The following is a 122023-nucleotide window of genomic DNA, read 5'->3' on the forward strand; positions in this document are numbered from 1 at the left end:
AATGAATAATGCATTTCTATGGAAAAAAATGCATCTAAAAAGGAATCAAGAGTGAGCTGCTGCAGGAAAGGATCCACGCTGCCCAAAATAAATATTTAAGCTTCAAGCTAATGCGTTAGCGTAATGTTTTACATAGCTTGCCCTGTCAGGCACTTTGACAGATGCGTGCACTGTTTAATATGAGATGTTTCCTCAGCGCAAAACTTTTTTTCTTTTTCACTTTTCACTTTCATATTCTTATCTGTAGGTGTTACAAATTTACGAGAGCATTTAAATTTTGCATGAAGACTCTTCCTGACAGTCTGTGTAAAACCAAGAGGCGAAACTCTGATCTTTTTTGGGCAACAGCCACTAGATGGTGCTCCAGTAGACTTCTACAGTAAATGTTGTATCGTCTGTTTTATTTTACCAGTTGTGGAATCCAACCATTCAACCATCTGTAGTTAGCCTTCTTTATTGAGTATTTCCATTTTATGCAACTTTACACATTTATTAATAGTAAATTAATAATTAATAAATTTAAGATAATCATGTTTGCAGTGAACAATATATTTAACTAGATCTTTTAAAGCATTAAAGCATTTTAACCCAAACTGACTGGTTTTCTAGAGAGTATTTTATATATTTAATTTTTTATATATTACTATATTTTATATAGTATTTTATTCTGTGTTGTCATCATTCAGGTTGGATTTTAGCTTAAATGTAAGTTGTTGTTTTTTTTTTTTTTTTTTTTTTTTTGTTGTTGTTTTTTTTAGCAAAGCAGCTGATATTGCCATAAAATAGTGGACAGATGAGTCGCTTTCACAGCAAATTGGTGGTAATGCAGGGCCGCTGCTGGGCGCCGGTGTTGCAAAGGAACGTTCTGTTGAGTGTCGCTTCTTGTTAGTGTATATTCTTTGGTAAAACTTCAAACTTTACTGAATGAGCACCGGCATCATACAAACGGGACGCATAGGAGACAATTAATATTCAGTAATTCAATAAATATCTGTTGTTGGATATTAAAGTTTAAAAGTCAACATGTAATTCAAGCATTTTGTGAGAAAGTAACTGTAAAAAGATAACAGCGTGTAATTGAATATAAATGTAAGACGTTTCTTCCATTTACAGGATAAAGAAACGACAACAGGTTACTGTGTACAGACTAGTGTGTGTGTTCCTGCAGAACATTCCTCTTATCTGTTAACACTGAGTTTGTGTTTTTCTTTATTGTCTTTATTGTAATCTTCATAATTTTAGGAATTTAAACTGTTCTTTTGCATATAGCATAGATATAGAGATACTTTTATAGCTTTCATTTGGCACGTTTATTTGACGGACATCATTGGGCAGGCTGTATCATTTATAAAAATAAAAAAAAGAAGAAAACAGGCTTTTTATCAGTTTAATCAAAGAAATAATCAATTATTGAAATAATCGTCAGTTGCAACCCTACAAAAAATAGATAATCATTGGTCCAGAGTGCAGTTTTCTGAACCGGAGCAGTACTGTAAGTGACTTCACACAGCCAGTGAAATGTGAAATCCAGAGGAGAGACACGGACAGACAGGCTCAGTTTCTCTGCCGGTGCACTGGTGCGCAAAAATGCCCTTTCTGGCACTTGCACGCCTAACGCTGCACCCTCGGGCATGTGCCCGCCGTCCACAAATACACACAGACATGATGCAGACCCCCGACCGGCCATCTGCTCCAGACTGTAATATGCACTGCCCTGCCACTGATCTAATAATGTCAGAACCCACAAACAACAGACTCGCTCACAGTCACTTCCTCGTACTGTCTCACAGATCAATAGTGCTGTAAAGAGCCCTGTGAGTTTGTGAATGCTATTGGAAAGAGAACAACGTGACACAACAGCTAGATCGCTCTCATTATAATCAGAGAAGGTGTCTACACAGACAGGTCAAAAATCATGTATAAAGTAACAGCACGTTTAATTAATGAGGCACATGATTTTTACGGATACTTTAGATATGTAGCATGGTACTGAATAATTACTGTATTCTTGTGGTTTTTGTAAGACTTTTCATCAGTTATGCCTGAGATTTATGTAGTGTGAGATAATACTGCTGTCCAGACAAACCTTCATAGTGACTTCAAACCCTTGCCGTCTGCTGCCATCTACTGGCGTTTACTGCATCTTCAAATGAGTTTTGTTGAAGTTTTCTTTCAGCTTGTTCACCAATCAGCAGTAGTAGTAGTAGTAGTAAAAATATTTGGTTTCTTAATGCAGGGGTAGGCAAGTTCGGTCCTAGAGAGCCACTGTCCTGCTGAGTTTAGCTCCAACCTTAATCAAACACACCTGAACAAGCTAATCAAGCTCTTCAGGATTACGAAGGCTATAGGCAGCTGAAGATGTTTTTTTCAGGGTTGGAGCTAAACTCTGCAGGACAGCGGCTCTCTAGGACCGAACTTGCCTACCCCTGCCCTAATGGATAAAATAAATATTATATATATATATATATATTATAATATATATATATATATATATATATATATATATATATATATATATATATATATATATATATATATATATATATATATATATATATATATATATATTATTATACAGGCCATATTTTACTCTCAAATTAAAAAGGAAAAAATCTGGAAATTATATAAGAATATAAAGCCTGTTTTTGACAAGTCATACACAATATTATATTATATTATATTATATTATATTATATTATATTATATTATATTATATTATATTATATTATATTATATTATATTATATTATATTATATTATATTATATTATACAGGGCATATTTTATTCTCAAATGAAAGAAAAAAAATTACATTTTACATAAGATAAAGCCTTTTTGGACAAGTCATACACAATATTATATTATATTATACAGTCATATCAAAAAGGGAAAAAAATGGAAATTATATTTTGCATTAAGAAGATAAAACCTGTTTTTACATTATATTACATTATTACATTATAATATATTATATTATACAGGTCATATTTTACTCTCAAATGAAAGAAAAACTAATTACATTTTACATAAATAAGTCATACACAATATTATATTAAATTATATTATACAGGTCATATTTTACTATCAAATAAAAAAAAATCTGGAAATTATATTTTGCATTAAGAAGATAAAGCCTGAGTAAGTCATACTCTTAATTATATTATATTATATTATATTATATTATATTATATTATATTATATTATATTATATTATATTATATTATATTATATTATATTATATTATATTATATTATATTATATTATATTATATTATATTATAGGTCATATTTTACTTTTAAATCAAAAACATAAAAAAAATCTGGAAATTATATTTTGCAGTAAGAAGATAAAGACTGTTTTTGACGAGTCATACTCTATATATTTATTATATTATATTAATTATATTATATTATATTATATTATATTATATTGTATTATAGTAGTGTTTTATATTTTATATATATCAGTATTATATCAGTATTTTATATTATATTACGCATATATTGCGTCTTTTTATGTGCTGTTCAATGTTTTACAGTAATTATAGAAAGTTGATCGTAATTATGTTAGGCTTCAATTTCTTTATTTAAAATAGAATTGCTTTTCCCCATTTTTTTTTTTTTTTTTTTTTTTTTTTTTGAGTGATGTATAAACCTGACATTTATTTGTGAGATTCACCCTATTATCTGTCATTCATCTGTTTAAGTGCACTCAAGTTCTTTATATCAAACATACTGTTTTTTGTCCCCTCCTGAATCAGATTTCGTCCCGTCAGCAGCATATGGGCTGTATCTTTTTACCCATGCTGATAATAAGAGAGGTCTGTTCAGCTTTTGTCAGGGTAATCTTATCTTCTTCTGCCCATCAGCCTCACAGACGCACTTTTTTTTAAAGCACATAGGAGGGAGTTTATTAAACTGCGGTGGCAGTGTTTGCTTTGAATGCAGCTGACTGTCCCACAGCTGGAGAGAGAGAGAGGGAGAGGGAGGGTTCGCAGCTCCACCCTGCAGTATATTTCATGTCATCTGCTCCCTCCGCTGGCTGGCCGCATGCGTGATGGATGTGTGGGGGTCAGTCCTCCGTTCAGAGCAGCGTGTGTATTGTTCTCTGAGCGTCCAGGGAACGTTTCCTCAGTCAAACTGAGCTTGTTGAACACTGAGGAGCCGCATGTTAGACTGTAGAGCAGTGGTGAGTGTGACTTTTCAAAGGGTGTTTTACTTTGTTCTCTGAGGGAACTTCTAAATGGACATATTCTAACTGTCATGATGCTTTAAATGAATTGATAGGCTTGTGTGAACATGAATGTGATGTCAGTGCTTTTGAAGATTATCAGATGCTCTCTGTTGATTTTTCTCAAACTTTCTGGTTAGTTTGTTTTAAGTTTTTAATCTTCTGCAAATAATTCAGCCTAAACTTTTTCATTTTATAGATTATTTTATGTATCATTTCAGCTTTCATGTTATGAAGTTTTGATGGTTATTTGTTTTAAGAAATTTAAGAATAAAGCATAAATGAAAACCTGTGGACTTAAAATGTTCAGTATTTGCATACTGAATTCCAATTGGTCTTCTTTCTTACATGTATTTGCATACTGAATTGTGAATGAACTTTACCTTCTTGCATCTTCGTATCTTCTTGGCACTGACACATTTATAATGTTTAAATGTAATGCCATCCTGGCATTTAGTGTATGAAAAAAAACATAAATTTAGGCCTTCTGAGTACTTCCCATGTGACAACTAGCCCCAGTCTGCTCTGTTTAATCAGAAAGTTCAAGCTTTGATTATGGTGCAGATGTTGTCGTTCCTTCGGTTGTTGTTGGTCAGATCCTAAGCACCACAAACTGCATAAACATCCATCTTGCAATGATGTGTCACAAAATGAGAGTTTGTATCTTGTATTGTACATAAGAAGTTTGGCTCTTTTCTCTCATGAATAGACAAACTTTTTGAGATGTCTGTTTGAAAATGATATTAATATTTCAACCAACGGTAATACCTTACTTTACTTTAAATTACAGTGATTTAATTACTTAGTGATGCATTACAACCAACGCTGTGTGTGGGTGTGTGTGTTGACAGATCTAGATATTTAAATTGTAAAGAATTTATATTTCATATATTATTTGTTGTACTGCTTTAATACATGCCCATTTCAATAAATGGAGTTGTATTTGTGCATGTTTTAAAGTATGTTATACAATGAGAATCACTGTTGAGAAAAATGAGTGAATAAATAATATATATGCTTGAACATGATGAAATGCAGGATGTGTGTTGAACTAAATGCAGGAAGTGGCTGAGAAACAGACAGGGATCAGATCAGAGCATATGTACTTGATTAAAGAACCTCTTTGGCGTAAACGTTTCAGCGCGTTCGTGGAGCCCGCAGGCAGGGCGAGAGAAATTCCTCACACTCTGGGAAAGCTCTCCAGCTGCAGAACATATAGTCATCATTTATAAACTTTTAAGACTTTTTTCCTCCATATTTTTGTGTGGGCTAATCAATGACAGTGATGCAGCTGAAATGTATCCTTGAGAATTCCTGGTTGTGTCATTTTCTGTTTCCCAGTGCCAAAACGTGTCGCGGTTGCTTCATGGAGCGTGTGTGTGTAGATTTAAGCTGTGCATTTGAGGCATTTAAGTATATGTAAGTATTTGTAAGTTTAGTCCAGTTAAGTGTAAAAATCTAGTTTAGAAAACCTGAATCTCTAATATTAAAACCTTAAGACATGACACTACAGGCAAAAATACTGTTTTCTTCATGCACTAGTCAGTTTTGACTAGTTTTGGCTGTTTGGCTGATTTGTGGAGTGATATAAAGAGATATCAATACCCACTCTGTATGCGCCCTACTTTGACTAAGTAGGGCGCACAGCCACACACTGTATGATTATACTAGTCCTTATGTTTGTTGCTTGTCAGACTGTACGAACATGATCCCCGCTGTAAGCCATGTCACACTGTAGGATCTCAGCTGTCATTAATGTCAGATTGTACGGCAGTCGAGACACGTTGAAAACGGAAGAAAGCAAGAAGAATCGTCCGGAGTTTTACGTAACGGCTTCAGTGACGTGAGCTGCATTTAACAATACTTGAATTCGCTGCAGACATCGCAGTGAGATCTAGTGGGAAGCATTTAAATTTGGCGAAGTAGCCTCTTCTCTGTTATAAACTACAGGTATCAGATCAAACCGCGCTGACGTGGAAACCAGGAGAAATATTGTGCCATGAATTAACAATTTAATTAAGGCTCTCCAGTGAGTTACGCTAACTGTAACCATGGTCACAGAAATTGTTGAATGTTTTTGCATTATTCATTTCAGGGTTCATGCAAACTTTTGGGAGTGAAATTCAAGCACTTTTCAAGGACTTTTTTAAAGTGCTTCACACTTTTTCCAGCACTTCAATTATCACTAAATATGACCCAATTTTAATGTCATTTTCAGTGTGATGATTTGTAAAACTAAAAGTTTAAAGATGAAAGAACACTTCGTGGCAAACAAATTTTTATTTAAAAAAAGACATGAAGTGACTAGTATAAACAGTAGATGGCGGCAGAGCACTTATTGGCTTATTAGCAATTTCCACTCCCTAATATATGCAAAAAAGTAGAAAAAGTCATAAAGTCTCATGAAAAACAAAAACTTTTCTTCAAATTGTGACTGAATTACATAGAAAGCAAGTAAAGAGCACTCCTTTTATAATCACTGAAGCTGTCAGTCAGTTCAGTTTGGTACATTTAATAAGAGTAGAATATTTATATTTTTCCCTATTAAAACGTTTTTGCATGTTACTGTTGTCAATAAAAGTTAATGGGCTATATGCACGGAGCATTCTTTAGAACTTCCACAATAATATAAGCCAGCTTGAAAAGTTCCGGTGAGATGTCACTTGCTGGTGTGTTGAGCATCAGTAGTAAAATACTTAGAATATAGTCACTAAAATAGTCAGGCATAGCATTAATTTAGTTATTCAAATGTAAGACGGCATAAAAAATAAATAAATAAAGATGTAACTCAGTGTTCCTCCTCGGCTAAATTCAATTCAACCATCAGTTTTTACACTTTTGTGTGAAAAAAGTTTAAAAAAATCAATATTTATTGTGCACTTTAGTTAGATTAATTGAATAAAATGTGTGTTTTTACAAGTGTGCTGAAATCATTGATCTTCTATGATTGCTTTCTGTCATTCTTTCACAAGAAAAGTTTTCATATTTCATACTTCACATTGACAGAATGTATTTTTAAACCTAGTTATTTTATAATGTTTAATGAGTCAAAAACTAAGTGAAAAACGATTAGAGGAAATAGCTGATATATGCGCAAATAAATGCTACTTTGCCACCACCTGCTGGTTACAGTGGTAATTATTGTCTTTTTTTATTTTTAAATGTGTTTTATATCAAATGTTGAATTTCCTACATTTTTAAATGTTCGGTTTTACAATGGGGACAATCTCAGAAGGATGAAAAAGTAATGTTTGGTCATTACATTAAAAATAACATTTGAAGTGATGGGGAAAAAAATGCATGTGCGTGTCTAATTACAGACATTGCATTTCTTAAACGGTCTGAATAGCTTTGTCTTTATTCCAATCAATAAAACTGGATTATTGGCAAATTAGGTAAATGTGATAACTGCATTAAAATATGAATACAACATTAAAAAGTCAATCATTGATGGTTTTTGTCAATGTACAGAGACTACAGAATGAACAGCTAACAGTTCACCAGAAATGCCCGAGCTGGCTTAACGACAACCAGGAAGTAAGCGTGCATATAGCCTATTTTCAAATCAATTCAAGCCAGCTTACTGTCACATTTCTGATAAATAAACGTGTAATATTATTAATGCAAAACAATAGTAAAATGATTGGTTTTTATAAGGTGGTTTTTAATTTTACAATTGTCATCAGAGAAGCCACACGGCTGGACTGTGGCTCAACTTTTGACACTGCTAGAATTTTATCTGAGGTCCAGTTTTGATCGCTGTTCAACAAAAATTTGAACGTGTTGCTGAACATGTCAAACTAGCCATCAAAGACTGAAGATTTTAGCCTATGGGATCAGAGGAATATTTTAGGATTTGCAAAATTTGTCTGAGATGGCCAAATTGTGGCCCAAATCATACAGTGTGTAAGTAACAAGAATTTGGAACTTGGCTTTATCCAATGTATGCAAATTAGAGAGTATTTAAAGTTGCGATAGTATTTACTTCCCTATTGTGACGTGTATCAGAGTCAGACAGCTTTTCGATGAAGAAAAAACTTATGGTGGACTTGAATTTATCAATAAGAAATTGATTTGGATGTTTTTTGTTTGCTATTGGTCGATCTCATGTGAGTGACATTTTGTCCCGCCCTCATGCCATAAAATTTAAAAAAAAATGTATAATACTTGTAATAATTCTTAATGTAATTTTGTAGCTTCACATAGCTGTTGTCTGAGGTTGGAAGCGGGCCTGTATGAAGTGTAAATGACGCAACAGATGCGTAATAAACAGATATCTTCTCCCAGGAGCTGTTGAAAACTAATTGAAGTGAATGTGGCGTGACCCTAGACTACCCGTACAGTCCTCCAGTCAGATAACACGGGGAATTAGAGCCATTATAGCTGGTGTAATCCCCCCCCCCCCCCTCTACCCCCGTCATCTCATTCATCATGCCCAGGGTTCTCCGGTTAATGAGGAGGTGCAGTCAACTCCTCAGCTGGAGGGGAGGGGGACACAGCGGCCCGTCCACAGGGAGGAGAAGATAAATGAGCTGCTGCTCATCCCGACACATGCTGAGACCCTCGAGCTGCTGATATGCTCTCATTTTGTTCTAGGTGATGTGACATTGCACCTCATTTAAAACCCTTTTAACTACAGTAGAATGTCGTGCTCATGTTCTGGTGGTGGCTTAATGTTTGAATTCATTATTTCCACTGACTGGTGCATTTATGTTCAGATTTGCATTTATATTATGTCAAAGGTAATACTTAACACTTAACTTAATACTTAACTGTCATTCTTTCACAAGAAAAGTTTTCATATTTCATACTTCACATTGACAGAATGTATTTTTAAACCTAGCTATTTTATAATGTTTAATGAGTCAAAAACGAAGTGAAAAACGATTAGAGGAAATAGCTGATATATGCGCAAATAAATGCTACTTTGCCACCACCTGCTGGTTACAGTGGTAATTATTGTCTTTTTTTATTTTTAAATGTGTTTTATATCAAATACTTAACATTTCTTCTAAGTGATTAACATAATCCTTAAGGGTGCAATAAGTAATATTTTTGCAGTAAAATATCCAAAAACCACTAGGTCAGTGTTATATATTTTGTTCACTTGAGTACTTGCAATATCCCAAATGTTTGCAACTATTTGTAAATCGTGAGAAAATTGCAATTTTAACCAAGAATCCAGGACGTGTGAGAAGTTGCCTGTCAATTGTGTCATACCCACGTTACCCTCGGTTTCTGGTTTTATTTTGTAGAAACCATGGAAACACTAAGAACGCTTTAATATATTACACATTTTAATAGACAAGGGAACAACTGTTTGGATACGTTTATAGACAGAAAACAAATTGTTATATAGCTCAACACGTTTAATCTTATTGTTTAAATCTAATTTTCTTTATTTTTTTTTTTTTTTTTTTTTTTTTTTTTTTGCGAGTACCATGCTTTACCATGCCTCAGAGAAAAACACTATTTTGTCAAGTAGCTAACATAGCATAATCAGATGCAGCTTTATTTTTAGTAACAGTAATACAGAATTTTCTCCATCATACAATACGTTTTAAAATTATTTACATGCCATTCATCAACACAAGCCATCCAGCATTTAATATGATATTCTAAAGTGTGTAAGTGTACTGCAGTGTGCAACAATTGTCTCAGAGCAGCCACCTAGCAAACGCACAGAGTAACATTATAACATCAATTTCAACAAACTCAAATGTATCTAATATGATAAACAGAGCTGCGTTACCTCATACTCATGACCGGAAAAGCACCAGCACTGTGTCATAATAAAAGTACCACTGCTCACGGCGTGTGTTGCGCAATTGCTCCAGCGGCCTCGTTCAGCTCCACAACACTCGGTCCTGCTCTGATTCATACTACAGTAATGTTAAAGGTGTTCTAAGTGATGTCACACGTTTTTAGGCCAAAACATTTTTTGTCACATACAGCAAACATCTCTTCACTATCCACTAGCTGCCTGTCCCCTGAACACACTGTAAAAAAACGCGGTCTCTGCACTCTAAAAAATGCTGGGTTGTTTCAACCCAAATTTGGGTCAAATATGGACAAACCCAACCGTTGGGTTAAAAAATGAATTAAAAAATTTAACCCAATGGTTGGGTTTGTCCATATTTGACCCAAATTTGGGTTGAAACAACCCAGCATTTTTTAGAGTGTGTAGTCGCCACAAGCTCCAAAAACAGAGATTAAAAACAAACTGGTGCAGCCTGGACCACGAATCATAATAAACATGCTCCAGCCAATAACCGACAAGAATGATTTTAAATGCACGTTCATGAGGAGGAGGAGGGAGGGTCTAGCTAGCCTCTGTTTTGTTTGACAACACTTCGAACATCAACAGGAAGTTACTCCACCCAGGATCGCTTAGAGCACCTTTAATTATCTCATCCATGAACATGATTTCTTCCCGAGTCCTATCCCGATTCTTTTCCACCGGCCATTGAGGTGAAGATCACATGTCCCTAGATTCCATGCTCAAACGTGGCATCATGAAGCTACGCCTTTATTTTGAATAGGCCTCTAGTGACCTCTAGTGGACAGAATTTTTACATATTGCACCTTTTAACACTAGAAGTCCCAGAGAGCAGCCATTTGGCTTTTCTACCTATAAAACCCGCAGGACAGCCGATGGGCTGGAAGGCTTTAGGCTAATATCCTTAATCAGCTGTGAACAGTTGCTTTTGTTATGTAAACAATGTGGGGCCATGCTGAGCCACTTCAAGGAAACTTGTGTTTCACTTTGCCATCTTAGGGAGAAATCAACACACATGTTTTTTTTACTTTGTTGCTGAGATCTATTGATAAAAATAGTACACAATAAAATAAAGAAACCAACCATTTGTACACATATTTACAAATAATATTAAAAAGTGAGTGAGTACATTCCAGCAATCACTCACAATCCTGGCACTGCCTGGCAATATATTATAAATACATTTTGTATATATTCATTATATATTAATCTTATATTTGAAATACATCATAAGTCCATTTTTAAAAGTGTTTGAAAGATGGTTTCAAGTGTACTACAAGTGGTAACTTAAAACATTTTTCTATACAGAGATAGTATGTTAAAAGCACATTTTAGTTCAAATTCATGGTGTCTCAAAATAGCTTAGTTGAGTACACTTAGATGTTCTTAAGATTATCTTAAGAAGTACTAAAGAAGAGCTTTTAGTATATTAAGTACAAAATAAGTGCACAGAAATAGAGCACTGGACATTATGGAAGTGTAAAAGTGTACTAAAATAAAGTGTATTTTACAGCACTTTTTTTTTCACCTGGGTAGACACTCCAACACTTTCCGTTTGCATTAAGATTATTTTTATTACCACACTGGCAGATCATTTTACTTAAGTAAAATGCACTTAATTTAGATCCCCCCAGGAAACAAGACTAAATATCATATATAATTTTCTCATATAGAAAATCCATCTTGATTTAAGATTTTTTTTTTTAATTTACTTAAAATAGGATAAAAAAAATACTTGGTATGAAAAGCATTTTTGCAGTGTGAATGAGTGAGTTAACTTTTTAAACATCACTTGCACTCCCTCATTTCAGGGTTAACATACTCAGAGTTTTCACTTAACCTCCTTTCTGAAACCGGCCCATGGTCAATCAAGTTCTCTGCTTTTAGCAGCCCTCCCTCCCCCACACATACAAACAAGCCACCAGCAACCATTCACACACACACCCCCAACCCCCCTGCAGATTGCTCAGGTAATGACCATATTTACACATGAATTGATGCTAATGATAGCCAAAAGACTAGCCAGTTAGCATCCACTTGGCTAAAGGAGGGTTACAAATCTCTGGGACTTCTAGTGTTAAAGGGATACTCCACCGTTTTTTCATATTAAACTATGTTATTCCCTTAACTAAGACGAGTTGATACATACCTCCCTCGTGCACTAAATCGCTCTGTCTCGCGTTGAAACTTTATTAGCACTTAGCTTAGCCCAGTTCATTCAATAGGGGCCAAGCAGAGAAGCTACCAAACACCTCCACGTTTTCCCTATTTAAATACAGTTACTCGAGTAGTGTAACTCGACCTAGGACGGTGACACAAAACAAAACGTTGCGCTTTTCTAAGCGTGAAAACCGGATAACTATATTGTATGGCGGAATACCATAGCAAGTGCTCGGGAGCACTTTGACTTGGCGCAGTAATATCTTCACTCGTGAAAAGTCCTCTCACCGGCCCCCGCTCCCTCTCCTCCTCCCTCTCATTTCCGTCAATAGAACCAACGTGACTTTTACAGGAGAGGGAGCGGGGGCCGGTGAGAGGACTTTTCACGAGTGAAGATATTACTGCGCCAAGTCAAAGTGCTCCCGAGCACTTGCTATGGTATTCCGCCATACAATATAGTTATCCATTTTACACGCTTAGAAAAGCGCAACGTTTTGCTTTGTGTCACCGTCCTAGATCGAGTTACACTACTCGAGTAACTGTATTTAAATAGGGAAAACGTGGAGGTGTTTGGTAGCTTCTCTGCTTGGCCCCTATTGAATGAACTGGGCTAAGCTAAGTGCTAATAAAGTTTCACCGCGAGACAGAGCGATTTAGTGCACGCACTGAGACCAGAGAGGTATGTATCAACTCGTCTTAGTTAAGGGAATAACATAGTTTAATATGGAAAAACGGTGGAATATCCCTTTAATAGTGGATTATATAAGAGTAAATCTCACAAAATCCATCAAGAACATGTCCAGGTCACATGTTCAAAAGAAATGTAAGTATTTAATTATTTCTTTTTCTCCAAACATTTTTAATTACCATAAAATATTTAAAAAAAATAAATATTAGAATCTAATGAGAATTTACAGTTGAAAATAATGAGTGAATAAATATAATATGTGAAAAAATAATATGTATGAGATTATGGTAACACTTTAGTATAGGGAACACATATAAATTATTAACTATGACTTTTCCCTCAATGAACTCCTAATTTACTGCTTATTAATAGTTAGTAAGGTAGATGTTAAGTTTAGGTATTGGGTAGGATTACGAATGTAGAAAAACATCATGCAGAATAAGGCATTAATATGTGCTTAATAAGTACTAATAAATGGCCGATATTCTATTAATATGCATGCTAATAAGCAACTAGGTAAAAGACCCAAAAAATAAAGTGTTACCGATATTATTATGATTTCTTTTTTATTTGTTTTTTTTTAATTTTGGGGTGAAATATGGCCTGGGTATGTTTGTAAAGTTTGTGCGAGTTGAGTTCTCTCTTTAACAGTATATAATTGATTTCCGTGCATAATTCATTTGCTGTTATGACCAATTTGTCACATTCATGCACATATACATGTGGCATCAGTGTATGAATACATTAAAACTTTTTTTATAGCGTGAAAATTTCTGTTTGCATGCACTGAAAAGTCTGCACATAGGAGACAGCGGGCAGATCTTGTGATTGGACCATAATAAAGTGTTTATCACAGGCTGGCTATGTTGGGCAGCTCAGATCGGCCATCACAGAGCTTTTCTCTTCAGCGTCGCTGCCTTTCTTAACTGATGAAAAGTGGCCAGATTTCGCGCAGCTTTGACTGGAGGGCATGTCACTTAACAAATGAATGGTTCTCTCTTCGAGGACAGTCGAGCTAGTCACAGAGAGCACGACCACGAGACCCCTGTGCCTCTCGCGGTGGAGGAATGTGCATGTTTTCAGCTGAATGAAGGAAGCGTCTCACGAGTATAAGAATCTATTTTGTGCCTCTGATCTGCTCTGCATTCGTTGATATTAAATTACAGCGTTTTCTTGAAGAAGACACTGAATATGAGCCATTTTTAGCAAATTGCAGTTTAACTTTCTAACCCAAGTCATGCTTGAATATTTGTAAAGAGATCTCCCATGTTTTTTCATTATTTTTTTAGAGGACTGTGGGGAAAGAAACACAAACAGTGGGTCAGAGTTTCACAGTGGTCACTCTACTTTTAGATTGTCTGTGAGAATACAGAAAGAGCATAACTATAACTGACCAGAATGAGTGTGTTAAACTGACAGTGCTAAACACTTTACCTAAGGAATACATATTTTCAAAATCAGCAAGTAGTTTGTTTGTCTGACTGGTTAATTAGCTGGTCTTAAAGGGGTCATGACATGAGAAATCAAATTTGCCTTGATCTTTTGACATATAAGAGGTCTTTGACCATTAAAACCTCCTTCAAGTTTCATCGCTTAAAACATCTTCCTCATTATAAACAAAATATTTCTTAATTAAGCCCCAAAAACAGCTCATTTTGATATTGTGACATCACACAGGAAAAACAATTTGCATATGACTGCCTCGAGTGGTACATCATCACACCATAGGCCCCGCCCACTGGCATTCAGTCACTTAACGGCTGACATACACTGGATGTGAGCTTTGTGTCGTGTCAAAAGCAAATAGAACTCATTATAATCACTGACGCTTTCTACACTGGATACAGCATACGGCTTCTGTCATACTCCTCACACTTGAGCCTGTCGACAACAACAGGACAAATGGAAGGGTGAAAGAGCGTTTGGTCCAGTTTAAACTGATTGTTTGCATCTCTGTACAGACTTCATAAGGATCCGAGCGTCTGAAACAAGTGGATGGTTTATTTTAATGGCGTCCCAGATAACATCGGAGAATAATATGTTTGTTCGGAGCATTTTGTTTTATAAACGAGGCACAATGTAATGGAGAGTTCGTAAAGAAACTTTTGTTGAAAGATGAAGCAGCTGTATTGTATCTCTTAGCAGCTGTATCACAAACCGTAAGTAACTAATTTCATAATGCTTTGTTTGTAAATGACAGTTTGATATGAATAATGTTTTCAAAACACTTACTTGTGCAATTATGAGTGGGCTTTGATACCATTTCCTTTGCAATGACGTCAGCCAATCATAACACTGGCCATTTACTGACAAGCCTTAAAGGAGCCGCACCTTAAAAACGGATGATTTCAGACAAAGGGTTAGAATGTGGGTCGTTTTTCTGCATATATTGCATATATGTGACCCGGGACCACAAAACCAGTCATAAGGGTACATTTTTTGAAATTGAGATTGATACATAATCTGAAAGCTGATTAAATAATCTTTCCATTGATGTATGGTTTGTTAGGATAGGACGGTATTTGCCTGAGATACAACTATTTGAATGTGTCTGTGAAGTTTCAGCTCAACATACCCCATAGATTTGTTTAAATTAATTGCCTATTTTGGGGAATAATTAGAAATGTGCCAATTCAGGCTGCGGCCCCTTTAATTGCTCGTGCTCTCCACCCCCTCCCGAGCTCTCGAATCTATCATTGCATTAAACAAAGTTCACACAGCTAATATAACCCTCAAAATGGATCTTTACAAAGTGTTCGTCATGCTTGCTGCACATATGCTTCGGATCATGTGAGTATAGTATTTTTTTGGATGTTTACATTTGATCCTGAATGAGTTTGATGGTGCTCCGTGGCTAACGGCTAATGCTACACTGTTGGAGAGATTTATAAAGAATGAAGTTGTGTTTATGCATTATACAGACTGCAAGTGTTTAATAATGAAAATAGCGACGCCTCTTGTCTCTGTGAATACAGTAAGAAACGATGGTAACTTGAACCACATTTAACAGTACATTAGCGACATGCTAACGAAACATTTACAAGACAGTTTCCAAATATCACTAAAAATATCATGTTATCATGGATCATGTCAGTTATTATTGCTCCATTTGCCATTTTTCACTATTGTCCTTGCTTGCTTACCTAGTCTGATGATTCAGCTGTGCACATCCAGACGTTTTGCCCTTGTCTAATGCCTAGAATATGGACTGGCATATGCAAATATTGGGGACGTACATATTAATGAGCCCGACTGTTACGTAACTGTCGGTGTTATGTTGAGATTCGCCTGTTCTTCGGAGGTCTTTCAATCCCAGACATATGGAGATCTTAATGCGGCTCCATGAGTAAATTGGTCAATTGTACACATTTTCAGTGGTCAAACACCAAACATGGTTCACTTTGCACACAGCTGATACTATTGCATTTAAAGAGGAATATATGAAGCATAAATAATGTTTAAGCTATAAATGAATATCTTGTTTCTGTCAAAAGAATTGCATAAAACATAACTCTCTAGGTTGTTGTTAGGGTATTCTGGATACAAGGTGGTTAAAATCAAGTGAAGATCAAAAGTCTGATCACATATCCAATCCTCCACCTGGAGGGTCGCTGCAGAGTTTAGCTCCAGCCCCAATTAAACACACCTGAACCAGCTAATCAAGGTTTCACTAGGCATACTAGAAACTTCAATGCAGGTGTGTTGAAGCAAGTTGGAGTTAAACTTTGCTGGACAGTGGTACTGTAAAGAGTTTGTCAGATAAGAAGATCATTAATCTTTAATCGTAATAAAGTAGGAAGAGTAATGATAGTGATGCTGCCACCTCTCCTAATTAATAACTTTATTAAATACTGACAGACATTAACATATAGACCTATCCATCAATTAAACTATCTATATATCTTATTTTGCTTCTGGTGTTTGTTTTTATAATGAATTTCCTTGTTTATGTCTTGGAAGGCTGTCTGGGTGTTGAATGGATGTCTCTGAGGGCTCATTGATGTGTGTAAATCTGAGCCAAGTCAGTCTTTGGAAGTGTCACTTCCTCCAGCACAGCGCTGCTCAGTCTGTGGAATATTAATCACCCTCAATAAGCTGCTCAGTGTGTGTGAACATCAGCGACGGATACGCAGGTGCATGTAGACTTCAGACAGACTGTGATCCCGCTTGCTTCAGGGGCTTTTGCACTCATACAGGAGAGCATTGGGAGAAAGTTTAAAGGTTTTTCTAAAAGTTCTTGACAAATAAGTAAATCTCGTTTCTCAGTTTTGTTCCAGTTAGTTTGTTTGCGAGTTTCATTGGCCGCTGTAAGTGTTATTACTAAATATTGCCGTGTGGATCTCATGCTGTTTGACTCCAGTTGGCTGTGATTTTATTGTTGGACAGCAGGAGCGTTAAAGCCAGAAGACTTTCCAGATTTGTGCTTTTCACTTCAATATTTACCCATGAGTGGTGCATTATGCTTTTCCCATCTGAAGACGGGATGAACAACATTTGGCTCTTGCCTTCTCGCTGTCTGTAAGGATGTTCCTTTAAAGCTCAGTTTTATATTTGGAGCAATAAATTATATTTTGACTATGGATAATGAAACAAACACTGATCAAGAAATTTGTGGGGATTTGAGCACGCCAGACAGTTTTTCATATGTATGGGCAGACCTGATGAATATCTTGGTAAGTTCGTGAATTTTTATTAGCGCTTCAGTGTTTTCCAGAAAGGTTTTATTTTTATGAAAGTTTGTTTTGTTTTTTGTAAGTTTTTTTTATTTTTATTTTATAATAATAATAATAATAATACCTTTATTTTATATAGCGCCTTTAAAGGTGGCTTGATAACATAACAAGCACTTAATAAACATATTAATTATTTTAATATATAATGATAATTAATATATTTAATATATAATTTAATAATATAGAATTTATATAATGTTTAATATTAATTGGTATTTAATTAATATTACTAATATTAATAAAACATTATTTATTTTAATAATTAATATATTTAATATGATTTAATATTAATATTTATTTTATATGTATACAATGTTTAATGTTTATTGGTATTTAATTAATATTATTAATAAAATAATTAATTTTTATATATAATAATAATTGATATATTTAAAATAGAATTTTATTATATAGATTTTATATGTATATGTTTAATGTTTATTGGTATTTAATTAATATTATTAGTAAATTTTATATATATATATATATATATATGTATATGTGTGTATATATGTATATGTATATGTGTGTATATATATATGTATATGTGTGTATATATATATATATATATATATGTATATGTGTATATATATATATGTATATATGTGTGTATATATATATATATATATGTATATGTGTATATATATATATGTATAATATTAACATATTATTTATTGTAATATAAAATAATAATATATGTAATACATAATTGAATAATAATATTTATCTAATATTTATATAATGTTTATATATTTATTGGTATTTATATTAATATTACTAATATTAATAAAACATTATTTATTTTAATAATATATTTAATATGATTTAATATTAATATTTATTTTATATGTATACAATGTTTAATGTTTATTGGTATTTAATTAATATTATTAATAAAATAATTAATTTTTATATATAATAATAATTGATATATTTAAAATAGAATTTTATTATATAGATTTTATATGTATATGTTTAATGTTTATTGGTATTTAATTAATATTATTAGTAAATTATATATATATATATATATATATATATATATATATATATATATATATATATATATATATGTATATGTGTGTATATATATATATGTATAATATTAACATATTATTTATTGTAATATAAAATAATAATATATGTAATACATAATTGAATAATAATATTTATCTAATATTTATATAATGTTTAATATTTATTGGTATTTAATTAATATTATTATGTGGGTATTTTCTGTCTGTCTAAATTAGTCTTAGTTATTATTAATGAAATATATACTATTAATTATTTAATATAATAATAATAATAATAATAATAATAATAATAATATTTATATAATGTTTAATATTTATTCATACTTAATTCTTATAAGTATTATGTGGCTGTTAGTTTGTCTAAATGTCTAAAAGATATCCTCTTTAGCATGCATCCTATGTCTTAAGAATTTAAGTAGGAAAGTAATGCATATGGATTTACTTTACACTGAATGTCATATTTGATGTTATTTTTTATTTATTTATTTTTGTATATTATGCTTGGGGAGGTGTTTCTTGATATTTTATGTCAAGTTGAATAATAAAAAATACATGGTAATCTTCTAAATGTGATTGTTTTAATGTCAAGTGTGTTTTGTCTGTGCCGGGGGTCATTTCAACAGCATTTAACACTGAGTTTGACAGAGTTTTTGTATTAAAAGTACATGTAATTATTTAATGCTGTTTGTTTTGTTTTTTTACATCATTTAATCTAGTAAACTTAGTCATTCTTCTACTCTCTGCATCCTAAAACTTTCCCATCACTACTAAAGTGTATTCTGTGTTATGCTTATGGTTGACATAGTTGAGTAAAAATTCAGTGTGCTAAAAAATATTTGAGGGAAGTTTTTAGGAGATGAGCTTGCAGATCTTGAGATGATGCTTTGCCCTCAGGGTCTCTGTGTTTACAAGAGAGGTCATGTCTTGGTGTGTCATACAATACCAGGAAGACATGCTGAGAGAAAGTTGATTTCTTCTGACCATGAATATTGAGTTTGGGCTTCTCCTTTCATGGAGCTGTTGATCTCAGAGGAGGCTGACCAGGGGAATTTCTGGCTCTCTTTAACACTAGGATGGAAGCCAGCAGGATATTGACTGTAATCAGACATAAAGTGTCTTGCTCAAGAGCATGGCGTTAATAGTTAATAAGGAGTCCTTTGCATGATTTGAACCTGCAAAATTTCGTTAACCAATACACCATAACCACCTCCATAGCGGTGATTCAGGCTGTTTTCACACTTCTAGTTTGGTTCTCTTGGTCTGGACCAAAACAAGAAAATAATAAATTTAGTCCTGGTTCGCTTAGCATTCACACTGTCATTTTTAAAGGGATAGTTCACCCAAAAATAAAAATTAGCCCATGATTTACTCACCCTCAAGCCATCCTAGGTGTATATGACTTTCTTCTTTCTGATGAACACAATCAGAGATATATTTAAAAATATCCTGGCTCTACCAAGCCTTATAATGGTAGTGAACGGGGGGGATGCATTCATCCATCATAAATATAATCCACATGGCTCCAGGGGGTTAATAAAGGCCTTCTGAAATGAAGCAAATGGTTTTTGTAAGAAAAAATATTTAAATATTTAAAGCTTTATTAAGTATAATAACTAGCTTTCGGCAGACGGCCGTACACATTGATTTTCGGTGATGAACGCGGAAACGCCGAGGATAGAGCAAAACAAAACATCAGTCACATTTTAAGGAGAAATGTCAGAGGATTTTGATATTAGAGAAGAGGAGCTTGAGTTTGTTGCACAGCCCTATTTGTTTAAACCACGAGAAACTTACGATACTTCCTGACGTCACATGATACATCCTGTGCCATACATCCCGTCAGAAGTTACTCTTGTGGCGCAAGTCGATTTGTGCAGTATGCATACGGTCATCTGGTCATCAAGCTAGTTATACTAAAAAAAGTTTTACATTTGGATATTTACATTCGAACAGAAACCCATCGCTTCACTTCAGAAGGCCTTTATTAACCCCCTGGAGCCGTGTGGATTATATTTATGATGGATGGATGCATTTTTCGGGGCCTTCAAAACAGGCCCCGCATTCTCTGCCATTATAAATCTTTGGAAAGCGAGTATGTTTTTGAATATATATCTGATTGTGTTTGGCTGAAAGAAGATAGTCATAAACATCTAGAATGGCTTGAGGGTGAGTAAATTAGTGGATAATTTTCATTTTTGGGTGAACTAATCCTTTAAGACCGAACCTTAAGATATAAACAAAAAAACAACAAAAAAGACTTTTTTGACGTATATTTTGCGACGATTTTACCGAACATTCAAAACAATGCTGTGTGTGGATATCTGTCGCAGTTTTTGCGATGATTATAAAAGCATTTTTTTCCTCACTGCTGTTTTCAAACTGCAAAATAATAAGTGCATTGTTTGTGTGTTGTAGGATGGCTCTCTGGGTAACATTGAGGATCTGGCCCAAGAGTATTCAGAGTATTACAGCACGTCTTACAGCGAAGTGTGCGACAGAATGGAGGAGTTACGCAAACGCAGAGTGGCTCAAGAAGCAGAGACGGTAAAACACTCACATGAACTTCTATATTGCATTGTACACTTTTTTTTTTTTTAAATTTCTTTTTCAATAAAGCCCACCTACACTACTGTTCAAAGTTTGGAGTTGAGATGTTTTTGAAAGAAGTCTCAAATGCTCACCAAGGCTGCATTTATTTGAACAAAAATATACAGTAATATTGTGAAATATTATTACAATTAAAAATAACTGTTTTCTATGTGAAAATATTGTAAAATGACGTTTTTATTCCTTCAGAAATCTTCTATATTGCTTCAGAAATGATATATTTTATATACTAATCATTCATGTGCTGATTTGCAGCTTGTTTCCGGCACTAAATAAAAAAATTAAAAAAGGTAATTGCGACTTTTTATCTCACAATTCTTTTTTCTCGCAATTGCAAGTTTGCATCTCACAATTCAGACTTTATTTCTCAGAATTGCGAGATATAAACAATTGCACGTTTTAAAGTCAGAATTGCATGATATAAACTCGCAATTGCATCTTATAAAGTCAGAATTGTGAGATAGATAACTTGGAATTCTGACTTTTACCAATTTTATTATTTTCTGACTTGACCAAAGCATTTTTATCTTTATTCACGCAATAATAATCTTTTACATTGTAATCCTTTTATTTTTAATATTTGGCATGTTTGTGTGCTGCTGTGCATCCTTGTGTGCATAATAAGCAGAGTATAAATATAAATAGTGATTTATTTAGACCAACTGAAACCTGGTCTAAAGTCAATGGCGCAGTCTATTTCCGTTGTCTCAAAATAGTAACACGCCAACAATGCGCCTGAACACACCTGGTTTTCAGACCAGCACTCCCATTGGTGCACAAATGGGTGCAAATGCATTTGCTATTTAAACAATGTGGCGCATGGACATGGAAATGATAACTGCGTCGGGCTGAAAGTAGCAAAAAACACTTGCGTCACACCTGGCGCCGCACTGTGCCAGGTGTATGCTAGGGCCCATAAACTCGCAATTCTGAGAAAAAACATCTTTTTCCTTTACAATTGCACATTATAACATGAAATTTCGAATTTATATCACACAATTCTGACTTTATATCACACGATTCTGACTTTATAACTCGCAATTGTGAGTTTATATCTCGCAATTCTGAGGAAAAAAGTCAGAATTGTGAGCTATAAACTCGTAATTACCTTTATATTTTTTATTTCATGGCAGAAACAAACTTCCATACTTATCAATGTTGAAAAGAATTGTGCTGCCTCATATTTTTATGGAAACCGTGATTTCTTTCAGGATTCTTTGATGAATAGAAAGTTGAAAAGAAGAGCATTTATTTGAAATAGAAATATTTTCTTTATAAAAGTTTAAAAGTTTATCAAAAGTTCTAAAGTTTAATATTTTCTAACTTTATAAATGTCTTTACTTTAAAAAAAAAAAAAAAAACTAACTAAAAACATCTTACTGACTTCTGAACAGTAGTGTAGCATTTTAAAAGAGCAAGAAAATCCAGATTTGTCCGGTGCAAAAAATAAAATATTGCTTCACAATAAAAAATGATGGTGAGATGTGTCATTTGGTTGGGCTAGATAACAGTTATCAGAGAATGAAGGAATGAACAGTTTGTCATTGAGTGTTTTGTTTAACTTGCTGTATGACTTTGTTTCTCAGGCAAAGGCTGAATCAACAACATCCCTTCAGCTGCGGTTGGAAATCCAGGTGGGTAGATTAATCACAGAATGACCCGTCCAGGAACTTGTGCTTTCATGGGAAAGGCACTACAGTGTCATCTGTACTCTTTGTTCAAACATTTATACGCTATTTCCGTCTGTATTTGCTGTTAAGAGCCTAAAATGTCTTTATTTTTCCTCCCAGGAGTCATTGGGGCTGTCTAGTGCTGTGTCCACACCTGAGTTAGAGAGAAGGTACATGCCATCTTGTTGCTTTTTAGTGCTTCTCATCCAGTCTTTCCAAACTGTGCTTGATTCAAGAACATGATTAAGGGACTTTCTAGTTGCAAATGTTTAAGATTACATAACGACAAATGAGATATTTTGAGTTCCTGGACGTACTTAAATAAGACCTTGCAGCCCTGAGAGTTACTCAACAATGAAACACATCCGGCCATCAGGACATTGGAGATGATGCATTTATTTCCTGTTGACCCCTTTTTTTTCTCATTTCTCTTTTTCCTTCCTTTCATTGTCCACTGGATGAGATATAATCTGAATCACCGCCATCAGCAATGTTAATACACGTACTGCACAAGTCAATTTAGTTATTTTTGTTTCATTATTCACAATATGAACTACATTAGTAAAACAAAACTTGTGGCTCTAAACTCTGATTGGATGATTCACGGTCAAAATTATTGTGAAATAAACTGATAAACTACACAAGACCTCCTCCAGACTCCCCTAAATAATGGTAAAATCACAGTGAAATGTCTCTGTGTTTACTGCATTTATAAATAGCACCTATATTCAAAAAATATTATCCACAGTAATTAGTAACAAAAATTTCACCAAGTAGGCCTAATATTTTCAATATCTTAAAGGAACACTCTACTTTTTTTGAAAATAGGCTCATTTTCCAACTCCCCTAGAGTTAGACAGTTGAGTTTTACCGTTTTCAAATCCATTCAGCTGATCTCTGGGTCTGGCGGTACCACTTTTAGCATAGCTTAGCATAGTTCATTGAATCGGATTAGACCGTTAGCATCTCGTTCAACAATGACCAAAGAGTTTAGATATTTTTTCTATTTAAAACTTGACTCTTCTGTAGGAACTGTACTCTCATTCACAGCCGCTGTGTAATATCATTGCACTGCTGCAGCCATGGAACGGCAGCAAAGTTCCTCGATTATTACGCCTGAATGAGAGTATAGTTCCTAGCCATATCAGCCTAGAAAATTGCTATTTTTCACTTTCCGTCGGTCTTAGTACACAATATGACTACAGAAGAGTCAAGTTTTAAATAGGAAAAATATCAAAACTCTTTGGTCATTTTTTAACGATATGCTAACGGTCTAATCAGATTCAATGAACTATGCTAAGCTATGCTAAAAGTGGTACCGCCAGACCCGGAGATCGGCTGAACAGATTCGAAAACGGTAAAACTCCACTGTTTAACTCTAGGGGAGTTGGAAAATGAGCCTACTTTCAAAAAAAGTGGAGTGTTCCTTTTAAAAGGGCTATATGTAGAATTCAGAAACTGAATTCACACGTATCGTACAAGAGAGTGAATATAAATCCCTGATATACTTATGGCAATGTTCTTTTTCGTTCTTTGCTTTGAAGGTAAAAAATGTTGCAAATACCTTCGTAGCGATATGCTGTTAAAGAACATGCTCATCACACATTGGCAATACAAAAAGCAATTAATAAATGAAAATTCTTACATAAAGTTACACTCACGTGACGTTGCTGTGCTGCATGGTCACAAAAGCTTGTCATCTGAAACTCAAACACAATAAGCAGTGAAAGAGAACTCAGAGAGACAGTTTTTGAGAGATGTGCACACATAAAGCCGCTGCTCATAGAGCGTGTGAGTACTCAACTGAGTTCTTTTTGCCACCTTATTGGGCTTTAACAGTCAAATACACTTCTTTGTGAGTATCCACGTAAACACACTCATTTATGCATTAAGAACGTAAAGAGAGTTGAGAAAGAAAGCATATGTTTTAGGATATTAGATCCATGCATTTGGTCTTAAAGTGACAGCAGCCTAATAAACATGTAGCCATCTGTGTTAATCAACAATCTCATTGCTCTTGACTGAATCACTTTTGTAATTTTAATAAGAATAAGTGTGTGTTTAATTTATAGTGAAGATGATGCAATGATTTTTGTACATTTGATTACAATTATATAATTTAATTTATATAACTTGAGGTTTTTAGGTAGGTCTGTTTCAGTTGTGTCTTTCTGTTGTAGTTTGTTGTCCTATTGCTTGTAATTAGTTTCTTTGCTCTTATTTTATCACTGACTGTTTACTTGTCTTCAGTGAGCTTGAACCTTTAACTATTTTTTATTTTTTTTTATACATGTTAGGCTAGTATTAGTTTTTAGTGGTATTGAAATTGGTGATGAGATTTATGAAATATATACAATGGTATGAAAATACTGAGGATATAACTTTTATAATTAAATGACTCATATTGTGATACAAGATTTTGGTCATATCGCCCACCCCTATATCTGTCCTCGCACGTTTACAGTGCTTCCGAGAACTCAGGTACATGCTAAAATCAGCAGCACGTGTCAGCTGAGAGAAAGTCAAATAAAGAGAGAGGGACAGGAATGTACGAGCCATGTGAGCGCTCTGTCCCTCTAAAACCCCTCCGGTGCGTGAAAAAGCCTCCATTGTTGCTGTGAGGTGTGGTGTGCCGGCCGACAGCAGCATGAGTCTTTATTCGCTCTGACAGACGGCTGAGTCTAATTCACTGCCCCACAGGCAGCATGGACACCAGTTAGGACGGACAGATTACTACAAATGAATGGATAGGTGTGGAAAATGAAGAAAATAATGTGGGAGAGCAGGTGAGATGAGACACAGTGTGATGACGTTTTGATGGAGACATATTTGCTGGAGTTCATGCTTGTTTGTACTTTTGCTTACAGGCAATCAATGAACAAGTCCAGCTCTGAAGACGGATCTGGTTAGTACCACATTTTGTGTTTGTTTGATTGATTGATTGATGTCTAAAAACTAGTAAAATCAGGGTTCCCACAGTCAGAAAAAAACTGGGAGTATCAGGGAATTTTAAAACTGGGAAAAGTCAAGAGTGAAACTACATTTTTGCTCTGCTCTAGAATGTTTAATTGGCTAAACAGTGTCCTTTTGTAAATGCCTTTTGTTAATCTTTTAAAATTCATGCAGATTCATTGGTCAAAAGGTGTGGGAACCCTGTGAAGTGCACTGTCACTCAAATGTTTGGCCTACTCATTCTTTATTATGACTATTTTCTACATCTCGATCAATTTCATGAGGTGCATCCTGGGGTGATTTTAAAAAGTTTTTCTTTGGCTATCCTAATCTAACTTATTATTATTATTATTATTATTATTATTATTATTATTACTCTACTGTTCAAATGTTTGTGGACTGTAAGACTGCTTTTATTTGATGAGAAATACCAGTAAAAAAACTGTAATATTGTGAAATGTTATTACAATTTAAAATAACGGTTTTCTATTTGAATATATGTGAAAATAAAACTAATTCTTGTGATGTAAAGCTGAATTTTCAGCATCATTACTCCAGTCTTCAGTGTCACATGATCCTTCAGAAATCATTCTAATGTGCTGATTTGCTGTTCAAGAAACATTTCTGATTATTATCAATGTTGAAAACAGTAGTCCTGCTTAATAATTCTGTGGAATCTGTGATACATTTTCTTCAGGATTCTTTGATGAATATAAAGTTCAAAAGAACAACATTTATTAGGCACAACTAATATTTGTCTACAAATCTAATTTCAAGCATTTTTTAAGATCACGGGGGGAAAAAAACAAAGTTGTATCCAATTTTGAAACATTCATTGACTTTAAACCTTTGTTTGTAACAGCAGGAAGATGGGACAGAAAGAAAAACAAATCATTCTGGCAGAACTTCCGCAAGACACAGAAAGGAAGCGTTCGAGCGCTACCAAAAGGTTCTTCACCCATTTCTGACCACAATTCCATTAAATCTTCAGATCTATATATCTAGAACATTAGATCTAGATTAGTGCTGTCAGTCAATCAAAAAAATTAACTAATTAAAATTGATTTTTATATTGTAATAATTTCACAGTTACTCTCCAAATTAATATAAAAAACAACTTAAAGACAGTGTATTTTAAATATTTGTTTAATGGCATCTTTTTATGAGTAAAGGCCAGTGTCACTGATACTAATACTGGTACTGATGTCAATTTATTTTAAACATTAATTACAGACATTCTATCAGCTATCAATTTTAGCATTTATTAGGATTTAAAATCAATAATGTCTTTTAATTTAAGTGAACACAAAACAATCCTCACATAAACCCATTATAATAAATGTCATATTTACCTGTGGCCTTCCTACCCGTCTAACAGGTTGGAAAAATACAGAAATTGAATAAAGTTATCAAACACTTTACAGTTTTAAATTATAAATTAAATATAGATGAATCAGATTAAAGATTATTAAAGCTACGATTTTCTCTGTTACTTTTGTTCTTTGATTAACATTATTGACAGACATCACAGCAACTGGTTTATTAGGCTGCTGTCACTTTAAGAGCTGCCGCAGCTGATCATGAGAACATGAGAATCTCATTTTTTCACAGCTCTTTAAGTTCATTTAAGACATTATTTAACTCATTTAAGACTGCTGTTATGAGGATACTCGACAAAATGGGCATTTTGGTATAATTCTGTGTGTTACTGTTTGTTCAAGCGCGAAAGAGAACTTGGCGTGCGTTTTTCTGTGCGAGCCGTGCGCATCACACAGACATGACTTTCACAGACAGCGCGTTCTCGTTTGTCTTGTGGCGCTTGAATGGTTTAAAAGCATTTGCGTGAATAAGAGCGTGATCAAATAATGTAACACTAACCAAATTATGATGGAAAAAAACTTAAATATACTTAAATATTTTTAACGCGCTAATCCGCATTAACGCGCTAATTTTGACAGCACTAAATCTAGATATAACATTGTTTTAAATGATATGCATGACCTTTGACCTCTGGTCTACAGGGGAGGATCCTGGCTTCGTGGCCAGTGAGATCACGATGAGTGATGAAGAACGCATCCAGCTGATGATGATGGTGAAGGAGAAGATGATTACGGTGGAGGAAGCCTTGGCTCGGGTATGAAACGCTTCACAACCCATTTTGCTTCCTTAATGCGATGCATTTACACGATTACAGGATGCTCAGTAAAATCAGTGTGGGATGGGACTTGATGTTACTCCCCCAAACATTTGCTAACATGCATTTTACTGTCCCTCAGCTGAAGGAATACGAAACGCAGAACAGGCAGTCCAACAGCATGGAAACGAGCAGTTGGACCGACACACCCTGTCCCTCCATGACCGAATCCTCCTTCTGTAATGTAAGTTTCCCAGTCACCTTCTGCGTTTGCTAATGAGAAGTTCTCGCATGCGAGATCCCAAAGCCACCCGCGCTCTCCATAGGCACATACGACCTGTGAAGTGGAAGGAGTAAATATCCATTAGCCGTGTGCCACATCCTTATTTGTTGTGATGAACTTGTTTATTGGCAGATCTTCTGTCTATAGACACTCACAGCAGGGTTTTCACCAGCTATCTGTGGGATTTGTCACCCCTCCATCCCCCCCATCATGTCGTAGATGTGAACCACGGCCCCTTTGGGCCTCCAGGCAGGGTCCTATTCATCCACTCAATGCTGTAACCCCCCATTGTGCATTTTTGGCCGGTTGAATGCAGAGCTGCTCTCCCTTCAGCGGCCTGCAGCTCTTTTGTACTGGGATTGTGTGATTAAGGCACTTGGATGCAGGAGCCATTCCACCAATTCCACTCGATAGAGCCACTGTTTACCATTGGGTGCATTCTGTAAAAATGAATTTTAGTTGCTGTGTTTGCAAAGACAAGCATTATTGCTTTTAAGGTTATATAAACATACCTCTAAAACCAAAGGGTCACACTACACTTTTCAATCAACTATAAACACATGTGATTCAAACACATCCGAACGCAGGAGACCGGAAATGCAAGCCTATGCGAAGAAGTTTTGGATTTTGCTGCGTTCCAAAGTGTTGGGGAAAGTTACTTTTAAAAGAAGTGCATTACAATATTGTGTTATTCCCTAAAAAAGTGCATTAATTGCATTACCTAGTTACTTTTTATGAAAAGCAATGCGTAACATTACTTTTGCGTTACTTTTTCTCATCTGGGCTGTACTTGCTTGTTTTCTTTTCGTTTTGTTTTGTTTGTCAATTTTTTTTTTTTTTTGGCAAATGTTAAAGGGTTAGTTCACCCAAAAATGAAAATTATGTCATTAATGACTCACCCTTATGTCGTTCCAAACCCGTCAGACCTCTGTTCATCTTCAGAACACAGTTTAAGATATTTTAGATTTAGTCCGAGAGCTTTCTGTCCCTCCAAGTGTTTGTACGGTATACTGTCCATGTCCAGAGAGGTAATAAAAACATCATCAAAGTAGTCCATGTGACATCAGTGGGTTAGTTAGAATTCGTTGAAGCATCGAAAATACATTTTGGTCCAAAAATAACAAAAACTACGACTTTATTCAGCATTGTCTTCTCTTCCGGAATCCTTTCCATTGAATTGATTCCATTGAATCCTTTCATCTGTCGGCGTTGTTGGTAATGCACTTTTATGTCGCCGTCGTTGTTTTTGGCGATTAGGATTAGGACATGCACACTTATGAACCATTTTAAAAAATATAGCAATACCAAATACAAACAATGTAGAATAGCTTGAATACAGCGTGCGTCTCCCTCAGACTGTAAACGAAGCTCAGGCGCACCGGATAACACGTCAGCAGCGTCACTGCGGAGTCGTGAACCACACTCTGGAGCAGAAGGGGGCGGTAATGCACCAATAAGCTGGATGCCAAACGCCGTAAAACAGGTAAGAAGAAGAAGAAGCAGAGTCGTGAACACGGATTAATAACAGACCCGGAAGAGAAGACAATGCTGAATAAAGTCGTAGTTTTTGTTATTTTTGGACCAAAATGTATTTTCGATGCTTCAAAATGCCGCGGATGTCCTAATCGCAAAAAACAACCATGGCCACATAAAAGTGCATTACCAATGCCGACAGATGAAAGGATACAATGGAATCAATTCAATGGAATCAAGTCAATGGAAAGGATTCCGGAAGAGAAGACAATGCTGAATAAAGTCGTAGTTTTTGTTATTTTTGGACCAAAATGTATTTTCGATGCTTCAACAAATTCTAACTAACCCACTGATGTCACATGGACTACTTTGATGATGTTTTTATTACCTTTCTGGACATGGACAGTATACCGTACAAACACTTTCAATGGAAGGACAGAAAGCTCTCGGACTAAATCTAAAATATCTTAAACTGTGTTCAGAAGATGAATGGGTGGTTACAGGTTTACAGGTTTGGAACGACATGAGGGTGAGTCATTAATGACATAATTTTCATTTTTGGATGAACAGTTTAAGGCCCTTTCACACCAAAAGTGAAATTAACAACCCTCAGACTGAAGGAAATGCATATTTACACCTGTACAGTGCACAGCTCAAACAACCCTTTCAGCTGTGCTGCCATTCTGGATTAAAGAAGAATAGGATACAGGAGGAGGAAGTTCAACACTCTTATTTCTAAATCTAATCTAAAGCTTTATTAGTATGATTGAATTGGATCATTGAAGGTCAGCAGCAAAGACACTGGTTAATAAAATGAGATTAAATACATAAAGTATATTTGTGTAATTTAATATAGTTAATTATTACAGGTTTGCGTAAAATTTCACATTGCATTTCACTGTTTTTCAGTGTTTTCGTGCCTGCTTATATTTAGTCTAGAACTACAATAACCATCATGTTCACACAGCGCACACAACACCTCTGCACTTTATTTCTCTCAAAATGGGGGCAGGAGAGCTGTCAGTCAATACATGTGAAAAAGTAACTTCTGTTACTTATTTGAAAAGTAAATTAGATATTTTGTTTAAAAATTTAAAAAGTAATGTTACTTTACTAGTTACTTTTAAAAGTAGTCTGATTACATAACTCAAGTTACTTGTAACGTGTTACCCCCAAAACTGGTGAACACAGACCTGCGAAGTCATATCACATGACCAACAGAAGATCGATATGTGACCCTGGACCACAAAATTATTTTGTAAATTTCCCACCGTAAATATATCAAAAAATGTATTTTGTCAGTGGATATGCGTTGCTAAGGACTTCATTTGGACAACTTTATAGGTGATTTTCTCTATTTTGATTTTTTTTTTTATTGTCCTATCCTAACAAACCATACGAAAATACAAGTTTATTTATTCAGCTTGGCTGGATTTGTGGTCCAGGGGTCACATATGTCATGGCATAACCTCTTAACTGAATTTAAAAAATGCTAACTTTTTGCAGTAAAATGGAGAAGATTGAATATTTTTACATTTTGTTATATGTTGAACTTGTTTTTAAAAAGACTGTGGCATCATATCACGTTTGTTGCAGTGTCCGTAGAAATTTTGTGTTCTCAAAGTCTAGTGTGACCCATGCAGCTTGAGTATTAAAGTTCAGCATGTGCGTCATCCTGCAGTGTTTGTGCTCCACTTTCTGTCTTGTTGAGGAAAGTAATGGTAATATCATGTTCATGTTACAACTATGATATTCTTTAAACTACACTACTGTTCAAAAGTTTGGGGTTGGTAAGATTTTTAACTGTTTTTGAAAGACGTCTCTTCTGCTCAGCAAGGCTGTATTCATTTGATCAAAAATACAGTAAAAACAATAATATTGTAAAATATTATTGCAATTTAAAATGTTTTCTATTTGAAAATGTTTAAATATAATTTAATCCTGTGATGCAAAGTTGAATTTTCAGCACCATTTCTCTAGTTTTCAGTGTCACATGATCCTTTTGCTGCTCAAGAAACATTTATAATTATTATTATCAATGTTGAAAACAGTTGTGCTGCTTCATGTTTTTGTGGAAGCTGTGACACATTTTTTAGGATTAAAGAGAAAGAGAAAGTTCAAAAGAACAGCATTTATTTCAAATCTTTTGTAACATTAAACATCTTTACTGTCACTTTTGGTCAATTTAATGCATCCTAACTGAATAAAATTATTAATTTATTTGAAGAAAAAACTTCTGACCCAAAACTTTTGAACAGTACTGTACTTTGAAGTTCAACTGTATATGAACATAATTATTCAGTGGCAAAGTATATATATCAGTCAAATACCATAGTGTTTGCTGTTTGTTATCATTATTGTACCATGGTACCTCCTCCATAATGCTTTTATGCGAGGCATTCAACATTCACAGTGCTGACCAGTTATTATAGTGTCTGCGTTTTCATCGATGACAATAGAATTTTACAGATGCCAATTACATAACATCCCACCCGCTGAAATAGTTTGTTTGAAATGTTCAGTTCTCGGACTTGCACACAAGAGCCGTTTATAACAGACATTAGCAGATGCTCAGACTCTTTATAGTCTCATGCTGACTGTATTTGACATTTCATCAGGTTTATTTCTGGCCTGTGATCTTCATGTGGTTCTCAGCTGTGGAAAGAGCCACACAGTGCTCACATTTATGAACCATAAATGATGGGTAATTATAGTTGAGATGTGGCTGTCTCTTCTGCGTGTGGTTTTTGAGCCTAACCTGTGTGCCACTAAAACAGATGCTTCTGAGAAATACTTCTCTACCTGTTAGAAAATAAGCTAGAAAAGAGTCTTGCACCCTCAAGTCTGTGATAATCTGGTCTTCAGATCTAACTTTGTGTGTGTGGAATATTTTTCACCTGTTTTGTGGTCCATCAGGTGAAAACGCTTCTGATCTCTTAGTAAAGTAGCATCACACCTCTCTGTAATAACACATATGATTTGAGGAATTATTCATGTCTGCAGGACAAGTTACGTGTTGAAGTTAATGAGCCTGAAATGTTTACAGTTTGTTCACATTACCTGTTTTTATAGTTTGCATATGGGGGATTTTTGGTTTACTTTATGCTAAAGACCACTGAAAGTTTGTGGTCAATAATGAGTCAAAATACTTTCCATTACATGCGCATGGACCTTTTACCTTGCATATGATAAACCATATTTTTTTCTTTTGTTATTTGAATGAATTGTTATTTGTATTCATATTTTATGTTGTGTTTGGTTTTATTTTTATATTATTTGATTGTATATTTGATTTATTTTAATTCATTTGATTGTATATTTGATTGATTTATTTTTTATATGATTTGATTGGAAATTTTGCTGTTTTATTTTGTTATTTTCTATGTATTTTGTTTTGTTAGTGTTATTTATTTTGTTTTATATTGTTTGTTATTTGTGTGTACAGTCGAGAGAACAGTCGGAGGATGAGCTGGAAGAGTCCGTCACCTTTCGCCGACTTCATAAACTCGTTAATTCAACTCGACGTGTGAGAAAGAAGCTTATCAGAATTGATGAGGCCAAAAAACACGGATCAAAAGGTGAGAGATGAATGCATTTCATAAACTTACACAATCATACATATTCGTGTCTCAAATCACACCTGAAATTTACATAGCTGTGCAGATGTGTGCAGAACATCTAGAATCACAAACTTTTTTACAGTAATTGCAAAATGTGGGGTGAATTTGGGTTGAGTTCGATTAAAACAAACTCTAGTGCGATTGTTCTGTTAATGTGGTTCATTTGAATAAGTGTGAGGACTGCCATCCCAACCCTGGTGCACACCAAATGAACTTTGGGGCGGTTTGACTGAAATATGAACAAAACACAGACCAAAGACATATAAACCAGGGGTTTTCAAAGTGTGGGGCACACCTCCAAAGGGGGGGCGCCAGATCATGTCAGGGGAAGCGTGTAGAGTGGTAATAAAAAATACAGTTAAGGAATGATTAAAGGGGACCTTGATTATATCATCACTTTTTCATCTTTAGTTAGAGTGTAATGTTGCTGTCTGAAACAACATCTGCAAAGTTGCGATGCTCAATGCAAAGTTCAATGCAAAGGGTCATAATTTATTTTACAGAAATCGCTTTTTAAGGACTACAACAAACAGCTGGTAGGGTGAGTAGAGTGTAGAGTGTTGTCATGCCGTCTGGACTGCTTCACAAACGAGGGTCAATTCAATGTTGGATTTGCACAAAAGACTAACATGACGGACACGCTAGTCAATGAGTTGAATCAACTCCACAGCATCTACATAAATTTATCCACTAAACATTTAGAAACATCCAGATGCGTTCTAAAAGTTGTAACTTCTTCCTGAGTCTTTCCATCAGTGTCCGACTCCGGTTTGAACAATGTAAGGCTAAACACTGTTACTGACAATCGTCCCCTTTAATAATTTCAATCAACACACTGGTAGCAGAAACAATACTTGATGAGATCATTTTAAATAATAAATTCCTGGACATTTTTTAATCCAAGGATCCAGTGAGTGAATACAGAGAAAATAGTGTATTTGGCTTTAAAGCAAAATCTCTCTCCCATTCTGTGATTGTTTTGGAGCAGCCCAAGCTGTTTCTCATGAAATACAGACTGCAACTACATATCTTGGTTGGATAAAGCAAACCAGTGTCTTGCTAGTAAAGTTTTGATGGACACGCCCTCGGTTAATTAAACAGTTGTGGAGATACTGGCAGTCTAAAGGTTATTACAGTTAGATGAAAGATTACAAAGCTAAACATTTGAACTAGCAAAGTCTCTGGTGTCCCCAGAATGTGTCTGTGAAGTTTCAGCTCACAATAGCCCACAGATCATTTATTATAGCTTGTCAAATTTGCCCCTATTTGGGTGTAAAGCCACTTTTTAAATGCAAATGAGCTGCTGCTCCCAGCCCACTTTCCAAAAAAGGGCAAAGCTTTAACAGTTTGTGCTTTGGTTGCTCAACAACAACAAAGCTGGAGAATCTCACACAGACAAAATGAGGATTGTCAGTAACGGTGTTCAACCCTACTTTGTTCAACTTTTAGAATGCAACTGGATGTTTCTGAATGGTTAATGGATAAATTTATGTAGTTTCTGTGGAGTTGATTCATCTCATCGACTAGCATGTGCCGTCATGTTCATCTTTAGTGCAAATCCAACATTGAATTGACTCTGTGAAGCAGTCCGGCGTAAAATTACGTTATGGCAAAAACACTCTACTACAACAACTCTTCCTCTTCTCTAAAGGAGCCCAACATGGCCTCGCCCCCTTTGTTGCGTGTTCTCGGGGGTGGGGTTTATGTAAATTTTGGGGTTTGTGATGCCATTAACCCAGGAAGAAGCTTGTTGTAGTCCCTACCAGCCATGTGTTGTAGTCCTTAAAAAGTGATTTCTTTTAAAGAAAATATCTCCCTTTGCATTGAACTTTGAGGTTTGTAACTTTGCAGATGTTGTTTACGCTGAAACAGCAACTTTACACACTAACTAAAGTAAAAAAAAAAGTACAATTACAATCAAGGATCCCTTTAAGAAAATAAATAGGCTCAATTTAGTTATTTAGGTTGACTAGCTGTGTTTCTCCTCCCAGACCCCGTGAGTCCTGAAGCGTTCCCGTCGGGCGAGGAGGGCGTTTCTCTCTACTCTGGGGTGCACAAACGTCTTGCCGTGTCTGAGGGTGACGGTCTGAGCTCCGTGCTTCATGAACAGCTGTCACTGGACAGAGACTCGGACAGTTTGACCACGTCTCCCTCCTCCAGCAGCTTAGACACCTACAGCAGCCACAAGCTCTTCAAAGCCTTCAGTAAGTCCAGCAGCAGTCAGGGGCTAGAGCCCGCATCTGGACCCGGCGGAGCAGTTTCTGGGCTGGACGCAGGTAGCGGCTCCTCCTTCTCCGAGGCAGATGGTGATGTCGAACCCAGGATGTCCCGCTCTGTGACTGATGGGGAGATGAGACGAGCCCTGAGCCCTTCTAACTACCATGGAGTGAGTACAGCCACTGTTATTTTATGTTTTGTTTTTTTTTATATATATATATATATATATATATATATATATATATATATATATATATATATATATATATATATATATATATATATATTATTGTATATATATTTAATAATATTTTTTATTTTATTTTATTTTGTCCCAGAGACATGTTAAGCTCCAAAATGGAAAAAAAATATATTTTTAAAAAATAGTTTTCTTTTGTTTCATATTATTTTATATTTTATTATATTATGTCCCAGTGTGATGTCAAAAATGACGGGAAAAAAAACTAGTCGTACAGCTTTAGGAATAGATGAAGCTGTAACTTATATGTCAAGATTTAAATGTAAAGAAATAAGTTGAGCCAGATTTTGCTTTACTAACTCAGTTCTTTGTATCACAGAGGACCTGTAGCTTTGGAGGATTTGATCTCACAAGCCGATCTGTGTACATGGGCAACAGCAGCTGTAACCCCACAGTAAGGACACATTGCAAAAGTGCAAAATAATTGATAAAATCTATTCCAAATGTGTTCAGAAATGACTTCTTGCATGCCGTTCTTTTTATTTGAGAAAATTATGAAGTTGCATTCTGTCATGTCGGTCTTGCAGAATGAAAACGGCAATATCAGCATGAGAGACACGTCCAGATCCCCAACACCTTCCCGTATCTCTCTGGGGAAGAAGGTGAAATCCGTTAAAGAGACCATGAGGAAACGCATATCCAAGAAATATAATCCCTCTCCATCGGAGCAGGTGATTGTGTGATGATTTATGTATAATTCAGAATACTGAAGGGACTACTGAATAACAATTTTTGCAAATCTGTCAAAGCATAATGCTGTTTGGCCCTGCAAAGGGTAGGGATTTTTGTGCTTGCCATGATGCTAGGGTGTTTGGGCTGGTTACTAAATTGTTGCTAAAGGGTTGCTTATTTGCCCAAGTCAAAAGAGATTTTGATCTACCAAGCAAAATCAGCAAAAAAAAAGAGAAAAAGTCTGCCGGTTAGGAGGTTGATCAGATCTCTAGCTCCAATATGATCAAAAGTAATAATGATGCTTGACTTGGCAAACATCATTGATCATGGAACCAAATTACATTTGAGTTATTTTTGTAGTCAACACCTGTGAAATTTGCTTTCATAGATTAGAGCTCCATTTCTCTGTATCTAGCGCCATCTGTTGGCCATGGTATTGATTTCACTGTGTTCTGTTTGACACAGTCAAGCCCCAGCAGAGCTCCCAGCAGCCCTCAGTCTCCGCACACGGACACAGACTCTCTAGACAAACCCAAACTCAAGGCTGGAGGATCAGTGGAGAGTCTGAGGAGTTCCCTCAGCGGACAGAGCTCCATGAGTAAGTGTGGAAATGCTTCACTATACTTGAGCAAGGGGCATTTGTGAAAATGTCAGATAAAATAAACAAATATAGCTTTTATGATATGAAACCTTATTAAAGAAATATAATATAATATAATATAATATAATATAATATAATATAATATAATATAATATAATATAATATAATATAATATAATATAATATAATATAATATAATATAATATAATATAATATAATATAATATAATAAATTGTCCCCTTGGAATTATAAGGTTTCTATCTGCATTTTGAGCGGTTTTGAGATATTAAGCTTCAAAGTTTTTTGCATTGCATTCAACTTTGTAGACCGAACCTTAATGTTTTCTAAATAAAAAGTCCCAAAATGTACACAACTTAAAAAAAAACATAATGTACACATAATGTAAATAATTTGTCACAGAATAAGATTGTGAATAACTCAATTTTGACAAAAAATAGATAGAAGATAGAACCTTATAATAGGAATAATAGGAAACCATTTGTAAGAGTATAGATTATAATAGAAGAATATAAAATAAAGTAGAATAATAGATCATATACAGCCGTCTGGTCATTATTGTAAAATAAATCTGACAGGGTGATATGATAAGAGGTTTGTTTTATGAAATTGACTTGCTGACTGTATATTATATTACACAGCTGTTTATCAAATAATCTGACATTAGGTATTTTTGTGTGAGAAGTAATAGATATTGATCATCTTGTACATCGTTCATTTATACAATTTTATAGACTAGTGTCATTATTCAAAATTATTTGACTGCAAAATGACACAATTGACCAGAAATAAAAATGGACATTTATGCAAATGGGTTAAAAACCAAAAACCACCCCAAGTACACAAATAATACCTATGGTAATACTTATGATGGTATCAGATGAATATCTGATATGGTACTAAATGACTACCATATTCATATCCCATGTTATCACACAAGAATACAAGAATACCAGGTTGATTCAAGGTACTTTTTGTCAGTAGATGTGTGTAAAGCTGAAGTTGTTTCACAGGCGGTCAGACTGTCAGCACCACAGATTCGTCCACCAGCAACCGAGAGAGTGTGAAATCAGAGGACGGCGATGAAGACGAGCTGCCGTACAGAGGACCGTTCTGCGGCCGCGCTCTCGTGCACACAGACTTCACCCCGAGCCCGTATGACACCGACTCCCTCAAACTCAAGGTCAGACGTCTGATTTCTTATAAATAAAGTGACAATCAGCTTTCTTTGCTCTGCATCCACAGCTTGTGTTTTGCCTTACAGAGAGGAGATATGATCGACATCATCAGTAAGCCGCCCATGGGCACGTGGATGGGGCTGCTGAATAACAAGGTGGGAACTTTTAAGTTCATCTATGTGGAGGTGCTAAACGAGGAAGAGGAGAAACCCAAACGCATTGTGAAAAAGAGGAGGAAAAGCCATCCTCCCAAACCCACCTCTGTAGAGGAGCTTCTGGAGCGCATCAATCTCAAAGTAACGTCTCTTTAAACTATAATAACACAATAATGCTCCATTCAGTTCATTACAGAATTATCTGACATGTCCATTGCTGTGTTATTTTAGTATTATTTATATACTATTAATATAGTTTGAATTATTAGCTTTTATTTTTATACTTTAAAGGCAAATTTTCGCAGCTAGAGGACGTTTATTCAAGACAAAGGCGTAACTTGATGACGCCTTGATTTCGTAGAATCATGAGAGTTGTCATCTTTACCTCACAGCCGGTGGAAAAGAATTGGGATGGGACTCAGGCAGAAATCATGTTCATGGATGAGATTATTAGTGTTACTGTAGTATGAAGCAGAGCAGGGTGAGTGTGAGCAGAAACGAGGCCGCTGGAGCGATTGCTAATGAGAGACGAGTGCGACACAGTGGAGCTTTTATTATGCCACATTAGCTGTTTCCGCTTCTTCCGGTCAAGCGTATGTGGGGTAAAGCAGCACTGTTTATCATATTAGATACATTTGTGTGTGTTGAAAGTTGTTATAATGCTACTCTGCGTTCGCTCAGGGCTGCTATAAGACACTTGTTGCACACTGCAGTAAGCTAGATTGATAGTAGTCATGGTAAAACATGATACTCATGGTAAATCAAGAAAATGAGATTTAAACAAAAAGATTTACTGTGTTGAGCTACATAACATGATTAGTTTTCTGTCGATGAATGTATCCAAACAGTTGCTCATCCGTCTAATAAAGCGTCTTTGGTGTTTCCATGGTTTCTACAAAATAAAACTGGAAACCGAGGGTATGATGTCATTGATAGGCGACGCACGGATATTGTCCATGTCCTTTAAAATGATTATTTCTCTGGATTTAAACATTCTTGGAAACATTTGAGATAATGTAAGTACACAAGTCAACAAAATATATAACACTGTTCTAGTGGATTTTTTAATCCAAAGATCTTGCATATTGTGCCTTTAAATTTTAATTAAAAGTTTTAGTCATTTTGTTATATTCTCATGTCATTTTTATTAGTAAATTTGTTACATACTTCAGTAATTTTGATATATGTTTTGGTCATTTTCATTAGTTTTGTCATACTTATTATTTATGTTTATTTTAAATATTACTATTTAAGTTTAATTTATTTTTATTTCAGTTGTAGTTTTAGTTCAGTTTTACTTTTTATTTATTTTATTTCCAGCTTTTACTGATTCAACTTAAACTAAACAAAAACTAAAGTTTTTCACCTGATATTTATTACATTTTATTATTTCATTTTTATATTTTCAACTTTCTTTAGTGTAATGTTTTGAGCATGAAAAAGCAACAATGTAAAATACAGTTGTGGTCAGAATTATTGGCACCCTTGGTAAATATGATCAAAAATGACTGTAAAAATAAATGGGCATTGTTTGTTTTTCCTTTTGATCTTTAATTCATAAAATTGGCAAAAATCGAACCTTTCATTGAAGGAAAAGGATTGAAAGTGGGGGAAATTACATTATGAAATAAATGTTTATATCCAAAACACGTTGGCCACATATTGGCACCCTTTTATTCAATACTTTTTGCAACCTCCTTTTACCAAGATAACAGCTCTGACTCTTCTTCTATAATGCCTGATGAGTTTGGAGAACACCTGACAAGAGATCAGAGACAATTCCTTCATGCAGAATCTCTCCAGATCCTTCAGATTCCAGCTCCATGTTGGTGCTTCTTCTCTTCAGTTCACTCCACTCATTTTCTGTAGGGATCAGGTCAGGGGACTGAGATGGCCATGGCAGAAGCTTCATTTGATGTTTGTTTTGGATCATTGTCCTGATGGAAGATCCAACCACGGCCCATTATTGGATTTCTAGCAGAAGCGATTTAGACATGTTAATTATTGCCCTGATGGTGGAAATGGGGATTTTCAATGCTTCAGCTATTCTCTTACAGTCACTTTCTATTTTGTGAAGCTCAACAATCTTTTGCTGCACATCAGAACTATATTCTTTGGTTTTCTCATTGTGACGAATGATTAACAACTTCACGTTCATGATCACCCTGGTGTGCTAAAAAAATGTAAATTTGAATGGGAATATACTTGTGACCAACGTGTTTTGGAGAAAAACATTTATTTCATTTTTATCCCCCCCCCCTCCAACATTAAATTCTTTTCCCTCAATGACATTTTTATTGAATTAAAGATCAAAAGGATAAACAATAAACATTTATTTTTACAGTCATAGTTACCAAGGGTGCCAATAATTCTGACAGTTGTATGTGAAAAATTACGTTTTTAAACATTCAAGTATGAAAATATTTCCAGTAGACCCCCCAAAAAATCAAGACTTTGAAAAAGAGCATAATAAGTACCAATAATAACAATAATAACCCTGGTTCATCGTCCCGCAGGAGCACATGCCCACGTTCCTGTTTAACGGCTATGAGGATCTGGACACATTTAAACTGTTGGAGGAGGAAGATCTGGACGAGCTGAACATCAGAGACCCTCAGCACAGAGCCGTGCTGCTCACCGCTGTGGAGCTTCTGCAGGAGTGTGACAGTGAGAGAGATTTTATTCATTTATTTTTCTTATTAAAATGTCTTTTTAAGTGATTTCTGAAGGATCACGTGACACTGAAGACTGGAGGAATGATACTGAAAATTCAGCTTGGATCACAGGAATAAATTACATTTTAAAATGCATTACAGTAGAAAACAATAATTGTAACAATTCTTCACAATATTGCTGTATTTACTGGATTTGTGATCAAATTAATGCAGCCTTGGTAGGCATAAAAGACAGTCAGAGATGTTGTTTTTCTTCAGGTAACAGTGACCCGGAGCGCGAGGGATCATCTGGAGACTCCCAAGAGAAGCTGCTGTCCGAGGGCAGCGTCCCGCCAGGAGACTCTCCTCGAGACTCGGGCTGTTACGAGAGCAACGAGAACCTGGAGAACGGTAATGACAGCCTTCCTCGGCTGTGACTCTCCAGCCCTCCTCTTCCTCCTGTCTTTGAGCTGCTGTCTGTGATCTCTGCATGCTCCAGAGTCCAGTCAACGCAGCTGAACTGCGGCTTCATGTCTGTCTTCTGCTTTCATTCCTCTCTCTGCTGTGAGGACGACACGCGAGACTCATCTGCTTTCATTCCCAGCATTCAGCGGACCAGAGCATCTCTCATCCACATCTGACACCACAGCATCAGTTACTCGTGACGTGACTTTGCTTTGAGATTTCACTTCAGTCCATTTCCATTCGAGAACCGAGTTTCTACAGTGCTGCGTGATTTGCTGATTTTGTGTTGAACCAAAAGAGTGAAAAAGTTTGGTCCGAAATCAATATTATTCACTGTTACAGCTTGAAATTCTGATCACATAAATGTTTATGCCGTTCATTTGCTTTGGATTAGATAAGCGATAATATTAGTCATAACATGCTCATGTGAATGTTAATAGCCCTTGTGAAGAGTTGACGATGTCATTATTTTTTTTGCTTGTGCTTGCGAGACGTTGCTGTTTGTGTGTGTATATTTTTCTAGTAAAAATAATATGATGTTGCACAATATCTTTAGATGTGCCTAAAAATCATTTGTCATATGCAAACATATGAGACTAAAGTAGATATATTTACAGTACAAAAAAAAGTATACATCTTTCTCCACAGGTAGAGACAAAAGATACAATCATAGCTGCGATGACCTCAAAATGTCTTTAGATATTCAATCTTAAATAAAAAAAAAAAGAAGAGTGAATCTCATGAAAACATGTCCAGGTCACATTCCGCCCCAAATTCAACTTGGGAAAAATACAAAAAGCCTGTTTTAAGCAGATTTTTTTTTCTTTCATATATATTAAGCACATTTTTCATAAATACATGAATGCTAAATGAATAATGTAATGTGTGATTGCTATTATTTTCAGTGATACTTGTCTTTATTTTAATACACTGTTTTTTTTTTTTATTAGCTATGAATTAAAAGCAGTACAACCGTGTTAATACATTAATACTGATTTAATAATATTTAATACTTGCATAAAAAAGAAAATATTAATATTAATTAAAATTATGTAATATTAACAATATTGTGAAATTATTGATATATAATAATATTTGATTAATAATTAATAATTTTTGCTTTACATTAATATTGATATTTTTACAGTTTGAAGGTGGACTGTGTTTATTTCCTGACTATCTCACAATGCAAGAAGTTCATAATGGTCCTATAAAAGTGTTTTCTTTTTTTTTTTTTAAGCTAAATGTAAATTTTTATTTATTTCTTTGATTTTGGGATTACATATGACCCGGAAATGTTTAGATTTTGTGAGATTCATCCACAAATGTCTTACATGTTCTTTGCAACTGTGGCTAAAAAAACAAAAAAAAAACGTACGGAATCCATGTACATGGATCTGACTGAAACTCTTCTGATCGGTCACGGGACTGTCTGCGGTTGAGCTCTGTCTGTGTGTCACTGACCGAAGGAGAGATGTCAGTCCATGTCATTACAGAAACTATGGAATAAAATGCTCTATGATCTATTCATCTGAACCGCCTGCTTATTCCTGTCTGCTCCTGTCCGTTTCCATCCGCTACATTCTTTTCACTCTTAAACTATATATTCCATCACTATATGCACAACATAACAGTTTCTCTTTGCATGAACTTTTCCGTCAATCTATGATCTGTCTCAAGTAAATACACTGCTGTTTAAAAGATTTTTTTTTTTTTTGAAAGAAGTCTCTGAAAACTCGTATGTCTCAAATTTTTAACTCTGTTGTTGTTGTCATGGTGAATCACATCTTCTTCACATGAATCTTCTTGTAGGGAAAGGCAAAAAGACGTCTCATTTAAGCAGGTCCTCATCAGGCTTTGAGTCCAGCCATCTCTCCTCCCCTGAGTTTCCCATCCCACCCCTCTGCCATTCCAGCAGGTTGAGCCCACAAACCAGACCGGACCTTCCACTTCCACTGCAGATCGACTCCATGCAGAATCTTCATCTGGGAAGGAACCGCTACATGCTCGGAAGAAAAACCCGGAGTCGCAGTTGTGGCGCCCTGGATCATCAGTCTACTCGTACGGAGCTGTTGAAGCGTTACTTCTCAGCTGAGGAAATTCATCTGCTCCAAAGTCCTGAAAGAAAACTGTTGTCTGACAGTACCGAGGAGAATTCAAGTCAAGTACAGGAGAATCTTCTCCAATCTGATGAGTCTGATGAGATTGTATATGGAGCTCAGCCGTCCTCAAACGTTTCAGTGGTGGAGTATGAAGAAGTACCAGTAGAGGATCTTCCTCCAAGCACACAGCGCATGAAACCACCAATTCCTCCAAAACCTCTTCCACTGCCGTTATTAAAGAGCAGAGACACTGGCATCGGGAGAAAGGAGGTTTCTGCAAGCACATCATCCAAGTCAAACTCCGGCCCGGAAATTCCCAGAAAGTCACTCATTTACAGACCAGCAAAGAAAGTTCATTCTGGGAAAATGGCCAACCTCGAGACTTTAGTGGAGGAAAAGTTATGCTTTGATGGCATCGACCTCACAGATGAGCCATATTCTGACAAGGTATCTGATGTTTTATACTGTATTAAAGACGTTAGGCACTATCATACACCCAGCGCAAGTGTTTTTTGCTAGTTTCAGCCCGACGCAGTTATTTTCACATGTGCATTCTGAGTGTACAAAGTACTAGTTTATTGATCACTCTTCTCTTTCTTTCAGCATGGCCGTTATGGAGTGCCTTTCTCTCTGGTCCAGAGATATTCTGAAGATCTGGACAAACCTTTGGGTGACATTGCCATTCTGATTGATCAGACAAGAGTCCAACAACTTCTAAAGCAGCATCGTATAGCAGTGAGTTCCCAGTCTGGTGATGGCATATAGTGTATTGTGTGTCAATGAGTCATTGAGTGTCAATGGACCCTCTTCACATTTCTGAGGTTCTCAGAAGCACAAGTTGTCATAGTTGGGTAAACTTCTATAGTGGTGAACGAGACGACAGCAAAAATCATTTTTGTAATCCCATTTGCTCCAATAGCAAAAAGAAAAATCCATGATAGTGGAGGGACAAAAGAGATTGATGTGAAATTTGCCGTCACTCCCTTAGCCGTTTTATTAGAAACGCTCTCGTGGCAGCGTTCATTTTCTGTAATTACCTGCCGAGGTAAAATAAGATAAAGTATAGTGTTATAAATGCATATTACATACATTTTTAAATTAAAATATGAAAAACTTTACTAGATTTGCAATGTTGGTAACTGTAGAAACATGTCATCAGTGTCTGTGAAAAGGGTCCATCACACAATCTTTACAAATGTTTCTGACTTTGACTTAATTTTTCGTATGTCACAGATCCCATTGAGAGGATTGTCAGAGATATGTGTGATCCCTTGAGCACTTCTGGACAAAAACCACCGGTGAACTGACTCCTTAAGTTTAAAGAAAAATGAATCACTGACTTTCCTAGTTGAATTCTACATGCTTTTGATTCACCTGAATGTTTTTTTAGCTAAAATGTGTCCTTCCCTGATGTATTCCTTCCTTTTAGGCTTTAGACAGCACATTAGAAACTGAAGTTAGACATTCATTTGTGATTTCATTGGAAACCACTAGTGCACACTGATGAATGATTTGTTCTGAATCGAGTTATCTGCAATTATCTAAAGGCACCATAAATGTTGCCTTTGAAAATGTATATAATAGTGAATCTGAGTGTAAACTTATATTTGTTGTCATTTGTTTTGGATATATTGAATAGATCTTCATCATATTGATTTTTTATTTCAATAGGAACAGTTTTTATATTATTTTGTTATCTGCCCAAACTAAAAAGCATGTTTTCTGTAAACTACATTGTAATGTTCGGACTGATTTCAAAACATATTTATTTCCTGCTGTAATATAGGACCTATTTGGTGATTTTTGCTTGTAAAATTTTTCATAGGCCTCATATTTTAGTGTATAACATTCTGTTATGTGGCAAAGAAGGGTTCTGTTATGTTATGGACTTAAGTTGGTGTGAATGAACTGAATGTTTGTAAATGGATTTTCAAAGCAAAACAATGTGTTTTAAAAACTAATAAAGTAATAAAATGATTGGAACTTCTTAATTATTGCCCTGATGGTGGAAATAGGGATTTTCAATGCTTTAGCTTTTTTCTTACAGACACTTTCTATTTTGTGAAGCTCAACAATCTTTTGCTGCACATCAGAACTATATTCTTTGGTTTTTCTCATTGTGACGAATGATTACGGGAATTTGGCCTTTGTGTTTCCTCATGTTTATACTCCTGGAAGTCATGGTTGGACAACTTCATGTTCATGATCACCCCAGTGCTTAAAAATTGTAAATATGAATGGGAATATACTTGAGATATTTTACTCAAAATATTCTAGGGGTGCCAATAATTGTGACCAATGTGTTTTGGAGAAAAACATTTATTTCATAATGTGATTTTTTTCCCCACTTTAAATTCTTTTCCTTCAATGAAAGGTTAGATTTTTGATAATTTTATGAATTAAAGATCAAAAAGATAAACAATGCAGATTTATTTTTTCAGTCATCTTTGGCCATATTTACCTAGGTTGCTAATAATACTGACCACAACTGTACTTAAAATAAGAAAAATGTACCCATCTTCATCCTGTTCAAAAGTTTTCACCCCCCAGCTCTTAATGCGTCATGTTTCTCCTGGAGCATCAGTGAATGTTTGAACCATTTGTAACAGGACGATCGGTGTAAATTGCTCTTATTTTGTTTAAAGATCTTTTTTATTTCATTTAGTACTGCCCTTCAGACACTAAATAAGATATTTACGCATCAAAAAAAATAAAAGTGTAATACAGCTTTAAATGTAGTTTTTTTCCCCATACATTAGAATGGGTCCTGTTTAATTGTATATTTTTCTGCGCAAAGAAAAAATTACTACCATACATTTTTATTATGATTTATAGAAAACACTCACTAAAATGTCATTCAGTGTAACGATAGTTTATATAGCAAAAAATCTTTAATTTTTATTTAAAACAAAAATCATTTGATGACAAATTTAAAAACTTAATATAAAGCTGTAGTCCGTAACTTTTTTTGGTTAAAAATGATCCAGAAAGGTCCAAATGACAATCAGTGACAAATTGAGATTCAGGCATGGTCAAAAGCAAAAGACTTCGACAGTGGAGTGGCTACAGAAATTGAAATGTAAAGGTAATGCTAATACACTCTAAATACACATAGTCATGCAATGCTGATGTTGTTAACAATAACAATTTGAGAACAAAGTATAACAATAATAATAATTTGCACGGTTTGACGTGATTAATCATTAATCCGTTAATCACCATTGGCAACACCATTGGCGATGGTAATGCTTATTTTCTCAGTTGGTCAGAACAAAAGTGGTAGACGTTACTTTCTTGTTCAGATGACATTTTCTGGTGAAAATTCTTATTTTGGTTATATTTTCAAGATGTAGAATTTGTGATTCCGAAGTACAGTATGCACACCGGTGCGGTGACTGACAGCAAACATTAGATTCATCCGCGATGAGGAGCCGTGCCGATTAGTGTTGTCACGATACCAAAATTTTGACTTCGATACGATACCCAACTTCAGTATCACGATACCGATACTTAAACGATACTATGGCAAAAACCTAAAACAGTAGGAAAAGTAAATAAATAACATATGACAGAACTGTGGCTAGCATTTTTATTGGCCACAATTTTGATGTTGGTAAATTACATTTTATATGATTAAAGCTGACTTTCTTATGCTTAAATTACTTTGAGTCATTTTACTTGATTTAGAAGATTTAAAACACTTTCAAACTTTTAAATGCAGACTGACCACCCAAATCAAGATTACATTTTATATCAGCTGGTATGTACAGGTGGGCAAGAGGTGGACAATGTATGAGCATGAGCTAGTATGAGAACAAGTTATTTGTGTTATGCTATATAAAAGAACAAAGAAGCAAATTACAAAAACAGTAGTAAATTAAAAATAATCTTTTTTCAGATACACTAAGTTTATTTAACATATTTAACAGGTTTTGTTGTTTGATTAACATTAATGATGGACAGGCCTATTTAATTGGGCTGCTGAATGCATGGACGTAACTGACAAATATCCAGTTATTACCCACCTGTTTACGTCCACTTAAGCCATAACCGACTGTATTCACGCGAGATACTCCACATGATGGACATTTAGACATCTGTGTGCACGTGTATTTGACTATTCAGACGCGTGGAAAACTGATCGCGCGCGCGACAGACAGAGAGAGAGAGAGAGAGCGAGAGAGAGAGAGAGAGAGAGCGCGCTTCTGTTGTGTGTCATTCAGCGCAATTCCGCCTATCCCTCCTTCACTAACTGCATGTAAATAACGAATTGTGTGATTGGATTGTAATTTTGTGCTACGACGATCTTCGACGACCATTTGGCTGTAAACTTAAATTATATTCAACTCGCCAAAGTGGCTAGTGGGAGTGGCTGTCATCAAGCCCTGCATGTAAGTGTTTTGACAGTGAGAATATTGATTACTGTAAATAATTAGAGCAATGTTATTAAAACATAAATTGGTTTAATATAATTGTATAGTCCCTTCACATATTTGTTTTTTAAAATTAATTTTATTTTAGCAACCAGATATCACTTATTAGACTCAATAATACACCTCTTTGCGGATGTCTGCTTGCATGAGTAATATAAATAACACTCATTTAATTTTTGAGAGCATAAACATAACGCTGGTATCACATTCACTAACCTGTCGCTCTTTAAATTCTCTGTACAAATCGGGATGTTTGGCAAGTTGGATGCTCCCTTCGCTTGCGTTATTTTGTAACGTATTTTGCAGACGGGCTTTGTGGTGTCCGTGGGCTTGCCCTGACTGTCGGCAATGTAAGCAAAATAATGCCATATTTTGCTTTGTGCATCTGCCGTTGCGCAGTTGACAGGAATAAACACGCACTCAATGTGCCTCAGAAGCAGCGCGCTGCACACACACTGCTCCCTGCTGTCGCACATTAGGAAATACAGCTGGCACTCAAAGTACCGGTACTAATAAAATGAAGAACCGTACCGTTTCTAAAAGCAGGGTATCGCGATACCTTTCTAGTACCGGTATATCGTGCAACACTAGTGCCGATACACAACCCCAGTGCCAAGCCTTCGCGGGGTTCTGGGCTAACAAACGCAAAGGCCCCCCCAAGCGAAAAAAAAGGCTTTTTAACAAGTCCAAGTTTAAATTCGACCGATTCGACTCTGGCTTTGGAATTTCAGATTGGTCATAGCATCATTTCAGATGTGATGTGTCCGAAGATTAATCTAGTTGATTAATTATTCTGTGACAGACCTTTATAATGCACGTTTTATTCTTATAAATTTACTACTAGTTTCTTCTCTAAGTTTCCATCACGTTTTATGTGCATTTTATTTCATTGAATAAAAAGTATCCACTCAAGTGAGTGTACAAGTTACATTTATTCACATCTTAAAATAAATGCAGTATCTTAAAATGTGCAGACCAAGCGTTTTTTTTTTTTTTTCTTCTACAGAAACCAATATGACTCATTTAAAATTCTGTGCTACTTACATTGCATGCACAAGTTTCAGAAACCCACTTTGCGAACGCCTGAAGTATACCTTGGTGTTAAGCCCATAATAGCGGGCCACCAATCCACCCAGGCCCATATGCAAGTGCATACCCAGACGCTACGCCACTGTCCTGGTTGTATTCCTGCATGCGTGTCCGGTGCGCCTGTGACTCTTGATTCGGCTGTGTGACGACGATGTGTTTTAAAACGCAAAAGAGGATTGACTCGGGGGGCCCCCCAGTGCTCGAGGCCCTGGGCTGCAGCCCATGTTGCCCATTAGGATAACGCGGCCCTGCACAACCCATGTAAAGATGATAATTCTGCAAACAACTGCAATTGCAGGTTTCAAACAGAGATGGCGACAAAGAGGCAAAACTTACAGATTAAAGTCATCATGAAATCAAAACTGACCCAATTTACTTTGTTAGCGCATATTACTAGTGTTGTGGTGAACAATTAATTAGTGCAAGTTAATACACAGAAAAAAAATAGTTTGTTATGGTGATCTTTAATCAAAATCTATGGCAGTGAATAAGAGAATATATTAAATATATTTTTTGGATTTCCATTTGCTCAAATAGCAAAAGAAAAACTCTGCAATGGTGCTTTCATAACTTTCAAAAAGAGGAAAAGAGATTGATAACAGCAGTCAGAAGAGAGAAAGATGTAATTTTTTCCGTCAATCCCACAGCTGCTATATTAGAAACACCCTCACAGCAGCGTTAACTAGTCTTTTGTAATTTGATGCAAAGGTAATACAATACTAAGTATCGTGTTATAAATGTACATATGTTTTTTTTTTTAAAGGTGCCCTAGAACCAGTCTTAACAAGATGTAATATAAATCTAAGGTGTCCCCTGAATGTGTCTGTGAAGTTTCATCTCAAAATACCCCATAGATTTTTTTTTTTTTAACTGCCTATTTTGAGCCAGAATTATATATGCACCGATTCAGTGCGCGGCCCCTTTAAATCTCACGCTCCCCCGCCCCCGAGCTCTCGACTGCCTTAACCTGCATAAATAAAGTTCACACAGCTAATATAACCCTCAGATAAACAGATAAAATTACATTTTTGACTTGCAAAACCTGTTCATTTAGATGTTCTTATATAAAGCACATTGTTTAGAAATGAACTGTAAAAAAAAAAAAAAAAAGAAAAGATAAAAACTGATTTTCTGCGATTGATAATGTGTGAAAACATACACAACACCGTTTTCAACTAACGGAAAACTTTTTGTGCGTTTTGTCATTTACATGACAACGGCGTTTTGGTGGCCTGAAAACGCAAACTTTTGAAAATGGGTTTTAAAGTGCAAGTTTTTGAAAACAATACCATTGTCATCTCTGTGTAAATTGCAAAAACACGTCGCGAATCTGTGAAAATTGTGACGGCATGCACATGCGTATTTTACATGTTTAGCTTCCAATTTATTAGCTGCTATAGGGAAGATGAATCGCCTTCGATAATGAACGCGATATTGCGTAGCCTGTCAGTGAACTACGGCTCTGTCTATTAAATTCCGCTCCATTTGAAAGCAGGTGATGCCGATTTAACGGTAATCAGGGAACCGGCTTTACTGACGAAATGCGCGTGACAATCGCATGTGATATATCGCCCAGCCCTAGTTATAACATCATTTTCAACACACTCAAATGTATCTAATAATAAACAGAGCTGTGTTACCTCATACTCATGACTGTAAAAGCGGAAGCGGCGCCGGCGACTGTCATAATAAAAGTTCAGCTGCTCATGAGGTGTGTGTTGTGGAATCGCTCCAGCGGCCTTGTTCAGCTTCCACAACACTCGGCCCTGCTCTGCTTCATACTACAGTAGCGTTAATAATCGCATCCATGAACATGATTTCTTCCCGAGTCCTATCCCTATTCTTAATCCCTATTGAACAGCTTTCCTGAGGTAAATGTAACATTAAATTGACATTGTTTACTAGTTTTCCGCCTGTAAAATAGGCCTACTGATTGAGCGATTACATAAGGTGATAGATTTCAGTAATTTCACCTTAGCCTACGTTTATTCATGTTTATTTCGTGCTATAATAACTAGTAAAGATATGATAGGTTCACGTGCCACTTGAACTGAGCGCCAAAAACACTGAATGTCTGAATTTCGTGATACAATCAACAGAATTTGAAAGCTGTGCCATTGTTTCAAATTAAAAGTAGCAAAGCACATTAGATGTCAGGTGCTAAATAAGGTTTAATGAAGTTTTGTTCACGCATAAACTGAAAACAGGCCGATTTCCTATTGAGGTAACCTGGATGACCTGTTGAGACTTTAAAGCTAGGAAAATTAATCACTTTTGCAAGGGAAACAAACATGTTGAGATATAGCCTATTCAGGCTTAATTGCGATCCTTACACGATCTCTGACTGCAGGAGCCTACGATTAAAGTAGCGCGCATAAACGAGAAAAGTGAAGGCGGAATTTGACAAGGAAATCCTTGCTGTTGAATTTTGATGTAAAATATTTAAAGCCATGTTTGATCAGACCTTAAAATATGAATCTATGGGAACAACATGGGCTCGGCAAAGTCTCGAATGTAGGTGCGATACCATTGGGCCAGTGGGGTGGGCACCTGCACGCGCCGCCACATCATGAGTCAAGTTTACAGAGAGAAGTCTGACCTGAGCACGTGGAGACACGGCGCTATTCTGCTGCTTTCAGACCAAAATGACATCGGTGTGTGTTAATACAGATCAGATGGATTAGTAAAATGCTCTCTGGATTTCCATCATGAGAATATGACGACTTTCCGAAATCCTCCCTCTCATAAACACTTGACCGGTTACATGCGCGTGAGGAGCCGGAGGGAAAACTGGCTCGCGGTGGTTCTGCTCCGAATATCTCGCCGGGATTTGAGCTTCTGTCTGACCGCTCTCCTCATATTCTGTCTGGGGTCCTTGTTATACCAGTTAAACGGAGGAGCACCGAAAATCCTGCTAGATGTGGGTTATTATCTCGGTAAGACCTCAAATACGCGTTTATCAGAAGGCATGTGGTAAGTTGTCACATTGGAACAGACTGTCTGATTGGAGGAGACTATAAGAATTACAATAGCTTATAAATAATAACACATGAGACAACTTTCTCCAACCTGAGATTTACTGTATGAAAGCTACTCTTGTCCTGAGTTTATATATAATTGAATGCCTTAATGTATATTAATTTAATGTTTGTTTTTGTTGTTTACTCGTTTATCCAAAGACTAAATTTGAATATCCTAATTTACTACAGATTTGAAATTCTGTCAGTATTTTAACAAACAAAAGCACTGCTAAAGAAAACAAGCATTTGTGTAATTTTACTTTGGACTCAAACCCTCATAAATACCCAGACAAGCTAATTCCAGGGTTTTAAAAACTATGACCCTTTAAAAAAATGAATAGGTTCTTTATGGATATTATATAATAAGCATTAGGCTGTAACGGTAGATCAGTTGTTGCTTTCACTGAAATATGAATATAAACAGTTTCATGACATTTCTAACTAATTGAATGTACCTTAATGGTTCATTAAAGTCATAACATGTTACCCAAGCCTGTTACTGTAGTCGTGTTGTCAGGTCAATGGCATCAGTCAAGGTTCATAAAGAGCTGACTGTCAAAGTTTCCTGTCTCCACTATGAGTCCATACGACACCCGTGTTGTTCTTGGCTCAGGAGACCCACAGTGAATTCCACAGGAGTCCATGTAAACTGGATGATATGAGGCCTTTCATTGTGCTGGATTCTTCATTCACAACTCCTACAATGGCAGCAGTCACCTAAACTGACAGCTGGATGGAAGGGTGGAATAACCTGATTTCCTAAGCAAAAAAAAAACAATTTAAAAGATATCAATCTTCAGCACCCAAGTTTAAAGTCTACAAATATTATACATATTAAACATAAGAAATGTGAGATTATCAGTGATGATTAGTGGCCGGACAGAACATTTGGTATACATTTCGTTTCACCTAGCTGCATCTAGTTATTAACTTCAATATGCACAGATATATGCACACATAAATGATATATGGACACATTATTGATTATTATTTTAATCTTTTTAGGGAGATTTTCTGGTGGCCATGGATCTTTAGCACCCAGAGTAAGAGCACTGCCTACCATTTACTATAAGATTTGAGAACATCTCATTTGTTACTAATATCTTACACAATTAATGCATATGAATTTTCATTCCACCATAATGTAAGATTGTTCTGAAGCGGACACTCTTTGAATACTGTTTTCTCTGTCGCAGGCTTTACCTTTCCCAAGTCAGGTTGTGTATAACAGGGTTGGTAAGTGTGGAAGTCGCACTATAGTTTTGCTGCTGCGCATCTTGGCGGACAGACATCAGTTCACCCTCATCTCCTCTGATATTCACAACAAGACCAGACTCACCAAACGTGAACAGGTAAATAAAAACAATGCTGCACCCCTGCTGACGTCACACATTCTGTACTTAAAGCTGCAGTCCGTAATTTTTTTTGGTTAAAAATGATCTAAAATCTTTTTTTGAGCAAGTACATATCCAGCCAGTCTCCTTACCTTAGCCCGATTCACAACAGTAAGCTTGTAATAATATTTTCTAATAAATCGATACTGGTGGATTTCCGCGGAAAATTCGAGCATGCAACCATTCATCTTTGCGTCATTACGTCACATCTGTAAACAGAAAGAAAGGAGTCACTGCTAGTAGACTATGCATATAGGATGCTGCTGGAAGTGGATCATTTATAGCCTTTTCTCACAGCAGCTGTAATAATTAAACTGATAATTTTGATGGCTGATTGTAATCCAGAAAGATCCAAATAACAATCATCAGTGACAACTGGAGATTCAGCCATGGTCAAAAAGCAAAAGACTTCAGACTGTGGAGTGGCTACAGAAATTGAAATCTACAGGTAACGCTAATACACACTAAATACACGCAATGCTTATGTTGTTAAAATGAACAATTTGAAAACAAATATAACAACAATAATAATTTGCATGGTTTGATACGATATGAGCTAAGCGATCGTTAGATTTAATCACCATTGGCAGCACAATTTATTGTAGTCCTAATGCTTTTTCCCTCAGTTGGTCAGAACAAAAGTGGCAGACATACCAAAGACTACAGAATAACACAAGACGCGTCACTCGTATTGTTTTTTAATGGGAGAAAGTGCAGCGCGCAATATGGTGGAATAAGTCTCGCCTTCTAAATAAGAGCAAATCGCCGATTGGTAAAGTCTTTGTGTCACTGCAGCTGCTGTTAGAAGCTCCGGTTCCTATAGAAACAGTCAGACGAGTGCCTCCGAAATGAGGCACAAGTGACGCGCATTTAGGACTCCGCATGCACATTAGCTTGACCCAGCCTGAAGAATACAGATTTTTGTCATGATTTGAGTGATTAGAAACAAAATTCATGAGACCGTTATTGTCAGATTTCATTGGCAATTTCAAATATGAAATTTAATCGAAAGCTTGGCTTTGGAGAATTTGATGTTTCCCCATTCAAAGAGATAGGAGTTGCACCTGCACGCCCGAGAGGCGTTTCAAAGATGACCGCAGAGTGAAATGACTTGTCTTAAAGGGACTTTACTGTTACTTGTTCAGATGACATTTTCCAGTGAAAATTCCTACTTTGTTCATACTTCAAGACTAGCCTGGATGCCAGCCGAACTTAGCCCCGCCCACAACATTTTGAGGTCGGGGAGTTCGGTCTGGACTCGATCCATAGAGGAGTAATTATGCCCGAACAGAAACGGTTCGGACCAATAACATTGTCAGGGTGATGATTGACAGATAATCACCAGAAACGCAATCACCCACTAGGGCTGCAACGATTAATCGCGATTAATCGTTTGCAAAATAAAAGTCTGTGTTTACGTAATATATATATGTGTGTGTGTTCTGTGTATAATAATTATGTATATATAAATACACACACATTCATGTATATATTTAAGAAAAATTTTATATTTATAAAATATTTGTTTATATGTAATATAAAATGTATATAAATATATATATTTATAATACATGCATATATTTCTAAACTCTATACCTGTATGTGTGTGTATTTATATATATACATAATTATTATACACAGAACACACACATATATATTACGTAAACAAAGACTTTTATTTTGCAAACGATTAATCGCGATTAATCGTTGCAGCCCTATCACCCACGTCATCAAAGAGCGATCTAACCAATCAGAACGCCGAATCCGCTATTTTGTCCGACAAAGCAGTCAGGAATTAGAATATTAACATCGGTGGAGTTAAACTTGAAAAATTGTGCATACTGATTACTGACGTCTTTCCGCGTTTGAAACAACATTAATTCTCATGTTCATTCATGTTTATTTGATGCTATAAATGGACTAGTAGGAAGAGATGATCGGTTCACGAGCCTCTTGAGCTGAGGCGCTACAGCAATCTTGTCACGATCATGGTCACAACACATTAAAGAGCCACAAAACGGTTTTTATTGTTTGAATTTTTTTAATAACTACACAGTTTGAAAGCTGGGACTTTGTTTAATATCATAAGTTGCCTGCTCTGTCTCGTCTGTCGATGTGTTGTCAGTTTCCTCTTTGCTCCGCGATGTATTTTCCACTCTGTGTGGCGTGACAGCGCCACGGCTTGTCGGACAAAGCAACAGTAACGAAGGGGGACGATTCTTTGCAAAAGGTCAATTAACGTAGTTTACAACAATGATGGCTGTTGTTGAAGAACTGAGATGTGTAGATTAGGCCATCGCGTCCGTTATAGAAGATATCGACAGCGCATTAATTTTAAAAGAGGAACAGAGGACCGCGATCAAGGCACTTGTTGATGGGAAAGATGTCTTTGCCATCCTTCCTACGGGATTCGGCAAAAGTTTGATTTATCAGCTGGCCCCGATGGTCGCTAAGAAGAGTTCTGTTGACAACTATGCGTCGCTCAACATACGTCACTTACTCTGTAGCTCTGATTGGTTGTAGGTCTATCCAATTGAGCTCTTTCCTGGATCGGTTGAAATACGCCCCCATAATCAAAGCCCAATGGAGCAGTATCAGACTCATATTCAAACTAAAATTGAGTATGACCACGTCAGGCACCTTCAAGACTACAATCTGTGATTCTGCAGTACAGTATCCACACCGGTAATGTGGCTGACAGCAAACATTAGATTCATCCGTGCTGTGGAGCTGTGCCGATGCGCAACGCACGTAAAGATAATAATTCTGCATATAACTGCAACTGCAGGTTTCAACCAGACATGGCGACTAAGAGGCAAATCTTACGGACTCTCCCTTGTTGTAAATTAAAAATGTGAACGTTACATATTTTCTCTGTTACATTAGCTGCAATTGAATTATTTCACCATTATTATTCCAGTATATTTCAGCCATCAGCCACCATTGAAACATCAATGGTTATATTTAATCATTCTCCTTTTATTCCCATGTAGGAAAATCTAATTAGAAACATCAGCACAACTCCTCAGCCATTTCTTTACACCCGACATGTGCATTTTCTCAACTTTAGCAGGTAAGTTGATGCTTCTTTTATAAAGTAATGTGCATTCCAGTCATTATTGCAAGATAAATTCTGCCATGGTACAAAACTCATCCGTGAATCCCAGTATGCATTGTGGCATGAATAATCTATGCAGATGAATTGTCTGACTATGTTTGTTTAGTCTTACTATTTGTTGCTTTTTGCTGTTGTTTTGTTCTGACTTTAGTTGCTTGTTTTGTGATATAGTTAATAGTTGATCTGTATATTTTTCAGTTTACAGTCACCATTGTAGAGATTCACAAAATGAATTACTTCAAAACTGCACATTGTTTTTAAAATCCTTTGATTATATGATTGTCACGGTATTGTTGGATTTCAAGCTGTAGCAGCATCACAGATTTATTTCAGACAATACAAATGGCAGGAAGTCCAATTCTTTTCCAACTACTGCCATCGGACACTTTACGAAATCGTTTGGCAGACAGTTCTCAGCGTGTTGGATATGTCTGAAAGACTGTTCTCAGTTCAGTGTACAGTTGGACTATAATGAGTGCTGAATGAGTTGGCAAATACCAGCATCATAGGATCATTTACTCTGGGATATTGGCTCACTTTGAGATGGACTGACTGTCAGGCACTTCCGAAAGTTGATTGAGTACCTTGTAGATCTGTGCTGAACTGTTTCAGAAGGTTTAGTCCAATTTGGTGAATTGGTTCAAAAGATTGATTCGTTCGTAAACTAGACATCACTAACTGAGCTTTATGGGCCGTTTACACAACATCATTTTCAACTTTTTATGAGTTTTGGTTGTTCATTTACAATAGCGTTTTAGGGGCCTGAAAATGCAAACTTTTGAAAACGGCTTTCAAAGTGTACGTTTTTAAAAACCGATACAGTTATCATCTCCATGTAAACTACAAAACATGAATTTATGAAAATGGTTAGGTCATGCGTATATGTACATGTTCAGTTTTTAGGTGCGTAGTGTTTTTTTTTTTTACAAATTGACATCGCCAACAACTGGCCTGGCAGCATAATACAGTGTTTTTAGTCGTTTTCACTTATCCAATCGTTTTGTCAATGTTTTTGTCTGTACATGAAAAATGCAAAGGAAAAACTTTTCTGTGTTTAGTGCATCTTTGTTGTGTAAATAAATGTAACCTAAGACTTAGTTAATCAGGTCATTACATGATGATTACATTATCAATACATAACCATCAATACCTGATCATATTTTCTCTTTTTTTTTCTCCTTGCCATAACAAATGTGTGTTATAAACACACAGTTGCAGCAGCCAGATAAAAACCAATGTAAAAACGTCAAGGGTCAAGAGCCCAAATAAAGCACATACTAATAACCATAATGGTTACTTTAAATGAAACAATAAAACATCTAAATTTCTGTTAATTCGTCTTTTGTACACCTATGACAGAAATAAAGCCACACTGGTTTGTAACAAGTCAAGATGGTAATGCTGTTTTGGAGTTGTTTAATGTTGTTTAATTTAATTTAATGTCTTTTTTTTATGCAGTTGATTTAATCTAAGGCTGTAGTCAATTGTAGTTCTTGTGTTTCTGCTCATCTCTTCTCTTTTTCTGTTCTTGTTGTTTCACTTTCCATCAGTGAATATGCTTGTTAACAGCAGGTGTTCATCACTAATGTTCAATCATCACTTGATATGTGGCTCTTGCATGGTCTTGGTCTTGGAGGTCTGGTCTTGACTACATCTTTGCAACTAACTAGGCAATGGATGTGTATCCAGCATGCTTTGCAAGGGACTGCATTAGGAAGATTTAGGGATGAAGTGTTATTTTATGCATTTTTCAGTAAAGGGAAAGAAATGTTAGTGTTTAATGTTATTTCAGTTGTGGAGGACACTATGATGTTAATGTTTAATGTTTTTGAATTTTGAGTGCCCATCTCCCATCTCTGCACGCTTTCTGCCATGCCAAATCCCACATACAGTATGCTTGCTTTACTGTTAAAATTAACAGTGGTTTGTGAACGTAGACACTTTAAAGGGTTAGTTCACCCAAAAATGAAATTTCTGTCATTCATTACTCACCCTCATGTCGTTCCACACCCGTAAAACCTTTGTTCGGAACACAAATTAAGATATTTTGATGAAATCCGAGAGATTTTTTTATCCTCCATTGAAAGCAACGAAATTACCACATTCATTGTCCAGAAAAGTAGTAAAAACATTGCTAAAGTAGTTAACGTGAATACAGTGGTTCAACCTAATGATATGAAACGACAAGAGTACTTTTTGTGCGCAAAAACAAAAATAACTTTATCCAACAATTTTTCCTCTTCCCTGTCAGTCTGTTACGCAGTTGGCGCAGTGCTGCGTTTCCTTGTTTATGTCTGAACTCTGGCTCATTATTGGCACCGTTCTGACGTAGAACCTGGAAGTGCTGCAATGAAAATAGCGTAGCAGAATGACAGGGGAAAGACGAATTTGTTGAATAAAGTCGTTATTTTTGTTTCATTTTTGCGCAAAAAAAGTATTCTCTTCGCTTCATAATATTAAGGTTGAACCTAATGTTTTTACTACTTTTCTGGACATTGAATGTGGTAATTTTGTTGGTTTCAATGAAGGATAAAAAAAAAAACTCGGATTTCATCAAAATATCTTAATTTGTGTTCTGAAGATTAACGAAGGTGTTACAGGTGTGGAACGACATGAAGGTGAGTAATTAATGACAGAAATTTCCTTTTTGGGTGAACTAACCCTTTAATGATCAAATAACACTTAAGTAATCTGCTTCAGAGATAAAATGTGCTATTTATTATGTATTTTGCTGGGCTGAATTCAAATATGACAATTAAAATGACTGATTGGCTACTGTTTCCAAGATTTAAATCTTTTTTACATATACTGTGTAGATAGTACCTGTCACCTGTCCCGTTTATATAACACTTAACAAAGCAGCAAAAGGGTTATATCAATTAAATTTATTATGAAACAAAAGGCAAAAAACTATTATGTACATAGTTTAGTCCTATTCAGTGCCTACTCTGCATTTCTTGGTTTGTCTCGTTTTCATTAAATTGAGCATCTCTTGCAGGACCATTCCAAAGTCAGGGGTCATATATACTGACCCAAAACATATCTTGAAAACTAGAGCCAATCAACAATTTTAAGCATCATTTTCATTCTCTGTGACTCAGAATTAGTAAAGTTTGACTACATTTTTTTTTTTTCAGAAGCATTTTGGCTGTAGACCAGTGTAATTTATCCGAAGCATTTATGCTGGGATGTGTAGGTTGTGCAGTGATGCGTAAATTGAAACTATTACAAGGATATTTGTGTTTTTAAAGGGGAAGCGCATCTCCATATATAGCCTTACCCTGGATAAATAACCGACAAGAATGATTTTAATTGCGCGTTCATGACTGTTTCAGGAAGCATGGAGGGGAGGGGGAGGAGGAGGAGGAGGAGGGAGGGTCTAGCTAGCCTCTGTTTTGTTTGAAAACACTTTGAACGTCAACAGGAAGTTACTCCACCCAGGATCGCTTAGAGCACCTTTAACGTTATAGTTGTGATGTGGACTCTGCTATTTGTTTAAATTTAGAATGATTTGTAAAATTATATCTCTATCGTTATGCTTATAGTCCTTGGTATGAATGGGCCTTAATAAACAGATAAAATAATGGATATTTTAATATGATTCCTCTCTCTACTGTAATCAGGTTCAGAACGAATGAGCCAGTGCACATCAACATCATCAGAGATCCGATCAACCGATTCTTATCCAATTATTTCTTCCGGCGGTTCGGCGACTGGAGAGGGGAAGAGAATCACATCGTCCGAACCCCTGGGATGAAAGACGAAGAAAGATACTTGGTAAGAGCTTTAAAAACAAATGTACACTGTACAAACACACATTAATGAGAGCTGAGTGAATGAACATTGAGTGAACTATTACGGCTCTGAGTGGGCATAAATAAGGTCTGTACAGCTCTGTGTGATACACATGAATGCCTCCTTCACAACTCAGCGGGCAGCATTTATTAACATGGTTTACTCAGTCTATATTTAGTGTGAGACTGACTGTGCTGCTGGTCTTCCTGTCACTCATTAGTGTGACGTGGTAATCGTTTACAGGCATTGTATGTACATACAGTATGACATCACCGGAACACAAACATCAACTACACTTTTACAGTTTCTGTAAAGATACTAATGCAGTCATATTCATTCCATGCAATGCGCTTGGGTATGCATGATTTCTGTTTAAATACTAATTTTCATTTGTTAATTTTCTGCAACTTTCCTTGGAATGTCGTGGATTTGTTTGCATAGTAGCAGGAAATAGCCAGTCGTGGGTCTTTGGTTGGAGACCTATATGAATGACCCCATAGTTCAGACCCCTTGTGGGCGAATATATATAAACAAACGACTGTTCTCAGAGCTTCAGTTCCAGTTCAACTACAAAATCAGTTTAACAGCACTGACGTAACTAACTGAAATGTTAATGTTGGCTCTTTGACAAATTGCTTTTGTTGTTCTTTTGTAAGTTGCTTTGAATTAAATGCAAAATGTAAATGTTCTTCTTGATCAAAGGACATCAACACATGCATCTTGGAAAGCTACCCAGAATGCTCCAATCCCCGGCTCTTCTACATTATCCCATATTTCTGTGGGCAGCATCCTCAGTGCAGGTGACATTTATATTTGGACGTTACTGCTACTGTACATCTTATGCAATTCATTTTTAATGGTTCCAGGTTTTGTTTTAATCAACTGAATTAATAGATGCCCAAGAGTGATCACTGGAACTGATCTATGGTGCAATAATCTGTAATGACCTAGAGAGCCAGGTTTGTGGGCGCTGGAAATGGCCAAGCAGAACGTTCTAGATCATTATCTGCTGGTAGGGGTGTTGGAGGAACTTGAGGATGTGTTGCTTCTGCTGGAGAGACTCCTTCCACATTTCTTCTCTGACGTCTTGAACATCTACAAAAGTCCAGGTGAGAATAATTTGACTAATTTATATATATATATATATGTATGTGTATGTGTGTGTGTGTGTGTGTGTGTGTGTGTGTTAGTTAAGACCAGACCTCCAATACCAAGGCTGTGTTTAAGTCCAATTTTTTTATGCCCATCTCATTCATTTGAATGTATGTCATTGCTTACATTGCACGAGTGCCCTCTACTAGCAGAACCCTTATAATGTTTAAAGTGGTGGTTCATTGCAATTTCGCTTTTTTAACTTTAGTTAATGTGTAATATTGCTGCTTGAGCATAAACAGTATCTGCAAAGTTACAGCGCTGAAAGCAAACGGAGATATTGTCTTTTAAAGTTATGGCAGTTTAATGCCTATAATTATGACTGGTTTGGACTACAATGAGCTTCTTCCCCGGCTGGTGACATCATAAACCCTGCGATTAACATAAACCCTATCCACGGGAACATGCAACAAAGTGGCCGAGGCCATGTCGCGTGGCATTATGGAAGCGGAAGAGTTGTATACACCAGACAGTGCGAGGCTTTAAAAGGTAATAGAACCCATTATAATCTGTGATATTTTCTACACTGGATGCGGTGCTGAAGACAGCTTCCAGAATCTACACGAGTTTAATGCTGGATTTGCACAAAATTCCCACTTTAAAAGTAGAAGCTGCTGTTTATCTGCCCCAAACTGTAAGTACGCTTTATTGTTTGTACCTGTCTATTAAATGTATAGTTCAATTGCTGTTTTTTGGTTGCATCAAGAACATGAACAAAGACCAACGCGGTTTGGCTTCTCTAGCCAGTTAGCTAAATTATATTGCATACTTCTCCAAAAAAATGCCAACCAACACCAAAAAAACTTCTATGTTCATAGACAAACAGTTGTTCATGCTATAAATTAAGCGATACCTTTACAAAAATGCTACTACTCATTCATGTATTCGGCTACAGTAAAGCTCAGGATCAGGATGAAATCAGGATAAAACCGTATATTAAAAGCTAACATAAACAGCAGTGACCTTTACAAGTGATGGCATATCTAAACACTTTGACACAAATACAAACAGAAAATACTTACCATTCAGAAATGTCCTTTATTATGTGGTTAAATGTCAAAATAACTCCAATATAATTAAGCACGATCTGCTGTGACATCACTATCATGTTGCATTGTGGTCTAGTATACATATTGAGTAGACTCGCTCCCTTGGTCAAAATCAAGGGGTTGAGGGTCTGTCCAAATAAACTTCCTTCGCCCACTCGGCGGAGGGGAAGTGCTTATTGAAGTTCGCAAGTGTATGTCTAAAAGTGGAGTTAAATGCAGCCCAAGATCATTCAAGAGCCACACAGCAAAATCAAGTGTTGGGAGTTAATTAGATAATTAAGAGATTTATCAAGTGATGATTGAACATTAGTGATGAACACCTGCTGTTAACAAGCAAATTCACTGATGGAAAGAGAAACAAGAACAGAAAAAGAAAAAGAGATGAGCAGAAACACCAGTACAACTGAAAATAAAGACGTTAAATCTCACAGATCTCAACAGAGGATAATTAAACAACTCCAAAAACAGCGTTACAAGCTTCACTCATTACAAGCCAGTATGACTTTTTTTCTGTGATATGTGTACAAAAGGTCTTAATGAAAATTAACAGAGGTTTAGATGTTTTGTTTCATTTAATGTCAAAGCTTTTTATCCCCTACATCCCAACGCATAATTGCCACGCCTCTGAAGCTGGTCTTTTACATTTTAACTGTTCCTCAAACTCGTTTGATCTCTGGGTGATAGGGCTTTCTCTTCATTTGCTCCAAAACTATGGACCTCTGCCCTCGGAGATTAGGCGAGCGGAATCTCTTAATGTTTTTTAAATCTTCCCTTAAAACTTACTTTTTTAGGATAGCATTTATTTGATTTATTTTATTACATTCTAATTATCTTATTCTTTAATATTTACTCTTCACTTTTATGAATGCTTTCTTTTATATTTTATTTTTATTATGTTTTATCTTATTTTTGTAAAGCACTTTGAGATGTAACTTTTAAAGGTGCTATAGAAAATAAAGTTTATTATTATTAAAGTCCCCATTATGGTGATTAGTGTTTGGTTTAGACTGTAGATGCTTCCATTTTTATTACAGATATTCTGTGCCAATTTTCCAGGAAATTACAATTTTCTTCTCTTGAACACATGTGATGGAAATGGCTTTTTTTGCAAATGTTTTATGTGATATTCCACATAAGTTAAAAGGTTCTTGAATGGTTTTGGTCTTGGAGATCTGGTCTTTTGCACTGCTGATATGTGTTTGTGTGTGTGTATGTGTGTGTGTCAGTGTGTATACATACATACATACACACACACACACACATCATGGGTGTAGTCCGCTATATACAGTACAGTCCAAAAGTTTGGAACCACTAAGATTTTTAATGTTTTTAAAAGAAGTTTCGTCTGCTCACCAAGGCTACATTTATTAAATTAAAAATACAGTAAAAAACAGTAATATTGTGAAATATTATTATAATTTAAAATAACTGTGTACCATTTAAACATATTTGACAAAGTAATTTATTCCTGTGATGCAAAGCTGAATTTTCAGCATCATTACTCCAGTCTTCAGTGTCACATGATCCTTCAGAAATCATTCTAATATGCTGATTTGCTGCTTGATAAACATTTATGATTATTTTCAATGTTGAAAACAGTTGTGTACTTTTTTTTTCAGGATTATTTGATGAATAGAAAGTTCAAAAGAACAGCATTTATCTGAAATACAAAGCTTCTGTAGCATTATACACTACCGTTCAAAAAATTGTACTAGATGTAGTAGTTTTTGTTGTGGGGTGTACTCTAAAGTATTTTTACTTTTTTTTTTTTAAGAAATTAAAGGAATGAATACTTTTATTCAGCAAGGATGCATTAAATCAATCAAAAGTGACAGTAAAGACATTTATAATGTTAAAAAAGATTAGATTTCAGATAAACACTGTTCTTTTGAACTGTCTATTCATCAAATAATCCTGAAAAAAAATATTGTACACAAATATTTTGTACAATTGTACACAATAAATGTTTCTTGAGCAGCAGATCAGCAAATTAGAATGATTTCTGAAGGATCATGTGACACTGAAGACTGGAGTAATGATGCTGAAAATTCAGCTTTGCATCACAGAAATAAATTACTTTGTCAAATATATTCAAATAGAAAACAGTTGTAAATAAATTGTAATAATATTTCACAATATTACTGTTTTTACTGTATTTTTAATTAAAAAGCCTTGGTGAGCAGACGAATCTTCTTTTAAAAACATTAAAAATCTTAGTGGTTCCAAACTTTTGGACAGTACTGTGTATTATTTTAAGTTAGAAAACTGCATGTATAATTAATGTACAGTATATTTTTTATTAAGATTTGTTCAAATAATTTATGTGGCTTTGTGGCCACTAAATTTGCGTCTTTCTCTACTCGGTTTAGAATACAGGAAGTCGGGGAACATGACGGGCACCGTCCACAAACAGACTCCTAATCTAGAGGCCCTGCAGGTGCTTTATCAGCGCATGGAGTATGAGTACAAATTCTATAACTTTGTCAAAGCTCAATTCCACCTCACCAAGAGGAAGATCGGTCTGAGGACAGGTCCACAACCCTCTAGATATTATTCTAGTGTACTTCAGAGGAAGGACCTACAGGAGGAGCTGGAGGAAGAGAAAACAGAAGAATCACTCGACTGGACCGAACAGACCTGAGAGAAGCTCTGAGACCGGGATCTACTATAATCTAAAATAATCAATCATTCAGGTGGTCCTACTGAACCATAGAACTGGATAAAGCTTGAAAAATCATGATTTATTATGTTTATCTGTAAAACAAACAAACAAACAAACAAACAAACAAAAAACACTAAATGTTTTAATAATGATTCTTTGAACAATTCTTTAAACATATTAGTCACACTGCAACTGTAGTTTTCCTTTATAAAATGAGTGAATTCAGAAATCATTTGATATGCATGAACACTTATGTAGAGTACTTTTGTTTTGTGGGAAATAAAACTTTAACAGCATTAATGTTAAGGTCAAATATACAACAAATAATAAGTCAGTCTGACATTTTGATATAAATTATATAAGTGAATTTTACAAATAAAGTGAATGACACAAATAAAGACTTTTCAAACACATGTAGGATTTAAACTGGCATTTAAAAAAATATTTCAACATCAAATCAATTTACACATTTTATCATCAAGATTAAATACATTTTACCTCCATATAAAAACAGCCTACAAGAAAACGTAGAAATTAACAAATGAAATGAGTAATACAGAAATTATTAATATTTTTATATATATATTTTAGATGCAAAATTATGTTTTGTTTTATCTTTCGAGATTAAAGTGCTATTTCTCATGCACAAATGCAAAGATATCAGTATCATGAGTCAATAAGTGCAAGACACAGCCGATTTACAGTCTGGCTTGAGGTGGTTTATCAAACAGACTCTGTCTCAGCAGATTGAGAGCATCCAGTGCCGTCCCCCAGCTCAGAGTAATACCGCAGCCGCCATGACCGTAGTTATGCACCAGAGGCACCTGACGGCCTTGTACATGCAGATATTCCCGCTCCACCCGCGGGTTCGCCCTGCCCGGCCGCAGTCCCACCCACTCGCCCATCACCTGAGCCACTCGCAGGGACGGTTCCAGCCGGCTGCAGCGCTCCAGGATCCCCTCGCTGTCCTCTTTATCCACCTCCATTCGCCAGTCGCCCATCTGCCGTGTGCCCCCAATGTTGACGTACCTGATGCCAGGGTAGATGTAGGTCTTGCCATCTGCATCTCGTACAAAGTTCTTCAGCCAAGGAGCGTTAACCGTCAACATCTGTCCTCGAACTGGATAGACCTCCTCATTCTTCACCAAAAAGTGTGAGCCAACGCCTGAGCAGTTAATGATGGCATCGTAATTCAGGGCCAGTTTATGAAGATCAGTCACCTTTTCTTGAAGGATCTGACCTCCAACTGCTCTAAACCTATTGGAAAATACAGATAACCAACATATTACCAATTTATTTAGTATTGTATATGCTTATCATTCCCCCTGTAGTCTTTATTTGTTTTATGAATGGGCCCTTTTCACATTTCTAGGGTTCTCAGAAGCAGAAGTCATCATAGTTGGGTAAACTATAATTTTCAATATAATCTTCTATATAATTTTTGTATGCCCATTTGCTCCAATAGCAAAAGAAAAAAATACATGATAGGATTTCTAGATTTAAATTAGTTCACCCAAAAATGACATTTCTGTCATTAATTACTCATCCTCATTAATTACTCACCCTTTTTATTCCCCATAGAAAGCGATATAATTACCGTCATTCAAGGTTCAGAAAGGTATTAAAGACATTGTTAAAACAGTCAACATGACTACAGTGGTTCAACCTCAAAGGGTTAGTTGACCCAAAATGAAATTTCTGTCATTAATTACTCACCCAAATAGGCTGCAACGACATTGCACCTTTTGAGGTCCAAAAGGTACTAAAGACATTGTTAAAACCGGCAACGTGACTACAGTGGTTCAACCGTAATATTAAAAAGCTATATTATATATATATATTAGTGTTGTCACGATACCAAAATTTTGACTTCGATACGATACCCAACTTCAGTATCACGATACCGATACTTAAACGATACTATGGCAAAAACCTAAAACAGTAGGAAAAGTAAATAAATAACATATGACAGAACTGTGGCTAGCATTTTTATTGGCCACAATTTTGATGTTGGTAAATTACATTTTATATGATTAAAGCTGACTTTCTTATGCTTAAATTACTTTTGAGTCATTTTACTTGATTTAGAAGATTTAAAACACTTTCAAACTTTTAAATGCAGACTGACCACCCAAATCAAGATTACATTTTATATCAGCTGGTATGTACAGGTGGGCAAGAGGTGGACAATGTATGAGCATGAGCTAGTATGAGAACAAGTTATTTGTGTTATGCTATATAAAAGAACAAAGAAGCAAATTACAAAAACAGTAGTAAATTAAAAATAATCTTTTTTCAGATACACTAAGTTTATTTAACATATTTAACAGGTTTTGTTGTTTGATTAACATTAATGATGGACAGGCCTATTTAATTGGGCTGCTGAATGCATGGACGTAACTGACAAATATCCAGTTATTACCCACCTGTTTACGTCCACTTAAGCCATAACCGACTGTATTCACGCGAGATACTCCACATGATGGACATTTAGACATCTGTGTGCACGTGTATTTGACTATTCAGACGCGTGGAAAACTGATCGCGCGCGCGACAGACAGAGAGAGAGAGAGAGCGAGAGAGAGAGAGAGAGAGCGCTTCTGTTGTGTGTCATTCAGCGCAATTCCGCCTATCCCTCCTTCACTAACTGCATGTAAATAACGAATTGTGTGATTGGATTGTAATTTTGTGCTACGACGATCTTCGACGACCATTTGGCTGTAAACTTAAATTATATTCAACTCGCCAAAGTGGCTAGTGGGAGTGGCTGTCATCAAGCCCTGCATGTAAGTGTTTTGACAGTGAGAATATTGATTACTGTAAATAATTAGAGCAATGTTATTAAAGCATAAATTGGTTTAATATAATTGTATAGTCCCTTCACATATTTGTTTTTTAAAATTAATTTTATTTTAGCAACCAGATATCACTTATTAGACTCAATAATACACCTCTTTGCGGATGTCTGCTTGCATGAGTAATATAAATAACACTCATTTAATTTTTGAGAGCATAAACATAACGCTGGTATCACATTCACTAACCTGTCGCTCTTTAAATTCTCTGTACAAATCGGGATGTTTGGCAAGTTGGATGCTCCCTTCGCTTGCGTTATTTTGTAACGTATTTTGCAGACGGGCCTTGTGGTGTCCGTGGGCTTGCCCTGACTGTCGGCAATGTAAGCAAAATAATGCCATATTTTGCTTTGTGCATCTGCCGTTGCGCAGTTGACAGGAATAAACACGCACTCAATGTGCCTCAGAAGCAGCGCGCTGCACACACACTGCTCCCTGCTGTCGCACATTAGGAAATACAGCTGGCACTCAAAGTACCGGTACTAATAAAATGAAGAACCGTACCGTTTCTAAAAGCAGGGTATCGCGATACCTTTCTAGTACCGGTATATCGTGCAACACTAATATATATATATATATATATTAGTGCACAGCGTAAATGAGTACACCCCCTTTTAAAAGTAACATTTTAAACAATATCTCAATGAACACAATAACAATTTCCAAAATGTTGACAAGTTTTATATAACATCTGTTTAACTTATAACATGAAAGTAAAGTTAATAATATAACTTAGAGAACAAAATTTTCAGTTTACTCAAATTAGTGTGATGCAAAAATGAGTACACCCCACTGAAAGCTAAATTTTAGACTACAAATGTCTAATTTAACAAGAATTCAACCACAGGTGAGTCTAATTATTCATTACACAGGTGTCCAGCAGACAGTTGACTATAAAAGAGTGTTAAAACTCCTTCCCATTTCATGCTGTCAGCAATGGCACCACATGGAAAAGAAATGTCACAAGAAAATAATTTCTTTACACCAGAAAGGTGAAGGCCACAAGAAGATCAGCAAAGCTTTATTTATCAGTCAGAATACTGTAACAAAAGTGGTACAAAAATTTAAAAAAGATGGAACTGCAACCATCTCACAGAGACATCCAGTTCGTCCACGGAAGTTATCACCTCGACAGGAGCGTCTTCTGATGAGAAGGGTTGAAGAAAATCGGCAGTTATCTAAAGAAGTAGAAAGCCAAACTGGGGTGACTATTTCCCGTGACACAATATGGTGTACGCAGCAGAGGAATGGCATGCATGGGTGCCGTCCACGAAATAACCCTCTCCTAAAGCCCAGGCACAAAAAAGCCCACCTAGAGTTTGCCAGGGCCCATGCTGACAAAGATGAAGACTACTGGGACTCTATACTCTGGAGTGATGAGACCAAGATAAATGTTTTTGGAACTGATGGCTTCAAAACTGTATGGCGTCGCAAAGGTGAGGAATACAAAGAGAAATGCATGGTGCCTACAGTGAAACATGGTGGTGTCAGTGTCCTTATGTGGGGCTGCATGAGTGCTGCTGGTGTCTGGAGCTGCATTTCATTGATGGCATCATGAATTCACAGATGTACTGCTCTATACTGAAAGAGAAGATGCTACCATCACTCCATGCCCTTGGTCGTCGTGCACTTCTCCAACATGACAATGATCCTAAACACACATCTAAGGCCACTGTTGGATTTCTGAAGAAGAACAGGGTGAAAGTGATTCAGTGGCTCCTGATCTGAACCCAATCGAACACCTATGGGGAATTCTGAAGAGACAAGTTGAGCATCACTCTCCATCCAGCATCCAGTCTCTAAAAGAGCTCATTCTTGAAGAATGGAAAAAGATAGATGTTGCAAAATGTCGCCAACTTGTTCATTCCATGCCTAGAAGACTTGGTGCTGTCATAAAAAATCATGGAGGCCATACAGAGTACTAGATGTAGTAGTTTTTGTTGTGGGGTGTACTCATTTTTGATCACCCTAATTTGAGTAAAACTGAGTAATCTTAGTTATATTATTAACCTTATTTTCATGTTAACTTATTTTCAAGTTAAACAGATGTTTCAAACTTAGTCTTGTCAACAATTTGGAAATTGTGTTCATTGAGATATTGTTTAAAATGTTACTTTTCAAAGGTGGTGTACTTATTTACGCTGAGCACTCATCACCCATCACACCTGCTCCGACCACCACCACTTTCACACGCTGCATCTCTCAGCTCAACTACAAGATAAAGAAGACATTTAAACAAAAATACTTTTTGTGCACAAAAAACAAAACAAAAATAACAAATTTATTCAACAAATTTGTCTGCCCCCTTTCATACTGCTATGCTATTTTCGTTGTAGAGCTTCAGTGTTTATGACTGAATGCGGGCTCATTATTGGCCGGCTCCTGCATCGTTATTTTTGTTTTATTTTTGTGCACAAAAAGTATTCTCATCACTTCATAACATTAAGGTTGAACCACTTTAGTCACGTTGACTATTGTAACGATGTCTTTACTACTTTTATGGATTTTGAATGACAGTAATTACATTGCTTTCTATTGCTTTCCTCTTGGATTTCATCAAAAATATCCTAATTTGTGTTCCAATTGCGTCATAGTCTTTATTCTCACATAAGAACCACAACGGAACGACATGAGGGAAGAGTAATTAATGACAGAAATTAAATTTTTGGGTGAACTAACCCTTCGATAATTGAGGAAAAGCATCATCAAAGTCTGTGAAAAGTCTGTGCATTATATGATTTATATATTTTTTTTATTTAAAACAATAAAATATATATTTTTATTTGTATATAGTTCAATATATAACTCTTAACTAATTTGTATATAATTATATTTATAGAATGTTTATTTAATTTTTTTTTATACAGTACCTTTTTTCTAACCATGGCAAGTAGCTGAGGCATTCACACTTTAATGTGGTGAATGCTTGTCCAAACTTATGATTAGGGAAAAGCTTCATTTCTTGATCCGACATGTTTCTAAATCCAAACACCAAATCTGCCCAGAAGGGCTTTTTCTCACTGGGTACTTCCTTGAAAATGTGGAACCTAAGAGGACACAAAGTAGAGATTATGATAAATGAAAACCACATCAATACATCATCTTTTTGTGCAATTATAGGGTTTTACCCGGAGCTCAAGTACACGCCGGCATCTGCGGCTTGTGGGGAATATGCAATGGCCAGAAGATGATCAAATGTCTCCTTGAACCAACGCTGTTGCCGGTCAAGAGGGATGTCTAGTAAAAGAGTTCCATAAAATTCTGGATCAACATGCACATTCCCAAATTTCTATATATCATAATTATTGTTAATATGTAATTCATTCTTCCAGGAGCTCATTGCTTCTATCTTCAATTAAATTGCTAACAATGATTGTAAATTAATAGCCTAAATTATTACATTATTTGCTAACTGCATTCTCTAAATTGTAATGTTGATATTCTCTGTAAAGCTGCTTTGAAACAATATGTACTGTGAAAAGCGCTATACAAATAAATGTGAATTGAATTGAACAATTTGATAATCAATTTGACCATTTTTGCATAGACTGGCCTAAAAAATAAAAATGCATAATCCCAAACATGAATGCAATTGCAAATTTGATGCATCTGTCAGCGTTCATCTCACCAGGAAACTCAGTCGGTAGGAGGATTCCAGCAGCTCCATCACTGGTAGTGTTAGGCGAGAACTTCTCAGCAATAACAGTTACAGAACAATATGGAAGCACCTCAGCGATACGCACTGCTGTGGATAAACCCACCACACCTGCTCCGACCACCACCACTTTCACACGCTGCATCTCTCAGCTCAACTACAAGAAGACATGCTTTAGTAAGCAAACGTCTCTGCAGATATTGATATGTGATTAACTGCAATTCATTCGATTAATCAGCGCATCATGTCATTAATTTGATTAAAAATATATTGATTGACAGCCCTAATTGTTACTCAATATAGTATTTATTTACTTCAATTTTTACAATACCTTATGCACTCGCTGTAAACCTAATGCTCAAAATACTTAATTGCTTTGAGTGGGACAAACTTAAATTGGTTCAAATTAGTTCAGTTAAAATAACTGTTATGAGTATTTAGAACTTTCTTTTTCTTTTGAGTTCATAACACAGATGTTTTAAGTAAACTGAACTGTTTTATAGTTTTGAGTTGTATGAACTAATTTTTTTTAATTTAGATTAACTTAAGTTTAACTGAAACTGGGCTGGGATTTCGATTTCCCAGCATGCTTTGCTCATGTAAAGGGAGAGTAAATGCTAAAATTAAGTGCTATATAATGTTTTTTTGTGCAAAATGAATGGTAAGGGAGATTTAGTAGTGATTTATATTTTGTTATGCTAATTTACAAGAGTTGTAGCGCACACGGCTTGGTATGAGAGCAGGTAAGTTACATGTTTTAAGTTCCTGTACTCATTCAGTAAGTGTTATATCATGATATTGTTAACATGTTAATTGGCAAGTTGCCGTTTTTTGAATAGTGTTATGTTTAGAGTGAAATAAGTAACTCATTTGATTTGGAAGACCTCAAAATAAAAAAGTTAATTAACTAAATATTTTGTTAATTGCTATCAAAATGTATGAGTTATTTAACTCAGTACTTCAAGTTAGGAGCAGTTAACATGCATGAGCACTACAAACTCAAAACTTGATAGTTCTGCTTACTTAAAATTGGGAACATCATAACTTAAAAAATTTGATGTAACTGATTACGTCAAATTTTTTGAGTTAGCCCAACTTATTCGGGTTTACAATGCTCCCTGGTCAGAATGTCAATAAATATTTACAAAAAAAATTAACATTTTATAAAGTTCATTTCAATGCTATTTGAGGTTTATAACATTTAATAAAAACTACTGTTTTTTTTTCTTTGGAAATATAAGTAAAAGTATTCAGAATAAATTGCACTCAAGTAAAGTACAAATCCCCCCAAAAAACAAGTACAGTAAAGTAAAAGTACTCAAATACTTCACACCCCTGCTAATATTAATTCGAGATAAAAACTGGAACATTCTTATAGCGTTTATGGAAGACTTCATCAACAAAACCTTTATTTAAAGTCACTAAAATTGTAATAAGGCTATATACAGTTTTGTAACCTTGAATATTCCTAAATCGTTTTTTTTTTTTTTTTTTTTTTTTTTTTTTTAAAGCTAACAAACAAGCAAAATCTTCCCCTTCACACGATACAGACATTTACAGCTATGCAAGAGAACCATAAATTCAGAATTTGTGCCAACAAAGTCAATAAACAACAGACTGGTGTCCTACTTACCTGACCATTAGTCTAAATATGTTATGCAACAAAATCACTTTTATAAAACAGTCTTAGTATTCAATATAATAATAAAAACCAACCATATTAGCTTAAACATTATTAAGAAAGCAGGTGTACAGCTGGCATAGCAGTAATAAGAAGCATTAATAAAGTTCAGTACAGATAGTTTGTATTTTACAACATTGTACAAATACAATACTTATTAGTACAATTCGTTAACTGGAGTAAAACTAAGGTGAAATTTAACAATGTAAAAAAAAAAAACAAAAAAAAAGTGCTATTCAAGTATTGGCAGATACTATAGTATTTAAATGTTAGATTTTTACAGCATCAGGCATTTCGTTCATACACTTACCTCCAAAACCTACCGAGACCTGCTTCAACAAACACAAGCCGAACCTCGGAGTCACACTCTGGCTCTGGCTCTGGGACAAGGCTCGGACTGTTATGTTTGTCCAAACGCATCATGGGAAATTGAGTTTCATGTGTGTTTTTCTGTTACAGATGAAGCACAGATGCGAATATTTAAAATACTAGTTACATATTAGTGTACATCAAATGGTCTTGACTGCAAACGGAACAACATTATGTAGTTATTCTATTCCTTCAGTCATAAATAAAGGTTTGCGTGTGATGTAATGCGTCGCCAGCACAACAGAGGCGCTGTTCGCAAGCGTAACACTGGATAACAAATATTACTGTTCCTCCAGGGGGCGCATGGAGGCTCACAAAGACGAATCTTCCTTAAAATCCCTGGACGTAAAATCTTTTATGCATTTAGCAATAAAATAAAAATGGACAAATGCTCTTACATTCTATATAAAATGATGACTGCATAAAATCCCTTGCGCTTATAAAATGGTTACCACGTGACAACGCCGTCTACAGTGTAAGGTTTGTGCCAGATTACCAAAATCATTTTGTATATTTCTGTAATAGTTAATCCACTCCAGTACGCTATGTGTAAGCTCTTTAGTCACAGTAATGTTTCTAATGGTAAAATATAATTATTGTTGGGATTTAATGGATAGTCAATAACAGAGACTGTGGAAAAGTACATAAAACAATGCCAGCAAAAATGCAGGCTGTTATCAAGGCCATACAAAATAAAATATTGTGGTTATTATGTGTGAATATAGACTATTTAGTTGTTTCAGTTTGTTATTTGCCTATTAAATGACAAGTTGTTTGCAGATTCCTAAAATATAGGTGGTCTAATAACCGTCCCGCCCCTTTTGGAAAGCAACGCTGCCTTTCTATCCAATAATAAGACTCTAGGATACTGAAATCACGGAACTTATGCTAATTCTCGCGAGATATGTCCGTCTGAAACGGTTCCTTTAAGGTAAGGTCCTGAAAGCTTAATCGTGCATTCTAGTCCTCAGAGAGTAACGTTAGTGTAATTATTGTTTCAAGTGCGGTTCGCAGATTAAACATTGTGATTTACAGATCAGCGCTAGCCTGATATGAGATTGTTTTTTAGAGGCGAAAACAAAGCATCTCGTTGTTGCTACACATGGCGCTGGTTTTAAAGCAGTTTATTCATTTGTTATTGTGATCAAAGACCTTTGACACAGATATACATGAAGATTCAGAGTGAGCGCGCGCGCGGGTGTGTGTGACCCATAAAGCGATGTGAGATTTAATGCACAACACACAATGCTCCATACTAGGTTTTGTTTACAGCTCATGAATCATGCAAGCATTGACAGACATCTCTGTAACAACTAATGTGTCAAGTAAATTTGCTTACATAATATAGACCTTGGTTACCATATTAACGTATAATAGTATTTACATGGTTATATACTATCCACCGTGGATTTACTATGGTAACTTGCATGGTTCTCAACTGGTTGGTTACAACGGTCACACACAACCACACAAGTGTTGGTCTGATGGGTGAAAATATATTTTAGCGTACTTATTGAGCAAATAATATAGGGTAATTCCATGTCAAATCAACCAAATTTCGGAAACTTCTCCGGTGTTGCGGATCAACTGGGGATCGTGTTAACTGGGGACGCGCGCGAGCACGCAGATAGTTTTACCTGGATTTCCAGCAGATGTTTGGACGGCGACAGATTCGTCACATGCGATATTCCACGGATCATAGATTTAAAAACGTATATGTTTCACCAGTTACATTGGTATGCGTAATAAAGCACCTCGACTTCGCGGTGTTCGTTCCAGCGTTAAATCTGGAGCAGATTTAAGGAAGTTCACAAACCACGCCCACGTTAACATGGGACACTAGTTTTAATGAATGTCAAACTTGTCAACGAAATGAATTATTTATTTTCAACATTAGTGTATATTGTGTCTGTAGTGTGCTGCCATGCTTTCTAAACACAAATTACAACAGACAGATTAAGTTAAAATGAGCAGTAGGCTTCCTAAAGCAAACGTGAATTGCAAAGTCCTTAAGGTTTTATTAACAAGTCTTGTTAATTGATCTGTTTTTTACTATTGTTCATAATCAAATTATTTATGTAATGAGCGATTTCATATATCAAGAAAAAACAGACACTTTGGCTTGTGTTTGTTCTAGGTGATTTTACTGATTTTATTTTCTGAGATCTCTTGCTTGGGTTTCAAGCCTTCTGTATTCTAGAACAACTACTTTTCATTCTGGATTCATGACTGATTTAAACTCAACATTTGCATTGTCTTAGGAATTATAAAAACACATTGTTTCAATAAAAAGTTTTTTTTTTTCTAAACAATTCAAATAGCAGAACAGAACTCTGTTTAGAACGATTCTGTATTTTATACTGAAGTTTTGGCATGTTTACATTTTAAAGATAACACCGTGTTTAAACAGTGTTTAATAACTAAAAATGAACCATGCTGTATTATCTTTCTTAATGTGTCAGGTTCTTTTTCCAGTTTCCATACTTTGTATGAAAGTCCTGTGACAACCAATCAGTGGCAACCACAAGTTTTTCATGAATGAATGAGGCATGTATATATAGCGCTTTCATATGTACACCCAAAGCGCTTTACAATCATATCTCTTCTCATCCACCACAAGTGTGTGGCATCCAATTGGACTTCATGACTTGCATAAGCAGGATATATTATACTGTGATGATGAATTGTTACACATTTCGCTAAATCCAAAAGACAATATACATCACTAAACTCATAATCAATTGGCATCTAACACAAATACAATGCCTCACTGCTAAACAGTTAGAATAGGAAACTGAAAATATGACACAATAATCAAGTTTCATTCCCGCCCACATGTAGAGATCGAATATTCAAACTGAATATTCGTTTCCAACCCCAGAACTAATAAATGAAACATCAAGCCATTTTTTTGTTTTTCCGTTTTCTTTTTAAAAATGAAAAATGAAATAAAGTGCGGTTTTCTTATTTTTCAGATTTCAATATCAAATCAAAACATGAATGAACGGAAGATAGCCTACCCTGATTTACCCTGATTATTTACTGAGTAGCCTAATCCACTATTTTTTGGAGGGGGGTTAAATGCCAATTTAACCCCCCTGTGGTTTCAAAACCACATTTGGTTTTCGATCACTGAAAATGGGTAAAATTCAACAATTTGAACATGGAGCTGCTTTGAGATCCCCATATCTATAGGACTGAACTATATAGGGCCTTGAAAATCAACATTTCAAAAGGAAAGTTTATTAAGAATGAGAACAAAGATGGATATTAAGATATCTTGAATAATTTTAGAGTTACAGGCATGTAAACGTTGGAAAAGGAATAATTATGGCACTCGGACAGATATTTTATATGTAATTGAGTTAATAGAAAAACACAAGATACATTTCTAGTTTCAACATTATTTGTTCTTCAGATATTCCTCTTTTAAAAGGAAAAAGTATCAGCTGTGTGCAAAGTGACCCACATTTGCTTTTTGACCACTGAATGTGTACAATTGACCAATTTACTCATGGAGCCGCATTAAGATCTCCATATCTCTGACAATGAACCATCGGGGGCCTTTCAAATGAAGATACCAAAAGGACAGTTGGTTATGAACCAGAATCTAAAAGGATTTTAAGATATCTTTAATACTTCTTGAGTTACACGCATGCAAACTTAAAGGCAAAAAACACAAGAAGTGGTTTTTGCCATTTTTGAACTGTCACCTTTGGCATATAATGCAGCAAAGATTGCTAAAGTCAACAGATTTTACTAATAGATCTACCAATCTCTGTGTACAAATAGAATAATGAAGCTGCCATCTTTCTAAAGTCATTTTTATACCCCTGTAAATCGGCTCCAAATCTCAGGTGAAAATTTGACCCCCCTCTACAAAATATAATGGATTACTCAGTAAATATACATCTGTGACATTTAATATTTTGGCTTTCATCACTATTTATGTTTGTCTTTCAACAGAAAAAAAATATTAACAAAATCAAAAATTAAGCCGGGGACCTTTGGATACCCGGGTGGAAAAAAGTACACTTCCATAACGTACTTAAAATGCTCTATTTTTGCACACTAATTTGGTAATTAATGTACTAAAAATTCTTCTTTAGTACTAGTTAAGATCATCTTAAGAACATCTAAGTGTAGTCAACTGTGCTGTTTTGAGACACCATGAAATATGAACTAAAATGTGCTTTTAACATGCAAAAAATATATTTAGTTACCCCAGTGAAAGGAATGTTATTTTTGGACACTTGCATGTATTTGCAATTAGGTTAAAATGCAGTATACTTTAAATTTATATTAAATGCAATTTGCAGAACTTTAGAGTGCTTTTTGATTCACTTAAGTGAATCTTGTGCATGTCATTTCAGTGCAATTTTTAAAAGTGTAAATACTCTCTTTAAACCACTTTAAGTAGGCTTTTTATTCCATTTATATTATATTGTTTGCACTGCAAGCAGTTTTTATACTTTTAAGATTTGAAGTACATTACAAGTGCACATTCAATACAATTAAGTTCACTTGTTTTTCACAAGGAAGGGTGTGCATAGTTTGCATAGCATAAACCTTTTTCAACAGCTCCACACCCTCAAAACAATGCACTTACACACCCACAAACGTATCTGCATTTCTCTAGCTTGCTTCCTAATTTAGTTGTCAGATAAACCTATATGTTGGCTCCAAATTTATGTTACTTGGTAGAAGCTAGTCAAATTAGACAGATGACAACATGGACAGTTTGTTTGACATGCCCTCATCTTCAAAAACCATGAACAAATCTATCCAAAGAAAAAGAAAATACGATCTACATGAAATATGGGTTTGATATTGTTGTTCACCACCTGATGCCCATCTTAAACCACTGCTCTATTATAAACTTAATTTGTCCTTTTTAGATTCATAACAGCATCATGTCTGCGCCATCTTTAGCGCCAGCATCGTCGGTCCTCACCCTGCATTCAAAAACACACAAGGACACCATCCTGCATAAATTTGACAAACTCAGAAGAAGGGAACTGCTCTGCGACATAACCCTTATTGTAGAGGACGTGCACTTCAAAGCCCACAAGGCTCTTTTAGCAGCGAGCAGTGAATACTTCTCAGTAATGTTCACTGCTGAAGATCAGGTAAGCCAGTCGGTGTACAAGCTGGATGGCATGCCTGCGAAAACCTTCGCGACTGTGCTTGAGTTCATCTACAGCGCAAATGTGTTGGTGGACGAGAGTAGCTCTGAGCAGCTGCTTGACATGGCCCGCTTCCTGGACATCCCAGATTTGCTCAAAGCCCACGAGGACCTTCAAAAGGACAGTTCAACGGTTGAAAATGTGATGTCCGCTGAGGGAGGGGGTGTTGATGACTGCATACAGACAAAGCGTAAAAGAGGGCGCCCGAAAAAGTGCATGTTCACTCAGGATTTAAGCCAAAAAGAGAGTCCAGAAAGCGGTTTACCAACACAGACTAGCTCTGAGACTCAAGAGCCTTCAGAACCTCTCTTAGATCCCACTTCACCACCAAGAGATTTAAGTGACAGCGACTACAACCCCAGAGAGGACAGACCCCGTCACAGCAAGCGCAAAATAAGGCAGCCTGTCAAACTGAAGGGATACAGGTTAGGAGACAATCTGACTGAGCAGAAGGAGCCGGGGAAGAGAGGGCGAAAGAGGAAGTACCCAGACACAGAGGCCAGATGTGAAGAGTGTGGGAAGGTTTTTAAAAGCCATCTCTTTCTGAAGATACATCAACGAACTCATACAGGTACACTTATTTTTTTTTTATTATTATTCTATATGTGGGTCATTCCTGGGATTCGGTAATATTTCAGTCCCCCAGACTTTTTAAAGTGGTGGTTCACCAAAATGAAATTTGGGTTAAGCTAAGGGGAGCGGAGTGCCTAAAACCCCCTTAGCTGTTATAAATTCACTGTAAACCATGGATTCAAGGGGCTTATTGCTTTTATAAAACGATTACCACACAATACAAATATTGAAGACAAAAAATATGTATCAATGCAACTTTCATGAAGTAAAATCATTAGCAGAGTATCTGTGGGGCATTCAAAAGCATTAAAAGTCATCAAATGGATTTTGCGAAAATTAAGGCCTTTGGCATTAAAAAGCATTCAATTTTATTTCTAAGTACATTGGTGTGATATGCACACGGAACCAGTTTGGTAATTGCCTCCGGCCGGTGCAAAATTATCATAATGCCAGTTTGGACAGCAGCGGGCTGTGACCTGGAGACAGAAAACTGCATTGACTTAGCGCCTTTTTTTTAGGCCCTTTTGCAACATTTTTTCTAAGAAAGTGAGTTGTGACAAATATAACGGCTTGTTAACCTGATTTAGCTTCCGAGACCCCCTGGTACAATCGCACGAGTCTTGCTTTCCTGCCGCTGGCACACCTCTCTGGTTCAGCAGCGCATTCAGTTGAGGATGAACGCTCTGTTAGAGAACAAATGAAATAGATACTATTGCTTCTAATCTGAGTGATCATTTTATGTGTACATATAGACAAAATCACAGCAACTGTCTTTATCTTATGTATATGGTGATTTTGTCAGACAACGTCTCAATTATAAATCAGGATTTTAGTGCTGGTTTAACATGTCAGGGCTCAAAAAATTAAAAAAAAGGAAACTTGGGAATCACCAAAACGCGAGTATGACTGCTTTTATTACATTTATTGTTAGTGGCAATCAATAGTGGATAATAAAAGGCTGTATAATGTACTGACAATAACAAGGTTGCTCTGTTGAGGCTCGCACACCATCTCGAGGAGAAATGGAAACATGAGCGAAGCACACACAAAAAGAAAACATACTGCGGTAAAAATTCAAAATGTGGAGTTTTTATAACTTGATACTGGTAAGCAAAATCACACGACTAAGAAGGCTGTTTTCCTAAATAGGCTACACACTAAAAACTCCTGGGTCAAAAATAACCCATAATGGGTTATTTTTGAGATTAAAACCGGGACCAACTAATTTCTATACCTAACCCAAATTTTGGGTTAAAATAACCCAAAATTGTAGTTAATATAACCCAACTTCTGGGTCCATTTGACAACAGTTCAATTAACTGGATTGATTATCAAGCTAACAAATAATCACTTTTAAGGGAATGATGTTGTTGTTTTTTTTTGTTAAAAAAAAAAAAAAAAAAAAAAACGTGGCCCAATTTGCTAGTTAACTAATGTGGTTCTTTTGCAGCATTACCCATTTTGTGTGAATGACAGTCTATACTGTACATCTTTTCTTTCATTAACAAGTGTAATAATGACATTAATTCAAAGGTGAATATCTGGCCCATTATTATGCATAACAGTTTAAAGACAAGGCACAAGTATCTTTTAACTATAAGGGTTATTATAGAGATGCATTCCCCACTGTCGAAGAAGTTGTGACTGTCACAAAATCTTGCACTGACATATTAAAGCCATATTAAAGAAAATATTTAAGTATAGAGAGATGATATGAGGGCAGTTAAAGGGATAGTTCACCCAAAAATGAAAATGTGATGTTTATCTGCTTACCCCCTGGGCATCCAAGGTGACTTTGTTTCTTCAGTAGAACACAAATGATGATTTTTAACTCCAACCATTGTCGTCTGTCAGTCTTATAATGCGAATGAATGGTAACACAATTTATAAGAGTCAAAAAATAATCCAAAAATAAATCCAAATTAAACCCTGCGGCTCGTGACGACACATTGATGTCCTAAGACACGTTTGTGCGAGAAGCCGAAAATTATTTATATAATTTTTTACTTCTAAAACACCATGTCCAACTGCATTTAACAATCGCTTAGGTTTCTCGCACAAACCGTTTGTTTCGTGTCTTAGGACATGAATGTGTCATCACGTGCCGCAGGGTTCAGTTTGGATTTGTCTAAGCATATTTTTTGACTCTTATAAATTGTGTTACCATTCACTCGCATTATAAGACTGACAGACGGCAACGGTTGGAGTTAAAAATCATCATTTGTGTTCAACTGAAGAAATAAAGTCACCTACATCTTGGATGCCCTGGGTGTAAGCAGATAAACATCAAATTTTCATTTTTGGGTGAACTATCCCTTAAAAGAGTAAAACGCTCACCTCTAAAATTCTCTATCAGCTCAGACATCCGCCACTCAGTTAGCTTATCGGCAACAAAGCTGTCCATTTAAAATGACCTGGAGAAAACAATAGAGGTTAGCAACAATTTGAACACTTGACACACTTCTTTAACTCTCACTACTTAAGCCCGTAGAGCACTGTATAATATGATAAGCACAGCGCAGCTGGTTAACATAACTCAACTATTGTGTTGCCTCGTCGCTCTGTAGCCGCAGCTAAAGGGGGTCGCACACCGGAAGAGATGCGTATTTAAAACTGAAACACATTATTCTCTATGAGTGTACACACAACGGAAGCGCCCAGCAACGGTTCAGGACCTTGTTCAAAATCCTGCAGTGCCACGTACATAGATTTATATTAAATTTACACTTATTTGTCTCAAATCGTCGTTAATGTATATACTGACTTCACCATGTGCTGCAATATAAAGTTAATTTTACATTAATTTACAGTAATCAGCTGCATGAATAAAAATTGCTTATGTTATTGGATTTTCAGGTGATATTCTCAATTCATTCAGTTAACGGACACTCTGAGGTAAAGTGTTCAGACTGCAGACTCAGCAACAATTGTATTTAATTATACAGTACAACCATAACATAGTACTGACATTATCTTAATTCCACAATGTCCTAAAACATAACAATATTGCTGGCCATAAACTGAGAAAGTACATGATACCTCGAGTTGTCCTAGACGCGGCGCAGCGCGGTGCTTCTCGTCCGGTGTTCGACCCCCTTAGCAACGCGGCATGAAGTCGCCACTAGCTGCACTGTACTTATCGTATTATTACGTTACGTCAAATTTGGCTGGGTGGTTAATAACACTTTCTTATTTAGTCTGACAAACTCAAAACACATATTTATTTTGACTTTACACAGACTTTAAGCTAGTTAATGTAGATGTTGTCGCGATATCCGCAGGCGGCTACATGCTCACCACAGAATTACCATGGTAAGCCATGGTCATTTTTTTAACAAATGGTGCTAAAATAGCAACGGGGACATGGACACAGACGTTTAACGTTACATTGACACTGAAAATACTTGCTTACCTTGAATACGCGACGAAGTTGCACCGAAGAAGCCCAGGCCAAAACGGATCGAGTGCGTTCAAGTTCAAGTGACGGTTATTTCAAACGACTGTTGTGAGAAAATTCCAGAACATCTGGGAGCGGGGGAAGGGGCGTTAACCCAGAACATGGGTTACTCTTTGAAAAATAACCCAGAAACCTAAACAACCCAGGAATTGGGTCAAAATATTAGCCCTATAACCCAGAAAATGGTTACTCTCTGAAAAAATAACCCATAATTTTAACCCAACACAAATAACCCAGAAAATGGGTTAAAGAAATAACCCAGGAGTTTTTAGAGTGTACCGTCAAGATTAAAACCGTGACACTGATTTCATACAACAGTTCAATTAACAGTAGTTAATATCAAGCCATTTACATTTTAGAAGGAACATTGACTGTTTTTGTTCTATTTTAGCAGCAAAAATAGTTTCAAACAAAGATCACAGCAGTACCAAAGTGCAACACCTTGTTTTCATTACTGAATGATTCAGGGTTTTGAACGAAAAGATTAAATGACCCAATTGCCTCATTCATTGGAATGAATCGTGTGAATGAATCAATCAATGACCCACTAGTTAAGATGGTTACTTGCCGCCACTTATGGTGGTTCAGTTTCATTTTTAAAAGTATCATTTCCCCCCCAACATTTCATATTTGTATTTTCAAAAAAAATATTTAAAACAATCCCATAACATTATTTAATGTAGTTGCAATCAATCAAAAATATGCAGTTTACATATGTCAAAGCTGCAATATTCTGAAAGGGATATTGCTTCAGAACAAATTAATATTTCCACCACCACCACAAAAAAACCACAACTATTTTTTTACGGACAAGCAACTGTTTTACTCGTACAAGTGAATGACCGATTTATGTGTGTCCACATGACAAGCCCTGTATGTAATCTTAATGGGCCGCGTTTCAGTCACCATTTCATATTGTCTGACAACAAAAACACTAAAAAGATGAAAATCAGAAATGACATCATTCAGGTCTCAGCAGTAGGTATATATTTGTTTTATAGCAAGTTTTGTGTAGAAACCTTTTTAAACCCATTCAATTTTGTCTGTTACAGGGTTGAGAATTAAAGGTGTTTAAATCTGGAAAATATATAAATAAATAAATAAAAGGTCTTTAATGCCTGAGGTGGGTAAATATGATTTTGGAGGTTTGATATGTGCCTAATGATGTGGGAAATCCCAGGAATGACCCATAACCAAGAGAGTAACAATGATGAATGGAGACATGAAAAACACAAACAGTTAGACATAAAATGAAAGGTTTGTTGAGTAACACTTTACAATAAGGTTTCATTTGTTAACATTATTTAACAAGAACTGACAATACTTTAATTAATTATATTTTTATAAACTAACAATAATAAAGATAAATAGAAGCTATAATAATATATAATATAATAATATATTTCTCATAGTTAGTTCATGCTAACTAATGCATTAACTGTAATGTTAACAAATGAGACCTTAATGTAAAGTGTTACGGTTTGTTTTAAACAGTTTGTTTTACACACTAAACATCTATCAATTAATGTGACTAGGTCAATATTCTGTTAATTATATTATATTTCATCAGAGATTATCAAGATATTAGACTCTTTTCACATTTCTGGGGTTCTCAGAGGCGGAAGCCGTCATAGTTGTGAACTGAAAATACAACAAATATATTTTTGTGTTCATTACCTTTTTTATGCAGGTGAAAAACCGTTCAGATGCAGTGTTTGTGGGAAGGGTTTCACCCAGAAACATACTCTTTTGGTTCATCAGCGCATGCACACGGGAGAAAAGCCCTTCATCTGCACCATATGCTCCAAAGCGCTGTCCACCAAACACTCCCTACTGGAGCACATGAACCTACACGCAGGTGACTACACAACTACTGCACAAATATACCAAATCACTGCTCCTACTTCAAAAGTTTGGGCTAAGATTACAGTTTTTTCACAATTGCAAGACACATTTCTTGAAACCCTTACCCATTCTCTCACAACATTAAACACAGAGCCAAATCTTCAAACTAAACTCAAAAAACCCCTGACACTTCTGGCAAAATCATACTCCCAGCCAATCAAAATACAAACCCGATTCCAAAAAAGTTGGGACACTGTTCAAATTGTGAATAAAAAAGGAATGCAATAATTTACAAATCTCGTAAACTTATATTTTATTCACAATAGAATATAGATAACATATCGTTAGCCTCATAACATAATTGCCCAGATCATATTTCAAAGGTAGATATCACAATTTGGCCAAAAAATTACTTAGGGAATTATGCTATGAGGCTAACGATATCAAATGTTGAAAGTGAGACATTTTGAAATGTCATGCCAAATACTGGCTCATTTTGGATTTCATGAGAGCTACACATTACAAAAAAGTTGGGACAGGTAGCAATAAGAGGCCGGAAAAGTTAAATGTACATAAAAGGAACAGCTGGAGGACCAATTTGCAACTTATTAGGTCAATTGGCAACATGATTGGGTATAAAAAGAGCCTCTCAGAGTGGCAGTGTCTCTCAGAAGTCAAGATGGGCAGAGGATCACCAATTCCCCCAATGCTGCGGTGAAAAATAGTGGAGCAATATCAGAAAGAGTTTCTCAGAGAAAAATTGCAAAGAGTTTGAAGTTATCATCATCTACAGTGCATAATATCATCCAACGATTCAGAGAATCTGGAACAATCTCTGTGCGTAAGGGTCTAGGCCTAGGCCTAGGACGTGATCTTCGGGCCCTTAGACGGCACTGCATCACATACAGGAATGCTACTGTAATGGAAATCACAACATGGGCTCAGGAATACTTCCAGAAAACATTGTCGGTGAACACAATCCACCGTGCCATTCGCCGTTGCCGGCTAAAACTCTATAAGTCAAAAAAGAAGCCGTATCTAAACATGATCCAGAAGCGCAGGCGTTTTCTCTGGGCCAAGGCTCATTTAAAATGGACTGTGGCAAAGTGGAAAACTGTTCTGTGGTCAGACAAATCATGGGCATGAGCAGCTTACACATCTGGAAAGGCACCATCAACGCTGAAAGGTATATCCAAGTTCTAGAACAACATATGCTCCCATCCAGACGTCGTCTCTTTCAGGGAAGACCTTGCTTTTTCCAATATGACAATGCCAGATCACATACTGCATCAATTACTACATCATGGCTGCGTAGAAGAAGGATCCGGGTACTGAAATGGCCAGCCTGCAGTCCAGATCTTTCACCCATAGAAAACATTTGCCACATCATAAAGAGGAAGATGCGACAAAGAAGACCTAAGACAGTTGAGCAACTAGAAGCCTGTATTAGACAAGAATGGGACAACATTCCTATTCCTAAACTTGAGCAACTTTTCTCCTCAGTCCCCAGACGTTTGCAGACTGTTATAAAAAGAAGAGGGGATGTCACACAGTGATAAAACATGTCCTTGTCCCAACTTTTTTGAGATGTGTTGATGCCATGAAATTTAAAATCAACTTATGATACATTTTCTCAGTTTAAACATTTGATATGTCATCTATGTTGTATTCTGAATAAAATATTGAAATTTGAAACTTCCACAGTATTGCATTCTGTTTTTATTCACAATCTGTACAGTGTCCCAACATTTTTGGAATCGGGTTTGTATATAAACACTACAGATCATTCATAAGACACTGAAAAATGGAGAATGCAGCATCCAGAGTATGGAGTTACAGAAAAAAAAAATGTATTCAAAATTGTATTGTAATCACTTTTTTGTTTGAATGTTTTTTTTTTTTTTAACCTTTTGCATTCAGGCTATTGTAGTAGGGTTATTCCGTGTCAACTCAACCAGAGGTCCCCAGCTCAAATTTTTGATTTGGTTAATATTTTTTTCTGTAGGAAGACAAACATCAATAGTGAATAAAGCCAAAGTATTAAATGTCACAGATGTATATTTACTGAGTAATCCTCAATTTTTTTACTGAGTAATCCTCTATAAAAAACTCAATTTTCACCTGAGATTTGGAGCCATTTTACAGGGGTGTAAAAATGACTTTAGAAAGATGGCAGCTTCATTATTTTATTTTTACACAGAGATTGGTAGGTCTATTAGTAAAATCTGTTAACTTTAGCAATCATTGTTTCATTATATGCCATCTTTCCTTTTAATTTGGCTCCAAATCTCAGGTGAAAATTGTCATTTTGACCCCCATTCGACAAATAGGGTTTAGGCCAGACAATGTGGTTCAAAGAACGGGGTTGAGTTTTAGCAATTGTGAAAAACTGTCAAATGCTTTTATCCAGCAAAGATGCATCAAATTGATCAATCGTACCAAGACATTTAGAATGTTACAAAATATTTATTTGATGATAATAATAAGAAATGTTTCTTCAGCAGCAGTTGATTTCTGATGGATCATGTGACACTGAAGACTGGAGTAATTATGCTGAAAATTTAGCTTTGTCATTGCAGGAATAAATTACATTTTAAAAATATATTCAAATAGAAAACAATATTTTACAATTTTACTGTTTTTACTTTATTTATTTTTTTATCAAATAAATGTAAAAAACACTGGTCATATTACGATATAGTACATGACCAAAACACCTGAATATATTTATACACTGCCTGATGTTCCATCGCATTCTCCCTTGTCTTTCCGCAGAGAATAAATCTTTCAGTTGTGACCAGTGTGAGAAAAGCTTCAGTCAGAAGCGGCAGCTGAAAAGCCATTACCGCGTTCACACTGGAAAAGCGTTACCGGAGTGTGCGCAGTGTCATCATAAATTTATGGATGCAGCTCAGCTGAAGAAGCACCTGAGAACTCACACTGGTAATAAACAGATCACACTTCACAGCAGTTTGCATACTATCCGTGCTGTATGAACACCTGTGTTATTACTGCAGGTGAGAAGCCGTTTACATGTGAAATCTGTGGGAAGTGTTTCACAGCCAAGAGCACACTCCAGACGCACATCAGGATACACAGGTCAGAAATCAACATGACATTAACATATTAAGACACCGCTGGTGAAGAGGGTAAAAAATTAAAACTGATAGATATCACCGTACTTCCCTAGTTGACAGATTGCATTAAGAATTGCAGACATTTTTTTGTATTGCAGGTTGTCTTAAATATTATGTTTAAATATTCAAATGAGGCTTTGTGTAATTAAATATGCACTAATTTACATATATTTCCAGAACAGAAATCTGAACATTAGACAAACCATGTTCATAATTCTTGTCATTTTGTTGACATACAGAGTTTTTACAGATTTTTGGATATCTTTTTATCACCCCATAAATCAGAAACACTGTCAACAGCCAGAAAAAGAATACATTTACATCATGTTTTAAGATATAAAATCAGACGAATGATAGATGAACAAACCCCTCTGTAAAAACCTTCAGAATATAGATAGAAATGTATGTAAAGCTGCTGAAGTTGAGATTTCTGGGCTTTAAATATATGTATTGTAATTGAAATCTACAGTTGCAAATATATAAAGTGAAATAAGCGAAAGGTTCGCTCTATGAATGCAATAAGCATTTTCAAAAACTGGGTAGAATGAAATGACATTATTCTACTCACCCTTCAACCATCGAACATTAAAGGTTTAGTTCACTTCAGAATTAAATTTTCCTGATAATTTACTCACACCCATGTCATCCAAGATGTTCATGTCTTTCTTTCTTCAGTCGAAAAGAAATTAAGGTTTTAAGGAAAACATTCCAGGATTCAACAGTTACCAACTGTTGCCTACTACTTGCTTTACACAATCCCAGCCGAGGAATAAGGTCACTCGTGACCTTTCCACTTCACAGCAGTTTTTTTATATACTTTAAAAAAATTTTTTTTAGAAAATTAGTTTGAATTGTTTCACTAGATAAGACCCTTATTCCTCGTCTGGGATCATGTAGACTGACTTTTGGACTTTCAACCTGTTGAACCCCAGTGAAGTCCACTATATGGAGAAAAATCCTGGAATGTTTTCCTCAAAAACCTTCATTTCTTTTCGACTGAAGAAAGAAAGACATGAACATCTTGAATGACAAGGGGGTGAGTAAATTATCACAAAATGTTCATTCTGAAGTGAACTAATCCTTTAAAAGGAAATTTAAAAGTGAAAAAGCATTAAAAACAACTACAACAGACCATGAATAACCCCAAAAGCTTGAATATTTCTGCAGCAATATTATGGACAGCTCAAATATAACTATTGTAATATATGTCTGTACTATATAAGTGATTTGCATCATTTTGATGGAAAATTTGATAAATTGAATTAACCTGCTTTAGAAAAACACTGTTAATGTGGATTAGAAGTGAAAAGGGGAGACAATTATCTTTTTAATACTGTTACAGCAGAATACAAAGGAAAATAAGAAAATAATCAGGAATAAAAGAATGCAGTGACTGAAAAGAGTTCTTGCCATAGATATTCTTGTTATAATTTGCCACATTAAAATACCAAGTGTTACGTTATTTTCTGATGTCTGAAAATTAAACACAAAAGGAAATTTTAGCACTCATTCAGCCAAACTTACTAATAAGGATTATTTGTAGTGCAATCTTATAATTTGAAATGATTTATTACAGTCTTTTTGAGTGGAACTTCCCCAAACCAAAAGTGCCTCTCTTATAATCTGAAATGAAGTTGGCTCATTAGGAAAAAGGTGGATATAAATCAGACAAATGATACACTGCTCAAAAAATGAGAGGAACACTTTGAAATCATATCAGATCTCAATGGGGAAAAATATCATGCTGGATAGCTATACTGATATAGACTGGGTAATGTGTTAGGAATGAAAGGATGCCACATCGTTTGATGGAAATGAAAATTATCAACCTACAGAGGACTGAATTTAAAGACACCCCGAAAATCAAAGTGAAAAATTAATGCAGCAGGCTAGTCCATTTTGCTGAATTTTCATTGCAGCAATTCAAAATGGTACTCGGTAGTTTTTATGGACAATGTCGGGGCATGCTCTTAATGAGACGACGGATGGTGTCCTGAGGTATTTCCTCCCAGATCTGGATCAGGGCATTACTGAGCTCCTGGACAGTCTGAGGTGCAACCTGGTGGCATCAGATGGACCGAAACATAATGTCTCAGAGGTGTTTTATTGGATTTAGGTCAGGCAAGCATGGGGGCCATTCAATGGTATCAATTCCTTCATCCTCCAGGAACTGCCTGCATACTCTTGCCACATGAGGCCGGGCATTGTTGTGCACCAGAAGGAACCCAGGAACCTCTGTACCAGTGTAGGGTCTGACAATGGGTCCAAGGATTTCATCCCGATACCTAATGGCAGTCAGGGTGCCATTGTCTAGCCTGTAGAGGTCTGTGCGTCCCTCCATGGATATGCCTCTCCAGACCATCATTGACCCACCACCAAACCAGTCATGGTGTGAACAATGTTACAGGCAGCATAATGTTCTCCACGGCTTCTCCAGACCATTTCCTGTCTGTCACATGTGCTCAGGGTGAACCTGCTATCATCTGTGAAAAGCACAGGACGGACTTGACCATTCTGGTGTTCAATGGTAAATGCCAACCGAGCTCCACGGTGCCGGGCAGTGAGCACAGGGCACACTAGAGGACGTCGGGCCCTCAGGCCACCCTCATGAAGTCTGTTTCTGATTGTTTGGTCAGAGACATTCACACCAGTGGCCTGCTGGAGGTCATTTTGTAGGGCTCTGGCAGTGCTCATCCTGTTTCTCCTTGCACAAAGGAGCAGATACCGGTCCTGCTGATGGGTTAAGGACCTTCTACGGCCCTGTCCAGCTCTCCTAGAGAAACTGCCTGTCTCCTGGAATATCCTCCATGCTCTCGAGACTGTGCTGGGAGACACAGCAAACCTTCTGGCAATGGCACGTATTGATGTGCCATCCTGGAGGAGTTGGACTGCCTGTGCAACCTCTGTAGGGTCCAGGTATCACCTGATGCTACCAGTAGTGACACTGACCCTAGCCAAAGGCAAAACTAGTGAAAAACGGCCTCTACCTGTAAAACCATTCCTTTTTTGGGGGTCGTCTCATTGTTGCCCATCTAGTGCACCTGTTGTTAATTTCATTAACACCAAAGCAGCTGAAACTGATTAACAACCCCTTCTGCTACTTAACTGACCAGATCAATATCCCAGGAGTTTAACTGACTTGATGCTATTCTCTGATTAAAAAGTATTCCTTTTTTTAGCAGTGTATATAAACAAACAAATCAATAAAAAACTTGAGAATATAGATATAGATAGGTGCTGAAGTGGAGATTTCTGACTCATTTAAAGATATATATTGTATTTGAAATCTACAGATGCAAATAGATAAAGTGCAATAAAATAAACACTTAAAGGTGTATTATGGATGTTTTCTTTCCACTTGTCTGAAACATGTTATAAAAAGCCTGAAAGCCCAAATCTAAAACTGACCAGTGCATTGAAAAAACAATGTTTTTGCCTTAATGTTCCAGATTTGCATGTTAAAACAAATCTTTCTTGTGATCCAGAGGTGAGAAGCCATACGTCTGCAACATCTGTGATAAGACCTTCTCTGACCCCAGTGCCAGGAGGCGTCACGTGGCGTCTCACACGGGTAAAAAGCCGTTCACGTGTTCTGTCTGCAACCTGTCGTTTGCCCGAATGGACAACCTTAAAGCTCACACCAAGACTCACAAGAAAGAGCGTCAACAAGGAGAAGCTGAGAGCACAGGACCTGCTGAGGAGGAGGCCCCCTCAGGAGCCGGAGAAATGCACAGCATCCTCCAACTTCAGCCGTACCAGCTTCCCACCCACGCCGAGCAGGAAATCCAGCTGGTGGTGACCAGCGAGGTGGAAAACATCAACCTGGGTCAGGATCAAGGTATCAGCATTAGCACTGCAGAAGATACTTCTGTGGAGCAGGGTCTCACCCTTCTCACCGAACCTTCTGGTCACGTCCAAAACCTGGCGCTGGTCACGCCGGACGGATTAGACAGCGGTACTCAAATTCAAACCATCAGCGTCTTGGGAAGTCAAGTGAGCAGCGGACCACCGGAGCAAATGCACGTCATCACGCTGACAAAGGAAGCCATGGAGCAACTGCAGGTTCATCATGGAGCTCCACAGCAGCTGCAGGTGATCCACCAACTGTCCGAGACCTCCGATGAAAATCCCAGCCGGCCGAGTCCAACAGGAGGCATTCACATCAGCAGTCAGAGTGGGCAGCCCATCTCCATCAGCCAGACCAGCGAGCAGATCCCCAGCGATCAGATTCAGGGTCAAACCTTCCAGATCCAGGCTGGAACGGTCTCGTACCTCTACACCACCAGCATGACCCCGCAAAACTGAATGGACACAACTGTATGAATCCTTTAGGACTCCCTCATAAAAAGCAATGCTTGTCCTCTTTTGATGTAAATGGTTCCTTTTTTATACAGTAAAGCTGACTGAGAATAAGCAGAAACATCTTTTTCTTCTTTTTTTTTTTTCATGAAGTCTAACCATTATTAAATTGTTTTTGTACTTGACTAAATAAATGACAAGACTAAAGATAATAAAAGGTTCATATACATACAACTCCAAATATATTTGTCCAAAATCCATTTATTTAAGTGACACAGGAACAGTTTTCCCATTGCCATAATGCAAAAGTTTTTATTTTATACAATTTCTGTAATGCAAAAAATCATATCAATGATAATTTGATATTCTTTACTGTAAAGCAATGAAAATAGCAATTGCACATTATATATATATATATATATATATATATATATATATATATATATATATATATATATATATATATATATATATATATATATATATATATATATATATATAAATTTATAAAATTACAGAAAAACAAGTTTTTTGCATTGACTATTTGTAATGTCTGTATAGTTTTAATTTTTATATTTTAGTTATTTTAGTACTAAAGTTAATGAAATTGAAATGAAAATGAGTGTTGCCTTGGCAACTAGCTGAAATAAAATATTTTTATTAAGTAAATTAATGTTTTATTTTATTTCAGTTAATGTTTATTTTATTTCAAGTGACAAATTAAAAAATGCTATTGAGGAATTTGTCCCACCCCAAAATCATTATGGAGAATTTGAGGGGAAATGTGTCATGAAAATAATACAATCTTTATGGTCCTAAAAAAAAATGATTGGAATTTTATAGTGAAATGTGACCTGGATATGCATGAGATTCACCCAATAATGGTTAAACATATATTTTTGATAAATGCAGTTTTGATTTTAAAAAAATCAGACCTGTCACAGCCATTTAGATTAGACTGGACACAAGTAAAAGTGGAAGACAGGATCAGATCCAGCCTCCAACTACATCTGTTCCCTCCACTGATATCCTGTCTTCTCTCTACAATCACTATCAATAAGAAGAAGTCTCAAAATAAATCAAAAAGTGTCAGTTTGTGTGTTTTAGATTGATTTACTTGTGACCCAATCTAAGATTCTGGTATGATGGGTGGTTAGAAGAGGCGATTCCATCAGAAAGACTGGGTAACAGTGTCTCTGAAATGTCCAGACGAAGACGATTGGAATTCTGTGAATTAGAACAATGGAATGTTAAAAAATTAAACTCATACACATAACTGATGTTCTTTGTTCAGAATTTTATTAAAAGAAAACAGTCAAGAAAGGTTGGAAAGACAATAGTAAATGAAGAAGAAATCAATTAATTTTGGGCAAACTATTCTTGTAATGGTTGGCATGTTAAATGACTTTTACTACAAAATCAATTAACTCACTGTTTTGGGTCTATCCAGAGGTGTCCAAGACTCTCTCCAACCAGATTCAGTGTTGAGGTCATCAGTTGTGTTTATGAAGCTACTGTTTGTAAAAGACATAACCGAGTTGTTCCTGAGCAAACCTGCAATACAACAAGCCACAGAGCAGCAGATGTCAAAAGGACACATATTATTGTTTGTTACTGTTATATTGCATATTTTTCTTGTCATTACTTGTCTTTTGTATAATGCTTTGGCAATATTGTAAAGACAATCATGCCAGTAATGTACTTGAAAATTGATTTACCTGTCGATGCGTTTCTTAAACGTAGCCTTCTCGAGGAGGAGCTTTGGCGTCCTTAAGCATGAAAAAGTAATTTATGTGAATAAAAATGTTTCCTTAATTCTAAAAACAGCCAATAAAAACAGTTTTATGAGCACCTGAAGGAAATGAAGATTTACACAATGATGCCTCAATATTGTGCATCTGACTTTGTAGTTTGTCCACCTGCTGGAACGCTTCTTGTTTCAGACTCCGCTCCTGATGAAGCTGACCCCTCACCTTCAAAATACAAAATCATTAACATTTTTGCATTTGGCAAACACTTATCCAAAACAACTTACATTGCACTAAAAGTGTACATTTCATGCATTCCCTGGGAACCAATGACTCTATAATTCTATACAGAAGCTTTTCTTCTAATAAAGAGTTCTGTCAGGTGCTTCATTCAGTATATAGAACTTTTTAGGGGTTCCCTTCATGGGATTTTTTTTATTAATTTAGTTTTCATTCATTTTAATTCATTTTTAATTTGTATGAATTAAGCAGCTTGTAAACAACACTTTCATGTTTAAGGGGTTATTTTTGTAGTTGTTGAAAAGGTGAAGTTAGTTTTATGGATATCATGAAAGCATCATAAAGCTTGCAGTTCAGACTCACGTGTTTGATTTGCTTGTGGTTGCGCTGTTGCCATAGCTCCGTCTCTTTGCTGTTTTTCTCGAGTTGTGCGCTCAGAGCCCTTAGTCGACTCTCTCTGTCCTCCACGTCTTCCTGCAGCTGCTCCAGGCTCTGCCTCCTCAGGCTCTCCAGCTCCTGTCGGCTTTGTGCGTCTCGTGCAGAGCGATGCTCCACGTCCTGCAACTTCTGAGACTGAGACAGAGGTGTACAATACTTCATTGTAATCCTTTTATTTTTAATATTTGGCATGTTTGTGTGCTGTTGCACATACCCGTGTGTGTAATAAGCAGAGTGTACGTGCGTTGAGCACCTGCATACAGGTGCATATTACTGCTATATTGCAACATTGATTTTAGACCAGGTTTTTGTTGGTCAATGGCGCAGTCGTTTTCAGTTGCCTCGAAATAGCAACACGCCAACAATGCACCTGAACACACCTCATTTTCAGACCTTCACGCCCATGGGCGCACAGATGAACGCGAGTGCATTTGCTATTTGCTGGACGTGAAAATGATAACTGCGTCTGACTGCAGCTAGCAAAAAAGACTTACATCGCGCCTGGCGTCGCATTGGACTGGGTGTATAGTAGGGCCCATTGTTTTCATGCTCTAATGCTAAACACTTTTGCTGCTATTGAGGTGTGATACAGGTAAAGTTAGGGACAGGTTTGGTGGTACGGGTAGGTTTAAGGGTTGGTCAATTTGATTACTATAAGGGAACACTGTTCAAACTGTTTATATTACATTGTTTTGATAATTACATTTTATTTTCTTGAAAAAATGATTTTTTTCCCATTGATGTATGATTAAAGGAATATCTTGTTTATGGTTGGGGCAATAAAAAAAATGTTTGCACCCAAATTACAATTATGTAAAATTGTTTTAGCTAAAGCAAGCATTTAGCCAAAATTAACTAACCACCCTTTACACAAGTGTTGTTACAGTAGCTAAACGTCCAATGTCCATAAAGGTACTAAATGATTTATAAACATTATTGATTTATTTAAACATTAATGATTTATACATTTTTAAACAAATAATATATTATCTATATATATATATATATATATATATATATATATATATATATATATATATATATATATATATATATATATATCTATATATATATATATATATATTGTAAATGTAAAAAACTGCAATAGGTAATATATGAACTGAAGTTTAATTAGATTTGATAGCATTTTATTTAAATTAAATAATGATATGTTAATCATCATGTAACCTTTAATAACTTTATTTAAACAATAACAAGCATATTATCTCATAGCTATTTGAATATACAGGTGCTGGTCATATAGTTAGAATATCATCAAAAAGTTGATTTATTTCACTAATTCCATTCAAAAAGTGAAACTTGTATATTATATTCATTCATTACACACAGACTGATATATTTCAAATGTTTATTTCTTTTAATTTTGATGATTATAACTGACAACTAAGGAAAATCCCAAATTCAGTATCTCAGAAAATTAGAATATTACTTAAGACCAATACAAAGAAAGGATTTTTAGCCAACTGAAATGTATGAACATGAAAGTATGAGCATGTACAGCACTCAATACTTAGTTGGGACTCCTTTTGCCTGAATTACTGCAGCAATGCGGCGTGTGGCATGGAGTCAATCAGTCTGTGGTACTGCTCAGGTGTTATGAGAGCCCAGGTTGCTCTGATAGTGGCCTTCAGCTCTTCTGCATTGTTGGGTCTGGCATATCGCATCTTCCTCTTCACAATACTCCATAGATTTTCTATGGGGTTAAGGTCAGGCGAGTTTGCTGGCCAATTAAGAACAGGGATACCATGGTCCTTAAACCAGGTACTGGTAGTTTTGGCACTGTATGCAGGTGCCAAGTCCTGTTGGAAAATTAAATCTGCATCTCCATAAAGTTGGTCAGCAGCAGGAAACATGAAGTGCTCTAAAACTTCCTGGTATATTCCTGCGTTGACCTTGAACCTCAGAAAACACAGTGGACCAACACCAGGAGATGACATGGCACCCCAAACCATCACTGACTGTGGAAAAGTTACACTGGACCTCAAGCAACGTGGATTGTGTGCATCTCCTCTCTTCCTCCAGACTCTGGGACCCTGATTTCCAAAGGAAATGCAAAATTTACTTTCATCAGAGAACATAACTTTGGACCACTCAGCAGCAGTCCAGTCCTTTTTGTCTTTAGACGCTTCTGACGCTGTCTGTTGTTCAAGAGTGGCTTGACACAAGGAATGCGACAACTGAAACTCATGTCTTGCTTACATCTGTGCGTAGTGGTTCTTGAAGCACTGACTCCAGCTGCAGTCCACTCTTTGTGAATCTCCCCCACATTTTTGTATGAGTTTTGTTTCACAGTCCTCTCCAGGGTGTGGTTATCCCTATTGCTTGTACACTTTTTTCTACCACATCTTTTCCTTCCCTTCGCCTCTCTATTAATGTGCTTGGACACAGAGCTCTGTGAACAGCCAGCCTCTTTTGCAATGACCTTTTGTGTCTTGCCCTCCTTGTGCAAGGTGTCAATGGTCGTCTTTTGGACAACTGTCAAGTCAGCAGTCTTCCCCATGATTGTATAGCCTACAGAACTAGACTGAGAGACCATTTAAAGGCCTTTGCAGGTGTTTTGAGTTAATTAGCTGATAGAGTGTGACACCAGGTGTCTTCAATATTGAACCTTTTCACAATATTCTAATTTTCTGAGAATTTGTGATTTTCCTTAGTTGTCAGTTATAATCATCCAAATTAAAAGAAATAAACATTTGAAATATATCAGTCTGTGTGTAATGAATGAATATAATATACAAGTTTCACTTTTTGAATGGAATTAGTGAAATAAATAAACTTTTTGATGATATTCTAATTAGTCTTGATTAGTAGTCTAAAAATCACTATATTCCAAAGTCAAGCACAGTAAAATCATCTGCTGAAAATTGTAACTGAAAATATTTAGGGAACAGGTTTCAGCATATTGGTTTACTTTAACATCTGCTGTGTTCTAGAGATTTACAAAGAACAATTAGAAAGGTGATTTTTGACAGGAATAGTTTATTTTTGCATCAAAAATACTAAAATTAGAAAATCTCTACTTTGCATTTTTAAAAGGCTCAGAACACTAATTTTTCAACTTTAAATTAAATTAAATGTGTTGCAGTTTTTTTTTTTTGGGGGGGGGGGGGGCACTTTTAATTGAGTAAATTATAAGTATCTATACTTTAACTTAAGTATAATTTATCAGTACTTTTTACAACCCTGGATTGAGATCATAATTAAGAAAAACTAAGTTAATTTTTAATCCACATAGATCTAGAAGCATCATAAATATATTTCAGGTACCTGTCTTTGTCTTTATTATGGATTGGTTTGCACACAGCAAAGCCGAAGTATGGACGTGAAGATGAGAAGGCTCAGGGTCGTACCTGCTGAATGATCTGTCTCCTGATGTGCTCATAGTCGCTCTTACATTGCAGCATGGCCTCTTTCACAGCATCAAGCTCTTGTTTCCGAGCAATCTCATTCTGCTCTGATATCATCTTCACTTGAAGAGCTTTGCTTTTACACGACACCTCATTCTGGACACACAGGGGCAACATTCAGTGTTACTACAGGCAAAAGAAGAGGAGAAAGATCTAACCAATGCCTGGGATTATTTAACATGTTATTAATACCAGTTGCCACTGCAGCAGCTCTTTTTGCAGTTTTTCTTGACCGATCACCAGCCTCCAGTGGCTAAAGGCTCTCAGTTTACACAGAAGTCCAGCCAGCTTGCTATTCTCAGCATAAAGATCTTCTAATACCTCTTTCTGAATAAAACAAAGATAATGACTGTAGAATCAAAGTCACAAAAGAGCGTTCCAAGTCACATTTCTTCCCAAAAATCAACAGACAAAACTGGAAATTATATTTTGCAAAAAGAAAACTGATCTCTGCAGTGTGTATGACTCTGAAATATGACTCTGAAATTTGTGAGATATTATTTAAACAATTTAACTTATGGCTATTCTTTTATGACCAAGCTTATTCTAGCAGTTTACCTCCTGAAGTGTGTGAATGAGGGTCTCATTATCATTGGTGGAAGACAATTTATTTTTCAGTTTGATAATTCTGTCCACGCCTTCCTTCCTCACGCTGCTCACCAGCTGTCGCACATCTTGGTCCATATTCATATGGTATTTGTCAAGACGTGACTGTGGACGGCATAGAGAGTTGAGCTAGCTGACATCACGTAAAAAAAATGTATGTTTTAATTATTTTAATAAATCAAAATACGCTTTTATAGATTTAGTCCATATGCCAACACATTTGATGGGGTCTTCAGATCAGGCTTACACACCTTCAGAAGAACACATGTGGAAAAGAGCTGGCGAACCAATTTGTCATTGCGTTCTCTGTGTTTGAGGTTGAGATGTTCATCTAAGCTTCGCTTCTCCTCCTCCAGTTGACTTAATCTTGCACGCAGAGCGGTGATGTCACCCATCATCCCCCGACACACATCCGCCACCTGAGATTAGACATGTTTACTGATAATGTAGTGAAGAATCGTGGTACTATATGCACAAACCTGAGTTTACCTTTCTGTAGGGGTCACTGGCCTGCATTTCTTTGGCTTCTAGTTCTTTAACATCCTGCAGAAACAGATTGTTCACAGTTGAGAAAGATGCATGCATCTTGCTGCACCTCTGCTGAATCTGTCACTTCACTAATACAAAATATTTCTATTTCAAAAACCTGCTGTTTATTTAAATGTTCTATTCATCAAAGAATCCAAAAAAAAAAAAGTCACACTTTAGTTTAGGGTCCATTGCAAAAACTATTGCAGTTTTTTTTCAACTGCTTACACACAAAATCCTTGTCACACAATTTCTGAAACCTGACACTCAAATAACAGAACAACATGGCAAATCTGCAAAACCACACTAATTCTCAGCCTTCAAGTATCTTGATTTCCTTTTTCAAACATAACCATTGTTTCTGTCCAACTACACATGGCTTTTCTTTCGTACTGTGTAATACTGTATTCACAATCACAAATGCTTTCAGTAAAACAATAAATAGTTTAGTTTCAATCTTGCTTTCGTGTTTACAGTGAATTTTTCAACATCTCTCTACCAATTACTTTCAATCTTGTACAGAAATGAAAGAAGAGCTTTAGGTTTTGAATAACTGTGTGTATATGCTATATCCAAAAATAGAATATTATGGCAAAGGTGTTTGCAACGTAAGACAAGAGATGTGTTTATGATATTTGAATGCACTGCTTCATTTTGCAAGAGATGTGAGGCATTTTGCATTTTGTGTGTGCAATTCTTGGATTTGTGTGTAAAGTTTTGGAAAAAAGAGGCAAAGTTTTGAAAATGTAAGCAGTTGAAAAAAAACGGTAACACTTTATTTTACAGTGTCATTGTTACATATATTACATGTACTTACCATAGTAATAACAGTAAATTATGCATAATTACATGCAACTAACTAATCCTACCCTAACCCTACAGTAAGTACATGTTGTTAATTAATATTACACAGTATTTAAATTTATAATTACACTGTAACAGTGATACCTTAAAATAAAGTGTAAACAAAAAAACTGTAACTTTGACTTTAACTGTAACTAACTCCTAAGTACTACTTATTAATAGTTAGTTAGGTAACTCATTAGGAATGTAGAATAAGGTCATGCAAAATAAGGCAATAATATTTGCTTTATAAGTACTAATAAACAGCTAATATCCCAGTAATATGCGTGCTAATAAGCAACTAGTTAATAGTGAGAAATGGATCCTAAATTTAATAATGTTACCAAAAAAAATGTATCATGGTTTTCAAAAATGTGAAGCGGCACAACTGTTTTCAACATTGATAATAATAAGAAATGTTTCTTGAGCAGCAAATCAGCACCTTAGAATGATTTTTTTTAAAAGATCATGTGACACTGAAGACTGGAGTAATGATGCTGAAAACTCAGCTTTGACATCACAGAAATACATTTTCAAATATATTAAAACAGAAAACAGTTGTTTTACATATTAATATTTCACAATATTACTGTTTTTACTGTATTTTTTTATCCAACAAATGCAGTCTTCCTGACCATAAGACTTCTTTCAAAAACAAGTAACAATCTTACAGACACCAAACTTTTGACTGCTAATCTAGGCGTACCTGCTCTCTCTGGTAGAGTAGTTGTTCCTGCTGTTGAAGGATGTGCTCATAAAACTGAGAATAGCTCTGGAAGATGCTCCGCTCACGATTCATTGTAGCACAAGCCAGGTCAGTCAGACACTGCTGCAGATGAGTGCTGGAGAACGTCAACTAGAAAACACTCAATGTTTATATATCAGTCTATTACAAGCTATATCAGTCATGGCATTGAACAATGCTATCATAATCCTACACTCTTTAAAATCAAGGTTCTTTATTCGAATTTATGGTTCCATTAAGAACCTTTCACAAAAGGTTGTGCCCCTAAGTTCCCCCTATAATGCTTTTTCGGATATTACCTTTCATGTAGTGTGTAATAACAGGGGCTTTCGAACCGGGTAGTTCTAGGAACTTAGTTCTATGAGCTAGCCGCCAGGGTGGTTCGCCGAGAACTAATAGTTCCCCTAAGGCCATTTTCCTGTTTGCATTCGCACCGCCAGTAGGAACTATGAAGCGCTCACATTCTCCGTCTTCATTAGTTTACGATTTGTTAAACAGCCTGTCTAATATGTTATTAGATAGAGCTGTTATACAAAGAAAGAAAACAGTAACGTTATATGAAAAAGTATTTTCCTCACTAGCTGAGCAGAAATACATAATAATTTTTTGCTTGGTCCCCTCAAAGTTGCGTTGGATTTTCTCAATTCGAGAGATCTATCTTTCTTTTCCATGTTTGTAGAGTTGGTTTGTGGAGTAAATATATAAGCTATAAACTGTGTGTAAAAGGCTTTTTTAAAAAAGGCAGGTGCCAGTGTTTTGCATACGTTCGGCCAATCAACATTCACTTCCGTCACTGGTAGTTCCTATAGTAAAATCCGGGTACTTCCACCAATAGTTCTAGGAACTATGAAAAGGTTCCTCTGGTGCGAAAGCCCCTATAGCTGTTTGTGAATGTAATTCAAGTCTCTTACTTCCTGCATGAACCTAAATAGGTTTGTAACACATTTGCATAATGCCAGCCTTTGGCCTTCATTGGCTGCCATGAACAACATTTACTTTGACCCAAAAAGCCCCTTTTGGGAAGCTTTGTTTTTAGTGAGAAATATTTACCTGTCCATCGATCTCACCCTCAGCACCGCTCATCAACCGCTGGATGAAATCCTCCACAATCTGAGGTCTCTCTAAAGAGACACTGTGTTTCATTGAAGGCCGTTTCCACAATTCTTCATTACATGTGAAGACAGCAGAAGAAGATTGGGATGAACAAAGCATTCTAGAAAGGACTACAGTTTTTTTAGATGGAAACATTATAATATCCTAAATATAGGACTAGCTGTGTTGAAGTTTATTGGCTTTCTAATGACAGCCTGCAGGGAGAATCAGGCCAAGCCCTAGTCCTCCCATAGTGCTCTTTGATCTCCTCTGGGTTCATGCAGAGGCTGCTGGGTACCTGCGGGAAGCCCCGTGTCATGCCGTGAGCGCTCCGACATCACTAGAGTTATTTCACTGTTAATCCTCTTCTGAAGCGCTCGGATCATGTCACACTCCGTGATCTCCAAGAGTCTCAGTAACTACAACAAACACAGCAAACATACTAAGATATCAATCAAAAGAATCACATCAATGAATTGTCAAAGGTTTTGTTTCATAGCTATATTGATTTAATGATTGTTCAGATCTTTGCTTCACAGACCCCAGTGTTTCAAAATAAAATGAGCAGGTTCACATCAGTATTAATGTAGCATTTTATCACCATTATAGTTTTTATTAATATTTTGAACTTTATATTTTCACTTACCATTTTAAATTTAGTTTAACATTTAGTATGTGCTTTTGTCTTTTTTATTGGGTCTTTTTAATATTACTGTTTAGGTTTAATTTATTTTAATTTGATTGTTAGTTTAGTGTTAGCTTTTATTTCTAATTACTAATTTTAGAACTTCAACTTTATATACTATTATAATTTATATACTGTTATAGTTTTTATGAATATTTTGAATTTGCTTTTATTTTATATTCAGTTATCAGTTATCATTTTTGTAATTTTGTGCTTTTGTCATTTTTATTATTATTTTTTAAATATTACCATTTAGGTTTAATTTATTTTTAATCCAGGTTTAGTTTTAAACCAGTTTTATTTTTTTTATTTATTCCCAGTTATTGATTTTAGTGCTACAACTTTATATACTATTATAATTTATATACTAATATAGTTTTTAATAATATTTAGAGATAGCTATTATATTTTAAGCTTTTATTTTTATTTTAGTTTATTTTTTTTATTATTTTTTTTGTTCTTTTGTCATTTTTATTAGTTACTATGTAGGTTTAATTTATTTTTTATTTCTGTTTTAGTTTTATTTCATTTTATTTCCAGTTAGTAATTTTAGTGCTTTATCTCTTACATGTAATTCAGTTAGTTGCCAAGGCAATATTTCCAATTTTCATTTAGTTCAAGTTTTTCATACAATATTTAGATTTTATTTTATTTCAGCTGTATTTCAATTAACAGAATATTTTCAATAGTTTGAGATTTAGTTCACGATAAAATCCCCGGTTCATGCACAGTACCTGCCATGTTTTGACTTCAACATCTGTTGCTCCAGGTGGTGGGACGACAGACTGAGTCTGAGAGAGCACAATCTCATATTCCTTCTCCTTATCCATCTGCTGGGCCAGTGCTTGCATGCTGGGAAAGTAAATCTCCACCCTACAACACAAGATCATGGGTCAGGTTAACACATACATATTTGTTTCACCACAAACTGTTATGAAAGAGTGTTTAATAGTGATGAAATGTTCATGACCTGTAAAGATGAGAGAAGTGTTTAAACAGTGCTGGGCTGTTTATTGTCTCGACACCCATCTGTCGTTGAGTCCAGCTCTCTTTAAAAACTTCCACCTGCTTCCAGAGCAGTAAAAATCCCCGCTGGTTCATCAGGGAGTCTATGGGGTCTTGAGTTTTAGACGCAACCTCCATTATTCTCTCCTCATTTCCCATGTTATCATTAAGGACCTGAAAAATGGCAATGAGTTAAATGCGCTTCAACAAACAGAGACGTATGAGCAACAAACATGAGACGTATGGGAATCGAACCCATGACCTTGGTGTTGTTAACACCATGCTCTACTGTTTTTGCTAAGATATGCTGGATAAACATCTCAATATCTCCAGATCAAGGCTATTTTAACACAAAATTATGTTTCTTTGAATTTATCTTCCAGTCATTCCAATTTAACTTCTGAACTGAACAAGGAGACAATTTTTAAATACTGAATTTTTCTTAAGCACTTCTCTATCAGACGTTGCTGTGATGTTGGTGTCTCCTGTGGTTTGTAGCCGGAGGGGTGCTGCATCTCTTCCACTACTGAGCACATCATCAATGATCAGAGATACGCCCAGAATCGCCCCATTAGCCTCCATTCTACAGCGGTCATTCAGATCACAGAGGCAGAGCTACAAAAAAACACAAGATTGCATGATCCTGATGCTAATGAAACAGAGGAAGACTTTAAAAAAAGCATTTAAGTAACTCACAAGTATGTGGGTAACCCACCTGCATGTAATGCTCAATAGGCGAGATGTCCCATATGATCAAAGGGTGGGATCCATGCATTGCAAGAAAAGATCTCCATGGATACAATTTTTGTGCCTAGAACCACAAATAAAGGAAGCAGAACCTGCTGGAATCAATATACATGGACATTCATCAACCTATCTCATGAGGTACATTCTGTGATGCTTTTGAAGGATGAGCATGTATATGCTGGACAGGCCTGGTGGTTTCTCACCTGAAGGCAGGTCGGTTCTAACGGCTGAGGAACAGGGAGAAAACTGGAAACTGGCAGCATGCTGTCACTCATGATAGGGAGGGCGTGGCTCATGTTTTCCCTCACACTCTGATAGGCTGAGAGGTTTCCAGAGGACAGGAACGCATCCCTTGTGGGAAGAGAAGAATGGAGATATTAGGCTTGTTCGAGATGCATTGGCGCCACGAAGACCGAATGGCATATGACATCAAAGTACTGCGAGAGCAATTCAAAAGCATAAGGAGTCATCTGCTCTCCAAACGCTCTTGTGGTACTTTGATGCCGATTGGTCTGCACAGCGCCGATGCATCTTGAACAGCCTAATATGTTTATCTGAATACAGATCAATGATATAATACTCAATTTTAGTTATTCAAAAAATATATATAGACCAGGGTTATTATAGTTAAATAAAACCATAAAAACACAACATTAACTGAAATAAAATAATATATTTTAAAAATGTAATATTTCATTTCAGCTATTTGCTAATGCAACATTTCTCATTTTCATCTAGTTTAACTTGATAAAAATGAATAAAAACTACACATATTAAAAAATAAAACTAATAAAATAGACAAAAAAACAACAAAATTACTAAACTTTAAAATTAAAATGTAAACGAAAAATATAACAATAAACACTAATTAAAAATGTTAATGAAAACTACAATAGTATATCAATGATACTAATATAACAACACCATCTTCTCTTCTGCAACTACCAGGAGATTGTTAATTGAGGGGGAAACGAGTATTTTTTAAATATTAGAGGTTAATTCAGGTTGTCAAATGGTAAAACCTAAAAAAGACAACCAACAAATGTTCATTATACTTTTATAAAAAATTAAACCTTGAAAAATGTCTAAAATGTTTATATAACGTGTACATTAAAATGTAATAATAGTTATATATTATTATATACTATTATTTTTACCTAATGGTTACACCACTGGATATTTCTTCAATGGAATTACAAAAATAAAAGTAAAATAAAAACATTTAAAACAAACCAGCATTAATACAAAGTTCACATCTCATTGGAACATGCATTTAAAACTAGATTTTTCACAAAATCCTAGTCTCCTCTATATCATCTCTAATACTGTGAAATCTGTCATTTTCAAGCACCTGATCATGTAGCGCACTGCGGTATCGAAGCGCAGGAAGAGCACATCCCTGTGTAGCTGCAGGAGCCGTCCGACATCCTCTGAACTTCTGGGCTCACAGAGAGAGTCAATCTGTCGCTGGACATCCCACAGTTCAGCCCCTTTGGACAAACATCAGAGTGTAAGGAAACACTGGGCTGGAAGTGACATAATATCAGCTAAAAACAGCACATTGTATATTTTACGAGATACGAGCCACACTGTGTGTTTACAGAATTATCATATACCGATGCTTTCTAAGCCGCCCCAGTCTGCTGTGAGCCTCTGAGCGCTGTTAGGACTGAAGGAAGTGTTTGTATTCCCCAGACGAGCAAAGCTCACCAAGTAATAGACAATGTCATGAAGAGCTGCGATAATCTGCAGTGTGTTTTGAAGAGCCTGGTGGCATTCCTGTAATAAGAATACGCAAATCACCAGCTGATTCAAACACATTAAGCAAAAATGAAAAGTGATGAAAAGTAATGCATGATTGTTTAATTTTCCAAAGAAAATGTGAGTGGTGACTTGATAAGAAAACTTCAACACTCATAATGCACTGGGCAGTCTGCTTTGGATACGCTTTTACTTCAGTAGGAAATACTTCTTGCCCAAGAGTTATAAAGGCGTCAACTTTACAAGAATTCAAAGAGTAAACGTTCAGCAGGAGAATAAAGATAACTCTGTAGAGAGAGGAGGCCTAACGATGCTCGCAGCAGCCAAGAATGTTCGCAAAGAGCCTAACAATTTAGCAGACATTAGCTGTGCTCTTGGAGCGTAAGCCTCAGCATGACGACTCTCTACATCGAGAGGAGACTTAACGACACCCCATGCATTAGCATATCTCGCAGGGAGCCTCACGGAGGGCCAAGAATTTGCAATTGCTATCCTAGTGGAGTTAAAGTGCCCCTATTATGGCATTTGAAAGGTTCCTATTTTGGTTTTGGGAGTCCCCAACAGCAGGTTTACAAGCATGCAAGGTCAAAAAACACTTGTCTTATAATATGCATTCTGGTCTTATAATATGCATTTATTTTTACCTTATTTGCTCAACGACTCCCAAATGATTCACTCAATGATTCATTTTTCCAAACCCCTTATTTGCGTGATGCTAATCTGCGGAAGTACTACGAAGTACAGTATACAGTGCTTGCATCACTTACATTGTATTATAATAATGATGGTGCTCCGCCCTGTTCTAACAATGAAGACTCAGAGAGGAAATAAGTTGTTTTATGTTTATGTTAGCGAACCTAGCCCTTGGGATTTGTTTTACAAATGACTCGTGACTCAGAGTCGACTCTTACTTTTAAGAGACAATAACTTTATATACGGTGCACTTTCAGATTTAAAACTTTGCAGGATGTTTTCAATCACTTAGAGCTATGTTACACACTACATGAAAGGTAATTTTCAAAAATCCATAATAGGGGCACTTTAATAAGAATAAATCTGGGTGCTTTTGTTACGACCCTATGGTTGTGTTTTGTTCTATTTCTGTTTTTCTGTGAGTGTCTCTGTGTGTGTGTGTCTGTCTAGGAACATCATCCTGATTGGTTCCTGCAGGCTGATTGATGTACTGATTGGTGCACAGTACTTTAAAAAGCATGTCATCACTTCCTCAACAGAGAGATCTTTTATTTTGTGCAGAGTATTTGGTTGTATAGTGCAAAATCTGTGTGTGTTAAGAGAGTTTGAATGTGTATCAGAGACTGAATCAAAATTGCTTTTTTTTTGAGGTACTTTGTTATATTTGACCCATCTGCCTGTTTTGACGCTGAGTTTGGATTGCCCTTTCAAATTTTGGTTGCCTGGCTGTAAATACTGATAATGTGGGAAAGTAGGGAGTTTGATGCCATTTTTGTTTATTGTAAACTGTTCAATCTTTGTTCGATCCAAAAACGGAGCCTACAACTCAGTATAACTGCCAAGTTCTGCTCTGAGAATGGAGGCCTCAATATGCTTGACTCTCTTAAGAGAGAGAAGGCCTAGCTACATTCTATATTCAGGGCAACTCTAAGGTGGCTCAGAGAGAACATACCACTTGGAATTGCATAAAAAAGGGTGGAGCAAAAAATGCCACTCATAGTGAGAGGGCATAACATGCTCCATAGAAGGCAGTAACTAAGGAGGCTCACTGAGAGCCTAATACTTAGTAAACTGTCTGATGTAGACAACACCTTCACAACCAGCCTCTAATGCCGAACCATCAGTAAGGCAGATGATGGAATAAGAACATGCTGCCAAAAACATCATAGGTCCAGCTTCAGGGCCAGATGTAAAAGTATGTCAAAGCCCCACCTGACCTCAGTCAGGGGATGGAAGGGGGGAGGGGGAAGGAGGCAGGTGTTATTTAGCCTCTGGGATGCCAGAGTGCTCAGAGCAATTACTCTGGATAACTTCCCTAAGATTCTTTTCTTCTCCCTCTGGTTTCACGCCTTCTCCAAGCTGTGCCCCTCGAAGGAGAGGGATCACGAGAAGCGGTGCTCACCTTCTGGTCTCGCCTCCAGTCCTTAGACTGGGATGGGCCGGCACTTTCGTGGCTTGAAGCGTGGACCTGGACCGGCACGTTATAAAGGTTTTTATAAAACTTCCAGACCAATGTGTGAATCAACGGATGTGCCGAAATGCTGTTTTTTCTCCTTATCCCCGATGTCAGCCAGGTTTACCCACATATGTCTCCCCATAGCCAGCATGGCTGCTATGGATCGACCGATCCTGGTGGCAGTTTGTTTTGTGGCACAGAGAGCCAAATCTGCGATACGGCGAAGCTCCTCCATCGCTTTAGGAGGCAGCCCCTGCTCCTGGTCCAGTTCTTTCAATAGGTCAGCCTGGTAGGTTTGCAGCATGGTCATTGTGCACAAAGCCGCCCCTGCCTGACCCGTTGCCGCATATGCTCTGTCATTCAGCCCTGATGTAACACACAGCAGCTTAGTTGGCAGAGACGGTGTCTTCACTGCGGATGCCTCACCAACCAACCAAGAGATAGCTAGCCAGTGTCTCTTCAATTGGAAGCATTGACACATAACCATATTACTGCATCCCCTCCACATCAGCAAATTTTACCTGTGAATGATGGATGCGAACAGAATATGGATTTCCCCAATAAGGGGAAGACTCTTGGAGGTAGAAAGGAAGAAGCTGGGCGGATATGTCCTGACAGGAAGCATTAATTGAGGTGGTTACGTGGGAGCTTGCGCTTCTCACGCTTACATGGCAGATCTAATCTTTACGTGGCACGAGACATAACATCCAGCAGATTGTCATATGCAGGGCAGGCTAGGCAAGGCTGCAATTGCTCAGACATCCTCAATCTCAACAGCCTCTTCCTGCTCATTGGCTTGAGGCGAGGAGTGCGCTCCCCACCAGATCAGACGTGAGAGCCAGCATGATGATGCTGTATGGTATTGTGTCCATTGTAGCGCATTGCATCGCAATGCCCCATTCACTTTGACATGTTCATGACCCGTTTAATCTTTAAATTATTCCTTGCAATTCTGTAAACAAAGCTGAATGTCTTTTCCCATGCAACGCATCAGTCATGGTCCCACACCAGCTAAACTGCCTCTTGCTCGATCCGCTACAGTAGCCGCGCCCCAAAATCTCGCTAAAATCTCTCAAAACTCTCTTAATGTTTGGATGGTGCCTGGGAGGCTCAATGTTTATACTTTGGGGGAAGATAAACCCATGAATAGTATATTAATAGTCAATGAACATAAATTTTGGGGTTCTTTTTTAACGAGAATTGGGACACTATGCCATGTTTATTAGTCATAGATGCATTTCTTACCTTCTCCTCCAGATTTCTGAACATGAGCAGCACTTCTGTGTAATGAGGGATGAACCACAGATTTACTAGAGTCTTTCCATTGGCTGATAACAGTCTTCTGGGACGAGGCTGAAATGTCCTGAACAGCCAGAAGCAGTTTTTATTTATAAAGGCATTTACATTGTGAACAGTAATGACTACTGTTTTATTCATGTATGAATTTATTTATGCATTAATGCATTATTTGTGCATTTAGTTTTGCATGCATTTATGCATTTTTTGTGCATGCATTCATGCATTTACTAATTTGTGTATTTTTTTGCATGCATTTATTTATTTTTCTTTGTTTATTTTGACTGTTTTCCACATTTGTAATGATACCAAATCCATCAAAACTTTGAAATATACATTAAAATATGCATTTAAATTTTATTTTTCTGTTACTTGAGAGTTAGCACTGTTTGTCATTTTGACATTCTTTGACATTGACATTGTTTTTCATTCACTATTCAGCCCAACTCATGCATTAACAAAATGACTTGTTAAAAAATTTGTATTGGTCCACAAAACTCAAGCATTTGAGCAAAAGCCAAATGATCAAAATGGTTAGAAGCTCAAATGCTTTTTAAGCACATTTTTCTGTATGTATTTTCTTCTATATGCTTTACCTTGGATCAGGACACAATCTGCCTTCTGACTGCAGGTCTGATCTGGTTTCGTTGGGTGTTCCCATCACAAAATGACTGTCACGAATGTGAGGAACCTCACAGAGCAGTGAGGTGAGACTGTGGCAAAGAGCAACAACCTGACCTCGGACACAACTCTGTGACATGCGCATGTTAAATCTGAAAGAGATACAGAGAATGTGCAGAGAATGCTTGTAATATAAAAATTTAGGTTAAATTCCTCCTTTTATAGAAAACAAAGTATGGAAAACATAGTCCTTTGACTAAACATACTTGTGACAGAACTCCAAAATCAATTTTCTCTTGATCCTGGCCACATCTTCCTATTGAAAGTAGAATGAAGGAATGAGGAACATTTCCATTTATTTAGCAAATCAAATCAGTTTCCTCTTCACGCTTGCCTACATACAGAGTTTAGCTTTAGCACACTCGTCTGTTCTTTCTTCTTTATAAATGCATTCAGCATTTCATCTCGAAGTCCCACTTTCTCCAGCTGAATGGACACAAAAGCACCTGCAAGCCTGAATTACAACAAACATTTCACACGGTGGTTCTATATTCAGTTAAAACACGTCTTAATGTATATTTTGGAAAAATGTATATCCAAATTACTTTACATGTGGGTAAAAAAAACTAAAAAATCTCACAAACCATGGCATTGTATTTTGCAATAAGGATATAATTACTATAAGAACTATAAGAACAGTGATTTCTGTTCATTTCAATTAACATAAATTAAAGGCAGGAAAACAAATAAAAGCATAATGATAAAACACTTCAATGTATTTAAAATCAGAATATCTTTTACATTTTTTATGCTTAACTGTCATGAAAATCAATGCAAAAATCCTAAAGTTTCATTTTCTTTATACATGTAGACCTGTTTCTAGTAGCTAAGGCACATCTCCTGGTTTCAGATGAAGTAGATCCCTCATGCTGCAGTGGCAGGTCTGTATCTGAGGATTGATCCAGCTTCTCTGTCCTATAGCACAAGGATGCTTGTTTAAGTGCTCCAATCAGAGCATTCTTGTGAACCACCTGACACACCAGAACCACCTGCAGGTTCTCCAGGCTGGACTGATTCATGAGCTGATGCACAGAAACACAAGGTCAAATGATGATTCATATACTGGACAAAAATAATGAGCCAAATGTGCAGGACAATTATAAATCATGAGATTACCTGTAGAACTGCTTCATTAGATTGAAAGCTAAATTTCCCAATATGACACTCATCAATTTCCTGGACACAGAGAGGCAGGCTATTTGGAGCAAACCTATGAAACAGAAAGAGATAAACTGAAATGAACTAGATTTTACACATTCTGATCTGAAGAAATGGAGCAAGAGGGCTTATTAATGATATATTGAGAAATAGATATGCAAACCTTAAAAACAACCACTAATTACAGCATTTAGGCTGCAACAAACCTTATACACTGCGTTCAATTCATTGCTTTCAACAGATGCTGATAATGAGCTTGACAGGTCAATATTAGTCCTATAGACTTTTACCTGTCAACATTCTGTTTGTCATCCTGGAGGGTGGTGATGAACACAGGAAGTTGTTTTGGAATCTCTTTCCGCACAGCAAACTCAAACTGCACCGGCCGCATGTACAAATGAACATCATCATAGCCCATCACTCTGGCCAGTGATTTATATAGTCTAAGCAACATGACAGAAAGCAAAAGACATTTAGTTGAGAGTTTGATAACTTAAGCTGTTTTTTCATTTATCATTTTAAGGAAAATTTAAAAGCAGCAAAAATTAAAATCAAAACAAAATATAAATGTATAAAAAATATAATTGTGTGTGTGTGCATTATATATATATATATATATATATATATATATATATATATATATATATATATATATATATATATATATATATACACACACACAGGCACACACTTATTTATTTTTTATTTATTTATTGTTTATTAAAGGCAGATTAAATCAGCAAAAAATACACATTTATGTATAAATAAATAAAATTAATTATATTAGGGCTGTTAAATGTGACATTTATTATGACTGGTTTATGTGAAGATTGTTTTATGTTCACTTAAATTAAAAGCTGTTATATTTTTTAAAAGCCTATTAAATAAAAATTGATAGCTTTCAGTTATACTGTAATGTTTAATGTCTATAATTAATGGCTAAAATTGAGAAAAAGAAAAAATTAAATTGCCATTAAACAAATATACTGTCTTTGTGTTGTTTCTACATTATTTTGGTGATTCAATGTGAAAGTATAACAACATAAAAATATATTCAAATTTTTGATTCTTTGATTGAATCTTTGCAATTGATCGAGAATAATTACAGAAAAATGTGCAATTATCGATTGACAGCACAATAAACAGACAGACAGACAAACAGACAGAGAGATAGATAGATAGATAGATAGATAGATAGATAGATAGACAGACAGACAGACAGACAGACAGACAGACAGACAGATAGATAGACAGACAGACAGACAGACAGACATACAGATAGATAGATAGATAGATAGATAGAGAGATGGACAGAGATATAGACAGATAGATAGATAGATAGATAGACAGACAGACAGACAGACACATATACAGACAGACAGACAGACAGACAGACAGATAGATAGATAGATAGATAGATAGATAGATAGATAGATAGATAGATAGATAGATAGATAGATAGATAGATAGATAGATAGATAGATAGATAGATAGATAGATAGATAGATAGAGAGATGGACAGAGATATAGATAGATAGATAGATAGATAGATAGATAGATAGATAGATAGATAGATAGATAGATAGATAGATAGATAGATAGATAGACAGACAGACAGACAGATATACAGACAGACAGACAGACAGACAGACAGACAGACAGATAGATAGATAGATAGATAGATAGATAGATAGATAGATAGATAGATAGATAGATAGATAGATAGATAGATAGATAGATAGATAGATAGATAGATAGATAGATAGAGAGATGGACAGAGATATAGACAGATAGATAGATAGATAGATAGACAGACAGATATACAGACAGACAGACAGACAGATATACAGACAGACAGACAGACAGACAGACAGACAGACAGATAGATAGATAGATAGATAGATAGATAGATAGATAGATAGATAGATAGATAGATAGATAGATAGATAGATAGATAGATAGATAGATAGATAGATAGATAGATAGATAGATAGATAGATAGATAGATAGATAGATAGATAGATAGATAGATAGATAGATAGATAGATAGATAGATAGATAGATAGATAGATAGATAGATAGACAGACAGACAGATATACAGACAGACAGACAGATATACAGACAGACAGACAGACAGACAGACAGACAGACAGACAGACAGACAGATAGATAGATAGATAGATAGATAGATAGATAGATAGATAGATAGATAGATAGATAGATAGATAGATAGATAGATAGATAGATAGATAGATAGATAGATAGATAGATAGATAGATAGATAGATAGATAGAGATAGAATGTGAAAATGCAACAGGCCACTTTATACATTTTTCATCTTTTTTTCCACTTATGTTCCAAAAACATAATTAAATTTTTCATGAACATTTTCCACCCTCTCTGACTTGAATACTTAAACAGTCCATTTGCGAGCTGTAATTTCTGTTACATGGACTTCAAGCTATTTCTGCCCCATCCTTCATTGTGGAAATGAAGGAATGAGCCACATCTAAGTTTCAATAACTGGAAGTTATCAAGGAAAAATAATCAAGGGAAATTTGAACTGCTCAGCAATACTGTTTTCCAACTCAACTGGGACAGGTGTTCAGTTTCTGACGCTGATTCAATGATGCGGTGACGGAGTGTGACGAGCTCTAGCAATGTGCAGAACATCTTCAGCATGAACAACTGTCTGTCTTTGCCTTGTTTCCTCTCCTGTTCCTCGGCAGATCTCACAACAGATATTCCCAGCTCTCTGACCAGAACAGGATCCTCCATGAACCCATCTGAGAACAACTGAAACATGAATAAATGAAGATTAAACTCAAAATTTAATAAATAATGTAGAACAACCTTATTTATTTCTTTGTTAGTTAATAAATAGATGTCACTTGCTGAAACGAAAATGCAACATCAATGTTACATACTACTGCTCAAAATATTTATCATTGCATACTTTTAAAGGGGTCATGAACTGCATTTGTTTTTAAAGGTGCCATATAATTGAAAATTGAATTTATCTTGGCATAGCTGAATAACAAGAGTTGGTAACACTTTATAATAACTGCATTCTATGAAGCATTAGTTAAGCATTAGTTAATAGTTATTTCATCACTTATAAAGCATTAATAGACATTTGTAAGTAGTTTATAAATACAGCTATAATTGCTTTATTCTTGATTTATAAGCATATCTATAATGTGTTTAATAATTGTATTTTCATACTTTATTAATAATCAATGTATCATTTCTAAATTAAGTATTACATTATTTACAAACCAGTTATTTGGGAGTTGTCAGTGGTTCATTTAGTAAGTGTAAGTAAATGATTAATAAACTATTTAAACATTCATTTATACATCTTATTATTTAGACACATAGTAATAGTTACTTAGTGTGTTTTATTAACACACATTCCTACTGCAATTCATGATTAATTCAGGTAATTATAAAACATTTAGAAGTTGTCAGTTAACTATTTTTGTGAGCTCATCTAAAGTGAGGACTATTTATGCTCTGTAAAGCTTTTATAAATGAGATTTAAAGGTTCAGTGATCTTCTGCACTGCTGTTCTCTAATGTTTTAAAGTTAGTACCGTGGAAGTTTTGACACTAGGAATATGTTAATAAAGCATTTATTAACACACTAAGTAACTATTACTATGTGTCTAAATAATAAGATGCATAAATGTCCATTTAAATATTGTATTAATCATTTAGTCACACTTCCTAAATGATCTTATGAACCACTGACAACTCCTAAATAACTGGTTTGTGAATAATGAAATACATAATTTAGAAATGATAAATTAATCATTAATAAAGTATGAAAATACAATTATTAAACTCATTATAGATATGCTTATAAATCAAGAACAAAGCATTTATAGCTGTATTTATAAATGGCTTACTAATGTCTATTAATGTTTTATAAATGATGAATTGACTATTTACTAATGCTTAACTAATGCTTCATAGCATGAGTTATTCTAAAGTGTTACCCAAGAGTTCAGTACATGGGAATGACATACAGTGAGTCTCAAACTCCATTATTTCCTCCTTCTTGTGTAAATTTCATTTGTTTAAAAGACCTCTGAAGAACAGGCGAATCAAAACATAACACCGACTGTTACGTAACAATCGGGATTATTAATATGTACACCCCCAACTTTTGCATATGCCAGCCCATGATCAAGGCATTAGACAAGCCAGTATTAACGTCTGGAGCAGCACAGAGCTGAATCATCAGACTTTATGCAGGTAACCACACAAGGAAAATAGCGGAAAATGGCAGATGGAGCAATAATAACTGACATGATCCATGATAACATGATATTTTTAGTGATGTTTGTAAATTGTATTTTTAAATGTTTCATTAGCATGTTGCTAATGTACTGTTAAATGTGGTTAAAGTTACCATAGTTTCTTACTGTATTCACGGAGACAAGAGCCGTCGCTATTTCCATTATTAAACACTTGCAGTCTGTATAATGCATAAACACAACTTCATTTATTATAAATCTCTCCAACAGTGTGTAATGTTAGCTTTAGCCACGGAGCACTATCAAACTCATTCAGAATCAAATGTAAACATCCAAATAAATACTATACTTACATGATCGTTTATGCTGCATGATGAACACTTTGTAAAGGTCCATTTAGAGGGTTATATTAGCTGTGTGAACTTTGTTCATGCAATGTACTTTAGATTTGCGAGCTTGGGGGGCGGGGAGCGCGAGCATTGAAGCACGTTGAATCGGCGCATATTTAATTATGACCCAAAATAGGCAATTAAAAAAATGAATTAAAAAAATCTTTTGAGCTGAAACTTCACAGGACAACAAAATTCAGGGGACACCTTAGACTTATATTACATCTTGTGAAAAAGCGTTCTATGGCACCTTTAAAATTGTATAACGTTCTTTGAGGTCCACTTATTATGTTATCAATATTTTTAAATAAAAAAAAACATCCTTATTTAGAATAGGCTATTTTCTATTATGTTTTTGACCATCTCTTTGAAATACTCTGTTCTGATAGGCGTGTCACATTCAAGACTTGGAAGTAAAGGGTAATAGTTTTTTTTTCATATTAAGATAATTTAAACGTCCCCACCGTCACACGTGTGTAACTGTTTTGAAAACTTCAGATGTTTGCTATACTTTATAGTTCTGAAACTTACAGGATATTTTTATAGTACAATGACCTCTTATGTGTCAAAAGGAAATTTGATTTCTCAATTCATGACCCTTTTAAATAAAACATGCATTTTTATTTAAATGCATAAATTTAAATAACAAATAGTGAGCAATATGATAGTATTGCAGTCAGAACATAAGCTGTGTCTGGCTGATGCTGTACCGAAATTTCTCTTATTAATACTTTAATATTATTAAAATACTTCTATTTCTTTTCCTTCCGTCCCTCCCCCCTAAACATTAAGTTTGACAGCGGCATCTCAGCTTATTTGGAGCAAAAAAAGACACATACATCTCTCCGGATCTGAGAACTGTAGGTGGTTCCAGGAGCTGCAAGCATGTGCCAGCGACACAGGGCCATTTTCATGAGCCTTTGCTCAAGTTTGACTCTCTGAGATGGTGTTTTCGCTCTGTGCAGCTCAAATAGTTCAGTACAGGCCCGTTCAAGACCCTCGTACAGCTGAGACGCCAAACACAATGAGGGGTGTATCTCCAAAAAATACACACTCTTCAAAGAAGGCCTGCAACAAAGGCACAAGGAGACACCCTAAAACAAGTGTTTTGTCTTTTATGCTTTTAGATACACTGCCCTCCAAAAGTTTGGAAACGCCCTAGAAAAGTGGGATTTTGGACAATATTGGCATAAATCCTTTTTAATTTGTGATAACTTTGCACTGATAAGGGAGAACACAAACTACGAAAACATATGTTATTACATAACGATTCATCAAAATATCCACCATTAGCAGCTATCTGACCTAAATTGGGTTCTAATTGATTAATTGTATTCTAAACTTAATTGGCAAACAATTGTTGAAGCTATTAAGGTGTGCTGACCCAAAACTCTTTTACAAACCTGGGCCAAGTTTAAACCAGTAACCAGGCATCACAGCTGGCAAAGGGGCATGTCTGATTTTGACATGTATATATTGCCATTATTATGCAATCAAAATGAAAATTATTATTGCTGGTTTTCAATGATAATGTCAAGTTACTTTTAATGTATTTGCACAAAAAAATGATAAGGATTTATGCTGATATCGTCCAAAACCACACATTGCCAGGGGTGTTTCCAAACTTTTGGAGGGCAGTGTATATATTTTAAAAAACATTTGCCATTCATTTTGTGATGCATCCCTTAATGTGATATGTAATTTTAACAAAAATAAAAGGTGGGCATTGCTTTTATCCATCACATGCAGTCATGCATTTACAATTAGAACTATACATTTGGCAGATGGTCTGCATTCAACGTATATATATATTTTTTAAAATTAAAACATTCTCTAGGAATCAAACACATGATTTTACTGTTGTTAGTGCCATGCTCAATTATTTAAACTACAGGAATGACAAGTATCATGCTCAACTAGAAACAAGTATACAAGTAAACAAGCATAAAAAAGCCATGATTTTGTTTTTGGGCTCTACTAGAATAATTTTTCATGCTTATATGTTCCAAAAAAGGTTATTTTTCCACATATTTTACATTGTCACCCCTTTATTTTGCATATGCTTTTGGTGGGAATTATTTAAATAAGGAATACTGTGACGTACGTTCCCAAATGAAAATTCAAGACTACAATCAGGGAGTTCAGAAACAGTGACACTGATATAGAGAATAACTCCCGCTGGAGGGACTTTGTAATCTGTAACTTTGCAGAATTTTTCACGCTCAAACAGCAACATTACACACTAAAGAAGGTTGAACTTGGAAAAAAAGCATTTACTTTAATAAAGTAAACAATGTAAACATTTGACTTATGCTGAATTTACGATTATTTTTAATCTTTACCTGCTTCCACCAACCGAAACCAAATGTTTAGGGATGTAGTTTGGTGGCAGGCCGTATTCGCTAGAACAACCATTCTGTCCCTCCCTCCATATTCTCTCCAGATACTGCCGCTGCTCATCAATCTAACGTTCAGAAAACATCAAAGCATAAAATAATTTGACAGCTTAGGTGGGTTCAACATAATTACACAGCAAATGCTAAGTTACCTGATTGTTCAGCACTAGTTTGATGAGCTGTTGGTGGCTGTGGAGGCAGACGATAGTGTCCCTGTAAGCTTGAACAAAATATCCAGCAGTAAAATCAATCTGTGGCCTTCTGTGCATGACATCTGTGATGACCTGAGCCAATCTGGACTGTTCCTCTGGATCTGTGACATGCTGATACGCCTCCAAATAGCAATTCAAGAGCTGTGAATACAAGACTTTTGCTCAAAAGTTTGTGGAAAGTAAGTGATTTGAAAGAAATATATAATTTTATTTTTAGCAATGAGGCATTAAATTGTGAAAGTGACAATAAATACATTTATATTATATTTGAAATAAATGCTCAGTTCAAATATCCAAGTTCTTTTAAACTTTCTGTTCATCAAATAATCTTGGAAAATATGAAGCATCACAACTGTTTTTAACATTTATAATAATAAGAAATGTTTCTTTAACAGCAAATCAGCATATTAGAATGATTTCTGAAGGATCATGTGACACTGAAGACTGGAGTGATGATGCTGAAATTCATACTTGCATCAAAGGAATAAATTAATTTTAAAATATATTACATAATATTTTAATGATTTTAAAATATATTACAATAGAAAACAGTTATTTTAAATAATAATAATACCATTTAATAATATTTTGATCAAATAAATGCAACCTTGGTGAGCTTCTTTCAAAAACATTAAACAATCCCAAACATTTGAACTGTAGTGTATAGCATCATTACAATTACACTCACACATCACATACGTGTATTTTGTGCTCCAGAAATTCTGCTTCACATGTCCATATGTCTAAAAGCACAGCCAACCGATCCACATCCATTCTAGCCAAAGAGTGAAGTTCTCCTCCAGATCCATCAGATGCATGCGATTCTGACAGAATAACATGAAATGACAATTGTGAAACACAGATTACAAACTAAAGGTGTCTTCATCATTCTTAGTTATGGCAGCTCTGTGTCATCATACTAAAATATGAGCCGCCTAGTTTAGCACCAGAAATGGCACCAAGCCCTCTTACTTTTCCTCACCCTCAATCACCTGACATATAGAAACATCTTTGCACCATCAATTCCCAAAAAACATTCCCAACCTACATGGTTTTCTTGTTAAACATCCTTTATCACTTGGAAATTTTTCTGATTATCAAGTAAAATGAGGTGTCATAAGTTACTTTACTTTTAATGTTTGCAATATAAGTGAACATATCAGTCATAAAAATCAAAGTCACAGTTTTAAATAAGTTATATATATAGTACATCCTACTTTACCAGCATATACATACATTACACTCACGTAAAGCACTATATATAGCAAATCTCGGCTGCGTAATTGTTTTTATCATCACAAAATGTAAAGTATATTATGTCATAGCTCTATATATAGAGTTGGATATATATTATGTTCAACCTTGTCCACATAAATACAATACACTCACGTAAAGTGATATATACATATATATATATATATATACTGTATATAGTGTCTGCCCTGACCTTTGCTCCTCTGTATGAAATGAGACGCAGTAAGCAGCAGATGTTGCTCCAACTCATGCAGGTCCACCAGGGCCACATCATAGATGATGTAGAGACCCCGCTGGTCCTGCGTGTGGATGCAGCTCCTATCTGTGCTGTAGTAATCATGGAGGTTTTCCACCTCGGGAAACTCCATAAACTCGACACAGTGAACCTAAAACAGAATAGAGATTTACTCTCTCTGCCTTTCACATTGCATTGGTTTTTCCATAAAACACGGGGTGAATCTGCAAGTGGAGAACCTTATGGTCAACTGGACTGTTGTAGATGAAGTGATTTGATCCAAGAGCTCCAGTAGAGCCATTGTGTATTTTAGCAGCACTCATCCAGCTCATCTCCTCCACACTTCTCACCAGATCTCCTCCGACCAACTCCAGACCTGGGGCGTCCATCGCCAGAGTCCTCTCTACTGACCGCAGGTAGTTCAGCAAGCTCAAACAAGTACGCTACACAAACAAGAGGCCAGGACTCAATGAAACACAGCATTTTAGTGAGAATTTTTTTTTACCAAAACAAAGAATTTAGTACAAGTATTGTCATACTTGTATAATTCTCCTGATTTATGGTCATTTTAAGCATCATACATACTATGTTCAAAAGCTTGTGGTCAATAAGATTTGAAAATAAACAAATAAATTAATTAATTAATACTTTTATTCAGCAAGGATGCATTAAAGTGACAATAAAGATATTTATAATTTTACAGAAAGTTTCTATTTCAAATAAATGCTGTTCTACTGAATTTTCCCTTATATAATCCTGAAAAACAACAAAAATATCAAGTGGCACAACCATTTTCAACATTGATAATAATAAATGGCATTCTTGGGCAGCAAATCAGCATATTAAAAAGATTTCTGAAGGATCATGTGACACTGAAGACGGGAGTAATGATGCTGAAAATTCTGAATTGAATCACAGGAATAATTTACAATTTAAAATATATTACATTACAAACCAGTTTAATTAATTAATTAAGCACAATATTACTGTTTTTACTGTATTTTTGATCAAATAAAAGCAGCCTTGGTGAGGATATTCTTTCAAAAACATTAAAAAAAATCTTACCAATCCAAACTATTTAACATAGTAAAAAAATAGTATAATAATAATTAATAGTTTATATAACTGAAGTATATCCTAAATCATGTTTTTCCTTTCTCTGGAATTATTGGTTTGTATGGTTTGTACACAAAAAGCATAGTATAAAGTATGGTATGTGACCAAAACTCATTTTTATAATGTATTATGTTTATGTATTTGCATGATAGACTACCAAAGAATCATTGTATTACCATATGGTACAAATATGGTACACATTTTAAAAGGTGTGATAATACTTATATATTTATATTTTTGTGCTTTTGTGGGAAAGACCAAAACCTCAAACGTTTCACATCTTTCATGACTGTCTTTGACTGTGTTTTACCTTGAGTTCTCTGATCCTGAGATGTCTCAGGTAGATTAAAGACTCATAAGCTCCTCTGGCTGTTACAGGCTCCTTGGCACTTTCTTCAGCATCTTCATCCTTCTCAAGCAGAAAAGCACCACTGCTTTGACTAAACAGTTAGGAGACAAAGAGCTGTTAAAAGAAAGAATAACATACAATACAGACTCATTTCAGCATTTGGAAAATTACCCTTTATTCTTTTTCTCAGAGTTTTTCTGATCTGCA

General features: G+C 35.9%; 6 protein-coding genes across 14 annotated transcripts; 3 read left to right on the plus strand and 3 right to left on the minus strand.

Annotated features, from left to right (window-relative positions):
- Positions 1-4014: 4014 nt before the first annotated feature.
- Positions 4015-45660, plus strand: sash1b (SAM and SH3 domain containing 1b). Of its 7 annotated transcripts, XM_067367525.1 has the most exons (21): positions 4016-4186; positions 8668-8824; positions 21041-21169; positions 22819-22866; positions 23023-23072; positions 25770-25807; positions 26717-26803; positions 27876-27988; positions 28131-28232; positions 33190-33322; positions 35356-35750; positions 36160-36234; positions 36368-36511; positions 36978-37110; positions 38144-38313; positions 38395-38604; positions 40980-41130; positions 41397-41528; positions 43395-44131; positions 44288-44419; positions 44918-45660. In XM_067367525.1, the coding sequence occupies exons 3-21, from the start codon at positions 21125-21127 to the stop codon at positions 44957-44959; spliced, it is 2937 nt and encodes a 978-aa protein (XP_067223626.1). In that variant the 5' UTR covers positions 4016-4186; positions 8668-8824; positions 21041-21124; the 3' UTR covers positions 44960-45660. The 7 variants fall into 7 exon arrangements, with proteins under 7 accessions (XP_067223624.1, XP_067223626.1, XP_067223627.1 ...); XM_067367523.1 differs by lacking the exon at positions 8668-8824 and having other exon boundaries at positions 4015-4186; XM_067367526.1 differs by lacking the exons at positions 4016-4186; positions 8668-8824 and adding an exon at positions 16985-17076.
- Positions 45661-51790: 6130 nt separating this feature from the next.
- Positions 51791-65408, plus strand: LOC137006691 (uronyl 2-sulfotransferase). 2 transcript variants are annotated; one of them, XM_067367655.1, is made up of 8 exons: positions 51791-52142; positions 53232-53269; positions 53423-53578; positions 56614-56693; positions 60362-60515; positions 61236-61333; positions 61485-61642; positions 65104-65408. In XM_067367655.1, the coding sequence occupies exons 1-8, from the start codon at positions 51923-51925 to the stop codon at positions 65373-65375; spliced, it is 1176 nt and encodes a 391-aa protein (XP_067223756.1). In that variant the 5' UTR covers positions 51791-51922; the 3' UTR covers positions 65376-65408. The 2 variants fall into 2 exon arrangements, with proteins under 2 accessions (XP_067223756.1, XP_067223757.1); XM_067367656.1 differs by having other exon boundaries at positions 51997-52179.
- Positions 65409-65430: 22 nt separating this feature from the next.
- On the minus strand, positions 65431-75731 carry ddo (D-aspartate oxidase). The gene is made up of 6 exons (XM_067367657.1): positions 75594-75731; positions 73898-74037; positions 71880-72063; positions 71380-71488; positions 71122-71298; positions 65431-66653 (listed from the first exon to the last, which is right to left on the minus strand). The coding sequence occupies exons 3-6, from the start codon at positions 72049-72051 to the stop codon at positions 66095-66097; spliced, it is 1017 nt and encodes a 338-aa protein (XP_067223758.1). The 5' UTR covers positions 72052-72063; positions 73898-74037; positions 75594-75731; the 3' UTR covers positions 65431-66094.
- Positions 74876-92563, plus strand: zbtb24 (zinc finger and BTB domain containing 24). Of its 2 annotated transcripts, none has more exons than XM_067367654.1 (6): positions 74876-74887; positions 78855-79713; positions 84863-85030; positions 87793-87960; positions 88035-88116; positions 91640-92563. In XM_067367654.1, exons 2-6 carry the CDS (start codon positions 78870-78872, stop codon positions 92457-92459), a joined length of 2082 nt encoding a protein of 693 aa, XP_067223755.1. In that variant the 5' UTR covers positions 74876-74887; positions 78855-78869; the 3' UTR covers positions 92460-92563. The 2 variants fall into 2 exon arrangements, with proteins under 2 accessions (XP_067223755.1, XP_067223754.1); XM_067367653.1 differs by lacking the exon at positions 74876-74887 and adding an exon at positions 77949-78035.
- A 447-nt stretch (positions 92564-93010) lies between these two features.
- On the minus strand, positions 93011-110899 carry LOC137006943 (coiled-coil domain-containing protein 162-like). Its single transcript, XM_067368109.1, has 24 exons — positions 110788-110899; positions 110652-110701; positions 110361-110537; positions 109714-109831; positions 106175-106337; positions 105910-106048; positions 104762-104909; positions 104527-104622; positions 104262-104426; positions 103777-103985; positions 103541-103679; positions 102420-102540; positions 102080-102192; positions 100991-101140; positions 99403-99456; positions 99165-99332; positions 98866-99018; positions 98500-98634; positions 98251-98403; positions 94805-95014; positions 94306-94426; positions 94172-94222; positions 93886-94007; positions 93011-93680 (listed from the first exon to the last, which is right to left on the minus strand). The coding sequence occupies exons 1-24, from the start codon at positions 110842-110844 to the stop codon at positions 93567-93569; spliced, it is 3126 nt and encodes a 1041-aa protein (XP_067224210.1). The 5' UTR covers positions 110845-110899; the 3' UTR covers positions 93011-93566.
- A 37-nt stretch (positions 110900-110936) lies between these two features.
- On the minus strand, positions 110937-119648 carry LOC137007145 (uncharacterized). Its single transcript, XM_067368462.1, has 8 exons — positions 119562-119648; positions 118803-119003; positions 118597-118718; positions 117094-117322; positions 114198-114400; positions 111894-112046; positions 111562-111655; positions 110937-111467 (listed from the first exon to the last, which is right to left on the minus strand). Exons 1-8 carry the CDS (start codon positions 119634-119636, stop codon positions 111228-111230), a joined length of 1317 nt encoding a protein of 438 aa, XP_067224563.1. The 5' UTR covers positions 119637-119648; the 3' UTR covers positions 110937-111227.
- Between the last annotated feature and the right edge of the window lie 2375 nt (positions 119649-122023).

This window comes from Chanodichthys erythropterus, chromosome 18 (genome assembly GCF_024489055.1).
Source record: "Chanodichthys erythropterus isolate Z2021 chromosome 18, ASM2448905v1, whole genome shotgun sequence".
Classification (NCBI taxonomy): domain Eukaryota; kingdom Metazoa; phylum Chordata; class Actinopteri; order Cypriniformes; family Xenocyprididae; genus Chanodichthys; species Chanodichthys erythropterus.

Bases quoted from the DNA above. Each gene is read 5' to 3' on its own strand.
- sash1b (XM_067367522.1), top strand. From the start codon at position 17,433: ATGGATAATGAAACAAACACTGATCAAGAAATTTGTGGGGATTTGAGC. The intron at 25,808-26,716 runs GTTAGTACCACA...TGTTTGTAACAG, and splicing joins CAGCTCTGAAGACGGATCTG to CAGGAAGATGGGACAGAAAG. The intron at 38,605-40,979 runs GTAACGTCTCTT...ATCGTCCCGCAG, and splicing joins TGGAGCGCATCAATCTCAAA to GAGCACATGCCCACGTTCCT.
- LOC137006691 (XM_067367655.1), top strand. From the start codon at position 51,923: ATGACGACTTTCCGAAATCCTCCCTCTCATAAACACTTGACCGGTTAC. The intron at 56,694-60,361 runs GTAAGTTGATGC...TACTGTAATCAG, and splicing joins CATTTTCTCAACTTTAGCAG to GTTCAGAACGAATGAGCCAG. The intron at 61,643-65,103 runs GTGAGAATAATT...TACTCGGTTTAG, and splicing joins GAACATCTACAAAAGTCCAG to AATACAGGAAGTCGGGGAAC.
- ddo (XM_067367657.1), bottom strand. From the start codon at position 72,051: ATGCAGCGTGTGAAAGTGGTGGTGGTCGGAGCAGGTGTGGTGGGTTTA. The intron at 71,489-71,879 runs GTGAGATGAACG...CTCTTTTACTAG, and splicing joins CCTACCGACTGAGTTTCCTG to ACATCCCTCTTGACCGGCAA. The intron at 66,654-71,121 runs GTACTGTATAAA...ATTTTCCAATAG, and splicing joins TTGCCATGGTTAGAAAAAAG to GTTTAGAGCAGTTGGAGGTC.
- zbtb24 (XM_067367654.1), top strand. From the start codon at position 78,870: ATGTCTGCGCCATCTTTAGCGCCAGCATCGTCGGTCCTCACCCTGCAT. The intron at 79,714-84,862 runs GTACACTTATTT...TTTTTTATGCAG, and splicing joins ACATCAACGAACTCATACAG to GTGAAAAACCGTTCAGATGC. The intron at 85,031-87,792 runs GTGACTACACAA...GTCTTTCCGCAG, and splicing joins GCACATGAACCTACACGCAG to AGAATAAATCTTTCAGTTGT.
- LOC137006943 (XM_067368109.1), bottom strand. From the start codon at position 110,844: ATGCTGAATGCATTTATAAAGAAGAAAGAACAGACGAGTGTGCTAAAG. The intron at 98,404-98,499 runs GTATTAATAACA...CTGTGTGTCCAG, and splicing joins AGCTGCTGCAGTGGCAACTG to AATGAGGTGTCGTGTAAAAG. The intron at 94,427-94,804 runs GTGAGTCTGAAC...TGTATTTTGAAG, and splicing joins ACCACAAGCAAATCAAACAC to GTGAGGGGTCAGCTTCATCA.
- LOC137007145 (XM_067368462.1), bottom strand. From the start codon at position 119,636: ATGGATGTGGATCGGTTGGCTGTGCTTTTAGACATATGGACATGTGAA. The intron at 119,004-119,561 runs GTATGTGATGTG...TTGTATTCACAG, and splicing joins TTCTGGAGCACAAAATACAC to CTCTTGAATTGCTATTTGGA. The intron at 111,468-111,561 runs GTAATCTCATGA...TCTGTGCATCAG, and splicing joins CTAATGAAGCAGTTCTACAG to CTCATGAATCAGTCCAGCCT.